The sequence below is a fragment of the Porites lutea genome, chromosome 4, assembly GCF_958299795.1.
Source record: "Porites lutea chromosome 4, jaPorLute2.1, whole genome shotgun sequence".
Classification (NCBI taxonomy): domain Eukaryota; kingdom Metazoa; phylum Cnidaria; class Anthozoa; order Scleractinia; family Poritidae; genus Porites; species Porites lutea.
The window spans coordinates 4,048,023-4,192,201 of record NC_133204.1 but is presented as its reverse complement, the minus strand read 5'-3'; the positions used below and the strand labels follow the sequence as shown (position 1 = coordinate 4,192,201).

At 38.9% G+C, this 144,179-nt stretch overlaps 7 protein-coding genes and 1 long non-coding RNA gene across 9 annotated transcripts in view; 4 read left to right on the top strand and 4 right to left on the bottom strand.

Annotated features, from left to right (window-relative positions):
- LOC140934043 (adenosine receptor A2a-like) overlaps window positions 1–17 on the bottom strand; it is a 909-nt gene extending 892 nt beyond the window's left edge. The window contains exon 1 of the mRNA XM_073383727.1: window positions 1–17. This exon is cut by the window's left edge and continues 892 nt beyond it. Within this exon, the coding sequence (XP_073239828.1) occupies window positions 1–17 (17 nt within the window).
- Window positions 18–21,128: 21,111 nt separating this feature from the next.
- Window positions 21,129–22,248, top strand: LOC140935362 (uncharacterized). The gene is made up of 3 exons (XR_012165195.1): window positions 21,129–21,290; window positions 21,616–21,742; window positions 22,039–22,248. It is a non-coding gene; the product is annotated as an uncharacterized lncRNA (long non-coding RNA).
- A 641-nt stretch (window positions 22,249–22,889) lies between these two features.
- LOC140935315 (TBC1 domain family member 15-like) lies at window positions 22,890–41,167 on the bottom strand. Its single transcript, XM_073384868.1, has 11 exons — window positions 41,080–41,167; window positions 39,585–39,843; window positions 38,700–38,775; window positions 38,181–38,427; window positions 33,955–34,058; window positions 33,217–33,284; window positions 27,662–27,808; window positions 27,116–27,206; window positions 26,255–26,403; window positions 25,303–25,444; window positions 22,890–23,982 (listed from the first exon to the last, which is right to left on the bottom strand). Exons 2-11 carry the CDS (start codon window positions 39,802–39,804, stop codon window positions 23,862–23,864), a joined length of 1,365 nt encoding a protein of 454 aa, XP_073240969.1. The 5' UTR covers window positions 39,805–39,843; window positions 41,080–41,167; the 3' UTR covers window positions 22,890–23,861.
- On the bottom strand, window positions 28,503–33,060 carry LOC140932808 (uncharacterized; the record flags this gene model as incomplete). Its single annotated transcript, XM_073382315.1, has 2 exons — window positions 28,503–30,134; window positions 31,817–33,060. A coding segment is annotated over one exon (1,218 nt), but the record flags the coding sequence as incomplete, so codon positions are not given.
- Window positions 41,168–45,025: 3,858 nt separating the features above from the next.
- Window positions 45,026–47,738, bottom strand: LOC140935326 (microfibril-associated glycoprotein 4-like). The gene is made up of 3 exons (XM_073384878.1): window positions 47,474–47,738; window positions 46,765–47,142; window positions 45,026–45,518 (listed from the first exon to the last, which is right to left on the bottom strand). Exons 1-3 carry the CDS (start codon window positions 47,736–47,738, stop codon window positions 45,256–45,258), a joined length of 906 nt encoding a protein of 301 aa, XP_073240979.1. The 3' UTR covers window positions 45,026–45,255.
- Window positions 47,739–50,491: 2,753 nt separating this feature from the next.
- LOC140935353 (uncharacterized) lies at window positions 50,492–76,892 on the top strand. Its single transcript, XM_073384906.1, has 22 exons — window positions 50,492–50,630; window positions 51,354–51,425; window positions 51,964–52,087; window positions 59,115–59,188; window positions 59,978–60,099; window positions 61,898–62,057; window positions 63,341–63,507; window positions 64,603–64,676; window positions 65,459–65,581; window positions 66,407–66,522; window positions 67,228–67,373; window positions 67,790–67,902; window positions 68,366–68,478; window positions 69,179–69,269; window positions 69,846–69,973; window positions 70,773–70,859; window positions 71,331–71,439; window positions 72,164–72,522; window positions 72,956–73,513; window positions 74,342–74,677; window positions 75,121–75,412; window positions 76,524–76,892. Exons 1-22 carry the CDS (start codon window positions 50,508–50,510, stop codon window positions 76,676–76,678), a joined length of 3,642 nt encoding a protein of 1,213 aa, XP_073241007.1. The 5' UTR covers window positions 50,492–50,507; the 3' UTR covers window positions 76,679–76,892.
- A 7,925-nt stretch (window positions 76,893–84,817) lies between these two features.
- Window positions 84,818–102,346, top strand: LOC140935352 (uncharacterized). Its single transcript, XM_073384905.1, has 16 exons — window positions 84,818–85,393; window positions 86,925–87,176; window positions 87,558–88,176; window positions 88,602–89,011; window positions 89,646–89,721; window positions 90,692–90,888; window positions 91,797–91,935; window positions 92,624–92,879; window positions 93,793–94,295; window positions 95,684–95,898; window positions 96,354–97,095; window positions 97,822–97,925; window positions 99,230–99,301; window positions 99,473–99,571; window positions 99,687–99,891; window positions 101,151–102,346. The coding sequence occupies exons 1-16, from the start codon at window positions 84,950–84,952 to the stop codon at window positions 101,573–101,575; spliced, it is 4,758 nt and encodes a 1,585-aa protein (XP_073241006.1). The 5' UTR covers window positions 84,818–84,949; the 3' UTR covers window positions 101,576–102,346.
- Window positions 102,347–114,813: 12,467 nt separating this feature from the next.
- LOC140935306 (uncharacterized) lies at window positions 114,814–136,992 on the top strand. Of its 2 annotated transcripts, none has more exons than XM_073384852.1 (18): window positions 114,814–115,495; window positions 120,414–120,668; window positions 121,838–122,465; window positions 123,535–123,938; window positions 124,076–124,151; window positions 124,976–125,172; window positions 125,761–125,899; window positions 126,625–126,880; window positions 127,675–128,177; window positions 128,780–128,982; window positions 129,205–129,490; window positions 130,070–130,170; window positions 130,893–131,085; window positions 131,557–131,663; window positions 132,197–132,268; window positions 132,951–133,049; window positions 134,176–134,380; window positions 134,874–136,992. In XM_073384852.1, exons 1-18 carry the CDS (start codon window positions 114,995–114,997, stop codon window positions 135,332–135,334), a joined length of 4,686 nt encoding a protein of 1,561 aa, XP_073240953.1. In that variant the 5' UTR covers window positions 114,814–114,994; the 3' UTR covers window positions 135,335–136,992. The 2 variants fall into 2 exon arrangements, with proteins under 2 accessions (XP_073240953.1, XP_073240952.1); XM_073384851.1 differs by having other exon boundaries at window positions 114,815–115,495; window positions 130,067–130,170.
- The last annotated feature ends 7,187 nt before the right edge of the window (window positions 136,993–144,179 follow it).

Below are 144,179 nucleotides of genomic sequence, written 5' to 3'. Positions count from 1 at the left end.
TTAGTAGTGGCGTTCATAATAAGGGAGTCTCTGCACAGTGTAGGTAGGTGTTGCAACTATCGTAAATATGGTCACTTGGCAATATTGCTATGAACGTTTGTGAAACGACCTGGAGTCACTGTCAACATTTTCAAGATTTTCTCACAAGGTCATTCCCTGTGGAAATCAGTAAGTCGTCCTTCATACAATGAGAGTTAAGTCGTTAGTTTGTGACGTTTTATGCACCTGTTTCGGTGAGAAGTAACATATGACTCACTAAGACTAAATTGAGGTGCTTTGATTGGCTTTGAATTTTAGATTAAAATGTAGCTTTGTGAAGGCTTAATCGCTGCGAAAGCACAGTCCTTTTCCAGTAAGCGATTAGCGAGATTAAGGATTCAAAATTTTGTCGTAAGGACGAAAGCCAGTTGTTGTTTTCAGTAAGCTATGGCGAATTTTGAAGTTTGATTAAAAACATTAATAAAATAACAATAAATAAAGATTCGATCAAGCCCCCCCAATTTTTTTCCCAGACAGTTCAAACGAAAAACGTTAAAGGTGTTAAAGGCGGTATAGTGGCAAATCGTGAAATCTTAATATCAACATTTCAATACTGTCTAAATTAGACAGTCTTGAAATGTTGTATATAGATGTACGTTGTTTTTTTCCCTTTTCCTTTTTTTAATGAAGTCTCCGAAGAACGACGGTTTGACTGTTTGAAATAAAGGGAAAATGCAAGTTGCTTTTGTCTTATTTTCTGTTTAGTTATGATAGTTCATAGCTAGTGGTGGTGGTGGTGGTAGGGGACGGGTTGTTTGGGGTTGGTGGGAAAAATCCTGCCCCCCACCTTAGAAACGTTTGATCTCCCAAGAATGACGGTTTCGCTGTTTGAAATAACGGGAAAACGCAAGTTGCTTTTGTCTTATTTTCTGTTTAGTTATCATGGTAGTTCATTTACGGAGTTTAGAGTTTTAAAGCCTCCAGGTTACAATTTGTTTATTCCCGTATTCAGGGCTTTCAAAATGAAATTCATTGCAATTAATCGACCTTCCCGCGGTTTTTCTCAACTTTTGACGTTGAGAAGTTAGGGAAAATCCGTCGACTCCGCTGAAAAGAGCGCCCTTAAATTCATTATTGTAAGTTGCAAAGTTTGAAAGTGATTTGTTGAACAAAGATATTAATAGCTCCTCAAAGTCGTGAATTTTTGCAGACGTTTGTGAATTTTCGCATTTTTGCGGAGCGATGTCTTCGCTGTCAAACTTGGCAAGTTTACTGATTTAAAGACACTCTTTCCTATAGTGTCGACGAAGTTTCCCTAACTTGTTCATGTTAAAAGGGTCTCTGAGGTACATAAAAAAAGAGGCGAGAAACTAGAGTAGGACGTAGATGTTGTTGTTATTGCAAATAGGATCACTCGGTAATATTGAGAACTCGTATGAGACGAGACGCGTCTTTGTTAGTCAGTATTTTCAAGATTTCTTTACAAGTTATGTCTGTAGAAAGCATCGTACTCTCAGGTGACATTAACTTTTATTCCCTGAAGTTAAGTTGTTGGTTTGTGATGCTATATTCATTAGTTTCGGTGAGAAGTAACATATGATTTACTACGACTAAATTGAGGTGGTTAATTTACTGGCTTTGAATTTTGTAGGGAAATGCTTTATTGTTAGAAAGCGTTCACAGCGATTTAAGCGATTAGCGAGATTAAGGATTTAAAATTTTGTTATGAAGACGACGGCCATTTCTTGTTTTCAGAGAACTAGGGTAAACCTTGAGGTATATATAAGCATGTGTTTTAAATTACATATATTTTAAATGAAGAACGGAAACTAAAGCCGTTAAAAGCAGTTACTGAGTTTCAAATTGCCAAGAATACGCTATAAAGCGCTTTTTCTAGCTGGATCTTTTCTTCGAGAAATCCCCGAAAAGCGACGGTTCGACCGACGACCGTTCAAAATATCAGGAAGACTCAATTCGCTTTTGTCTTTATTTGCTGGCTTATCATGATAGTACATTTGCGGATTTAAGCCTTGGTTCCTCATGTCACATCTAGTCAAAGCGAAGCCTCACTCAGCCATACAGGCAACTAAGACTGATGGGTTTCCTTGACATGTACAAAGCAGTTAATATAGTAACTTTTTGCTGAAGTCCAGCTAGTTTGAAAAATTTTACGTTTTTTTTTTGGGTGAGAAATAAACATATCTGATCTCACTTCAGCTAGATTAAGATGGATTAAAAGACTTTGACTAAAGTCAACATGACAAGCAAAATGGAGCTTGGTTACCGGCCCTTCACTGAACTTGCGGCAAATACATTTTTAATACCAAATTACAAACTTAAAACAGTAACTGATCCTTAAGGCAGAAAGAGTGATAGAAATAAAAAATAAAGTGGTGAATTATATTTGCCCGATATTTTGGTTTGCAGCACAAACCTCTAACGGGGGCTATGAAAGAAAAATGAATACAGATAAAAGATGAACGTTACATATGCGAGATTTGAATACATAGCAAACAGAAAATGATAGGCTACTAAAAAGATAAATGTCACTAATTGAGTTCATCACGTCTATTTATATCACGGGGTTCTAAAGTCATAGCTTTGTCAATGAGGTGTGTCTCGCGTGCCTTTCTGACAGAGTCCCGGTTGCTACGGATTAGTTCTAAGGGAATAAGAAGGACTTCGTCGATAGAGCGATTGGCGCTTGATTGGAATGTTCGTAAACAGGAGAAGGATTTTTTAGGAAAGTGGCTACGGTTGAGAATGGAGCGGCGATGATCCCCAAAGCTTTGGTGGAGATGGCGCTTGGTCTCCCCAATGTACTGTTTGCCGCATTTTTTGCATTCAATGAGATAGATAAGGTTTTTGGATTTACAGTTTAAGGGGTCATGTATAAGTCGTTCCTCTTTGGTGGAGGTGAAGGTGTAGTTGGGGGCATGGCTTGGCCTTGTTTATTAAAAATGGACAGATAAGTCAGCGTGGATGATTGCATTTTGAAACGCTTGGAGATGGTTTTTCTTGTTGTATGCTACGGAAATATTTGTTTGTAGCGATTGGATGATTGAAGAATGTTTATATTTTTCCGGACAGTGGTGGAAACGTTCGGAAGAGCTGGATTATATGTGATGACAAAGGGAGTTCGTTTTGATTCTGTGGTTGCGGTTTCAGAGTTTCATGACGTGGGAATGATACGTGTCCGGTTAATTTCTTTTTTAACAAAGTGGCGGCTGTATCCTCGTAGTTCCAGAAAGTTTATAAGTTCAGTGCAGCGTTTATTGAAGAAATCGTCAGTGCAGGAGCAGATGCGACGCAGACGCAAGGCGAGGCTGAAAGTGATGGTGCGCTTTGTGTGGGCAGGATGGCAGGAGGTTTTTAGAAGATATTGGTGCTTGTCTGTGGGATTTGTGTGGAGATCAGTTTCTACTGGGCTATTGTCGAGATAGACATGTACGTCTAGGAATTGAAGACTTTGGTGTGAAGAATTTGAATATTCATGTGTAAATTTGATTGTTGGATGGATAGAGTTTAAATGATGTAGGAAAGTTTGAAGATGCTCTTCTCCTTCTGTCCACACCATGAAGATGTCATCAATAAACCTCCACCAGACGTAAGGTTTGAAAGGGTCGTTTTCGATTGCAGATTGTTCCAATTTTCCCATGATGAATAGGTTAGCGTATGAAGGTGCCATTCGTGTTCCCATAGCTGTCCTGTGGATTTGAAGAAAGTGTTGGTTGTTGAAATTGAAGTGGTAAATCGCTAACGGGGGAAGGGTGCTGCAAAAGTGTGATGTTGTCAATGAGTCATTTGAGAGAATATTCAGTGACCTTCGTGTTGTTCACGTTTTGCATGCCAGCTTCTTTACAATCATGTTTCTAGGGTAAGTATAATTCACCATTTTATTTCTGTTTTCTTCATTTATTTTTCCTATCACTCTTCCTGCCGTAGGGATCAGTTTACTGCAGCTCTAATTTTGAAATTTGGTATCGAAGATCTTACTAATCCAGGTCTACTAAAGATCCCGCGGACCCTCACTGGTTGTCTTTGTAGTTTTGCCTTCAAGAGTGTTTTATTTACCTGGAGACCTGTGCAGACCGACCAAGACGGCAAGCCCCCTATGAAAATTTCCACCGCAACAACAAAAAACCTTTAGTTAGCCAGGTCTCCGCTGTGCGAATATTCTTCGGGCTTTTTCATGTAGTTTCAAAAATTCGGCAGGATAGATTTTGTGGTTTATCCTACGTTGTTTACTTTCTTTCCTATAAGCTGCATGATTGTTTGACGAATAATCTGGCTCCTCCAGCAGTAAATAACAGGATTAAAAAATGAAGTTATAAGAACACAAGAAAATCCTATTGGCTCTATACTATTCAATAATGGAAATGAAAATAGTTGCATGGCTGCGTTGCGCAAAAGCTCTAGCAGAAACGATAAAATAAGACCACCTAAAATAATAGCGGTCGTTTTCCAAGCTCTTTGATCCTCTAAAAACTTTGTTGTGGCCTGCCTGGAGGTTTGCTCAGATTTGATCTGATTCAAATGGCGACGACAAACAAAATAAACTGAAAAATGACAGTAAAAATCATTGGAGTAATGATCATCACAAAAACGTCTGTAATACGCGTTACAGTTAACCTGATAGTCAAATTAATTGCAGCAAAAAGCCAGCACAATGCGACAGCAGCAGTTAAACGTCGTTTTGTCACGATGTCGTTGTATCTTAAGGAATATTTCATTGCTATCAAACGCTCTACGGAAATTAGCGCCAAATGAAAAAGAGACGTCAGGGAAAGAAGAGTTGTTGTTATCATGGTCAATGTGCTTAGGTTGCAGTACATCAAAGGCGATCCACCTGTTTGGTGTGAAATTTCTCTGGCGATGGACGCTGGCTGGGCAACTATACCCACTGCCAAATCTGTACCTGCCATAGAGGCCAGTATTAAGTGATGCATATTCTGAAGCCTTGGTCTTGTCTTGACAGCGATTATGACCAGCGTGTTTAGAAGGACAGTCAGAGGGCATGTTAACAAGTTCAGGATGATGGAAAGCACAGAAAAAAGGTTATCCACAAACTGATCATCAAATGTCCAGTCACAGCTGACAGTGTTTGAGACTGCTACTGAATGGTTTGAAGTGCCGTTCATATCAAAGGGAGTCTCTGCCCGAAGTATTTAAATGTTGCAATTACACTAGTTCTGGGATCGCTCTGTAATATTGCGATTAATTTGAACGAAACCAGCTGCAGTTCTTTACAGGTTATCTCTGTGAAAAGGATCGTACTCGCAAATGGATGTTCACTGCACTGACGACATTAACATAATTCGTTGGTTAAGCGCTAATAGAACATTTTTGATGCTAAAGTTGCTAAGACTAAATTAAGTTGGATTAAGAGGCTTTGATGTTTTAAGAATATTTATGAAATGTGGCTTTCTTTTCGTTGCGAACGCACAGCTGAACTCATAGTTCTGTCCCAATTACGCAACCTATCATGGCAGATTTCAAATTTTGTTATAATACCACAAACAATGAATTATCATAACAAAATAGCACGGAGAGCTGTTAAAATGTACAAAATTGCAAAATCGGTAATAGGAAAAAGCCGAATTAGTTTGCGGAATGGCATAGGGATCGAATGGTAAAGTTATGCTGAGTCAGTATTCTAAACAACTGAAAAGCTCACACGCCTTTTTCTGCGTCAATTTTAAGGAGCAGCCGTGTTCATTCTTTACAGAAAATGATGGGAAAAAAAAAAGGAAAAAAAATTATGGAATCTCGGGCTAACGTAAAAGGAGTTGTTTGATATAAATTGTGAATGCATCGTTCACTGTAAAATTACATTCCGCAATTATTCATATTCTTGATAAAAAATGCAACAGACGATGGAAGATCATTTTTCGGCCGCTGTTTCAAGCTGACATCTTGCCTTGTTTAATTTCGTAAGAGACTAGCACGTAGATTAGAAGTTCACAGTCCCCTCTTTTTTCGTAAGATCGGATGAGCTCTTTGTAGACTACGAGTATTCCCCCATTTTTCCTCAGGGATAGTAGAGCGAGCGAAACGCGAGCGCACGTGAAAATCATTGACCCCACGCGAGAAAAGGCGACATTTTTCTCTCTCCCCACCGCGTGTCGCCTTTTCTCGCCTGGGGTAATTTTCACGCGCGCTCGCGTTTCTCTCGCTCTACTATCCCTCATGAAAAATGGGGGACTACTCGTAGTCTAAGCTCTTTGCGTTACGGGTGGCCAATCTTGGATGAGCTATTTGGAGGCGGGTACCGCTATAAACCGCGACTCCCACCCCTTCGGTACATACAATTGACCCCGGATAACTCGAACCCTGGCAAGCTCGAACCTTGCGCAAACTCGAACCAAGATCGATTTCCTCTGGATTTAGTTCATATATTTACTGTAATTTTGCCCTCCGTAACTCGAACCCTCGATTGAATCGAACCTCCCGCGAACTCGAAGTAATTTTTGTTTCCCTTCAGATCATTTCTATATGATCTTACTAAACTCCTAACAACTTTTTGTAGCAATGTTAAAACACGAATTGTTTGTTACCCAGTTTAATGTAGCTTTAAGAGAGGTCACCGCCTTTCAAACGTCCTTCTTATCTAGTCAGGCAAAAATTAAGGCTGTAACGACTCTTAGCCGCACTGCGGATGAAAAAAAAAATGTTGTTAAATCAAGTCTAGAAAAAAATCTGTCCTCCGGGAGGCCTTTTGTTCACCGAATCTACCCTGGGTACCAAAGGTTTTTTCTCGTGTGCGGGTGAATGCTTCGGTGTCAGCCGCAGGTTTACCCTGGCATCCAGGGTACACCGAATCAAGTGTTCCTTAAAAATGCGTTTTCTTACCTAAGTTCCCCTACCGGAAATAACCCCGCCAGGATTAGCTCAGTCGGTAGAGCGCTTGACGGCAGAGCGGGAGGTCGCGTGTTCAATCGAATCCCGGGGCCGGACCAATACTCGGGGTCTTGAAGCAATAGGCCATTTGCACTAAGAGATCATGTGACATTGTTACTATGAAAATGAAAGTTATATGCATTTGCCTTTGAAAAACGATTATTGGGTCATATCTTAAACAAAACAATTATAGTGATTTGGTATTTCAAACCTGCGCCATTTTCTTAAAATAAGTAAGTTCGTAGCTGGTCACGTGACCAAAAGTGATTTTTAAAATAATGAATTACCTCTTTCTGAACACAAATCTTGCACTTAAACTTCAATGAAAATGTTGAAAAGAGACGTTTACAGTACATCTGAGCGTAACTATCAAACGTGTAACAAGATATAAGCAAAAAGTAGTTTTGGCCAACATGGCGGCCAACACATTAATCATACTACTCTGTTGAAAAAACAAAGTGCCATAAAATCATCTCCCACAAATGCGTTTCCTCTCAAATCTCGGATGTAAGATAATTTTATGTGCTCTATCAATTTTTTGCAAGATTCCAACTCATTTTTTAAAGGAAACATTGGACACTTGACCTCTTAGTTCACGTGGCCTATTGAGAAATGAAGGTACTGCCTTTGCCCTGCAAACGGCTAGACCTTCCCGGATGACCAAAATACATTGGCGCTCAAATACGAGTGAATTTATTTATTTTTTTGTAAAACTGACCTGTATTAAACAGTCACCTGCATTAGGCGGTCGCGGCGTTTTTTTCCGAGGTGCTAACAAATTCTTCACCCTTACTAAACAGTCACTTTGAGAAGACGTACCGCACTAGTGCAACAGATACACTGTGTATGACACTTAATGGTCTTTTGCTTTCTTTCTTTTGGCATAAGAAGAGGTAGAAAAAGGTTGAGGTCAATCAAGAGACTTGGCTCTTGGGTCAATTTTACAGTTGTGGGATAGATATTTTGCCACTTCACGATCATTATTTTCTTGAACAACTCATAGGCATGCCAAACCTGTATTAAACCATAGTTAATAAAGTGGAATGGTCATGAAACCCGTTGCACTCCTTTGTTATTTGTTATTTGTCAGATTGTTAGCTTTTTTTAACCTCACCGTGCACAACTGTCAATAGCATTCCTATCATCTTGAACTTACTGACCAATAGAAGATCGCTTTAGTTCACCCTGATACCACTAAGTATAGACTGAAGGGTTAGTTATACGGGGGTAATGAAGTTTCATACTCTAACTGGGATTAAGAATCTTCGCATTACTGGGTATATACGGGAACCCATAACCCACTTAGTATGGAGGGTGTTCGTTATACTGGGGTAACGTTTCACACTTTCCTGGGTAAAGAGTCATCCACTTTTCTGGAAAACAAAAGAACCAATACTGAAAGTAAGAAATGTATGTCGAACCTGAGTAACGCATGTTGAATAGAATAAAACGAATGTGGAACTTGCAAAATAAATGTTGGTCTTAAATAAAACGAAGGTAAAACCTGAAAAACGAGCGACAGAAATTATATTATAGCACAAGTAAAAAAAAAAACTGAAGAAACATCACTTTACCAACCTAAATGAACTGACTTTACTAAATTATCAAACCAGTTAATGAAATTCCATGTAAGGATTTTCTAGACCTAGGAAAAACTGAGAAAAAAAACGGAGCGAGTAAGATTAAAGATATGAAGGGGGAAAGCGTTCTTAAAATTGTTTTTTGTTTTTCTCTACAAGAGAATTGAATAGTACTATTTATTACAAGTAAACTTCAAAAGCAGGACTTTAAAATTCTAAAATATAAAATTGACATACTTTTATTGCAATATTTATTAGCTGGTCATTTTATTTATTTCTCATCTTCTAAACATTGTTTAGTTTATTTCTCACAAGTTGCGCTAATGCTTGACGAATAATCTGGCTTCTCCAGCAATAAATAACAGGATTAAAAAATGAATTCAAAATTACACAAGAAAATCCTATTGGCTCTATACTACTCATCATTGGAAATGGAAATAGTTGCATGCAACTAGGGGCTGCAGTGCGCAAAACCTCTGGCAAAAAAGATAAAATAAGACAGCCTAAAATAATAGTGGTTGTTTTACACGCTTTTTGATCTTCTAAAATTTTTGCAGTGGCTTCCCCGGATGTTTGCCCAGATTTAATCTGATTCAAGTGACGGCGGCAAACAAAATAAACGGAAAAGTGACAGTAAAAAATCCATGGAATAGTGATAACTAAAATAATTCGTGTAATAAGCGCTACAGTTATAAGTCTGATAGTCAAACAAATTGCTGCAAAAATCCAGCACAATGCGATAGCAGCAGCTAAACGCCGTTTTGTCAGAATGCTGTTGTAGTTTAAGGAATATTTTATTGCTATCAAGCGTTCTAAGGCAATCGTAACCAAATGAAAAAATGACGTTAGGCAAAGGAGAGATGTTGTCACCATTAATATTTTGCTCAGGTTGCAATACATCAAAAGCAATCCATCAGTAAGTCGGGCAATTTCTCTTGCGATGAACACTGGCTGAATGACTATTCCCACCGCCAAATCTGTTGCTGCCATAGAGGCCAGTATTAAGTGATGCATAGTCTAAAGTCTTGGTTTTGTCTTAACAGCGATTATGACAACCACGTTTAGAATGACAGTTGGAGGACAAGTTAACAAGTTCTGGATGATGGAAAGCACAGAAAAAAGTTTATCTGCAAACTAATCATCAAAGGTCCAGGCGCAGCTGACAGCGTTTGATGCAGGTAATGAATGGTTAGAATTGATGTTCATAATTATCAAAGGAAGTCCCTGCAGTGCAGTAAGTTTTCAAATGTTGCAATTGCTTTAATTTTAGGATCTCTCGGTAATATTGCGATAAATTTGCACGAAACGAGCTAGATTTCCTTACAAGTTATCTCTGTCAAAAGTATCGTAGTCTGAAGTGGCTATTCCATACCCGGGGGGGGGGGGGGGGGGTACTTTAGGAATTTCTGGGTGGGGATGTACCGCTGGAACCCTGGAACCCTTAACCTATACCAGGGCTAGCTCAGCTGAATTTTGCTACCCTATACTAGAGTTAACTCCCCAAATCCCCACTATCCTAGAGTAGCTGTTTCCCTAGTCTAGGTAAAATTTTCAACCAACTGATCAATTTCCTGAAAAATGATACCCTATTCTAGACCCAAACGCTCTGATTTATATACCCTATCCTAGAGTAAACTGCTTGAAAACCATACCCTTCACAGCGGCACATACCTATATAGCCCATATATGGCAGTGACCCTCCCCCCCCCCCCCCCGGGTTCCATGCATGCACTGACATTAATTCGTGGGTTAAGCACTAATAGTGCATTTTTGATGAGAACGTCACTAAGTCTAAATTAAGATGGATTAATAGGCTTTGATGTTTTAAGAATGTTTATGAAATGTAGCTTTCTTTTCGTTGCGAACGCACAGCTGAACTCATGGTTCTTTCCTAATTACATCCTGATGACAGATTTCAAATTTAGTCATAATGCCTCAAACAATCCTTGCTGCTTTAACTCCGACAAATGAGTTATAATAACAAAATAGCGATTATTAGAGTGACTTAAGTTTTTTGTCAGATTTTTAAAATAATGCACAAAATTGCAAAACCGGTACTGGTAAAATACGGAATTAGTTTGGGGAATGGTCTAGAATGGAATTGTAAAGTTATGCTGATTAAGTATTAACAGACGATGGGAAATGTTTGGAGGCAAATACGCTTGAATTAGCTGCATGATTTGTTACTCAGGGGCACCCAACGTCAATTTTCGGAAAATATCTGTTCGTAAGACGATTTGAGATCTAGAATTTTCGGAACATTCGAGGTAAAATTTCTTGCTTGCCGCCTCTCCTAGGATTTTCAAACAACTAAAAAATAGTATAATTGCCCATTTTTAACGGATTTTTACACTGAAAAGGTCACCTAGAATTTTCGGAAGCCTTTTTTTGTGACTGAAATTTTCGAAAAGGTAAGTTTTGATCCCTATAATTTTCGGATCATTAGACTTTCATCTAGGAAATCCGAACAGAAAAAAATTTTTAGAGGATAAAAATATGCCTATAGCTACCGTTTAAACACTAAAATGCGTTTAACAATGCCATGTTTAAGTGGTGTTGAACTATATTCTCATTGGGTGCCCCTTCTTACTAGTACATAGGTAAATACAGTACTAAGAAAATCCTAGATGAAGCTTCGAGATGTTTCACATTATTTTTTAAATTGCCTTCTTTGTAGAACATTCAATTACCCAAGACCTACCGCAGTCTTTATAGTTTCTTTACGAACTTGCCTTGCTACCTGCGGAAGGTCGCCGCCTTCCGTTTCATTCTTCAGGACGACAGTTTCAAATTTACCTCGTATCAGGGGGGACAAGAGTTTTAATGGCTCTTGTCCGTATTGCGGATGAAAAAATTTTATTGAATCAAATTTAGAAAAAATGTTGCTTCCCGGAGGACTTTCGTTTACTTACCGAATAAAGTGTTCCCTAAAAATTAGACTGTATCATTGCAATTAAGAGTCTATAACATGCTCCTATAATCCGTTGATTAATTTAAACGAGTGCAGGAGTTCGATCGTTTATTGAGCAGAGATTGTTTTATTTGTTTGAAGTTGCTCATATGTATTGCGTTGTTTGCTATGGATAAATGCCTCCAACGATCAATGTCATTGATTGATACTCTTCTTCAAATAAGTCAGAAAACAGGATTGAACAGGGTAAACGATCCGTGCTTTATTGATAGCTCCCGAGTAGCTATCAATAAAATACAGTAAATTGATTAAAGGAGTGAAGTGCGTTTCTTGAGCAGAGATTATTTTTAATTATTTGTATGAGACTGTTCAATTTTTTTGTCAGCAGTTTTGTTGTTCATTTCAAAGTAAGATGTTTTCCAACGACAGATTCAGATTTAGCTGACGGCTGTTAACAGCAGTGGAATCCTGATATTTTTAAAACTCCTAGGGATAAATAAGTTGGTTTGAAATGTCACTATGAAGTTAGAAACACCGGGATCAAAATTAGCAGTCGTTTGCCTGGGAAACTTGGAAAGAAAAATAATTTGGTCTCAGTTAGCGGGAGGTGAGAAAGCGAGCGAGCAATTGCAAGTCGTCCACAAATCAGTCTACAGCAGGAGCATTAAGTTTTAAAACTGTTGCTTGACTGATTACTCCTGACCGGGAGACGCTTTTCATTGGCTTTGTGAATCTGGTAGCCTTAAGAAACGAAACTGAATAGCGGAAATGTTTCTTCTCCATTATATTGTCGATTAAATGAGTTTTGATGATGTTGTGTTAATAGACCTTGGACTGAATGCATGAGCGAGTAAATTAAATTCTGTGGACGGATTTTCAAGATACTAAGAAACACCGAAAAAGAAAATTAAGGATGCAAATGAATTCAAAAAAATTGAAAAAAACGACAACATTTTTTTAAACCTTCTAGAAGAAAACTCAAACATTCGTAGTAGAACACATTATTTTAGTTACCTTTTCAAACTTCAATCTCTATTTTCCACTACAAAATTTATCAAGAAAACTAGAAATTCAATTTCAAATCATCAGGGCAAGGGATAAATTTCATAGAAGCAAAAACAGAAGGCGAAACAATTTGGTAATAATGTTTGCATTACTTAGCATAGGTCAACATCATGTGTCAACAAAATATAAAATTGCGATTATTTTCGATTCAGTCGATAAATTGTTTACTCAGATGATATTGCATCGTCAAACAAATATTTTCTTTCCTTTTGCGCGCTATTTTTTTTTACATGAGATCAAACAAACGAATAGAGATTACGTAGCTTGAAAGTCCAGTGCATTACTGTCACACTTTGGTGTTGGTCCGGTGAAAATGATGAACATATTTCCTACTTTCTTAATCTTTTCCGGCTTCCTATGTACAGCAGAGGGAAACATGCCTGAAGGTATTAATAATGCATTCCTGTTGAAACAGTAAATGTAACACGAGGAACTCTATTTGACGAAGTTCCTGGGGGTGGGAATATGTGGCTGTTAATGTAGTTCGCGTCGTTTCGTAATTTCACTGCTGTTAGGAATATCATTCGCTTTACCAGGAATAGATATTCAACTACGTATAGGCGGGTTTGTTATGGAAGTAATACGTCATAATTTCAGTTACTGGCGGTTAAGTTTATTCGCTTTACCAGGTAAACACTACTGAGAAGGGTACCTTCGTTATACCGGTCCTGTTTCATACTTTCTGGACGTAGGAATAGACGCTATCATTCGCTGTACCGGGTATACTACTTTTAATTAGAAGGGCCCATTACTCAGGGTCCTGTTTCATACTCGCGCTGAAATAGGGAGTATCTATTGGGTAGTGAGTGCGGGAAGTGGGGAATACACATTATATAGTTTTTGTGAATCAGCTCTGTTGTTGTAATTACACCTGAAATTACTGACTAAAGCATTTAAGAGATTAAGAGACAGAACTTCATTATATTTGTGTCGTCAGTGAAAATAAGGAGGATTTTCCTGATCGATTGTATAAGGCCCAAGATGCAATCTCGTTCCTTGCCACGACTGCTATATAAAGGAGATATAAAATACGGTTTCGCGTGAGATGTTTCCATACTTATTACTACAATTATTATTTTTCATGTTTTGCATGGAAGAAAATGAGGGAGTGGAAGGTCTATACCAGGGTGACATACTTCTTAATGAAGCTCAGCAAACGGCCGTGAGATCAGGAACAACAAAAGGATTTGGTGATATCCTTTGGCCTGGAGGCGTGGTACCATATGTCTTTTCAAAGGAAATTGGTAAGATGAAGAAACAATATTGAAACAATGGACTGCCAGCAATATGATATACGGATTAAGTAAAAGGTCAAAAACAAAGCTCTGGTGGGATCTTTTAATAAATTATATGTCTTTCTCAAGTTATTCAACTTTTGCTGTAAGCAATAAACAAACTGAATTCGTCATTAAAAAGATGGACCTGAGCCTGCGATTAATTGAAAACAAATAACTGGTCAGAGGATAATTAAAAAACACGTCACCTCACTGAGTTATACACCTGAGCCCTGGTCAGCGGATTGGCTTTTCCTGACAGCTGTCAATTGACCGTAACATGGATGTCCAATGCATATGTTCGACACAGATAGCATATGCTTTGGACTACCAGCTAGTAAGTGTAACATTTCACTTCTGTTAACATGATAGGGTGGCCGGACGGAAGTAAGGACGACTTTGTTTATACCGAAAGTTCTTTGATGCATGGTTAACCAACTTTTTTTTGCCCGTAGTGCTCCGCTATAATCAATACTAACTAAACTATCCAATTGGGCTTCTGGTATGAGACATTCTTCATAAACAGCATATCAAGAACCTCACATAATGCGCACTGTTCCGTGTCATCACAATTAACAAAGAGAAATTAAAAGTTAATACTCCTTTGTGTTGAAAAAGTAAAGTAAATGCAATGAATTTGTTCTGTTCTTTTTTTGCACTTACAATGTAGTATATTTTACTAATTTTGATTTTCTCAGTATCCTACTAGAATAAACCGTCACATTTAGGTTAGGATTCGGCATTTGATTGGTGTCCTGATAATGGTTTGAATAGCCAAAATTATTTTGTGATAAGTTTGATCTCTTGCTACAGCTCGACATGAACAGGCTCCCTCCCTCTCTCTCGTCGGATTATCCTTTGTCTTCAATTAACGTAACTTTTTTACAAGTTGAGTTTTTCTGAACTCCCCCAAATTCACTGATAGAAGTTAAATAAATGGCCCTTTCTGATTCCCTTTTTAAGTAAAAAGGGTCACTCTGGTACATAGAGTTGGTCCATTTAACCAGGAATATTAAATAGTTTCCTGTTGACAACAATAGTATAAGCCCTTTATACTCTCTTGGGTGTATATATTTTCTTTCCGTGTTTAATAATTGAACGGACACCTGTAGTATACCCTGTAGTATACCCTGCGAGCAAACACCGGGATTCCAATTCCTTCATGGCGGTTAACATTTACGAAGTCGCCCGAGTGGCTTGTCGACTTCGAAAATACTAAAAACCATGCCGGAAAGAAAACTCGGCTGGTTGCTAGGGTAGTGTAGTAACGACCTGCAGATGATTTAGTCCCTCGCAATAATCTTTGGGACCCTACACGGCTCCACCCCACCGGTAGGCAAATTACTCAGTTTTACTTAATAATTTTACTGCCTGTTTTAAGCGTCATAATTTTATCAATCTTTTTTTTTGTTTGTGAACAGCGTCAACCTCTCTTTCAATGTTTATCAAACATGCTTTTATGGAGTGGGAACACTATAGTTGCATAAAGTTTAAACCAAGGACCACCGAGACAGCCTACCTGATGTTTCTATATGGAAAGGGGTGAATATCCTTAAAGTTTTAAAGGTTATATAATGATGAAATGGCTTTTTAGTATAGTGCATCAAAGAGCAGAGGACACAAAAATATTTTAACAGGAAGGCTTGAAATTTAACTTTGTTCGACCTTTTAAGTTAAAGGAAGCCTCAAAGCAACTGGCGATAGGTCTTGGTGTACGGGAAGTATTGTTGGTTAAAATTTAAAAGGTATTATTTAATATTCTCTTTGGAACCAGGTCTGTTTTGTTAAGACATTTGAAAGTGCACCATCTGCGACACCAAACAACTCCCAAAATGCTTAAGGGATTCAGTCAAGGAGTCACGAGATGTATTTAATATGTATGACAGCCCGGAGACCCAGGGGGCAGGCAACCAGTTGGGTCGGGAGAAAGGACGCTACGAAAGTTTTCAAGAAATTTTTCGTCGCGCCGACCCAACTGTCTGCCCTTGGGTTTCCGAAGATGTTCCCGCCTATGACGTGATACGTTCCGATGCGACGTTTTATTGAGGACCTAAACACACCACCCTTTTTTCGACCACTTTACGTGACCCATCCGAGATGGATTGACCCGCACGGCAAACATTTTGAGGATTAGGAGTTAAAAACAGTCTCGTAACCAGTGTCTGTGATCCTATTGGTCAGCACTGCCTTTTCAGCCAGACAAGGGTAATGAAGGCTCTGGTGAGGAGATTGAATAACTAAACGTTTGCATCTTTATGCACAGAGAGATGAATGGTATTGTTCACTGGCCAAGATGTATAACTTTCTTTTTTCCTTAGGTGCTATTCTTACGTCGGTTACCAAGGAAACAAGCAGATTCTTAGCCTTGGTCTAGACTGCTTTCATAAAGGAATAATACTACACGAGATAGGTAAATATTGTTGGAGGTGGGGGTGGGGGGGGGGGGTATTATTCACCGTAGTTTTCGCTGCCATCTTTTATTTTTAGGACACACCGAGTTCTGAGGTACCCTCAGCCTCATATAGCGCGCCTTTTGCGAGGAGGATTTCTATAGATTAATTGTTTTGCCCCTGTGATCGATCCTAAAAGACACCATCCCTTTTTGAATATGATACTAAACCAACACCTTGAGACGTGAAAAGATACTCAAAAATCTCCACAAACGTTTGTAAGAATTAGCCATTCTATACACTGTACCAGCTGTAGTGTTGTATAAACAGAAAAGCCAAATTTGTCTTGTTACCACTATTGATGTAGAGAGAGGTATTTAAGCAAAAGGAATACTGTGGTTCCTTTCATCAACTTGAACTTTTGGACGGTTATGATGGTGTTTTTCAACATATATCTACGGGTTTTTTTCGGGTAATATATATGGCAAGTGAAGGGAAAGTTCATGTTTCCTTAAATCGTCTATATAAGATCTGCTCAAGGCTAGAATTTTTTGCCAAGCAAACTTAAGCCAGAATTATTAATATTTTGAGGTTTTAGGTAGGTTCTATTCAAAAGAGTGATCTGGTGTATTTACATATCATTTTTCAGGACATGCTTTAGGTTTCTTCCATGAACAAGCCAGGCCGGATCGAGACATGTATATCACAATTCACGACGAAAACATTCGCCCTGGTAAGACAGGATCACATGTATATGACTGTGTACATGTACTATTCTGTTCTGTACTGCTCTACCTCCTCTGCCCATAGAAATAAATCCTGGCTGGGAAAATGGTCTGATGATACCTGACTCTACCTATTTCTCCAACAGCGAGCGATCAGAAAAATTCGCATTACCCGTTAATACATATATTCATGTGCGTATTACTGTTTTTAAACCTAAAAACAATACCACATAGTTTTGAAATAAATTGAAAATCAATTAATTCACTCTTAGCGAAAATAAAAAAAATTAGAAGGAATTGTGGAGGGTTTCATCTATTAACAAATACTGTTATCAACATTTTATGGTTAGGGAAGTCTTCCAATTTTAACAAGATGACGCATGCGCAGATGCAGTCTTGGATGCCGTTTGGTACCCCGTATGATTACTACTCCATCATGCACTTCTCATCGTACGCATTTACAAAGAACAAGAAGCCCACTATCACAGATAAATACAACAGGGTGAGACAGAACAGTAAATTGTACATTGAAATCCTGATCCAGTTTTCGAACCTCCATGGGAAAAGGAAAATGGCCAACACCATATTTGAAAAAGAGACGAGCCACTATTTTTTTTTTGAATGGTTGTTAATGATTAAGTATGAAACTTATTTGAATATTTTTTACGCTAAATTTGGCTTAAAAGGCACATATAATGTAAATTAAACATTAAATTCGAAAACTGATGCCACAGTACCTTAATTGTTATCAGTTTTGCTTTCGTACATGTTGAAAGCATTTCAATTGGCCCTCCTTTTCTCAAGTCTTGGGTTACTCCTCCCACTCGAAAGTTTTTTCGCTCTGTTCTACATGTTGCACCTCCCTTAGTATCTGAAAGATCCTCAAAGCCTAGACTAAAGTGAACAGACGGGTGTAATGTAGGCTTTACCTCCAGGCGAAACTGACTGCTTTCGTGAGCTTTGTTATTCGATCACTCAACTTGGTTACTCAAATTTATACCTAAACATGCTGCAGATCCCTGTCAGGTATATTGGCCAACGAGATTACCTCAGCACTTTGGACGTGAAGCAGATAAACCTCATGTACAACTGCCCGGGAAGTAAGTCATGATAAATATCACGCCCACTGGGTTGTTCTAACTATATGTATCTCGGCATGCGCATTATCTTCGATACAGCATTTTTTTTTCACCCTGAGGAGTACATTATGTTTAAAAGGCCAGCTTCAAAATTTGTAGTTGTTGTATATCTTATTTTATGTTCATAATCGATATATTAATCAGCAAGTGAGATTGCTGTTGTTTATAGTAAATGGGGTGCGGGACGATGTTACTTGAGTACTTCTTATATATAGATACATATCATCACTTTTTACATTCCCTGATATATTCATTGTTTTATACATTTGATTGTTTTTTCTTTTTTCATTATTTAGTTATTTTTTTAAAATTACTAAATAAATATTGTCATGCGTTTTTTACATGCGCCTCCGGTTGTGATACTCGGGCAACCCTATCCTATTCTACTGACACTAATACTGATTGATTGATTGATTGAAATGAATTACCTGCTCAACTGATTAAATATACTCTGTCTATAATTAATGCTGGCGAAATTAAACAAACAACTACTTATCATGGATAAATTTTGGTCATAGTTAAAGGGAATTAATTAAAAAAAGTAATGAGTAGGTACGAATGAGTGAATACAGTAATAGGATCTTGGTAAGTAAGGGTAATGCAAATGTTTGGATCTAAATTATTAAATAAAATGAATTGTTAGATGTAGACAGTAGATCTTTCCTGCTTTCCTGTAAACAAAGGCACCAACTCGAGGCTTGGGTGGGCAAAATACAGTGATTTGTGTGAAATTATTCACTTAAGCCTCTACCTTATTTTTTTGTGTTTGCTCACTGGAGCGAAATGCGAGAAAGGTCTATTTCATAGAGAATTTATTTCGTCAAAAACAAGGCGTTACGATTTGGATTTGGATTTCCGATCACGTGGCGGCGAAAACCTATAAAAAATTAATGGATTCAGATTCGGTGATTGGAAATCTAATTATTCGAATATGTTTTTAAAATAGCTAGTCTCCTACTTATTCACCGTTCCACACCCAGCTGGTCTGTAAACCATTTTTACACCCTTGCCACAATCGTGGGTGAAGCAAGGGGGTGCAGGGACCGCGGAGCAAGGTGAAAAGTGGGAGGGCTGACAATTGAAAATGATTTTTCATATTGAAAATCGAAAAAAAGGAATAAAATCATAGTATTTTGATTTGTTTCTGTCGCGTGACTTTGCATACTTTATCCAGTATTTGTTGCTCTTTATAGGTCGGCATTAGTGAAGATACCGAAATTCTTCATACGATTTTCATTCCGTCCAGCAAATGTGTACGCTAAATTACAGGATTGCTGACAATAAGTAGAATATCTGATTATAAATAGAAAAAATATACAACCCATCACCAAAAATCCAATTACACTTAACGAATATTAGTCAGAAACAACTCGCACTTCCAAAAAATGAAACTTTTAACAATATATTGAAATGTTTACTGGTCAAACTCAAACTCACCATTTTCACTGCAAGTAGTTGTCGTCTTTTCTGCAGAGCTTACAGACTTTGACGAAGTCCCAACTAACCCTAATAAACGACCAACATACACGGTCAGTTCAGATTCAATGCAAGAAAAGACGCGATTACAATGTTAGTATAGAAAATACTACACTGAAGTGATCTGAAAAATTTCTAACTATGGCCGTTCACTGTTCAAGTAATGTAATTCTTCTTGCCATCGAATATTTCATTGATTCGAAAGGAGAAAGACAAAATATAAAACTTTTATCAACTTAAATCAACTACTCACTTTCGTTTGGCTTGAAAAAGCTAGTAATTTTCTTCATTTTGTCTGATAAAACTGATAAAAAACTCTGCCGGAGCTGGAAGTACAAAACACGCTGCCGAACAAAGCGAAGGGGTGGCCAAGGCATGGCGTTTGATCAAGGGGCAAGTCGGCCCCAGGGCACAATTACCGCGAAAAGCACAAGAGCCCCACAAAATGCCTGGCGTTTGAAATTAAAGAAAATACAGAGAATATAGCGGAATATAGACGGAAAAAAACTTGTTTCAAGTCTTTTTTTTTATTTTAATTATTTTTCTTTTCAGCGCAAAAAGTGGGGGCGGGGGCGCAAAAAAGTGGTGGGGCCGCGGCCCTACCAGCCCCTCCCCCTCCGCGGTCCCTGGGGTGGAGCCAGGGCCCAAGGTTGCATCTGAGCGCACTTCTCTACTCTTAAATCCTTTCCAGTTCATTATTATGAAAATATTTTATAACGCAAAACGTTGATCTTTGATAGATCAAAGCATTTTGTAGACGTAAAATTTTAAAAACCGTTCAGCTTCCCTCCATTTCCAGTTACTAGCCATTTAGTTTTAGGGAAATTACAGGGGTATTATTGGAAGGGGGTGTGTTTATTTGCAGGAGATTGCTCGGGAGTTCGATGAATACGTATATTTTGGACCCCCGATCACGGACACTTTCGTCTGTCTTGGTTATTTTTAAACGTACAGGCTCGATTGAATGAATCAACTTGCGAGAGAATGGTGGACATATCACCGAGTTCCACATTTTCAAGAGCTTAGGGTGGGTGGGAAGGTTGTAAACTTGTTCCTTTATCCAGGACGCGGGCATAGCACTCTTCCCCACTGTCCTCTAGTACCAATCGTTTTAAGCAAACATTTTTTCCTTCTATGACAAGTTTTTAATGAATGAAATATGCAGTTATATGATATGCTAATGTATTTAGATTTAGATTTTTTGGAATATATGTTTCTTGTGTCCTATTTTAATATTAGTGAACTTACGCAACAGGACGGGAGAGGAAAGAAGACGGCAAACCTTGTGTGACAAGCGTGACAATAATTTTATTTGAAACAACTTTTCGCCAAACTTCACTTTCCTTTAAACAGATCTTTTTGTAAAGGAGCAGAAAACCTTGGTGTTAAGTGAAGATCACGACAAAACCCACAAGTGATAGCCCTGTCACGTTTGTCACACACAGCTGTTTTGCCGTCCTCTTCTTCCTGCCGTCCTGTTGCGTAAACTCACTATTGTGTTAATCACGCAATGTAGCTTTTGGCTTGCATGTAATTACTCATTAAAGAACTATGTATCTAACTATCTATCTATCCACAAGTCTAGCGTAGCCACGTGCACTGTACAATACTTTATTACTTTTACTTTTGTTATGCTGTAGTTCTTTGATAACTCAATTATTATCTATTTTTAAAATTGCAGACGCAACAACTTTTTTTGCTGAAATCTGCGAAGGTAAAAGTGGACGGATTATCTGCTTTGGTGGAAGGAAAATTAAAGTTATTTACGCAAATTACGGAAGGAAAAGATATCAAAACCATTGCGGGTTTGGATTAAATACAAAATGCGAAAGCACTTCTTCTTTTGAAAAGGTCAGACTCGTTTTTCGAATCCTTATACCTTATTTTTACTTAATTTCGCGATTTTTAAATGGTCGCCCCATGAAGGGGAATCCAAGACAGTCGACTTGGATTCTGGATTCCACACCGTGGATTCGGGATTCTAGGTACTGGATTCCAGTCTTTGTCCGTGGAGTGGATAATCTTTTGTAGGATTCCGGATTTCTTTTGCTATATTCCGGATTCCAAAGCCCTGTAATCCGGATTCCACAACCAAAAATTTCCCAGATTGATGAGTGAGTTGTCCATGAGACAGGGATCTTCCCTGCTCTCCTAATGCATTATTCCTCTTCTGTAGGTTAAAGAGGTCTGTAATGGTCGATCATCATGCGAGCTTCACGCCACGGATGATGAGTTTGAAGACCCTTGCCCTTGGACCAAAAAGTATTTGGCCGTTCGATATCAATGTCGTCATTGAGATTCAGGTAAGTGGAGAAGCTATTGTGGAGGAAGGTAAAATACAAATTTTAGAGGCAACACACCGATCGACCCTCGAAACAAATCAAGCTTTATTTTTCTTTAATAAGCTAAAAATCACGTCAATAAATAAATGTAACAATATAATCCTCACAAATTAAAGTTGACAGCAACAGTGATTTCTAGTTACTCTGTTACTAAGCACCAATTATCAATTATCTTTGTAGGTCGCTCGTGTTAGTTATTCTGGTTGACAACAAGTTACTGTATTTTTTACAATCTCCTGTATTTTGCTCTCTTCAAGGTGGCACTGAATTTCGCAAGAACATGAAGCAAAGATAAACATGGTGGTTCAAATCAGTTTTCAATGCAGGCTTACAACGCCTTCAACTTATCTGCAATAAAAACCACAAAAAATGTTTACGTCTACTTTGCTACCTTGTGCCTGAGTTTCTAGCGTGGGTACTTGAAAAAATGGTGTGTTCACATTAGAGCCCAGAGAGTACCGTACTCGGACACCGCGCTCTGGCATCAAGTGTGAACGCTGCCTTAGTCCAGTTGACAAAAAATTCTCCCTGAATTCTCTTAGGCAGCGTACACACTGTTGCCCACGCATAGTGCTTGAGTACGCTTCTCGCTGTGCACTAATGTGAACACACGTACCCACGCCGAAATTTTGTTAAGATGCCGGTGCCCAGGCACTAGTTTGCTTGAGCACTAAGGGGCTGTCCACACTTGGTACTCGGGAAACGGTGCCTGGGTACCGGCACAAAATGGTGTTGTGTTCACCCTTTGACTGTGTACATAGTTACTCCATTCCTCCCCGTCAGACGCCATTTTGAAACATGAGCTTAGCATCGAGAACAAAGCAAGCTAAAGCAGTGGACTGCCCGGAACTGACAAAAATTGTCTGGACACAGGGACCCGAGTACAAGGTCGAGACCTTGTACTAGGATACCGTGCTTGAATTCTAGCGTGGGTACTTGAAAAAGGGTGTGTTCACATTAGTGCCCAGCGAGTACCGTACTCGGGCACCATGTGCGGGAACCGAATGTGAACGCTGCCTAAATCTGAATGATGTTTATAGCGAAATTGTATTTAAATCACCGATCTCGCAGTTCAAAAATCTATTAACAAGAGGCTAAAAAAATACTTTGTCACCATCAAAAATTTGTATTTTTATTTCTCAAACTCATTAATAATTCATAAAGAAAATTCAAAGGAAATTAATGTTTAATGAGTGTTTGGATATCGGATGAAAAACGGCTCATTTTTGCATCCTTAATTTCTCCTTCAAAAATGATTTTGTTTGAGAAGAAATATCAAACATTCGACACAGTGTTTCATCACCAGATGAAACACCTCGCAGTTCGTCAAAAATACTCCGCTACGCGTCGTATTTTCAACTCTCTTCTCGGTGTTTCATCTGGTGATGAAACACTGCGTCTCATGTTTGATATATTACTTGCAACATCTAAGACTATATTACAAACTCTTTCCTGTTACCTGAAGATTCGGCGAAATAATTTTAAAACAGCATCAAAAGAAGGTACGCACAAGAGGAATCCAAATAATCTTTTTCGGCTGCAGTAAAGCGCTTTTGGTATATATACAAAACAAATTAAATATACATCTAAAAGATACTATGTGTAAAGCTCACCGTTCAAAATAACTTTGTGAGTCAAACAAAAACAAATTAATACTTATACATATTTTTAAAACATAGTAAATCTATAAATGAACTACCATTTTTTTTTCTTTTTTCCCATTATAATTTTTATTCTTCGTCCTTTTGCTAAAGGACGTGGTCACATAAATTAGATGTAAGTACTTCACCTTTATTACGTATGAATTCTTAAAACGAACATGTCGCTGTGAATTGTTCCTTCATTGTTTCAAGGTAAAATACATTCTGATATGAGCATATCTGTCTTGTAACTCTTTTGAACTATAAAATTCCTTTAGCTTGTTGTTTGATAACGCAGTTATCATCGATCAAGTAAAACTGTGTAACACAGTTTCAAAAAAGGGCAAATGAACTTCTCTTTTTTCGAATTTGGTAATAAAATGATTTTTTTAGGGTAAACGACGGATTAAGCTCAGGGATCATCAGTTCATCGACTGATGTCAAGAAATCTTCTCGAGGTCGACCACTTGAAAGCAGTCTTCAACAGATTTACGGCAGTATTTGAAAAATAACTCTTCTGCTCTCATGAGAATGATATTCAGGTCCATTTTCATTGATAAACTGCAACAGAAGGAAAAAAGCGCAAACGTTAACAAGGAAAGCAATTACAGAGGGACTAAGTACAACGAAAGGGAGCTTAAAAAGGAGCTGTGTCACGAAATTCAGCAAAATTAGGTAATTACAAAATGCTCGTTAAATTAAGAGAAACATAAAAGTAACCACTTACAACATTAAATGAAGGTTAAAATAACACAACAGATACAACAAATGCCACGGATGGACAAAACCGAAGAAGATTGAAACGGATTGAAACAGGGTTTTTGGAAACTGTTCAGCCTAACAGTTTTTCAAAGTTGATCTCTGCTGTTTGCAACTTCAAAAATAATGCTCACGAGACATATTTGTCAGTCTCGAATTTCTGATTTTGTCATTTACATGAAATTTCTTTGCTTAATTTGCTTATAGCGATTGAGGGCGAGTAATTGGCGAAATTAAACAAAATGAAGCGGACTGCCGTGACACAGCCCCAGCGACGCACGTTAACCGAAAGTGAGCCTTTTCTCTTTTAATAAGCCTTGACGCTACCATTATTTGTATTGCTAAGTGTCTTCATTCTTAAAGAGACGATTTGCCCAAAATTTGCACAAAATCAAGTTTCAAGAGTGCAAAAAGTCTACTTCCGGTCGACGTGAGTCGCTCAAAAACGTCACTACTTAAACTCCCTGAAGACCCGGGTATAAAGGACGAACAATAAACATGTACATTTGGAAACTGTTTCCAAGGGAAACAGTTAATTTCGCTCCCTGAGAATCTCCGTTTCCTGTGCCCTGCGAGCAGAAGCTACATTTTCGCGGTATGAGCTGGCGTGCGAAAAGTAGCTACTTTTCGCACGCCAGCTCACACAGCGAAATGTAGCCTCTGCTCGCAGGGTATGTTTCCTGAGGCTGAGCCGAGGAACATTTTGAGATTTTAAGGTGATTTTTCAGTTACAGAGGACGATTCACAACGACGATTTTTAGCGAAAAACAGCAATGCTGTAACCATTCAAAACAATGTCGCAACAATGTTGCAACGCTGTGTTACGATTAAAATCGTCATTGCGAATCGTCCCGGGTAACATCACCTTTACGGAAACAAAATTAACTTGTCTCCCGAGGGACGCGTCATTAAATGATTTGTTATCAAGACTTTTAACGTTGTCTACGTGTACAAATTTACGAAAGTAAATCTCAGAGGCGGTATTCGGGAAGAATAATGTTGTATTATAAGTATAATTGTGCATGTAGGATACAAGTTCAGTCCCGTTGCTAAACCTATAGCATTTAGAATGATAATGATTATAATAGCACCTTCACAAACTATTCAAACTCATTTAGTTACCTGTGAATGGTGTTGTAAACCGATGAGATTTCTGAAGATTTTAGCAATTCATTCTTGTATTCCTTTAAAACAGCTAGGCATACAAACACTTCGAATGAGTAGTTTGTGTTCATATCTACAACTTGAACATGAAATTCCCCTCCTACAACAACAACAACAACAACAACAACAACAAAAGCACAATTAAGACTTAAACATGAACAGGCAGGTTTGTAACTATCGTGCTAACATGTATCAAGTCGATTTTGCCATTTGTACTCATACTCAGGCCATTTCCGCTTTTTCGTCACTTCCAAACTAGAAAAGCGTGATGTTCAGGCTACTAAACCCTCTATATTCTCTGTAGCGATCGTCAAGCACGCGTATCAAAATGTAAAGCGCGTGAGATTTATTGACGTCTAGCGCGAGGAAGCAGGGGGTGGGTCGCGATCGCCCCTTAAAAAAAAGGGCCCATCCTAAAGGCAGAAAAAGTTAATAAGCGCCCATACACGAATTGCAAATCCTGATTGATTCCATGCCTCTCAGGCAACGAACCCATTTGCCGACGTTACGATGTCGGACATCGAGGGGACAGCACCAGAGAATTCACTTATTGACTTGAGTGACAATGAGATTGAAATTGAAATCGAAAAAGTAAGAGACTTTCTTGAAGACGGACTTTTCTTCAGAGTATTTTACAGTAACCTTGCTTTGTTACTGTTTTGTTGCAGAATAAACATACTGCACTTGCTGAAAATGGTGAAAATTTAATAAGCGCCCAACTCGAAATAGCGCCCACTTGCAAGGTCCAAAAATTTAATAAGCGCCCAGGGCGGTTAATCGAATAAACACGGTAACTCTTTTTGGGAAGAGGACACTTATCACAAAAACTGGGAATAAAAGGCCACGGTAAGACTCAAGTAATAATACACCTACTTCATTGGATGAATACATGACTAATAAACTCACTAACCATCTCTTTCTAGTTCTTTAGCTCTTTGTCTCTCACGCTCTCTTTCAGCTTCCATTGAAGACAATTCAAGATGCTGGCTACTTATAATCTCAAACATGGTTAGCGCGTCCTCAAATGGAAACTCTCTTTTAAAAGTCAAAACAATCCACCTTCCAAAAAAAAAAAAAAGTGATTATAATATAACGAACAAATTAGGAAAACCCAAGGCAAAGTATCCCCATTTGGCATGGCAGAGTATGCACTGGCTTCACCCTCGTTCATATCCTTTTTAAATACACCAAATCGTGAAAACGAGGTTCGAGGCCCTACATGTACCTCAGATTCGATTTTCAAACTTTTCACAGGCTCGGAAGCAGCGATAGATCAAAAGGACACACTTACATGCATGGAATTTCGTTTCATGAAAACGTCTTATCAAATAAATTATTCGACCATTTCCTCTGGCTATTTTATTCTGTCACTCTGCCGAGAAGTGTTTTGTCCCTACGAGTCAACACCGTTCATCACTAGAGACCTTTAGATTCTAAGACGAGTACGAAATTTTCTCAGTACAACGTAGTACTCCCGCGTGAACCAACAACATTTTGGCGGGAAAACGTGGTAGCCGTCGTCATTCTACTACGAGTTTTAGCGCGAATGTCGTGGTGGGAAAAACAAGATATCAAAAGTTAGAAGTTTTATCTTTTTGCGATCGGGAGAGTGCGTAATCTCGGTCACTAAAGTTAACAGTGCTAACGCTTTCCGGGAAGTCTTGACTTTGAGAATACGCGAAAAAACGTTAAGTCAAATCTCGTACTCGCCCTCGTCTTCGCATCTCAAGGTCGTTATTACGATTCACGGGGCCAATATTTATAAATGCACCTGTGAACAAACAGCATGTCACCCATGTCATGAGCTTCAAAGTGATTGTAAAGATGTTCGTCCATTTTTCTCAGCAACAATCTAACATGTTCTGCAAGAGAAGCGAAAATCATAAATGCTTTTATTTAATCCTTTATAAACACTCTTCCCCTTTTTGTTAAAAGTCGAAAAAGTATCCAAAAAATATACAATATAAGTTAACTAATGATAACTAGCAGCTTCTCGCAATTACGTTTACAACGTATAGTCATATTTTGATATTGTTGATGGTGTTTTAGTATTAAAATGCAGAGTGGATTTAGCAAACATTTACCTTTTGGAAAGAGCAATAAAGGAAATAACATTATGCCAGGCCGTGTCTTCACAACAGTGCAAGGTTATAATTATAGTAACCAGTTTCAAATGAATCAAAACGCAATTGCAAATTTCTGGGCAAAGATTTGCCTGTTTGTGAGAGGAATAAAATGTAAGACCATGATATCAATTTCACCCAGTTACAACAGTGCAAGGTTACAGTTACCAGTCAGTTAATAATCTAATACGTACCAATTTTATTCAGCATTCCATCATCCAGGAAGTCACCTTTTACAGAGTCCATATAATTAGTAAAACACCAGTAAGCCTCTGCTTCAGATCCCAGGACGATTAGAAATCTACTCAAGATGTCATTCATCCCTTGAACATAACCTACATCTAGCAAAGAAATTAAGTACAGTCACTCTATTGAAACAAAATGATGAGTTCATACATGGCGAAAAAAAAAACATTACATTTTTGTTTTGTTTTGCATCTTTATCAGGGCTGTCAAGCATGACTTAGATTTTTTTTAAGGTAGGGAATTGAACAGCTTGGAAGAACTTAAGGTTTCTTTTACTTTCCTATGTGAGATTAGTGAAGGGTCAATCTCACAGTAGAGAGCTTTAGATTCTAAGACGAGGACGACCACGAGAACAACATTTTCCCAATGCTAAGTAGTGTTCGCGCGAACCAACGTCATTTTGGCGGGAAAATGTGATGGCCATCGTCATTCTACCACGAGTTAGGAGTTTGATCATTTTGTGATCGGGAGAGGGCTTAACCTCATCCAATAAAGAAAACAGTGCTAACTTTTCTGGTGAAAAAAAGTACAATGAAGAATTCCGGGGTGTCTATTTTTTTAAAATACGCGAAAACTTTAAATTAAATCTCGTACTCGCAGTTGCTTTCGTCCTCGAATCTAAAGGTCTCTATTAAATACCCGGGGGAAATCCCCCAGCCCCTAGTGACAACCCAGTTTATTCAGAACACAAGGCATGTTCATACATATCAAAATATGCATGATAGATATTGCTCTCAGCTTTCCGTAGCTAAGTGAGTATACTGGGCCGAAGTACTGGAGAAATTGAATAATTAAACCAGACTTACCTGTAAGTTGAAGTTTGATTGAGATTCTACCGTAGCATTTGCAGAAATGAAGAGATCACATGAGATAGCAAGTCACGTGACTTCGAGCTCAGTCTTGAAAGCATTTTTTTTTTTTTTTTTTGAGGAGTCCTGTAGACCACCCCATAGATGAATAGTAAATATATGGTGTATGCAACACCATAGGATGATATGAACAGGGGGAGGGGAAGGGAGGGATGTGATCTCTTCATTTCTGCAAATGCTACGGTAGAATCTCAATCAAACTTCAACTTACAGGTAAGTCTCGTTTAATTATTCAATTCTACCTCGCATTTGCATACATTCTGAGATCACATGAGATTTTAGAGCTCTATAGGGCTCTCAAAAAATAAAGAATACACATTCCAGATAAGGAAACGTAAGCATGGCATTTATTACCAAGGCACTAATTCTTTCCCAGTACACTGTTGGCAAAGGAACTATCATTTAACAGTGGTTTGTTATAATAAACAGCAAACACAGAGCTTGAACGCCAGCCAGCTGTGGTCATAATTTCATCTAGAGGAACATCAGCTGACTTTGCAGCAGAAGTGGCTGCACTTCTGGTGGAGTGAGGCTTAAAAACAGAAGTATTAATTCCAGCGTCAAGCATAACTTGTTTGAGCCACCTAGAAATAGTGTCTTTAGAAGCAGGCCCATGAGGCTTGCAGTGGCAAATCAGGAGTTGAGAACATGAACCCCTTAAGTTAGAAGTTCTAATAAGATACTCTTGTAACAATGTAAAAACGCAAAGAGTTTTATCATGGTCATATTTCTTCAACACAATAGGTGGCAGGTGTCTTTGCCGGCCACCATGAGCACTTGTTTGCTTTAGAATGGAAGTAATTTGAAAAACATATTCTCCATCTTTAGATTGCATGTCATTGATTGACAGCAACTTAAGAGTCTGTGTTCGTTGTGCAGTAACTAAGGCCAAAATCATAGTCAGTTTCAAAGTCAATTGCTTCAGAGACATTTCCTTGGTGTCAGGATAGCCCTTGAGGTGGCTGAGAACAATTTGGGGGTTCCATGTTTCCACATATCTGGGGAAAGTTGGTTTCCTGTTGAAAGCACCCGACATAAAACGTGAAATAATAGGGTGTTCTCCTACTTTGAAGCCATCAATATTGATGAAGGAGGAAAGAGCACTTCTAGTGGTCCCTAGAGCACTGTAGCTAAGCTTTTTGGACTGAAGAGTTAGAAAGTTCAACAGTTGTGGTAATGAAGGTGTTGTAATGCTGATCTTCTGTTCTTTACAGTAATTTATCCAAGCTGATATGCTGGATCTGTATTGCTTCTGGGTACTTTCTCTCCAAGAATCAATAATAATGTTCAAAGTTTCACCAGTTATTCCTTGCAGCTGGAGGGATTTCCTGACACAAGACAGCCAATCAGTCGGAGCTTGGGGTAGAGGGGATGGACGTTCTTGACATCGTGGGGAAGGGTCAGGGTTGACTTCTGCAGCTTTATTCGGTGTAGAGGCGCCACTAGCATTGACATTACTCGTGGGTACCAAAACTGTGTTGGCCAGTCGGGGAGAACTAGGATTGCTGTTGTCTCGGAGAATATTATCTTCTGAAGTACTTTCCCAATAACACTGAAAGGTGGGAGGCAGTAAACAAGTTTAAACACAGACCAGTCAAGTGTAAAGGCATCAATAAAATGGGCACATGGGTCAGGTTTCCATGCTGCGTAGCAGGGCAGTTTTGCATTCAACCGTGATGCAAAAAGATCAATCTCAGGATTACCCCATTTAGTAATTAAGCTGTTATAAACATGAGTGTCTAATGACCATTCCGTGTCATCATGAAAATGTCTACTTGCTAGGTCAGCTTCAACATTAAGCTTTCCAGGTAAATGGGTGACAGCTAAGGATATGCCCCTGTCTTTGCACCACATAAGAGTTTCTCTTGCAATCTCATTACAGTCCCGAGAGTGAGTGCCACCCATATTTCTCAAGTAGGAAACCGCAGTTTGGTTATCAGACAATACTTTGATGTTACAGTTTGTTAAGTCTGAGCACAAGGACTGAAGGCCAAACAGGACTGCTTTTATCTCCAAATAGTTTATGTGGCACATACTCTCACTGTGGGACCATCGCCCATTTGCGGCAAGGGAAGAATTTTCAATAACACTTTCCCATCCTTCTAGAGAGCTATCACATTTAAGGGTTAATTTGTATTTCATAGGCCTGACAGGGCATGGATCATTGTCAATATTTGAAAGCCACCAAGACATGTCTTTCTTAGCTATATCAGAGATGAGCATTCTGTCATCTAAGTTCCACCCATTCGTCTTTAAAGCATCAGTTTTGTCATTTTCAAGAGCACGGTAATACAGTGGGCCATATTTGACGCCAGGAAAACATGACACCATTTGCCCAACTACAGATGCAACCTCTCTAATAAGAGGCTGCTCTGTTCTGAGGAGCTGTAAAATGGCTGATTTTGCTTTATCAGCCTTGTCCGATTTCATAGAGACTGTCATCACAACCGAGTCTAAAATGAAACCCAGGAAATTGACTCTCTGGGATGGGACAAGTTGGGATTTATCAGAATGGATAGTGAATCCCAGAGACTGCAACAATGTAATAGCCCTTTGTATAAATATGACCAATGTCGGAGGGTCATCGGCAAAAAGTATAATGTCATCAATGTAAATTACTAGAAGCACCCCATCCTCCCTTAATTTGGCAAGGGCAGGTTTTAACAATTTGGTAAAAATTCTGGGTGCACTAGAGAGGCCATTAGGAAGGCAAACAAATTCATAAAGTTGGCCTTCGTGCTTGAAACGAAGGTATTTTCTGTCCTCAGTCCTAATAGGAACAGAGTAGTATGCGTCTTTTAGGTCTAAGACAGCCATCCAACAATTAGGCTTCATAAGTTGAAGTGCGTTAGGCAGTGAATCCATCTTGAAGTGATGGTACTCAATATGCTCATTTAGCTTTTTCAAGTTCAAAATAAGACGGTGAGACCCATCTTTTTTGGGCCTGGTGAAAATTGTTGAGATAAATTCACCAGGAACATGAGTAGCTTTCCTAATGACCCCTTTAGTTAAAAGCTTGTTAATTTCAGTAGTAGCAATATCTGTCTCTTTACAAGAAAGTTTGACAGCTCTAGGGGTGAGCGCCTGGCAAGGAGGGTTGCAAAACTCTAGTTGGTAACCCTTAACGATGCGTAAAATGTAGGGGTCAGACGTGAGCGTCTGCCAAGCACTGAAATGCTTAGCTATGTTTCCAGCAATATATACATTGGTACAAAGAGGCGAACATATACTTACTGTGCTAGTAGCTGGCAGCAAGTGTTCTATTGGCTTGTCCGGGTTGTCTTGTCCCGGTTGGCATTGTTCTTGGATTTCCAAGGTTTGAAGTTGTTGCCTCTCCAGTTTTTTGACTGCTTATAGCCATTATAGCTGTTATTGCCAGGTCTTCCTGGAGAAGGGCGATGCCCTTTATAATTAGGGGTGATCTTGGCCCCAATTTTGTTTTGATCGCCAATATCTTTCAAATGCTTTTGTAGATCATCTCCAAAGAGAAAATCTGTAAATGGCAACTGGGAGGAGCAGAGAGCTGAGTATTCCCTCCCAATATCTGGTCTCAGTAGAAGACGGCACTGCATGTTTATTTCATAAGAGGCATGAGTGAGGAGGGACATGGCCTCCAGCCCCTGTTTCTTTAGGTCTTGGCATTCATCAGCATTAAGCGATTTTGCCTGCATAAGCTTGTCCGTGATTCGGACAACTGGCAGGATGCCTTTTGTGAGGGCTTGTTGTATTTTGAAAAATTGTAAATCCCTCTTCTTAGTTGGCTCTCTCAGTCGACGCCAAATGCCCGGGTTTACCTTGGGAGGCTTGGCTGTAGTACAATTAGCCGGTCTCTCCTGCCTCTCAAGCCGGTCTTTGAGATTTTTCTCGCTTAGTTTGCAGCGGAACATTTTGTCAACTAGCTTGGCTAGTTTCTCATTTTCGAGACTTTCGCCCACGATATCGTCAGACTCGTATTCTTTTACGAGTTCCGAGAGGAAATCATCCTCATCACCACTACGAGTGGTGTTTTGCTCTGACTCATCACTGTTGTTGTTTAACACAGAGTCATAGAGTTTCTCGCAGTCAGTTGACTGGTCGGAGGCGCTCGTGGAGCTTCTCGCCTCGCCATCTTTGTTTTTTGCTTTTTTGGCGGGAACAGCGTTTGGAGATTTGCTCGCCGGCCGTTTTCCTTTGTCTTTTGTCTCTCCCCGCGGCGAATTGATGAGTTCTGGCAGGCTTTTCGTCAGGCCTAGAATTGCGTGGGTGAGTTGGCTAATTTCTTCCGAGGAAGCGGCTGTTTTGTCCTTGAGTTGTCGTGAAGCGTGTGCAGGCACCGCGTTGCGTTCGTCGGGTAGCGAATCCTTGTTTATCTGGTCTTCTTCGCCCTCGTCCTCAATTTCGTCGGCGAGGAGATCGTCCTCAGATTGTTTTGACATCGCTAATATCTTCGGCTTGAGGCTCTGAACGAGAAATGGATGAAATTTCTGAAAATTTTGTGGGAGCGACTAGTGCTCCAAGCGACCTTGCCCGAAATCAAACTCGCACTGAGCTCGAAGTCACGTGACTTGCTATCTCATGTGATCTCAGAATGTATGCAAATGCGAGGTAGAATAAGCGCTATAATAATATATTACTTATGTGTTTGAATTATGTACCTTGATGATATGCACTATATGTGATTAAAATATCCCTCAGAACAAGGAGATTCTGATTTCCCTTTCCCCTATAAGAAACATCATGTTTAAAGTTCGCACAACAAAGTGATTACATTGTATGACAAATTAAAGCTATTTAAAATTGCCTGATTTAAAAACGCCGGGTTCATTTTGGGCATTCGGCAATTGTGCACTCAGAACCCATTGTTAGGCGGTTGCTCCAAGGCAAATTATTGCAGCGAGTTCTGAATATCCAAATGCCCAATGCACAATTAGCAATGACCCATTGACAAAGCAGCCTTTTTTGAATTTATTAGATATATAGCCGCCTTTCCTTAGTTCAACCAAACAAGAATCTACTATACAATGTGTTTAGTAATATGCACAAATCTGTCACACAGTTCTATAATTAGTTTTATAGGTACATTACACAAGTTGTGCACCTTGGAAGAAATAGATAACATGTTCACTTAAAAATCGTTAAATTAAAAAAGAAAAGGAAAATACAAAAGAAATCAGTGTGTCTCCTTTCATTTAACGTGCATATCTGGTAAATATTGGCTGTAACTGCCTTTGGCTAAAAACCAAGTTTCAACCACTAACTAGAGATTAAAGTTACTACTGCAGTCTTGTTTTAACCTTGCTAAGACCAGACTCTGTCAATGGCTTCTTTTTCATCACATAATAACATAAGAAATTTGTTATTCATGACTAAAAAATAGGATAAAGTTTACTCACTCAAAATAAACTTGACCTCTGTCTGTCCTAGGCACATCTTTATCTATAACCCTAATTGACTGACGCAACTTAACCATGTCCACTGGTTGTCGATGGGCATGAAACTGAAGCAAACATTTGAGTCAGTTCATTTTTGTGGCTGACTTACTTAATGGCTACTTGTTAAATACACTATACAAGAATGTTATGATAAATTTGTTCAATAAACCAGTTTTAAAGGAAATAATGTACATATACAGGAATGGAATAAGGAATAATGAACATAACTCCATGGACATGAAGGTACAGCCTGTTTAAGTACGCTGGACTCTGTATCAAGAGGTCTAGGTTCAAGTCTTGGCTGTGTCATTCATGTATTGCTTTCAGTGGGCAAGGCACTTTTATTACGTAACCCTCTAAGTGCAATGCTTCACCTTGATTTACAAAATTTATTGTATTTAAAAAGAAGAAAAAGGGATGTCTCAGGTGCATCTCCACCCACATAAAAGTGCTTACCCGGCACTGCATTTTGTAAGTGTTTGAAGCCTTTTAACAACTAATATAGTTGTTCCAGCACTTTAATAAGGTATAAGGAGCAAGATTTTCCGTCAGAAGAACCAACAACAAAATAACAAAAACACAAAGGCCATGATGATGGAAATGCATCATTGATTAAAATTTCAGTCACAATGACCCAATTCTTGTCTGACATGAAAAATGAGATTCAAAGGTGATTTGCTTCTTGCCGTTACATTTAGCTATTAAATAATAGCGGAGCTCCCGCGCGCGAAGCGGAGCACCATGGGTAACAAAATTTGGTAAACTATCCATCCGAGAAAATTTGGTTATGACGTAGAGTACGCCCACCCGTACACACACTTCATGTAAGCCGATGTCAAATGTCACAATAGATCTTGCACAACTTGACTAGCCTTTCAGTTTTGTAAGCCATCCGTATGAGTACGATTAGATTGACAGCTGTCAAAAACAGACATCCGCTGACAATTATCACATGACCATCTCGCAGGCTCAGATCAAAGATCAGTCGTTTTGCCCCTACATATATCTGACTTCGCGTTTTGTTCGTCGCTGCGATTTAACCAGTTATAATCTTAGAGAGAATGAATACAAGCTCGCTGTTCCACAACCCCGTACTGAATTTTATAAAAGAAGTCTTTCTTACAGCGGAAGTGTGTTATGGAACGGCTTGCCTCTGGAGGTGCGGCAATTGACATCCCCTAGTATATTGAAGGGAAAATTAAGAGACGTAAATTTCGATTGACAAATAATTTAATTAGCGATTTTCTGTTTTTACACACGGCCTCCTTGAAAAGCAGGTGTTTTCTTTTCATCTTTATTATTTTAGTTTTTATCTTAGATTTTAGATTAGTTAGGAAGTTAGTTTTTCTATACTTCGATGTAAATGTATACCTGAAGGAAATACCGTGTTTAAATAAAGTTACCTTACCTTACCTTACCTTACATATAAGCTGATATAATATGTCACACTTACCAATTCAACATAAAAACGAAACTACCCCGGGCTGGGCTGTCAGTCGGCTGACAGTCGTTTAAAGTTATATTGGCAAGCCAAATTACGGTCAATTGACAGCTGTCAAAATGGGATATGTGCATAGATTAACTTGGGCTCAGGTTCGCTCAGGTACACGATCTGTCATTTTCCACTACAAGCCAGACGGATATGTCTTACTCACACTCGTAGTCTGTTAATTCGAATATTCGCCATTCTAATGAAGGTTAATTGACAGCTGTCAAACTAGAGTATACACTGACCATCATCACCTGAATGTATTGCAGGCTCATTTTTCTATCCATTGAGGTCACCCATAGCTTAGAAAATCGATCTATCCTAGAAAATTCGGCAATCACGTGACCTACATCGACCACCCGACCTTCCGTCCGTCCGCACCACGGGCATACCAATGTTTAACTCACACTTTCTAGCTAGTTTGGGAGCCTGCAGCCTGATATTGTACATCCATGTTTTGATTAAATGACAGCTGTCAAAATAGTGTTTCTGCTGACCAGTATCGCCTGACCGTATCGCCGGCTCAGGTATCGACCCACTGAGTTTGATTGTTTTTTGAAGTTATCCGCTGACAAGTTGCTACTTTTCAAATGATCGCAGGCTCAAGTTCAATTTTTTTTAAAATGCATATAAAATAAGTCGTGTTCATAAGCCGCACTTTTAAAATTTTGATTTCGAACTGACCTCGGACGCGAAAATTCAACTGGCTTTTACATGTAGGGAAGGCAATCGTTTTTTACTTTTCTCACTGTCACGCGTTGATCACGCTCTAAGTCCAATTTTTGTGTTCTGATTGGTCAAAATTTGACAGGTGAGTTCATGCGGAAAAATTTATGCAGCGTCTGGAAAATTGTTTACTTTGACAACTGAAGCTGACAGAGTTTTGTGTCAACTTGTGATGTTTTTAATTGTCTTTTTCCACTTGCTGTACAAAATGAAATACAGCTGCTATCAAGATTGTTCTGTAATTCATGGCTGGTTTGTTTATTGCGCTTTTATTGACAAATGCACGGCTTGTCAAAGTCTTTGGAAATCCGATTTCTGATGGCATCGTTTTCAAAAATGAGCCTACTCACTTGCCCTTGCTTGAGGCGTAAGAGGGTTGAAAAGTTTTAAGCGATTCTGGAACACTTGATGACCTTCAGAAGCAGCATCTCGACTGGTAAGCCTGAGCAATTATCGTCTTTGATGTGTTTTTTTTTTTCGGTTTCCTGACGTCGAGCCTACAATAGTATCAGGTTTAAAAATCCTTTAGACGTCTTTTGACCGCAAATTCAAAGAAAAGGTTCCGAAGAATATTTAGTTATGATTTTGGCTGTAAACAGAAAGCTCTGAGCGATTTTCTTGCCTCGAGTTCATCTTGCAAAAGAGCAGACACCGGGAAGCCGGCTTAAAACATAAATAAGCTTTATATGCTTACCTCAGACTCACGATTTTCAGAGACACTTTACTCTCAATAGTTGTCTTCGTGAATGAAAATTATTGTCTCTGTACATGTTTCACCGAATTATATTTATTTTATTGATTGTTAGTAGTCCCTCTGGCTCTTGCAATTTTTATCACTGCACCGGTTGTTTCGAGTCAAACATAAACATCGCATGCAGGAATACTCAAAACGCAGCGCGTAAATAATCACTAGCTTTTAAAGATTACACATAACAATACCATAAACAGTTTTACAAATACAGCGAAATAAAACCTAAACATAACAAAATCTCTATCATGTTGAAGCGTAACTCTTTTAATCGCACTGCAAATTTGGTGCCTGTCAAAAGTGAGAACCCGTCCGGCTGGCCGAAAAGGTGATTTTGGGATTTTTTTTCATCGTTTTCACTAAAAGCCCATAATTATTAAACTGCATATCACATAGGAACAGATTTTTCTAACTGAAAAGTCCCGGCACTATGGAATTCTCTTCATGAAAACGTTTTATAATGTGCTCAATGCTATAATTTGTTGTGCAAAGGAAGGGCGTGCTTTGATCACAGGTAACCCAGGCTCACTGTTAGTGCCACGTTCGGATTTCATAACATGGTTAAATATAGAGAACATATGTGGCGAAGTTTAGGTCTGGAAATTTGCTAGAAATGGAAATAAAAATCGATGAAACTTATCATGTGGCAAGTTGTTGTTGTCTTTAATGTGTACGCGAAGTTTCGGGAAAAATAGTCTGCTTCACCGTTCCTTCATAGTATTATATTTCAGGGTTGTCCAATTATTAGTCTCTCAAACGGAGCGATGTTGGAGAGACTGGTGAATGCCACATTATGATGCAACAGCTAAAGCAAATACAATACACTTTCCAGGCCTAATCTACTGTGATCGAACATGATTGCTATTTTTGGGTGTACAAATAAGACTACTAACTCAATGTAAAGTTTGTTTCACTCCTGGACTGTCAAATTATTTTTCTCTAAAATCACTTAGCCTTTGCCTCAAAAGTCACATGAATGTACCCTGATCTGTGGATTGCAAGTTTATTGTTTCATTTAAATTATGAATTTATTAACGGGAGCTTAATTCGCTTTTAGCCCTGGCTAAATCTATATATTAATAAACTACATGTTCATGTAAGTTTAGAACCAGCAGACTCACGGAAGGAACCCTGACTTTGGTGAATACGGACAAAGCTCACATATGAAGTGCAACACATGGAACACTGTTCAAAACACACCTAATAACCAGATATCAAACAAACCTTTGCTGTCAAAGTCAGAAACACAACTCGATCCTCTCCTACCAGTGGAACTTCTTGTTCATGGTTTCCTTGAGCATTTAGTTCATTGAGTTCAGCGTTACAGCTCTGACATTCACGTAAGTATAAAGGTATTGATTCAGGGATGTCTGGATTAACTGGGGGCTCGAATGTCTGTACAAGTTCTTTCCATCTCATTTTCAAAGCTTGGTATCGGGCATCATTCTCAGCAGAAAGGGCTTCTCTTTCTCTAGAATTAAATCAAATATTTGTGTATTAGTACCGTAATAATCATGGCTAGTTGAATTTACATGACTTGTATTACAAAGTACTATTGAATGGACAGAGAAAATGAAGAAAACACTAATTTTATCTCATTGACAGCGCTCTTTTTGTCACGGCAGCCTTTAAAATTTTCTTAGTCTTAGGTCCTTAGTAATTTACATGTACATGTCGGTAAAAAAGCTGAAATTTAGAAATGAAATGATATTGCACAGTGTAGTATGATGTTTAATACAGTACCTCCTTGTGGACGAAAATGGATATAATCCAAACAAAAAACTCCACACTTCCTTTCTAATCCTGTAATCAATTCCACCTAAAATATAATTTCAAAAAAACACAAAAGTAAATTTATGTTACTGCACAGGACCCCCACTTACAAGTTTACAGCCAGATGGCAACAAGACATTTCAATACAAAGTGTGTGCCACGGGGGCACTAAACAGATGCAAACTATTTGTATCACCGTGTTTATTAGTGATTGGTGTATCACAATCCTTGTTCATGGTTGGTGGGTTTTGATCCAAAGCATTGTTGGCATTGAGAGACAAAGAAAATGCCAACAATGTCTTGGATTAAAACCCACCAACCATGAGTGTCAGGTTTGTGATACACAAATCACTAACAACCACAGTGATACAAATAGTTCGACTCAGTAAATTGACACTTTCACCTGACGAAGACCTGCAATGTGCAGTCGAAATGTCGCGATCAATATCAAAGTGACAATTGTGAGACAAATGATAAAACTAAACCCTTTGTATGCATTATCCACAGTGATTAATACCGTAAAATTCTGAAAATAAGCCCCTCCATGTATAAGTCCCCCAAACTAGTAATGCAAAAAACCCGCCGTTAAATCACCCCTCCAAATATAAGCCCCCAGGGGCTTGTACTTGGAAATTGCCCTCAAATACAAGGTAAAACAAAGCAAAACCGGTAAATTTCGTTCCAACTAAAAGGCGAGCCCAATCAATTTTGAAACACAAATTTCCCTCCATTGATAAGCCCCCCTGAATATAAGCCTCTACAAAAATAAGCCCCTCAAAAAGGGCCTTTGAAAAATATAAGCCCCAGGGCTTATTTTCGGAATTTTACGGTATCTTTCATGACATTATATGATACCTTTGAATACTGCTTTCCTGAGAGCTGATTCGTTCACCACTCTGCCATCAGCATCAAAGAATGTCTCCCACACGTCATTACTAAGGGCCCTTGTACGTTCACTTATTTGAACAGGGCTTTCACCAGATAATTTGGAACAGTCTACAAAGTTGGCAGCAGCTTTCTCGTCAATCGTCAAATGTTTTCCACTTTCATTTGGTTTTTTTGAGTTTTCACACATCACTATCAAGACTATAGTATGTTGAGACCAATGTGAGATCTAAAATGTAAGGTGTACAATTACCAGTCAGATAAATTCCACATCAATTAAAACTTGAATAATTTAATCACAATACTGGTTGCAGAAATATGGTTCAACCTCATTGTTCTTGAAATTCTCAGTTTCCTTTTTTAGGTTTCAAGTGCAAAGAAATATGTGATCATCAGGATGAAAAAGAATTACATTTTGTAAGAACAATATTTAAGCCTTGTCGAAAAAAACTGGTTTTGTATGTCTTAGTGGTTTTGAATAGAGCAAACTTTTAAAGTACATGCCATAAAAATAATAATATCATCGCAAGACATGATACAGTCTTAATAAAGCTAAGTGAAGGTTTAAGGTGGCAGGACTTTTCAACTACCATTTAAACAGGAAATATGCATCAATTTAGCATCCCCCAGGTTTAGAACAATTCTGAATTCTTCAGGGGTAATTTAAAAGCAAGGAGGATTTTATCAGGGGAAGTGCAAACAAATTGGTAGGAATTTCTTTGGAGTGAAACCTTAATTTTCAAGGAAATCTTCATTAGAAGCCCTGTATAACAAAAGAGTCTGACCGGCTTCATAACCATTCCACTCTATTAACTATGGTGTTATCCATCTTTTGAACAACCACACCAAAGGGTAATAGAGAATTCATGCAACTCTTTATAGAAAAAAAAAACTTGAGAAATTCTTCAGGGGATGACCCACAACTTATGGAAGATTTCATGTGTGAAATGCAATACAGTAGAACCTGGAAGACTTCAGGCGTGAATGCAATAAAGAAGAACCACGGTAACTCGAACTCTGAAGGGAAACAAAAAGCGCTTTGAGTTAGCGAGGGTTCGAGTTATCGGGGTGGATTCCAAAATTCAATTTGCCATTTTAAAGATACTGATTACTGACTTTTCAGTCCTTCAGTATGGTACAGTGCAATCTAACTTATTTCCTCGGAAACGGCAAAATGATTAGCCATCGAGTTGTCGGGGTTTGACTGTATATTCTTCAGGGTAAGTCCTCAACGACAGCTACTAGGCAAAATGGTGTCAGTTCAGAACCCCTGTTTTACAACAGCTGTACTCACTGTGGTACTACAACATTGGCAAGCAAGTTAACTATAACTAAGTTCAGCTGAGTGGTAAAGTGATATCCAGTTCAAAGTTGAGAGCTCAAAATCACACTCAGTCGTGCAGAATATGATTTCGCGTAAGTTGTTAAAGTTGGCGTGAAAATAAATGAAACTGACATAGCTTACCTCATTGTTCTGGGAATTTTCTGCTTCAAAGTACACAATCAAGTATTGTACACAGCTGACACAGAAATAGAAGGGTTATTCTTTCATGTTACGCTTACGCCAAATAGACCTAGTGTTTCATATAATAGTAATAGAATGTCCATACTCATGTCCCAAATTTTAACAAGGCCGGGATACAAAGCTAAGCAGATATGGTTACCAAGCCATAACATGGCGAATGACTTTACAGACGGTTCTGCCAGGAACACTAATATTGATAAAGAAAGAATAGAGAGTAAAGGAGATGAATTCAATTGCAAAGGCAGCAGTTTCCAGTAAGTTTTCGTCTGTTGGTAAGAGTTTAGGATGGGATGCCGACAAAGATGAGGTACAAGATGAAGGAATTTCAGCGAAAGAACTGCGGAAAAGTAATGAACAGCATGCTGCAGCGAGGGCTAAAAGAGAGAAACAACATGCCAAACGAAATGCCGAGAGAGAAAAGAAGCGCGAGGAGATCAGGGCTAAATACGGCCTCAAAGAAGATCACGGAAAAAGCAAACGGACTGGAAGTACAACGAGGGAGACAGGCAATGATTTAAATACAACGAACGCTGGTGATCAAGGCGAAGGAAAACAGTGTCATGTTATGTGAAATGTGTATTTGCCAGAGAAAGATAAAAGGTATTTGGGCGATGTTAAACTAACACACTGCAGAATGATTACACTGGCTTTAAAACTTTGTAAGGCATCGAGTGGGGAAGAAAATTTAGAGCACGTTCACAGGCCTGTTATCATGCATCATTGTGTTTCTTATCTTGGCTCTGCTTCACTAGTGTTGTTAGCCTGTGAACAGGCTCTCTGTTTGGGGAAAGGGTGAAAAAATCGCACCCTTTCCCAAAGCAGTTCACAGGCTAATTGTTGCGAACTAAGTGGATCTCAATGTAAATAAAAGAAGACATCAATCTTCGGTTTCGAAGGGTAGGCTTAAGGTGACTCGAGCCAGTTATTTTGTGAGGGTACCATCCTACTTTGAAACTCTCTGGTATCCCCACCTTTACTTTGATCGTAAGTCTAACATATAGCATGGATGATATATAGATCAGTCTACAATATAGGATAAAATTTTTTAGCGATCGGAGTAAATGTCACGTGGTTATAGTGGCATGCCTCTTTGGGGACTGAGTCAAATTTCTGCTGTTGCCGGCATTTTTTCGTGAAAATCTCTCGGATACATATAGTGCGTATTAGTGGCTTGCATTGAACAGAGTTTCACCAAAATCTTTACACGATTATACCTAATAAACTGTGAGATTTATCCCTTTCTTTTGGGAATCTTTATAACAGATAGGTCCTTGCAAGGCGTCAAAAAGCTTTAGGGCCTTGTAAATGCGCGCGATTTCAAGCAATGCAAACATATACAAATTACAGTTTGTTGACGTTTGTCAGCATTTAAGAGTCCTTCTCACAAAAAAAGCATTTTCTTAAAAATTCGTAGTTTTTTTTCCTTCATTCTTTTCCCTTCCTTCTGAATTTCATGATCATTGAAAAACTGTGACATTATCTTCTATAAGCCCAAACTCGAGTAAATATTGAAGATTTTTAGCATTTTGGCTGAGTTTGTGCTTTGGGAGTTTTCTATTGTTTCTAGTCTGTCATGACACAACATTCTTGTTCAGCAGGCGTGCAATGACCGCACTTGGCTGACTTCTGAATGCTCACCGAGATATGATAATTTTGTATGAGAAAATAGAAGGGATTCCCGTTATTTAACGTCTGGACGTGAACACCCTCAGCGCCTTGTATACTGCAGGAGGTACAAGGGCTTTTAGCATTATCTCTAAGCAAGACGAGCAAGAAAGATTTTAGAGCGAAACCAAGAGTCACAAAAAAACTGACAGTGCTTACAAGTGTAGTTAATTTTTTCACTACCAGATAAAAGGATAAGTAATGAGTTGGTTTAATTATTGGCTTGCATTAAACCTATGAGAAAATGAGATTTTTTTTAATAGTAGGTAGATTTAGTGTGTAGCATTTCTTGATTTTTTTGCAAAGGCATAAGAAGCACGGGAATTGATTAAAAATTGTGAGTTAAACCTCTATGTACCATGCCATCTCCTGTCTCACCGTACCAAAATTATCATATCTCCGTGAGCATTCAAAAGTCAGCCAAGCGCGGTCATTGGACAGGTGCTGAATAAGAATGCTGTATCGTGACAGACTAGAAACAATAGAAAACTCCCAAAGCGCAAACTCAGCCAAAACGCTGAAAATCTTCAATGTTTACTGAACAGGGTGCAAAGAAAGTCAGTTTTTACAGCTTGCCATTTGGGCAAGCTGTAGCTAGCATGTACTAGCCTGAAAGTCACATCAACTAGTGTGAAAAAATATTGATGGGCAGGATTGATTACAGTTCTTCTGTTATTTGAATTTCTAAAAAAAATATCACTTGCCCGTCGGGCAAGTTAAAAACAGAATTCACTAGCCCCATAGCAAAATCCACTAGCCCCGGGCTATCGGACACTACTTTCTTTGCACGCTGACTCAAGTTTGGGCTTATAGAAGATAATGTGACAGTTTTTCAATGATTATGAAATTCAGAATCCAGATAGTTAGTTAATCAATTGTGGCCCTGAAAAAATTTGAAGGGAAAAAAAAACTATGAATTTTTAAGAAAATGCTTTTCTCGTGAGACGGACTCTTAAACGCTGACAAACGTCAATAAATAGCTAAAACTGTAATTTGTATGGACTCTTAACTTGCTGACTTGCAAGGACCCATCCGTTATAAAGATCCTCAAAATAAAGAAATAAATCTCATAGTTTATTAGATATAATCGTGTAAAATTTGCTTATCATTTTTGCATAAATTGTGACCTAAATTTGGAACCCGCTGAATTTCTCACATTGGGTCTTTGCGATTTTGGTGTAAATCTGTTCAACGCAAGGCACTAATACGCACTATATGTAGCTGAGAGATTTTCACAAAAAAAAGCCGGCAACAGCAGAATTTCGACTCAGACCCCAAAGAGGTGTGGCACTATAACCACGTGAGATTTACTCGGATCGCTAAAAATCTTATGCTATATTGTAGAGTGATCTATATGTTATCCATGCTTTATGTTAGACTTATGATCAAAGTAAAGGTGGGGATACCAGAGAGCTCTTCAAAGGTAGGATGGTACCCTCATAAAATAACTGGGTTGAGTAACCTTAAGTGGTATTAATAAGAACTTCACTGCTGGCCTGGGCCTGAACATGTCACCGTAAAATACTGTAAACACTTCAGTCAATATTGCCTTGTAAGAATGAGTGGAGAGGTTGCTCCAAGACTTCCATCCAATCTCTGCGTGGGTTACTATTCATATTATTTTTAATAGAATTGGAAAATCACTTTTTGTGTATATTGGGCCAATGTTAGCATTTTTTGTATCATTCTGATTTTTTTCTTAGGTTGCATTCTGCACCATGACATTTGTGTTATCAGTGCATTTTAAAATCTCACCATTTCAGTTGATCTTAGTCACGGGATTCTGGCTCCTGAAGAATCTCTAAACTGGAAAACTATTTCCCTGTTCTCGAAAACACTATTTCTAGTCCACACAACTTGCCGATCTGAAAATATTTCAAAATTTTATAAGTGAATGACCAAGACAACTTCCAAAGCTCAGCAGTTAATATTAATTGATTCAGATGTTAACCGATTTACTTCTAGCTTCCACCTCCAAAAAAAAAATAAAAGTGACTGGAATCATCTTTCAAAGAAGGGCATCAAAGCCTGCAAGACATTTTAGCGCTCCATTTAGGGATTGTGCAAAAACTCTCCCTTACATCATGGGATTTTTCAGTGGGTCTACTACCTTGCAAGTACCATTGGGATGAGTCAACTGCGAACTTCAGTACATTGTAGTAGAATGGATTTGGGGTAATGATTCCCTTTGCCAATGGTTCTGAACTCAGGTCATTTAAGATTTTATTTAAGCTCATTTTATTGTTTTGCAGGATTTTTGGGGGGGGTGCTCTTTACAGATGTTAGAAGAAAACTAAACAAATTATCAAAACGTATACATGTATATATTTTGCCAGGGAGTGCTTTTAAAATTTTATTAGCAGTTGTATTGATAATCATTAAATGATCAGTCTTTTTTTCTACTTGACTGTTAGCAAGCAAAAATGAGCGCTGTTACGTTTTAGAAAAGTTCTACAAGCTCACTGGTCTGATTTTTATCTCAGCTCGCTTGGCAGAGTAGTGATATCCTTTCCATGCACGCCAGTTGACACCATCAGCATATGATGAGTGTTTCCCATGGTGATAAAAACCGTTCAGATTGGAGCTATGACAACTGCCATACCACCAGGCTCCTTTATAGGTAACAGCACAGTTGCCTGACGAGATATCATTATCTCGGTCTTTGGTTGAGAATGCATGGCCACGATGACCAGAAAAAGAGTCTCCTGCAGTTCCTAAGAAAAAAACACGAGAATTTTAACATTGCTGTTAAAAAATATAATCCAACAGTGGACGAGGCACAATTGGAGGGTAGGGAATCAGACTTAGCGAAAATAACTACAATGGACTGGTGCTAAGAATGCACGGCCACGATGATAAGAAAAAGAGTCCCCTGCAGTTTCTAGGAAATAAAACACGAGACTTTTACAATTAATGTTAGAAAAGGAGGGCAGGGAACAAGGGCACCCAACGACTTGTTTCTTTAAAATATCTGTTCGAAGAAGCAAATATTGCCTAGAATTTTCTATTACTTGGGGAAGGCTAAAAATTTCTCAGGGGCACCCAACGAGAATGTAGTTCAAAACCACTAAAACATAGCATTTTTAAACGTATTTTGGTATTTAAACGGTAGATATAGGCATATTTTTATCCCCTAAAAATTTTTCATCTGTTCGGATTTCCTAGCTGAAAGTCTAGTTATCCGAACATTATAGGGATCAAAACTTACCTTTTCGAAAATTTCAGCCAGAAAAAGGGCTCCCGAAAATTCTAGGTGACCTTTTTAGGGTAAAAATCCGTTAAAAATAGGCAATTATACCATATTTTAGATGTTCGAAAATCCTAGGAGAAGCAGGCAAGCAAGAAATTTTACAACAAATGTTCCGAAAATTCTAGATCTCAAATCGTCTTCCGAACAGATATTTTCCCGAAAATTGTCGTTGGGTGCCCCTGATTTCTAGATGACCGTTCCATTCATGTACAATTTTGGAAAATTATCTAATAAATTCCCTACGATTTTCTGAAGGTTAATTTTTTTTTTCGTTATTTTTCCTAGAAAAAAGGAAACCTAAAATTTTCGGATTCAAAGATGTGTTGGAGAGAGGAAAATGTCTCACTTTAGTAATACGTTAAATTTCATCAAAAATTTTCGGAAAAATAATACTTAAGCCCTTGTAATTTCGAAAAACTCAAGTTCTCCTAGGATGACCGAATAGATACAGATTTTACAGCGCCACATAGAATGCTTTTCTAACGATCTAAAGGTACTCTGGATAGCCTAAAAAGTGTTTTCAATGCATTTAGGAGGAAACCGTTGTTGGGTGCCCCTGAGGGAAAGTCGACTTAGCTGGCCTGACTATTGGACTTATCATGGTCACCCATATTCAAAACATACCATATGTTTTGAAATGAATAAAAGATTTTCAATCGAAGAAGACTGAGGAACAGCCAACAAACCAGCAAATCAAATCAGATCTTTACCTGAATAAGCTCCGAGACTAAGCTGGTATTTGGTCTTTTCGCTTGTAACTGCAAACATGTTGTATTCAGCGTAAACAGTGTTGCCTGTAGTGTCCTCTAGGTCAACTCGAAGCTTGCTCCTGGTTTTAGTCAGGCGGTGAATCTTGTCTAATCCAAGCCAAAACTCGCCATTCAGGTTACCAAAGCCATGCTTGTAATCATTCCAGCCACGGTAGAAATCAACCGAGCCGTCTAGTCTCTTTTGGAACACTGTCCACCCCCCACCGGCCGTTTTTTGGTCACAGAACACATCGAAGGCTCCTGAACCATCAGGGTCGATTGTGTAAACACCGCTGAGTTTCTCACCAGATTTGTACAGCTCAGCACAGTTCTTCTTAGCTGTTGAGAGACAAGACAGCGTAACAAAGAAAAGATTATTAAAATTCTTCTTGACGAGTTTCCCTCCTGCGGGATATCTAACAGTACATCTATTTATATATATCCAGTAGTTATTCTTGATCTGGAGTTCCTTGCGCTTTCTAAAAAAAAAAGGATACAAGTTTTGCCTATACTGAAAGTTTTGATAAACTGGTAATTTTATTTTTTATTAATATTTTTATCGAAGTAGCAAACTGTCCGTAATCTTTATTACGGAAGTAAAAACCGGAGGACATGAATATTTGCAGTCGATTAGTGACAATTAAAAAAATCACACCAGATAATGCTTTACCTTTTGAAGAAGTGTTATTGCCTTTCAGTATATTAACGTCGTTTTGTACCTGAGTGAGTTGTTTCGTTATTTTTTGCAGCAATTTTGCAATTTCCTTGTTTGGCGCTTCGTAGAAATACACATTGTTACAGTGCTGGGTTTTTTTACGAACCGATGTCGAATTTGCAACATTCTGCGATGGTTTAGCAAGCGTTTGACAAATGATCGTAAACAACGAGAGAAACAGCAGACTGCAATGGAAAGAAGCTTCCGAATGAAAAGACATCATCGAGATTTTCGGTCTGAGGTCAAGAATAAACTTCAACGTAAGAGGCTGAAGGATATGTCCAGAAAACTGACCGAGTACTGGCATATTTATCCGCGACAGTACGTGATTCTATTATGTTTTGCGGTTTCAATCGTTACAAGACAAAAAAACTTGTTTCTAGACACAACAATCAACCGAGATTTGTTATTTGCACATGGCTTATTCTTTGACAAATGATTTGAAGTTTTATTGACATATTCCATTAGAGTATTAGAGGGTCTACTCTTGCCTAATCAGATCTAGGCAAATTTTGGGTTTTCAATGAGCTCCAGGAGCGGATACAGGATTTTTTTTTAGGAGGGGGTGCACTCTTCTCTTGCTCTACTTCAACACCAATAAACCACATAGTTTTTTTTGTTTTGCAGGATGCCAGTTGTATTAGAAAACCGCAGATCATCTCAGCAGGGGGGGAGGGGTGCGCACCCCCTGCACCCTCCCCCTAGATCCGCCCCTGACCTCCCTTTACTAAACGCGAACGGGCTAATTTTTGTCCTGGTCTTCCTTAATTGTAATGCTGTTGTTGTAGTTTTTCCTTACTGTAACATTGGATGTAAGTAATTTCTTGCATGAGGATAACAACAATGGACGTTTTGCCTTTGTTGCCCAGTGGAAGTTCTTCCCAGGCATGAACCAAAAATGTTCGTTTTCGGCTCTTTTCTGGAAATAACAGAAAGCAAAAAAGTATAGTTAATAAATATTTTTAGATTATTGCAAAAAGCGAATTCAAAGAAAACCGGCTTTATCTGTCCAGTTGATGTACGTCTTAGTATTCAGCCTTTCTGAAGGCCTTGGGTATTTTTTACCTGAGAGCACTGCCGCTAACGGAACACTGACGGCTGCAAATGGCCGAAACAACTGACGAGATGTCTTTTCTCCTCCATTTTAAACACCTGCACTCCAAAACTACAGTAAAATGGATCGGCGGCCTCAAAGCGAGCGCCACAAGTTTATCAGTGACTTCTTAATGTCCACTCTCTTGTGTCATTACTCCTTTAAATTAAGGCCCTTTAGAATAAAGAGAGAATGAAGTGATCCGATATGTGCGGACTTGAAACGGATATGGAAAAAGGACGTCATGGGATAATCGATCGTCTCCGTGCCGTAGTGAGGTTTTCGATGAAACGATAACTTTATGCTAAAACCGAAGTCTTTATTATACATTTGGCAGCAAGTGGAAGTTAAGGAGAACAACTTTCTTATTTTTCAAAAACATCAAAATTTTGATATAAAATTATAATTTTACAATCACCCTACTTTTTTCAGTGAGTAGGTTCAGTAGAGATCACTTCCACAGCCAGGTAGCAATCGCCGGCTTATGTCGAGGCCTTATACATGATATATACATATGCATATATTTAACAAAGCGAACACAGATCAAGAAAAAAAAGTGATTTCATATTTGTTTAGTGGAAATGTTTGAAGGAATTTGAATACAGAGAGTTTTGAAATGCTTCATTTTAACAATTTTCCTGAATTTTACAAGTCTTGGCGGTGGATTTCCTAATTCAAATGCAATCATTCCGTAAATGTGCACAGTCAAAATGATACAAAAATAAGCAAATGCCAAATAAAATTAACAGGCTTTTGACAGACCACAGACAACCCAAGTACTTCGTCGTATATATTCGTGTTTTGAATAATCATAGAAAGGATTATTATGCAAAGCGACAAAATTGGGATCTCCTTTATGGAGTTTAGAACCGTCGCAGGAATAGTTGCTAGTTGAGGAAATAAAATGCGAAGAGCTTAGCCAGTAATGGTTATGCTTTTGACAGTTTCGCGGATACCACTTTTAATCAGCGGGTTACAGCATTGGGTTATACGTGTTAACGGACTTCCGTTTAGTCCAAAAAACAAAACAAAACAAAACAATTCTTCCCCTCGTGGTAACAACCCTCGGCAAGTTCAAGTGGGGGGTAACGGGAAGTGGAGGGAGGGGGGGGGGGGGGAGTTATCCGGGTAAATAGGCGGTGGGAGGATTACAAAAGGCGGGAGAGAAAAGGGCGGGAGGTGGGAGTTCTAAAAAGGTGACAGACGGAGAAAAAGAAAAAAAAATCGTTTTAAATATTTCGCAATCGAAAAAGCTAAAGAAAAAGGGGTTAGAGCCGGGAAAGCACTGAGGGTGCAGGAGGTGCACTGAGCTGTTTTTAAAACATCCTTATCGTTCACTAAAATAAAATAGAATAAGAAATGAAATAAATGATTTATCGGCACTTTTTCTTTCAGCCGAGATTTGTGTGAGGCGTTCAGCCTCCGTCTGGGTAATAGATTGTTTTGAAGGCACCTTGAATTAACTTCTCGGTCGGCAGTTTATGACACAAATACAAATATACTTGATCAGTTGATACAGGGCGCTCTCCATCCAACCAAAACTTTCGAAAAGGTACAGAATTTTCCCGGAAAGGTTCCAGAAATTCCGCAAACTGTTGAATTTCTGAAATGCGAACCATGCCACCGAAAATTCTAGATTTTCCGGGAGCAAAGTTGAATGAAAAGAAAACTTCAGGGAAAAGATTTTCGAAAACTTGGGTATGCCTCGTGAGGTAGCCCTGTTTTTAGAAATTTTGGAAAATGTTGTTCAATTCGCTCCCTAACCTGCGAGGCTATTCGCTCCTGGAGGTAGCCGAAAATTTTTATTGAATGGAAAGCGCCCACAGTATACTTGTCAGTGGTAGATCCTGGCATAGTATAAAAAACAAAATGGCGGATAGATGACAACACGCAGAAATGGCTTCTAAAGCCTCGGCGACTTTAACCAGTTTTATGACAGGATACTACGGACCAGCCTCGTGTAGCTCACGAGGGTTTCAGAGTTTAGTGAGAGCCATCGGTGAAGCTAAATCTAAGCATGTAAGTTACTACAATTTATGTCTTCTGATCTACAGTTAACACAGAACTGAGGTTTCTCTTTTAACAGCTAGCAAACTCCGATCGGAGAGAAAGGTTGACGCACCACTCATGTGCATTGTTGTAATCTAAATCTCCTTATTTTTGCTTTAAAAGCCGTAGAGTTTGGTGAAAATCTCATTTACGTAAGTTAAAAGCAAACTATGTGATATTGAAAAAGTGTCAGCTGTTTAGGAAGCACAGGTAACCCAATCTTGGTATTGGAGCGACAAAATAGTTAATGTCCTTCGCATTTACATCGACAATACACTGTACTGTACGATTTCGTTTGGTAGAGCGTGAATTATAAGGGTTCTATGATATGTTTAATTAAACTGCTGGCCCCGGTTGTTCAAACGTTGGATAGCGCTTTCAACTGGATAAATACTTATCCAGCAGACAAGTATTTTGGGAAACAATTGCGGTGTCACTGGATAGCACTACCTACCTTTTGACCTACCTACCTGGGGCCTGGGGGTGAAAAACTAAATTTTTTTGTCTTTGGCAGATTCTAAAATCTGAAGTTGATGAATTTTAGCCTGCAAAATTCTCCCCAAATTTTCCAAGGCATTATTATGTACATAATAATATTACGGTTTCTGGTCGTAATTAAGACTACTGAATCAGATTCATTGAGTGGGAAAAGAAAACTAATAGTCCATTTCATGTTGTCTTTTTTTATTTAAGGAAGAGGACAGAATTGCCAAAAGGGAACTGAGTTTGTTAAAAGATAAGATGACCCAACGTGACACATCTCCGGTAAGAGGCATTTCTTTAAAATTACAAAAACAACACAATGCTGAACATTATCTACCTATTCATAGAAACAAACAAAAGGTGGTGGACAAAACACTGACCCCCAGTCCATGGACTACCCCCAAGGACTACCTTAAAATGGACTATGCCGCTAAAGTTTAGTGGTGAGGGTTAGGAAATGTCAAGTGGTAGAAGATCAATACGTGTATGTGTTTTAGATCACATTATGAGTGAAAGAAGATCCAAATGCACATGATCAGATTGTGTTCTACGTGTATATGTTCCACTTATTCTCCACTTAAGTCAAAACGAAATTGGAATGCTGGCTTCATACATTGCACTCATGTGTAATAACAACCTGGAGATAAAGACATGACAAGATTTAACCCCGTAATTAAATGAACTGACAGTGAAAAGTTATTTAAAAAACATGAGGTTGTTGGAAATAATAATTTATGGTTGTTAACATAAAGAAATTTCTTCATAATAATGCTAAATGTATTTTGTAATTAATACCATTGATGTTTTGTTATGTTTTTAGAAACAGATGAGGGAATATTTAGTGCGTTTAATTTATTGTGAGATGTTGGGCCATAGTGCATCAGATTGTTATGCCGAAGCTGTCAAATTTGCACAGCAACCAAATAACCTGGACAAGCGAGTTGGTGAGTTCATCAGTCTCATAAAAATCACACCAAAGATTCAAACGTATGATTTGCCAACCCCCAAGAGGCAAACCAAATAGCTTTGAGAAGCTGTGAGGACTAGGAAAAAGTCATGGGAGTTTAGGTATTAGATCTCCAGAGGTCACATATCATTTTAAAGCTGGGGCAGTAAGAATCACAATCAATTTTCTTTGTTGCTGCTGACATCCGCATCATTACTTTGTTGGTGGCTATCTCAAAATGAGAGATTTAGGTTTTTGTTTTAATGGTGGGTCTGCTCATTTAGAATGTGTCAGGCATTAATTTCTTCACATGTAGATGCATGTAGATTGCATAACTTTACTATCTTACTTGAAAGTGAATTAACCTTACATATGCAAGTCTAAAAGTTTTTGGAGAATGACGTTTTGAGAAAGAGTGAGAAAAGTTGTCAGCTTGAGAAGTCATAACATGGCAAGTCTTATGTACTTAAGTTGATGCAATTCTTAAGTGATTTGAAAGTACAGTCAACTTTCTTGTATGCGACCACCCTTGGTGCACCACAAAGTGGTCGCTTATGGGAGGTGGTCATCTACAGGAAAAATCAAGAAAATACGTGCTCAAACTGAACCGATTAACATACAAACATGTAATTTCATAAATTAACCTTAAAAGCTAAAACTTAGGCAAAAAGACAACTGGCAATTAAATCTTATATACATCGAATAGTGCTTGGAACTGTTGAAACAATCCACTTTTTTACCCATAGATATTATTACAGCCATTGTTTGTGTAAGTCAGCTGTTCTAATCTGTTGGCATGCTTGGTCAGCGCTATCAAAAACAGAAATTTTGTGACATTCAAGGGCTTTGTTGCAATATTATTATACGTGATCATCCGGGTGGTCAGTGGGAAACAGAAAACAAGACAATAGAGTAGAATCCTAGTAACTGGAACCTCTGGAGGGAAATGAAAAGCAGTTTGTGTTAGTGGGGAATCTGAGTTATTGGCAGGTAAATTTCAGTGAAATTTTGATAAAGGGAAAGGAAATTTAATTTGAGTTATCGAGGTTCCACTGTATGTCAAATTTCTGGTTCAGAAAGGGGTTGTGGTCATTTACAAATTTTGTTAGTGGTCACTTATGAGAGAGTTTCTGAAAAAGTGTTTTACTGACAAAATCAACGGACTTATTTTCAGAGTGGTTGCTTATGAGGCAAGATGTGGTTGCTGTGAGAGAGTTGGCCTTATTTCAATTAATTATTTGTAGTGCTCACTGTGTGGTATGATGTACTGTCATAATCAAACTCCTGTAAGCGACCAGCTCCCGAAAGGTCACAGGCTTATGGTTGCTTACTGGACAGCCAGTTGTTTAAAAACACAGGGTTTCTACACTGAGAACAGGTTTGAAACATCAGCATGTTTACTACAGAAATGTATTCAAAGAGAATTAAGTGGAAGTCCCATATCCATCAGGATTAGTAAAAATGATGAAGATAGTGTACTGAGTTGGCAATTCACACATTTTCTAATCAAATGCTCCTGTTAGGCATTTTCTTTAGATAGAGTTTGCTTGCTATCTTAAGTTTAAATGAATTCTAGAAATGGTCCAAAAATATTTGCAGTGTGGCTTTTGAAAAAGCTTGAGAAATCAGTTGTCCACTCATGAGAGGGTGAGATACATGTAGGTTGTGAAATTGTGAGACTCATACATGTATGACAAAGTCGTGAGACTTGGCGAATCTGCTGTTGTAACTAAAGGTCCCTCAATACAGTGAGTGTACCGGTACTTTGAGTGAGTATAGCATAGTTCAGACAATGAACATACTTAGACATCAAAGCATAATTATGTCAAGTGGTTGCTTATAAGAGGTTTATTGAAAAATAGATTGAGGTTGGTTGCTAGCTATGAGAGGTTATGAGAGGTTCCAACTACAGAGCGTGGAAAAGGAAATATTTCCTTAGTATTTTGTCTTGACTATTTGGTCATGGGAGTTGTTCACTTAACCCTTTAAGTCTCGATAGTGACCAACATCAATTTTCTCCTAACAAAATCCAGTAATGGTCAAGAGATAATTATGAGAATTAACAAATTATCACCAAAGAGAAAATACCTTGATCTGTTATTAAATTCTCTCAACTGACTCTTAAAGGAAATATATGGAGATCAGTTTGGAGAATTTGGATGTTGATATTGGGACTTAAGAGCCGATGTCAGTAAATATCAACCAGAGGTCTACAAAAGTGAAAAATCGAAAATTCTCAAAAAAATTCACAAAGTAGCACTAGGTAAGCTATTAACATAAATGTAATTTTTACTTCGATCCGATAATTATTTTCCACGTACGGGAGGGTTATTGGTTTCGCGGCTCTCGGACCGGGTTTTCCAGGCCCGAGACCATGTGTCGCAAAAAAATCGTTTTAAAATTCAAATCCATTGTATGCGGACAACAAATAACTTATTCAGAAGAGTACTTAATTGCACACATTCTAAGTGGTGATTTACTCAGTTTGAACGAAAGTGTAATATTTTGGAGATTTTTCATTATTTTCAATATTTTTAACGTTTTCGTTCAATGAAAAAATGGCAAATTTCAAAGCCCAAAATCGTCGACTGGTACCTCGATTTCAGTAACGAGTCTTATACCACGTTAAAGAGCGTTATCTCTTCTTTCAAAATCTGTTTTCAAAACTACGGGCAACTTAAAAGAAAATGTTTGAGGCCCAAAAATACTAGTAGTACTTTTCTGAAATTTGAGCTTTCCAGACTCATCGGGTCGATGCTAAAAACTCAGAAAAATGCAATAAGAAATCAGTTTGAGCAACAGTGATTTAATGTTATCAGCTATCAGAAACTAACACGTGTTTATACAGCGATCTGATAAAATTTAAAGCCGTTTTCCAACAAGAAAAGCAGAGTTTAGCCATCTTCTGCTACCAAACGCACGAGTGACGTAAGGTTGTCAAAGGGCAAAGCACAATAATAAACTTCAAAAAGCACAACGTTTCTGCGTCCAGGAATTAGACTTTAGCGGACAGAACATTGCTTACAAGTGTATGTTTCATACCTTAGCATGGGTTTCCTAGATACTGGAAATAAAAAACATCAAGGACAGCATCGGCAAGAGCATCTTCGGCAGCTCTCAAACGACGGAGATTGCGTTACTTTTCACAGATTGACCGCTTACCACCTGTTTTTGGGCTCGCATTTCGACGGAACGCTTTCCTCGAGCGGCGCGCGGCACGGATCTGAACTCTTCTTCACGAGACATTGAACTGAATTTATCGGAAATATGCCACCACCACCAACAACATGAGCTTTTTTCGGGTATTTGTCGTTTTTTATGCGAAAAGTTCGGGTAAGCATATTCTCGCAAAAACCATTTGGCTTAAAAAATGTGTTTAAAAGCCCACCCTGGATTTGAAGCAAAAAGTATTTCCTCGAAATAAGCTAAAAATACCCAATTCACGCGGCGAAAAAATGGATGATTATGGAAGGACTATCGAATTCTTGCCTAACCTGAGGGATTTCCCGTGATGTAGGATTAGGGCTAGGAAAAAAGCCCATAACCTACTCCTGTCGTTGTGAATTTCCTCAAGATCAAAAATTTCAGTAAGAACCGAAAACAACAGCCTAAAGGAGGTGTACACACCTTGAACTAGCCAGGGAAAAGAGGCTTCTGATTGAGCTAAACTGTCATTGACGCACGGTGCAATTAGGTAGACCTGTTACTATCCCCGCGCAACCACATGGGAAGTACTTTGAAGCGGTCCTGTCGGGGACTTTAGGGGGTAGGGGGCGGGGCAAATCGAAAATAACTTCTCTTTGTTTTTGTGAAGTACAACATTTCTCGCACGGTTGACAAGGTGACGGCGGACTCCGTACCTTTGGAAAGGCCCTTTTGAAACATGTCCTGGCAACATGCAGGGCATCACGAAATTAACGTCAACACCTTGAATCAACTCCATGAACAGGGAGAGGCGATAAGTCCCATCTTAAAAGATGCTTGATGTCTAGACGTGAATAGTCTGTCCACAGTCATTTTTCATTTTGTATTTCGGGACCATTTGACAGCGTACGAGTGAACCGGAGTGCAGTAACGAGCCCTAACCCCACCCCATTACCCTTGCGGTCAATAAATCATCGCGTTTTTCATTTTTTTTATGCGCGTTCGAGAACCTCCAAAGGGAATATTGAGGGTCTTTGTACAGTTTCAGTTTATTTTACCGACAAAAAAGAACAAAACAAAGCTAAAGCGAGTATACAGAAACACGCAGAAGCAATGTGGTGAGGAAGCCCAAAAAGAAACCATAAGGCTTAGGTCATCCCCTTTTCGTTCGTTTAGCGTCGAATAGTTTTCCTGGTTTTGGGCGGGTCGGTCGGTGGAGTGAAAAAAAAAAATCACAAGAAATCTGAGAAAGGGAGGCCTGAAACACCAGCATCATTGCCGTGGAGACTGAAAACAACAAGACATGGTCACCAAATCGACACAAACTCAATATGGCGGAAAATTTGATGGTCAATTTCATAAAAAAAAGGCCCAAAAAGGGTAAAAAGCAAAGAGGATACACCACCGAACGTTGTATGTCTCGAAATGATGTTATAATGCTAATTTTTTAGATTAAAAGAATTAATCTAAGTCCAAAAAAAATAAACCTTGTCGTTTCTTTTTCTTGCTTTTTTAAAAAATGCCAAAAAACTGGGTTTTTTGGACGACACTAAACGAAGAAAAAATTAATATAGGTATTAAGCTCCCTTAAAGTATAAAAGTATAAGTTTACAAGGACAGGATCGAACGTATACTGAGTAACTAAATGATAAAAATTTGATCAAAATTAAATGAAAGGCTAAGCGCTTTCTGATAACGAAACGGTAAACAAGAAGTGCTGCCTCTCATTTAAAAGAGACGTGAAATACTGGGTGGACCACATCCTGAACTCCCGCGAAAACCGCAAGAGAGGAACGCTCAGGGCTAAGGACACTACACAGGGGCGTAGCTACTTGTACGCACGGTTTGCACGTGCGTACCCGAAAACGGTGAGGAAAAAAATAGAATGAAATAAACATAACTAAAAAAAATCGGTTTCCAGAGAAGCGACGACATTAATTGGAGAACCGAATCTTGGATGATTTGTTTATATAGCAAGCTTGATGATGTAAAGTGTGAACGCGTTGTTTTCTCCACGACCTGTCTTCGCAGTAGACGAAGTAGGGCACAATTACGTCAATGTGTGGTGCTTTTGTCGGTCAAAAATAATGTGACAAAAAGGGGTAAAAAGAGTCATTTGTAAACTAAAGTCGGAGGTACTACAAGCTTGGTTTTTAATAGCTGAATTAATGATAAACGGTTGACGTCAATGAACATAACAAGCCGACAGAATTAAAGAATTTTAGAGGTTGTGTCATTTCATAAACAGCAAAAATGCTTTTGCTTACAACCGTTAACCCCACCTTTAATAAAGGCACCTTAAAAAAATGTTGAGATTTGGGGTGGGGGGGGGGGGGAGGGGGGAAGAAGATGTAGAAAAAGTTGGGCGTACCTCCGGAAAAATCCTGACTACGCACCTGCTAAAGCCTGAAACTGAACAACAGGAGTCTTGACGAAACGTCCTCAGTTATCACCTGTCCGGGGGTCGTACTTTCAAGGAAACGCTGATCAAGAATCACTCATGACGGAATGAAAACTCCTCGTAGCTTCCAGCGAAAAAAGGAGTGACAACAGTGGTAAGCGGTCGTTCTGTGAAATGTAACACAATCTTTGCCGTTTACGATCTTTTGGCGCTTGGATTTGAAACGTTGTTGTTTGGTATGTTCTCCAGTGAGGATACTTGACATTTCCAATATATGGAAACACCATGCTAAGGTACGAATAACAGACATTCACAACATTGTTTTGCGCTAAAATCTGATTTCATGGGCGTAAAACATTTTGAATTTTAAGACTTTTTAATATTAGTGCTTTGCCCTCCCTTTGACAACTTCACGTGACTGGTGCACTTTGCAGGAGTTGACAGCTTAAATCTGCCTTTCTTGATAGCAAACGGCATTAATTTATATCAGATCGCTGTATAAACACGTCTTGGTTTCTGAAAGCTGATAACATGAAACCACTATTGCTCAAACTGATTTCTTAGTGTATTTTTCCAAATTTTTAGCATCGGCCCGCCGCGTCTGGAAAGCTCAAATTTCAGAAAAGTACTACTTGTATTTTTTGGCCTCAAACATTTTCTTTTAAGTTGCCCGTAGTTTTGAAAACAGATTTTGAAAGAAGAGATAACGCTCTTTAACGTGGTATAAGACTCGTTACTGAAATCGAGGTACCAGTCGACGATTTTGGGCTTTGAAATTTGCCATTTTTTCATTGAACGAAAACGTTAAAAATATTGAAAATAATGAAAAATCTCCAAAATATTACACTTTCGTTCAAACTGAGTAAATCACCACTTAGAATGTGTGCAATTAAGTACTCTTCTGAATAAGTTATTTGTTGTCCGCATACAATGGATTTGAATTTTAAAACGATTTTTTTGCGACACATGGTCTCGGGCCTGGAAAACCCGGTGCGAGAGCCGCGAAACCAATAACCCCCCCGTACGTGACGTGGAAAATAATTATCGGATCGAAATAAAATAAAATTTATGTTAATACCTTACCTAGTGCTACTTTGTGAATTTTTTTGAGAATTTTCGATTTTTCACTTTTGTAGACCTCTGGTCGATATTTACTGACATCCGCTCTTAAAGGGTTAAAAGAGGTTTCACACATAAATCATGATCGTATCTTTTAATGTTAAAATGCACAATAAAAGCAATAAATATTATTATTATTATTATTATTATTTTTAAAGGTTTGACTGTGCATTTAGATAATTATAGTTGTACATATTTTGTTTTGTCTAGATCATAATGATCAATTACACAGAACTGATCATACTTAGCACTGATCAGTACATGCAAAGAGCTGCATGTAATATTTCATGTGCAAAGCATTGTGGAAAAAGTCACATACATGACGTATTCTCTCTTATCAGTTTCTTTTACTTTTTTTCAGGTTATTTGGTATCATCACTATTTCTGAGTGAGGATCATGAACTTATTGTGTTGCTGGTTAACACCCTTCAAAAGGTTTGTGTCATTTTAAATCTGACATGTTCAATGTTGTGTTTTGTGTCTGGGTTGAATACTTCAATCAGCCTGAAAAAAAAATTAAAAGCAAAAGGGTGCATGCTGGAAAAGACCTCAAAGAAGTGAACTTTGAGATAAACGTTGCCTTTCTTGTAATAACAGTACATGTACATGTACAATAGTTGGCGGACAAGTTTTTAGGGGAGCTCTTCTTCACTTTCACCTGAAAAGAGAAAAGTCTCTTTTTTTCTCACCTTCTCCCAAACTACTTCCTGCTCCCTCATACACATCCCAGGCTAGACCCTGTACATTTGAAACCAACATGGCTGCCCACAGGGGTCAACACCTGATCTCGACATTCTTACCGAGAAATCTAGGGCAATGTGAACAGTCTACTTACAACTGTAGGGCCAGTTATTTCATTGTTTCTATATTTCCATTATTCAGACTGAGAAAAGAGCATGATGGCGCTTTATCATAAATTCTCAGCACCAAAAGAAATGTTTTTTTTTTTAACGAATAATCTACATGTAACTGGTTTAAAAGAAAGACACAAACAAACCAGGTTTTAACAGTTTGTCTAATAGGTTACCAAAAAATGCTTTTGAAGGATAGCTTGAATTAATAATAATCTTCTAAAATTAATCTCTGCTTATTTTGCTAAGTATAAAAGGACAGAAACAGAAACCAAATATTTACTACGGCTTAGCCTGCTGCCCTGGTGTCAAGTGATAATTATTTATCATAGTAAAGCTAGTTAGTAATATTAATTTTCTGTTTTTTTACCAGGATCTTTGCAGTACTAATGTCTTAGAGGTTTGCTTTGCTCTGACTGTTGTTTGCAAGTTGATCAATAAGGAAATGATGCCTGCAATACTACCAAAAGTTTTAGAATTACTTCAGTCTAAAAGGTTGGTCAGACATAACTTCTTTTTACTAATATTTTGCTGCGTTCTGTCAATAACTGAATGAAAGAGTGAATGAAAATCAATCGACCAGTCCATCAATCAGTCAGTTGTTAAGCAAGCAATCATTAATTGATTATTAGTCCAATTAAAATAATCTTAAACATAATTAAAGTCGACTTGGCGTTGGTAAAATAGAAATAATGATGATACAGTGAGCTGTCATTATCATGTAGTCTGTGTAGCTGACAGGGTTATGATGACCTGTAGTATTTTCTTGGCAGTGGAGCTACTAGGGATTGTTGCTGCTCCACTGCCAAAAAAAACAGCACTTGCCCGCTAAATCCTGCTGGCTACAAAGGCTAATTACACATGTATCATGTGATTGGTAAGCTCCCGCGAAAGATACGAAAATCAGCATGTCCTCAGCCATGAGCTCTTTAGGCGGGATTTAAATGACCTTGGAACCTCATTTTGAGCTTGTGCACTATCCAGTGAGATATGGCAGGGCGGTCATTAGACAGGTTAAGCTTCTCATATACAGCAAACGTCAGATTCAAGTTGAGATTTTCTCAAAATAGAAAATGAGCTGATAAAAACAGCTCAAAACAATTCTTGTTGACAAAATTGCGTGAAACTACTAATTTAAGTGTAGAATTAATGAACAGTAAACGACGAGTACATGTAATGGGGAAACTTGGTCACGTGGCACAATTGACGTAAACGTGATGCTTAACCTCTCTAATAAGAGGCGGGGGCCGGGGATTTTCCCCGGCAACTATGAACGTGGCCCCGCGGCTACTTTCTTCGAAAAACAGAAAAAAACAAAAACAAAAAAAACAAAAGAAGTCCCTGTCTTTTTTATTTCCCGCCTACTTGTTGTATTTACCTGGCAACTTGAAATCTTTAAAGTGACACAGTTGTATTTAGAGACTCATGGAGTGCAAGAGCACATGCTAGGTTCATGCAGTCTGCTTCTCTAGGTACATATAGTAACTATGTGTATTCAAAGTGGACAGACCGCAAATTATAGTAGTTGCTAAAAAATATATATCTACGTGTCACAACTGTTCATGCGCATCTATGGCTGCCGGAACACATGTAGCTGGTGAAAATTTTGTGATGTTTAGATTAACGTTTTTCTTAAAATTAATTCATCTGTTTTTTTTTATTATTCATTGCGGGCGACAAGAGGAGCCCGCAGTCCTAATCTCCAGGTTGTTATTACGCATGCGTCGCATGTATGTAGCCAGCGTTCGTTTGGACTTCCACTAAGAATGAATGGAATGCGAAGAACGCAATTTGATCACGCGCCTTTGGACATCCTATCACTCGTAATCTGATCACGCGTGTTGACTATCTGTCACGTGAAACTTACGCAAAGCGCAGCGATGGAAGCGTAAAAAAAGAAGCCTGATCGCAGGTTACCGATCGTTTTCGTCCGCACTCCGTAACCTTTGATTATTGCTAGTATGTATTATTAAATGACAACACAAATTTTAACTTATATCATTTTTACCTTCCTGTTTTGTTCAAGTACTTTTACGTATGGTATGTAGTTGTACATGGCGATACGTTTGTCAACATGGTGTGTTTTGTTCAAGTACTTTTACGTATGGTATGTAGTTGTACATGGCGATACGTTTGTCAACATGGTGTGTTTTGTTCAAGTACTTTTATGTACGGTATGTAGTTGTACATGGCGATACGTTTGTCAACATGGTGTGTTTTGTTCAAGTACTTTTATGTACGGTATGTAGTTGTACATGGCGATACGTTTGTCAACGTGGTGTGTTTTTCTCAGGGATATTGTGCGTAAGAAGGCAGTTATGGCACTACATAGTTTTTATATGAAGAATCCATCAGCTATTCCTGATGTGGTAAACCATGTAACAAAGGCAGCTCGCGATAAAGACCCTGGTGTAATGACAGCATCTCTGCACTTATTCTTTGAACTGATAAAGGTAAAAAGAACTCCTGGCAACATGGATTGCTCTAATTTTATTTAGCCCACTTCAAAACACAGATACAGCTGTACAGGCGAATGCTGCATCAAGAGAAAGGCTAATATTTTTTCCTCTCGCAAAATATTCTATGCCATTACAGACCTAGACAAAGTTGACCAATCGGATTACGGGAAAATAACAATACATTCCGAGAAAATTAGTTGTCAATCATAATTACGACGAAACGAAACCAACAACATGGATTGAAATCAGCCAATTACAACCTACAGACGCGATCTTTTGAACCCGCTAAAGAAAGTCTGTGTTTCCTGAGAGGTCTGTTAGAGTTAATGAAAGACTGAGGCGAAAGACGTAGACGTTCGTTATATTTTTGGCTTGAGGTAGCATGTTATTGCAAAGCGCGGCAATGTAGCAGAGAAACTGCTGTTAGATGAAAAAATACAAGCTTGTGTTGTATGTAATGTTTCGAATAGAAAAACATTGTCTGGTAAAACATTCTGCTTTCTTGAAAAACGTTTCCTATCGATATTTAAATTTTGTGCTTCGAGTAACTCATTGTTTTTTTACGAGCAGCTGATTGGCCCTCAACCAACTTCTCGGAATGTATTGTTACTTTTCTGTAATACGATTGGTCAACTTTGTCTGCGGCCCCGGTTACAGTAGTCGCACTGTGAAGGTTAAGAATAAATAATATAAGAAAGTTGCAAAATTTTAAAAACGTATTGTGGGGTCCAAATTTGAGCCCTCCCTTCAGTTCGTGACATTGTGAAGCTGTATCTTCGTTAGTTTTTAATATATCAATACCAAACTTGGCGATTTTCCCATTTTTATACGCACCTTTTAGCTGTGGTCACGGATTTTTTGTTAACCGATCCTTGTCAAAAGTTGAAAAATAACCGTGAAATGGTATTTCGGTATTGTCATATTAGCAATGATCATGTTTAAGAATCTCAGTGCTTTACAAGACGTTATATGGGGGATAGTTATTTCAAAATGTTGTGTTTTGTGAACTTAAAATACAGACAAATTTCAACTTTTCTTCAATGGGATCAATGAATCAGTCTCACTACAGGTATCATCCTGTTGGATTGGGTGGGATTTTATTGTCCGGGGCAACTTTTGCCACAGTTATTGCACAGTAAAATACACCCTATAATGCCCATAATGTCAGTTTGGAACTCATGGAATAAAGCAGTCATACTTTAGGAAATAATGTAAATTGGAGGTGGATATGTATATGTGTAGTGCTTGCCGGTGTTCGTGTTGTTTTGTATTGACAGGAAAATCCAACTAAATTCAAGTCCTTGGCCTCATCTTTTGTAAGTCTTCAAAAGATAATCTTAGAGGGCAAAGTGGCAACTGACTATGACTATCATGGAGTGGCAGCACCTTGGATACAGATTAAAATTTTAAAGATACTGGGATTGTTAGGGGCAGATAATGAAAAGTGAGTCAACAAGAAGTGGTCAGTGGTCTTTGTAGAACCACAGGCATCCCAAGCTCATGTTACGAGATAGAATGGAATTCGCTTTCTGTGTCACGAGCGAGTCGGTATCGCGCTACAGGCTATCTTTGAGACGTTCAAATGTATGAGAAATAAAATACTGAGATCTGCGAGCGCTAAATATCGATAAATTTAACATTTTTTTAAAATTGAACAAAGAAGACTTACCTGTGATGTTTTCTGGTGTGTTCTGTTGTTAATTTATTGATTTAATTGACTTTTTGGCTTTAATGTGTGACCCCTGTAACTCCACTTTTATTCGTCTTATGAATGGAGTGTATGTATTTTGTTTCTCATACAACATCTCAAACGATGGACTGTCACGCGATACCAACTAGTCCCAGAAAGTGAATTACATTCCACTATCGTAACGTGAGCTTGGGGCGCCTGTAGAACTTCTCCAGTGGTAACAACTGTGTCCCCCATGGACAATTGGCGAATAAAAACGCGCTATAATTGAGCAAGCGTGAGGCCAAGGAGGCTGGATATTGGCCGAAGGGCCTTTTTGCGTTTGTCTTCAAGGTCCATAAAAAACGCTTAAAACAGCAACAACAAAATCAAAGTAATAACAGCATCAGCAACAACAAACAAAACAAAAAAGAACAACAAGGTCAATATTCAACCGAACAAGATTCAGATTAAGATTCCAGATTGTATATATATTTTTTTGCACTGTTACAAGATGTTCCACACATTACAGTATGTTACAAGAGCAGGAAGGAAAAGGGAATAAAAAAATTGCATAAATCATGAAAGGTGAAATGTGCGCAGCGACCAAAGAAGCTTAGTGAAAAAGGATTTGTTCTATTTATTTTCTCGCTCGCTCGGGTTATCAATTAGAACACAGGCTTCGCCTCATCTTGCCCGCTCGCGTAGCTAGCCATAGCAATAAAGTAGCCTGTTCCATTAGCGCGTTCGATAGTGGAGCGCGCGGATAAAATGTAAAGACTACCTGTTTGCAGCTCGAGAGTACAGAGTGATCATTATACAGCAAAGGATTCGAATCTTTCTCGTGACCTTAATTATAATATTTTGCAGAGCTAGCAAGCAAATGTATGCGATACTAGGAAAGACTTTGTCAAATCTAAACACCAGCTCTCCTATCAGTTATGGTAAGTTTTCCCCATCTCAAGTTTAACGACCTCTTTACTGTGATTGGAATGTCATCGGAGTTTACAACATTGTGGACAACTACTGACTCTCAACTAAAAATATAGCTTTGTCCTAAGTGCATAGATTGCATGCTATCTTTGAGTTGAAAAAACTTTAATCCTCTGTAGTTTAATTGTTAATTAGTTGCAACCCAATGTTTAAGGTCATTAATTAAAATTTTCAATGCTCCAAACTGTCCTCGTTAAACCTCGATGTCTTTGTCAACCTGGGTGGGGTATAGTTTTCAGGGTCTTGTGCTTTAAACAGGGTATACATTTTCACTATGTAGCGTCTTGACCAGGGTATCTTTCTGGACCGAAGCCCTTTGAAGAGAATGTAAAGGTTGGGGGTGGCTGGTCTACATTTTGTGGTTCCAATTTTTTTTATTGTCCAAAAAATCTTGATGTTACATTAAAAAATTACTTTATCGAATCAACGAATGTAAAGGTTGGGCGTGGCTGGTCTACATTTTGTGGTTCCAATTTTTTTTTATTGTCCAAAAAATCTTGATGTTTCATTAAAAAATTACTTCATGGTTCTAAAGTAAGGTTTCTTCTGGGTTTGAAGGCCTCAGTGGTACACTTCTACCCAAAACTTCTCTTGAGTTGTTGCACGACTTGTACGGAAAGAAAAATCTAACGCACGTGAGTTGTAACTGCACATTTTAATTTTTAAAAAAATCGTGATTCTACTTTTTTGCTAAGACTTCCATGTTTCTTGGCGTTCTCTCTATTTGCTGTAGCTGTGGCTTATGAATGCTTGAGGACGATAACCAGTATATATCCTGACAAAGGTTTGATTGATAAAGCTGCAAAGTGTGTACGGGTATTCCTTGTGGCCAAAACTAATGACATCAGATACATGGGTAAGTCTAGATTGTTCCAGTCCTCTATTTTGTCGTAATATCGAAAGGATCGAGCGCTTACCGGTATGGGTAGTCATTTTGGTTTCATGGGTACCGAGGGACCGGGCTATACTTTGTAACCGGTCGTTCTGCCTAGAAGTCGATTCGCCTACACTGAGGTCGATTCGCCTACATGATTTAAGGTGTTTCTTATACACTAAAGTTTACACTCAGCCTAAACATTGTACTGTGAAGTGTGTGAAGTGAAGCTGACATTCTGAAATGTGTAGGCGAAGCAACTGAGATCACATTGCGCATCGACCTCAGTGTAGGCAAATCGACTTGTAGACGAAACGACTTTTGGGCGAAACTTTAAATACAGCCGCCTTTCATGGCTACCGATTACAGGGGAGGTTTTGCGAGAGACGGAGGGTGCGATAAGAGGCGGCTGTATTTGCAGGCTGGCCATACTTCAGTTAGTATTGCCTTCAGTCTCGGAACCAACCACTCGTTTCGATCGATTTTGATAGTTGAATCAGTATACTGCTTTGATCTCTCGTTTCGGTGAATTAGGCTGTGGTCTTTGTAATTTTAAAACAATATGAGGTTGTTTAACCCTTTAAACCCTAGGATCAAAATTTGAATTCTCATTTGTTGCCCCTATCCATTTCCTAAAGAAGTAGTGGGGAGAAGTTGACAAAATATCAAGCCAATTCACCTGGTGTGATCATGCCCGTAATTCTCATTACCACTCTGTTTTACAAAGCAGTGATATTACAAAGAGAAATTTGATGCTGATCACTCACTCTTAGGGTTTAAAGGGTTAACTGAGTTCGCTTTACACAGGGATAAAGACACTGACATCTTTGCTACAAGTGGGCAGTGGATTTGTTTTGGAACCAGCGTATCAAAGAGTCATTATCGACTGTCTGAATGATCCTGACGAGACACTCAGGAAAAAGGTATGTAGGCTATTTATTTTGTGAATAAAGAGTTTAGTGTCTACAGAGACTGTGGTGAAGGTGAAAAATACAAAAAAATTAATTTCTCAACTGAGTTGTTTATGTATTTTGGTCACCTTGCGTTCAATTTTGTCCCAGTGTTTCTATATTCTGTATTCTATGTTCCCGATGTTTATGGTTTACATTTGCAAAACCGAACTGCGACAGCGCCGTGAAATCCGGAAGAGTGTAGCCCCCCCCATCTGTTAAGGCGCAGCACTCATTCTTATTTTAAACAAATAGTAGCTTTCTTAAAATATTTATTATTATTATCCATTCAAAATATTTCTCCGTTTCTGATTGGCTAAAAGCACAGGCATAATTCACCATAACCAGCTACTGTTGACCAAATTTGGAACAATTTTGCGATTAATTAACCGATGACGTCAAAAGTGTAGCATGGTTACGCGCGAGAAGGAGACACACGAGGGGAGAGGTACCCCTCGCGTGTCTCCCTCGCGTGCGCCCGTTCTCTCTTTCGCCCACTACTTCCAAGCGCCTGCTACGCAGCCCAAAAAAGAAGAAAAGAGAAGTGACAGGAAACCGCGGGTATCCGAGAGAGAAATGTCGAGTACATTTTTAATACTAAGATAATGATAACGATAACTTGCGAGCACTTAGTGTACTTGATACACCTTTTTTACCCTTTTTATAATCTCTTTGCAGACTTTGGACCTTCTTTGCCACATAACAAATGCCTCAAACGTGGAAACAGTTTGTGAGAAGTTGTTGGCATATCTGAAGTCAACTACGGATGCAGATGTACATTTTAAAACAGAGTTGGTTGACAGGATCACGGAACTTTCTGAGAGATATCTTTTAAAACATGAAGAAATATTGCAGTTTGTAAAAGATGGTAGTTGCACATAAACGTTCCCTGCCACCCGTGATTCCTTATTACATTTTCACTGTTCAAATACTAGTGAGCGTCGTACATGAAGAAATCGTGTAATTTTGACTCGAGTTTTATGCTTCGATCGGTTTCCTCAGTCACACAACCGATTTCTTTGTAATTGGCCGGTCAGCTCAAGTTTACCCGCCTTACTATCAAAAAGTGTTTGATGGAAACGTTACTCTTGAGTCGAGATTGCGTGACAGACATAACGTCAGCTTCTGTACCCGAGAATGATTTTGAATCCGACTTGGTGAAACTGAATGCCAATGATTCTGCCTATTATTGTTCTATCAGTAATATCTTACGGTATAATTACCCTTAACTTACTGTCAAATATGCTCCTGATAATTCGTGGTACATTGTGACAATGAATGAGGTGTTTGAACTGGGTGGATCACTTGTACGAGATGCTGTGGCTCATAACATGATGCGACTTTTAGCTGAAGGTTAGTTGTGGTCACGACTTAAGTGATTTGCTTCACCTCCAAAATGAGCGCACCATTCAACTAATTTACATGAATAAAAACCCCGCTATCTATGCCATGTGTTGTGTTGCATTTGAAGTAGTGATCTGCCCGAATGCTGAGAAATAATTCTTTCTTGTGTCAAAGTGAATGTGCGACGTAGGGGAGTTTCACACGCTGGCCAAGTTTGTTTGAATCTGCGCGCGCGAAGCTAAGTCATTGTGGACAAAATTGGTGAAGTAAACTGTCACAATTGACCAATCGTAGTGTATATCAGGAGTTGGTACACCGGAATGAGGTATTAAAGACAATGCCTTCAGGCTCCACTTCCCGGTCTCTCCCCAGTCCCCACGCGGGTCTCGCTCACCTTTTCTCGATCCGCTTTCCCTACTATCTTGGAGCCTGGGACAGGCTACATTACATTGAATCATTCTTTCATCAACAGGAACTGAGGACGAAGATGCAGATAACGACCTACGTCGATTTGCTGTTAATTCATACATAGATCTACTTGAAAAACCTGTTTTGCCAGACATTCTAATTCGAGTAATTTGCTGGGTGAGTTTTCAGTGAACTACTTTATTGCTTTTTACAAAGTTCAACAGTAACCACTGACAGTAATCCCAAAGGCGAAATTTTACTTTGAATATTTTAAAAAGAAATCAAGGTTGTGCTCATGCAGTGCGTGGTGGCCCGTTGCGTGTACGTTCTGCTCCTGGGCGACTAGAGAATCTTGTTTTGTTGTTGCTGTTGTTGTCAAGTTGTTTTTTTTTTCATAGAAATTATATGCTGGGCACCCTGGATTTCACAAGTTCAGATCACTGCCCAGCTCCCTCCAATTTTTCTTAGAGCACAGCCTTGAAAATAATCAATCACTCGGATACATATCAAATAGACATCAAAAGGAGAGTGTTTTATTCGATATGTAGATACGTCGAAGTTGGTTATTTAAACGTATAGTTTGTACTTCGTTTTTGGTCTAGGGCGAAAAAAAAAAACACACTTCTTCTCGTGTTTCCTTCATTAAAATAAACTGTTGCATATAGTATGATCAAATGAACGTAATTATAGTCACTTTAAGGCAAAAAATCGAAGATCCGACGGGTTGATGTGTTATTGGATGCCACCACTGCTGCCAGTATAGTAATAAATAACTTTTGGTTTCCAGAAGGAATACTTTGTAATGAAAAGACAAAGTAATGACAGTATTTCCTTCGCCGTTCAATTCAAAGACCGATTTATGCTTTCTTTTTTAAAGGTCCTAGGTGAATATTCATACACACTCTCGGAACTGGACCCTCAAGTCATTCTTCAAGAATTGTTTTCTTTAATGGAAAGGAAATTTGAAGGTAACATCAAAAAGGAACTTGCTTCAAATCAAATGAATCCTTGATATGACTCGCTAAAATTCAAGAAGTCGGGCGTCGGTTGTAGATCCATTCACACGGACTTACACCGTTTTCGTTTTCAGCATAGCCTACGTGCGTGCAGACGTCTCCTTTTTTTGTTACCCCTTGGGCAACAAAGGTATAGGAGATGTCTGCACGTGGCCTATTTTCGGCATTTATTTGTTGCATAAATAACAGAGAACATGGAGGCGGATAAGAGCGTTTGATCAGTAGAAGTAGCAGTCGAGACCGCATACTGAAGAAGCACAGTCGTATTCCAGTTTCGTCTCGCATTCCTAGTTTACCGAGACTCAACGCTACAAAACGTAGCTTATGCCCATCAGTGTAATAGAGAAACGTACATAGGATGTGTATTAATAAGAACAGTCGTTCAGTTCTGTCACATACCTGGGCAAATTCTCCGTTACGTCCTCACTTCCGTTGCACGTGTATTGCATTGTTGTTGTTGTTTTTTTATCCTCTCTTGTCATTACCCCTCTCTTAAGATTGTAACCGTAAGGTGGCTTCAACTTACAGATCCCAGTACCAAGCCCTGGGTCGTGAGTGCTATTGGAAAAGTGACTTCTCAGATGGGGCAGCTCTTGGAGAGCACGAGAGATGTGTTAGAAAAACACGTGAGTGGCGTGGATGTTGAGCTCAGACAGGTAAGAAAGTGAACAATGGGCATATTTTATAATGTATTATGTTTGTTGTTAAACAGGAAAAGGGACCTTTAGATTCTAGGACCAAAAAGACCATGGGTACGAGATTTGGCTTAGAGTTTCTTTGCGTATTCTCAAATAATAGTCATTCCGGAAAGCTTCATTGTACTTCTTTTTCACAAAAAAGGCTGTGTTTGGATGATAGGCAGCTGAAGCAAACTCAAGAGGAACGTCTCGTGGGACTGGATATCGACCCCTCCGTATCTTGGTCATCCCACATAGCTAATCTCAGGAAAAAAAAAACTCTTAAAGCGCGTTGCTTTTCTGGCTCGCATTAAAAAATTCCTACCAGTTAAACAACGCATCATTTTATTTAATGCTAGTATTAAGCCTATTCTTGAGTACTGTGTTTCCGTTTGGGGAAGTTGTAATGTAGGATTGTTGGATGAGATTTCTAAATTTCAAAAAAGATGTGCGCGTATTATACTGGATGCTCCGTTTCAGGCTATAATCCTGCCGCTATTTCTGGAACTTGGGTGGCTACCCATGCATTAATCAAATCTTCATTGAAAGAAGACTACTTCTGCTCAAAAAAATCTTGGATGGATGTGCACCGGATTACCTCTCTGAGAAACTGTTATCTTTGAAATACCACAAGTCTCATGATACAAGGTCTCTTATCACCTCCCTATTCCACGTACCAATAGCATGAAGCGATTGTTCCTTTGCAATGTAGTTAAACTGTGGAAACTGTGGAATAATGTCTTTTCTTACGGTGTTCCCTTTCTTTAACGATCTGCAGCGTTGTTCAGAAATCCAGGAACTCTCTCAGAACACGTTCCTTTGGCAAAGTGTTCTTCCTATAGATGGCTGTTGTGAAGATCTGGAGGTTAGTTCAGTCAAATGATTGAAAGATAGGCTCATTTTGCCCGCTCGGGTAGCCACCAATCAAAATACAGGATTTGCTTCATCTTGCATGCCTGCGGATGCAGCCATAGAGTAAAGATATGTACTATTGCACCGCTGAGATGGGTGGGCGTGTTTTCAAGCAGTTTCAGTACGGAGTGGAAATCAGGGGATTGCTGATTGGTATGAAGAACGGAGTTTTTGGTACATAATCAGACTGGGATATTGTAGGTACTTTTAGTGCCTAGACTAAAATAGGGTCGCAAAATTACAGCTGAACATTGCAGGAAGATGATGTTGGTAACTGTTTCCGCTGAAACAATAAAAGTGGCCCCGACGGATAGTGTGTTGGAGGTTCAACTATTTTGAGGTGGGGTAGGGTGTGAGTCGAGTTGATAAGTCTAGTGTTCTAACATAACCTGTTTGCTGTGCGTGAATCATGTTTTCCTTCAAGGTGGACGAATCTTTGTCTTTTCTGGATGGCTTAGTAGCAGAGGCGCTGTCAAATGGAAGTTCCCCTTATAAACCAATGAGTGAGCGAAGCATTGAAAACAAGACCAAAGGTGAGTACGTATTATTTGGTACGTAATATTGAAATTAATAAATCTTTTCCGCTTGCATTATAGTTGAGGGGAAAAAGAAATTGGGATGTGTAATCAAATGGTGACGAGTGAAATTAGGGAATAATTTCACTTGCGTTTAAAGGCTCGGGAAATTATTAGGATTTGGACAAAACGCAAGTGAAATTATTCCGTAATTTCACGAGTATACCATTTGATTACCTATTAATATCATGGGTGACGAATTACGTTAGCAATCTTGGATTTTTGACATGTTTATCCTGGATCGTATCGATCGAGAACACCACTCTCACAAATGTTTAGACCTTAAATTTGGCTTATAAAGTTCAGAATGTTTCAGACTATTGCGGCAAAATACCTGTTAGAATCCTATTTGATGTTCTCTTGTGTGTTCAGGTTTTCTAAAGCGTCGTTTTGTGCCATGACATCTTCATTCATGGCATTTTAAAACTTCGTCGCCATCTTGACACTGAGACGTACGGAAGGTTGCCATAGCAATTGTGAAATTACAAATAAACGCAGAAGTTTCGCGCCAAAATTAAGGAGTAATTCGTCACCTATGATATTATCTTTATTATTGTTATTATCGTTATAACCTTAGATCCATTGAAGGTGGTGTCTTTTCTTTGCCTCAATTTCGGTTGGTTCAGTGACTGATTCAGCATTTTACTTCTTGTGATACATGTAATCGTTTTCTTCTTTGCAGAAGTTCCCGATTCCCATCCAGCTCTGAATTTTGGACCATACGAAAATCCTTTGAAAAAAACCAGTAAGCCTTCTCCACAACCAGAAATAAAGCCTGAAGTGGAAAAGAAAAGTAGCAGATCTGTCGATAATACTAGTGATAGCGAACCCACAGTCAGCAAGAGAAACAAGAAAAACAAGAAAAAAACCATTGATGAACCTGCGTCTAGTAAAAGACTGTTTTCAGGTCAGGCCGTGTGGGGACCTAGCGGATATGCAAAATATCAAGTACGGTCTGAGTCGGTAGATTCTAACAGTAAATCGGATTCGTCGTCACGAAGCACTGAATCTGATAATGTAGTGGTGAAAACAAGTGCCAAGGTAAGGAACGATCAAAACTAGATTACTTTACATATAGCAATCATTTTGGCATTTATAGTGGAGAAGATTGTGATGTTGTAAATCCCTCGCTACTCGTCAAGGCTTCTGGGGGGTTTGGGCTAATAATTTGGAAAATTGCTTAGCAGCAAATGCAGAGAGCTAGATGGCTATAAACCGGGCCACTTTCATTGAATTTTCAGCTCATCGATTTAGATCACGTGACAGTACTCAACGAGTCTATCGTTTTCTTATTTATACATATTTATGCTCGTTCTTACCCTTGATTTCAAACAAGACAAAGGGTCAAATCTCCTGAGAAGGTCTACAGCGACTAATAAGCCCAATGAGCTTAAAGAAAAAATAACCTAGCTACCAACCACGAGTTATTTTCCCCTATTAATCATGTTATTTTGACTTTTGTTTTCTGTGCTAGGCTAGTACTAGTTCTGCTATGTCGCTTGAAGACGAGGTTCACACACAGCAACTAGCCGCTCAGCTTTTCAGCGGTGTTGCAGAAAAACCACGTTCATCTGCAGGCAGGGGTCAGTTGGCAACAAGGAAAGGGTTGAGACATTCAAGAAAAACAAACATTGGTGTTCCTGATCCTGGATCAGCAGTTGTAGATAATGAACTACGTTCATCGCAACGTCCTGCGTTCAGGAGGGAAATAGAAAACACGAATGTGGAGCTTTTGTATGACTTTGACAGTGTTAAAGTTAACGACAGCGTAGAAGCAACAGAACGTTCTAAAACTTACACCATTCAATCATCTATAGACGTGGCGCCACCGCATGACAATCATTCCTTTGATATTCCAGAACCAGCCTTCCAAACCGAGGATCATTTGTTCGGGGTCACTGGTAACGATCCTGGCGTGACTGTTCCTACAAGTGACGAGGATAGTAGCAAATGTTTACCCTTAAGTCACGATGATTCTGTCATGTTATTACGTACAAGTCACGCTGATACTGGTCATACGACTACTGAACAGGTAAGACTTCTTAGCTTCGCGCAGATTTAAATATTTTTGCTTGGAAAACTTGTGATCCATTTTTCTTTCTTTTTACATCATACTAATGCAAATCTTTGTCACTTTAAATAGCTTTAAATATTTTCTCTTTGTATATTTTTTACACCCAACGTTTCTGTGAATTCAAAGCCTATTCACCCCATGTAAGGAATTTGGGAAACTTTTGCTCGTGGAATCAGGAATCCTGGGCTTTGATATCCGTAATTCAGCTCAAAGAATCCAGATTCCTGCTGACAATTAGAATCCGGAATCCAAGTTCTATTGACAGCGCAAACGGAATCCAGTGCCTAGAATTCGGAATCAACAACGTGAAATTCAGAATCCAAGACTGTCGTGGATTGCCTTCCTTGGGAAAAGCCTGCTGTCAGTCTGCTGCAGCTTTCCTACCCATTCCCTTAAATGATTTGATCTAGTAGACGCTCCATTGCTTGGCCATACGCCGGCGTCGAAATTCCCCCGTATGGCGCACGGTACATGTGACCAAGGCTCATTTAAAGTACCGTCGGGTCGCACGGTAGATATTCTTGATGCATCATAACTTTTAAAGCTCTGGACCCTTGTCCAGTAGGCAAGGGTCCAGGCGAATCATTAATTTACTTAATCATTAAGCAAAGCAAGCACGCAAATGGCGCAGCGTAACAAAATGTCAAAATTGCTTGTTGAAAGGACATGCTTGAGTCCTTTATTTTTCGAGCCCTGCATGTCGTCATTTGTATACTAGATTACTCTTGTATCGATTTACTTGGTATTTTTACTGAACACATGGTGTACTCCCATAATTATTTACAGAAAACGCATTTGCTTGACGAGGAGAATACAGATCAGCTTCCATGTCTAGAGCTTAAAGGCATCCCGTCGATCTCATTACCGGAAGACTTGGTCCATTTTCCGCACTCTTCTGAAGCCGTTGAACTCTCTTGTGACAATAACTTACGAGTTACTCTTAAGAAAGTCTGGAAACCAAATGAACTTGTGCTCGTTGTTTTCCTAACCAATCAAAATCAAGCGAATGCCCCAATCTATGACGTCACTAGCGTGTTTGAGCCACCCTCCAATCTGATTAGCTCGTTTGATTCTTTTCCAAGTAACAAGCTTCAGGATGAAAAAATTGGCCCTCTTGAGTGGGTAAGAACGTAACTTTAGCCCGTGATTACCTTTTTGTGTTATGAGCATTGAAAATTTATATTTGACAGTGTTATATATCATCTTTATTGTCACAAGATCCAGATTATTGGTGAAATTAATACTCTCAAAAAGTATCTTATTTTACTTAATTTTTTTCTCCTTTAGTCAGTAATAAATCCCACCACTGTATTGGACCTAACTTGTTCACAGTCTTATTACAGTGAAGGGCATTCACGACGCAAGGAAACAAGGCCTTGCTGTCAGGCCTTTCAAGGTCTTTCACACATTCTTCCGAAATTCTTATGGTCCAATGAGTTTGTGTATATGAAACCCTTAAAAGGCTGGAAAATGATTCATCGATGAATGCAGCGCATCCATAGATTTGGTGGCCTGTTGGAGCACCGCACACTCACTCACTGCGTGTCATATTTTCCTACTGCTAGGTGAGTCATCAAGTTGTTTCAAGGTACAAGTCTCCGGCGCTTCATATGAACTTCGGTGGCAAGATTTCATATAGAGACCCCAACAGGACGTTAAAGCATCTATACTTTAACCACACTTTGAGCGTCAGCGACATTCTCCGGCCACTTGTGATCACTACGGAGGAGTTTGCCCAGAAATGGACTAACGCTTCGTTTGAAAAGAAGCAAAAGGTGTCGAGCTCATTAAAGAACTGCGAAGATCTCTCTGAGAAAGCTGAACACACCTTGAAACTTCACTTGGTGGAAATAATAGGTAAAAAATAAAATAGCCGGAGAACAGACTTCATACGCCCGCTGGGCGTGTATCAAAATTCCCAAGAATTACTTGGCCTGGAAATCTGTTTCTGGTACATTGTTTGCAAATAACATATTGATAAAACTACCAGTCAGCAAGACAAAATGGGCTGGTCTGTTGCTTAGGGGCCCTCGCTTTTATTCTTTAGATTTTGTTTTGAATATTTGATATCGGGCCCGAAAGGTTCTCGGGACTTTCGGCAAACGGGCCCCAGGGAGTGTAATATGGTGAAAAGGGGAGGAACCAACAAAACAGGTGTTATTTAGCCCAGCGCAAAGAAGAAGCATTCAAGAGAGAAGAACGTGGAATTCAAGATAAGCCGGGTAACAAAAAAATATTATATTGAACTCTCGTCTTAGCTTCTATATCGCGAGATAAAAGATGCACTCGTTGGAGAACAATCCCTCGCGGTCCGTTTTTAATTGCGCCCTAAATTTCTCATGCGCCTTCTACCCAGGCTGCTCTCGTATAGCGCTTCACGTGCGTCTCCCGCCATCAAGCACCTGCTATGAAAAGTACTTTTCTCCCATCAGTAAGTCGCAATTTGAGCCCTGGCTTTCTCTTTGCCCTAATCCACGTGGCAGGCGTTCGAAAGGAAGGGGAATTTAGCCGCAAGTCCGCGCGCCCAAATAGAGAGCCTGTCACCCTTAAAATAGTGGCGTAACAAAGGGATCCAGTGCCCGTTGATGACGCTACGTTCGCCATATTCTTGTCGCAAAACAATGAAACGGCGGTCATGTTGGTTTTCTTAACCAATGCTGTGGAATTGAGGCTTATGAAAAAACATTTTTTTGTGCCAATAGATTTGCGTAGCTGCTGCCCACTTCAGTGAATACGCTTTATTGGTGACTCAGAAAGATCTCAGAACATTTATAAGTTATTGGACGTATTATAGAAATGTCATACAATTTCTAAATGCAATGTTAAGTGACTTCTTTTTTAGCTTCTACTGCTGCCATGTCTGCGATGTAAAAATACAGGCTTTTTTTAACCGCCACACTATTTCTATGTTAGGGTCTTGGTCCATGAAACTCGGTGTTTATAACGAATGTTCTTTTTATATTTTCAGGCAAGAAGGTTATTCTCTCCGGTACAGTGATGCAGTCTGGGATATGTCTCTTGCATGCCAGCTTTGATGGTGACGAGTTAGAACTGTCAATCAAATCGAATAATAGACTTCTAAATGATGCGGTACTGAAACATTGTGGGGCTGTCTTTAGATGACGTCTGCGTACCCTCTTCTTCACACCATCGAGTGACACACAGAAAGCGCAAAACAACCTGCAAACAGAATAGTTGTCGTGAGGACACAGTTCAGTGGTTTTTAACTAACACTGCCTCAAAAGCGCAAATAAAATGTTCGAGAAACAGTGCAGAACTGCATTAATATATGTGAAAGATAATTATACTTTGAAATAAATTTTAAACAAGGCTACAAGTGTGCAAATTGTTTTTGTTTATTTTATCTCGGTTTGACAATTTTCATGAATGACCCTTCAAGTCGCACCTCCTTTTTTTGTACGTCAGAGTTGGGTGGGCAAAAATAATTTTAAAAATATTTATCTTTACAAAGGACCATTCCAAAAATATCAGTCTTCCGAGCTTTTATGTTGTATTAATTTATTTATATCAATAAATAAGTAATATTATTGATTCATGAAAAATGTAGTAGGCTTGACTCCGCCGCGTTCTCCTGGGTCCGGTCTTGCTCCTCCTCTAAAATTAGGACACGGCTGGACACGTGAGTATCCGAATTTATTTTATGCTTTCAGATGCAAACCATCGCCAAATATGTGCATGGATCAATGCTAAGTAAATGTTGTGTTACCTTACCTACGGTAAATTGTCGTCCTTTTGCCTCAGAAATATTATCTTGAGCCATGTTGAGGGAGTTTGAGTTCTATTAAGAGGAACACCAAACGGCGAACTCAAACTCCTTCACAATCGCTCAAAATGCAATTTGTACGGCAAAAGAACGACAGTTTACCGAGGATAAGGTAACACAACGTTTAGTTAGCTTTGATGCCTACACATATTTAGCGATATACCGTTACACAGGGAGCAGACGGTAAATACAGTACATTTACCATAAAATTACATCGGTTACACGAACAGATTGTGTGGGCGCCCTGTGGAAACGCCCGGGTTGTTTTGAACAAAGCTGCGTAAATCGTCCTGTCTTCATGCGTTTCCTACTCGGTCCCACCTGTTGTATGTTATATGTGTGAGAATATTCAGTATGAATAATTTAAAGTCTAAGGCTATAATTGACCGACAACAACAGAGCGGGGGCAGCTTACGGCGTGAGATCGGGGACAAACCCGATACTCAGATTTCGTGGCCTTGGAAACACTTCTTCGCTTCGAAAATTGTTCTTCGAGTAATTGTCTGTTGTCTTCGTGGCGTCGACTCCATGTCTTCAAGAGTTCGTCATGAAACTTGATTTCCTTTTTCTTTAGTTATCTACAGTCTCTTAGAATTAATTTCCTGAAAAATTCTCCGTTATGGGGTTGTCCATACATCCTCACATAGAATTTTTAATACTGGAAACAGCGCTAGCTCGAACATCCTAAGAAAACGCTGGAAAAATGTCCCACCACGAGATAGATACTTTGGCAAACTTTTGAGCTTAATTTAATACTTGACTAGAAACCTTTTAGTCGGAGAAAATGTTTCCTATTGTACTTTTTCCGCCCACTTCATTGCCACGTCATGACCCCGACCGATATGCAAATTGACAACATTAATTTTTAACGGTGTCTTTTTTTCCCTCGCTAATTAGCTGAACAAAATTGTTATCTGAGTCTATCAAACGAGGGTACGCTTCCACTCAAACGCAATTTGCTTTAATTTAGGTTTCTGGGAAACTGCCCACCTACCCCTCTCTTAAGCTAACATTAACACTTACTTCTCACTTAGGGTAAAATGTTGTTTTAGGGGAGGGGTAGGAGGGCGTTTTCCCAAAAACCTAAATTGATCCCGTAATTTTACCTTAAAAGCCGAGATGCTTATAGTTGTGGACGAAACCAGATTTACACGGGTCTTTTTTTTTTAAACTGGGGACTATGATTTAGTAAAAATAATTGATAAAAATCAGCGACTAAGAACATCCGTAAGAATATTAGTGTGTGACATGTGACAGTATGAGTCAGGGAGAATTTAACTCTTTCAAAGAAGTCAGAAAGAGGGAACATATTCACAGAAGTTAGACATGTTCCAATGGCAGAATGTTGTTTCAAGAAATTGAACGACAAGCAGATCTATTATAGAGGGTTTTCCTATACGATCTATTTATTCTGCACTTTGCGTTCACGATAAATTCGTGTAATAAATGGGCGGAGAGGATGGCTAAGAGTTTTGGCATTTACTTCTTGTACCGGACACAGATGACGTAAAACAAAAGCACAAAACCCATGAAACAATACCAAGCAGATTTTTCCCTGAACAGAAAACAAAGAAGTCTTTTGGTTTACGTCATCTGTGTCCAGTACACGAACTTTTGAACGGAGTTTGAAGCTCTTATCTGGACAAATTGTCAATTCATTTGGTCATGGAAGGTGTACATTTGACTGTCAGTCTGGGAATTTAAAAACTATGCCATGTCTCAACGAGCTCATGCATGTTGAGAATTAAGAAACTGATCACCTTCAACATGACTTGTATGTGGACATTTCATACGAATTTACTCTTGCATGGGTATTTGTTTCTCATGCATGTACACAAACAACTCTGATGAACACTTGCATGAGTGATTTGATACCAGTATAGTGATTCAGTGGTAATGAAGGCCCTCATTTTCAATGTAATCATAAGTCATGATCACTTTCATTATTCTCATGAAATGCATCCTTAATGACATTGGTAAACGTTATTTCTATTTCCGTGATTATGTTTGCACCTTACTCATTTACAAATAATACGGATGTCAAGTAAGATTACGTACTAAAACAAGTGCCAACACTCATTGCTGTAGTTCACCTAACAATAAAAATTTTTGCCCCCAATTACCAGCATTTACTTGTTGTTTTCACTACAGCGTTATCCCCTAACATTTCATCCACTCCTTACAAATAATTAGAATAACGCTTGTTATTAGAGATGGCATGGGCTAGCTTTAAGAGTGATTTTACTTGAACCGTGAAACAGTTACTAACAAATAGTGCCAAACAGCAAGAGATAAACAAAAGAACACGATAAAATTAGTGCATAATAATAGTGCATAGTATTCTATAGCTACTACCTATTTCACGGGTCAATTGAACTGCCTATTAACCTGCATTTATTCACTGTCACACCCATTTCCTTTTGACTATGATTACACATGTAGGAGGGTCAAATGGGGTGAACACGAGACCTTCGCAACATTAGCTACCCTTTCTTAACAACAGCAACGCCATTTATATCCCAGAAGATCCTTTCTAAAGCAAGATCACCGGGTTCAAATGTACTCCGACTAAAAGGAGATTAAGTACATCTCACCTTCCAATATTAGTGCCAGTGTTGAAACCCGCCCACCCCAGTTACACAATTCACTCCAATTCGCTCCCGCCCTCCCATCTCTGACATTTTATAGGCCTCCCCTCCTGCGCTTCGCGAGGTTCTGCGATACAGGTATTTTTAGTACTGGTTTTACTTTTGTCCGTAAATATCATTTCTTAATTTGTTTTGACGCTACAGTTGTCGGCTAGATTGCAGAATTAAATGCGTGGCGGTGCATCTGCAGCGATTGGAAGATGCTGGAAAATCAGTTGGCAAATTTATAAACACATTCTGGCCTTGAAGGAATTCTCTCAAAGCATTTTTCAAGTTCGAAATGCTCTTTACTAATTTAGTCTAAACGCTCCTTGTCAGCTTTGACATGTCATAACGCCAACCGTCACGCGCTGGTAAGAATTGGGCCAATCGTGTATCGTGAGGCGCATAAGAAACCCGCCTATTATATCAGATAGGCTCACATATATATCCTTGCGACTCTGCTGGATATGAGAACGAGCTTTGTGCCCTAGTTCGCAGACAGACTATACAAATGATTTAGACGATACGTGGGCCGGCTACAACGCAGGCAGCTATGATTGCGTCTGGACGCTTTGACGCCAAGTAGTTTACAACCAATCGAAACGGAAGGCCGTGAGTACACTAAATCCCTTCAGAATCGAAAGGCATTATTCTGTCATTCTCGGTCAGGGATGTTGGAAAAAAAGCAAATAGTTTCAATCATAAGAAGTATTCGTGAAAACCCTACGGTGTAATTGTAATTGACGTTTACTGAGTTGGCATTCCTGTGGTTTTTTCAAATGCTAAACAGGCTCTCATGCCTTGGTTAAATACTTACGTTATTAATTGCATCATCACTGCAAACCCTAAAACGGAAAGATGCGTCGACCAATAACCGTGAAATAGTTAAAACTTGCGTCTAGCAGGAGAAGGCAGCTGTAATTTATGCAAAATGTCTAAGAATATTAGTTTGTATTTAACTCTTTCAAAGAAGTCGGAAAGAGGGAACATATTCACAGAAGTTAGACAAGTACATTAATTCCATTGGCAGAATATTGTTTCAAGAAATTAAACGACAAGCAGATATAGGGTTTTCCTATACGCTCTATCCATTCTGCACTTTGCGTTCACGATCGATAAATTCATGTAATAAATGGGCGGATAGGATGGCTAAGAGTTTTGGCATTTACTTCTTGTACCGGACACAGATGACGTAAAACAAAAGAACAAAACCCATGAAACAATACCAAGCAGATTTTTCCCTGAACAGAAAATAAAGAAGTCTTTTGGTTTACGCCATGTGTCCAGTACACGAACTTTTGAACGGAGTTTGAAGCTCTTATCTGGACAAATTGTCAATTCATTTGGTCATGGAAGGTGTACATTTGACTGTCAGTCTAGGAGTTTGCAATACTATGCCTCTGGCAATCATGCATGTCTCAACGAGCTCATGCATGTTGAGAATTAAGAAACTGATCACCTTCAACACAACTTGTATGTGGACATTTCATACGAATTTACTCTTACATGGGTATTTGTTTCTCATGCATGTACACAAATAACTCTGATGAACACTTGCATGAGTGATTTGGTACCAGTTTATAGTGATTCAGTAGTAATGAAGGCCCTCATTTTCAATGTAATCATAAGTCATGATCACTTTCATAATTCTCATGAAATGCATCCTTAATGACATTGGTAAACGTTATTTCTATTTCCGTGATTATGTTTGCACCTTACTCATTTACAAATAATACGGATTTCAAGTAAGATCCTTAATGGCATTGCTAAATGTTATTTCTATTTCCGTGATTATGTTTGCACCTTACTCATTTACAAATAATACGGATGTCAAGTAAGATTACGTACTAAAACAAGTGCCAACACTCTCATTGTTGTAGTTCACCTAGCAATAAAGATTTTTGCCCCCAATTACCAGCATTTACTTTTTTCACTGTAGCGTTATCCCCTAACATTTCATCCACTCTTTACAAATAATTAGAATAACGCTTGTTATTAGAGATGGCATGGGCTAGCTTTAAGAGTGATTTTACTTGAACCGTGAAACAGTTACTAACAAATAGTGCCAAACAGCAAGAGATAAACAAAAGAACACGATGGAATTAGTGTATAATAGTGCGTAGTATTCTATGGCAACTACCTATTTCACGGGTCAATTGAACTGCCTATTTATGAACCTGCATTTATTCACTTTCACACCGATTTCCTTTTGACCATAATTACAAATGTATCGCATAGCTACCCTTTCTTATCAACATCAACGCCATTTATATCCCAGAAGATCCTTTCTAAAGCCAGATCACTACGGGGTTCAAATGTACTCCCACTAAAAGGAGATTAAGTACATGAGAAACCCGCCTATTATATCAGAAAGGCTCACATATATCCTTGCGACTCTGCTGGATATGAGAACGAGCTTTTATGCCCTAATTCGCAGACAGACTATACAAATGATTTAGACGAAGCGTGGGCCGGCTACAACGCAGGCAGCTATGATTGCGTCTGGACGCTTTGACGCCAAGTAGTTTACAACCAACCGAAACAGAAGGCCGTCAGTACACTAAATCCCTTCAGAAAAAAAAGGCATGATTCTGTCATTCTCGGTCAGGGATGTTGGAAAAAAAAAACTCAAATAGTTTCAATCATAGAAGTATTTGTGAAAACCCTACGGTGTAATGGTCATTGACGCTTACCGAGATGGAATTCCTGTGGTTTTTTTCTCTTTTTTCAAATGCTAAACAGGCACTCATGTCTTGGTTTAATACCGACGTTATTAACTGCATACTGCAAACCCTAAAGCGGGAAGATGCGTCGACCAGTAACCGTGAAATAGTTAAAACTTGCTTCTAGCTGGAGAAGGCAGCAGTAATTTATACAAAATGGAGAGGAGTGAGTTTTTTTCTTGCAAAAGAGGGAGTTGAATTACTCATATTACCTTGCGGTCTTGGCTCAAAGGGTTTTTGCTTTTCTTCCGACAACGTTTTTTGAAACAGCGTTATATGTATATAGCAGCCTTATACATCCTATCTCCATCCAAGAGAGAACGATCTAGCTCATTCTCTCTTGCTCCATCCTATTATTCGAAAAGAACATCCGTAAGAATATTCAGTAGTGTGTAACATGTGACAGTATGAGTCAGGGAAAATTTAACTCTTGCAATAAAGAAGTCAGAAAGAGGGAACATATTTACTGAAGTTAGATATGTACGTTCCATTGGCAGAATACTGTTTCAAGAAATTAAACGACAAGCAGATTATAGGGTTTTCCTATACGATCCATCCATTCTGCACTTTGCGTTCACGATCGATAAATCCATGCAATAAATGGGTGTGGAGGATGGCTAGGAGTTTGGGCATTTACTCCTTGTACCGGACACAGATGACGTAAAACAAAAGAACAAAACCAACGAAACAATACCAAGCAAATTTTTCCCTGAACAGAAAATAAAGAAGTCTTTTGGTTTACGTCATCTGTGTCCAGTACACGAAGTTTTGAACGGAGTTTGGAAGCTCTTATCTGAAAAAATGGTCAGTTCATTTAGTCATGTAAGGTGTACATTTGACTGTCAGTCTGAGAATTTCCAAAACTATGCCTCTGGCAACCATGTCTCAACGAGCTCATGCATGTTGAGAATTGAGAAACTGATCACCTCCAACATGACTTGTATGTGGACATTTCATACGAATTTACTTTTGCATGGGTATTTGTTTCTCATGCATGTACACTGATGAGCACTTGCATATGTGATTAAGTACCAGTTTACAGGGATTCAGTGGTAATGAAGGCCCTCATATTCAATAATCATAAGTCATGATCACTTTCATAATTCTCATGAAATGCATCCTTAATGACATTGCTAAATATTATTTCTATTTCCGTGATTATGTTTCCACCTTACTCATTTACAAATAATACGGATGTCAAGTTAGATTACGTACTAAAACAAGTGCCAACACTCTCATTGCTGTAGTTCACCTAACAATAAAGATTTTTGCCCTCCAATTACCAGCATTTACTTGTTGTTTTCTCTGCAGCGTTATCTCCCAACATTTCATCCACTCTTTACAAATAATTAAAATAACGCTTGTTATTAGAGATGGAATGGGCTAGCTTTAAGAGTGATTTTACTTGAACCGTGAAACAGTTACTAACAAACAGTGCCAAACAGCAAGAGATAAACAAAAGAACACGATGGAATTAGTGCATAATAATAGTGCATAGTATTCTGTAGCTACTACCTATTTCACGGGTCAATTAAACTGCCTATTAACCTGCATTTATTCACTTTCACACCCATTTCCATTTGACTATGATTACACATGTATCGCATAGCTACCCTTTCTTCACAAAAGCAACGCCATTTATATCCCAGAAGATCCTTTCTAAAGCCAGATCACTACGGGGTTCAAATGTACTCCCACTAAAAGGAGATTAAGTACATAAGAAACCCGCCTATTATATCAGAAAGGCTCACATATATCCTTGCGACTCTGCTGGATATGAGAACGAGCTTTTGTGCCCTAATTCGCTGACAGACTAAAGAAATGATTTAGACGATGCGTGGGCCGGCTACAACGCAGGCAGCTATGATTGCGTCTGGACGCTTTGACGCCAAGTAGTTTACAACTAACCGAAACAGAAGGCCGCCAGTACACTAAATCCCTTCAGAAAAAAAAGGCATGATTCTGTCATTCTCGGTCAGGGATGTTGGGAAAAAAAACTCAAACAGTTTCAATCATAGAAGTATTTGTGAAAACCCTGCGGTGTAATGGTCATTGACGCCTACCGAGACATTACCGGAATTCCTGTGTTTTTTTTTCTTTTTCTTTCATATGCTAAACAGGCTCTCATGTCTTGGTTTAATACCGACGTTATTAACTGCATACTGCAAACCCTAAAGTGGGAAGATGCGTCGACCAATAACCGTGAAATAGTTAAAACTTGCGTCTAGCAGGAGAAGGCAGCAGTAATTTATACAAAATGTCTGAAGAGGTCGGCAACCACGATAACGCAGATAAAATTCAACAGCCAGCTTCATGTCAGAAAAAGCAACCATCATTTACCATAGAAAGACGGGAATCTTCATTTTCGGTTGCGAGCAGCCAGGCCGAAAATGGACGTTATTATCTCGTCTTCCTCTTGGTCGTTAAGTGGTTTGTAGCCGTATTTCTTTTCTTGTTAATGCTGTGCTGCGTTGTTGCAAGTAAAATTTGTTTGTTGGTCTTAGGGCAACAATTCAAAAATTTAAACCTAACCGAAAGAAGCAGTAACGACGGTACTTCTACAGAGGCAAAAAAGCAAGCATTATTTCTTATGCTTATTCTGGCTCTGATGATTCCCGAAGGCGTATCTATCATGTACGCTTCATGGACAAGTTTGAGGAGAAGAAGTCGCCCATGGCCAACAAAAAAAGGCTTCATAACGGTAAGTCTAGTGACGAAAAGTCTGGCTAAAACGTACGAATTCCGTAAAGTTCTCATCACTATTTCTTTAATTGAACACAATTTTCCCAATTTTTGTCTTTTGTGTCAAGTCCAGTGGGTAATCAGGGCAAAACTACTATGTATAGTTTGGGCGACATGTCTATATAACGTCAGGGGATAATGGCTAAAAATAATTTATACGGAGAGCAGACCTTGTTCTTTAAATCTCTGAATTATCTGAATTACTTACAACGCAAAAAAATTGCGGTGATAATACAGTCACGCTATCAAAACTAAAAATCTGAATCATTCAATAAATAACTTCTGATCAAGAATCTGAGGGATGACAAACGATTGATGATATGCATTGCCAAAGCATTCTCGCCAAGACTCAGGTCGTGCGGAGTTTTTCCAGGGGCCTCTCGGCGTTGTACAGATTCCATCGATCGCCCCTCCAATACTCTCTCCCGGCAGCAATTCTCTTGTCGCGTGACAATTATTTTCTGAAATTTTTTAACAAGTTCTGAATAACAAAATGAAAAATTCTTTAAAACTGAAAACTTGTTAAAAGAAAATTGTTTAACGATAAATTTAGATGACACTTAAAGCGACATTTACACATGCACTGTCCGGATGTATGCGATCAGAATTTGAATTTCAGTGAAGGACTCAGTACATCGATCAAGCGATCAGAACTTGTATTGTGATCGGGAGGGTAGAGGTTTTAAACTAATATATACTTGCGCCCAGCAACATAAGGAAGTAAACGATCTAGTGTCAATAAAATCGACGATAGTTATAAAGTGAGTCTAAACATGCTTAGACCAGGGTTCTTTGAAAACTGCAGATGAAAACTACTTGCGACATATATAGCATCATTGTTAAACAAAAAATAGAAAAAAAATAGGAAAGAAGAGATGTGTTATAAGTTCTAGGACGCTACGCCAACTCACCTTAGATCAATTGGTTCTCTAATAAGTCGTATTTTCCTTTTGCATTCAATTCGGTATCCGCAAGCATAATCACAATGCTATATCACGCATCACTGAATGCGCTTCCGCAAGAACGTCAGCATCAAAACCCCAGTATGTTAATAACTAGTCGGTCTGTCCACATCATCCTCCGCTGCCAAAATGGCTTCATAATGGCCGACAATTACAAATGCATAAAGTCGATAGAGCTCTGCAGTCTCATTAGTGACCAGATGAGGCTAATATTTGGCACCATGACTCTTAACACGAGTTCACGTTTTTTCAAACGTGGAATTCAAATGAAGTAAAAAATTTCTGGCACTGAATTTTGTACATCGCACCCAAGTTTAGAAAGAGAAAAAGAGAAAAATTGTTGTATTGTGTTTTTAAACCTCTGAGTACTTTTTTTCCTTCGACGTGCTCGTTGCCATGCATTGCTGTCTCGGTATTTGTATTTGCTGCTTTGGAGATAGTTTTGAGCAACAAGACGCTAAGCTAACGCAGTCGAGTGTTTTCAAAACTGACCAGCTGCATATCATCCATTGTCCTTTTTAATTGCAGATATTCATTGGTGGCTTTCTGGAAACTGTTTCTCTTTGTTATATTGTCTGTGTCATGCTGACAGTCACACCAATCAGCTCAGACGCCATTATTCTTCTCCCGTGCAGCCTAGCGCTGTGTTCAGCTGTGTGGCAGGTCATAAAATCAAGATCACAGTGGAGCACCACGAAGGGAAAGTTGAAAACCTTTAAGTTTGTAATTGGTGCGTTTTCTGCTGCTGCTGGTGCTTCATTGTTGGTCTTCATGTATGAGGTAAGCAAGATTTACACTATCGTTTCCCGATCATAGTCTGAGTTTGTTACTCAAGGCGCACTTTCAGAATTTAGAGAGGTCGACATACCTCACCAATCTCTCACATATCTGACAGCTGCAATATCAGCTATTTTCGCTTTCTTCTTCTTCTTCTTCTTCTTCTTCTGCTACAGTTCGACTTCTATTCAGAAGGAAACGGCAACCAAATAAACCACGCGTCTGACATTATGTAAAATGTTGTTTTTGAAAAAGAGTAGGGGTAATGAACCGTCAAATATTATAATATTATACCAATGCTTAAAAATACTGGAAAATATCATTTGCAACAAAAATTACACTTGGAAGATTATAAAACCATGTATTAAATCGTTATTCTTTCAGTTACCTCTTGCGTGCGTTCTGCTTTTTCTCCTGTCTATCGCTTGGTCTCCTAAACTGCGGGAACTGCAAATCAGGAAGAGACAGAATTCAGCCAACGAAAGCCATGACGAGAATTCAAGAATGCGGGAATGCAAAACTGCCCGTGGGAAAGCTGCCATTGTCATCTCCTTATGGAAACTTTTCCTAACGCCTTTAGTTGCTGTCGTGTTCGCCAAAATGTATAAAACTGTAGAGCTCGACCGATTTTCAGCAGGATTCAAAGCGATCGATTCATCAAACCCGTCTCTTTTGTATTTTGCCTTTCATATCTTTGCCAGTTTCTTTGGTTACCATTTTGGTTGGCTCGCCTGTTCGCTCTGTATGCAGAAGATTGGATACGCTCTTCCCTTGTCGCTAGCCACGCCCATCACCCTTTTAATAACAAACGTTAAAGTGTTCTGTGAAACGAACACGATTCCTTTACCATGCACAACAGAAAACCTAGCTAACGCTAAAACAATCGCTGCTGCGCTCCTCCTTTGTTTGGCACAGTTCATGACCACTATGTACTACTTGTGGAAAAGCCATGGATTGATCATAGCCAGCGCATACGACCTGTTTTGGATCCCTTCCTACAATGGTATGTTCTATTGGTAAAGGAAGTTTTCCGTGCTGGTCATGCCTTCCGTTTGGCATAGTTAGGAAACTTAAAGTGGTTATATATGTCACGAGAATATTGCGGTTTTAAGTCATCGTTTAATGCATTTTCCCAAGCACAAAAGAGCGTTGTGTCAAAACAAACAACTTAAGATATCACAAAAATTTCACCATGGAGCAGTATAGTAACCAGAATGTTTAAAAAAAAAAAGGGAATTGCATCCAATAAGTGATCTTCTAAAAATTATGCGTTGGGACCTCGCCTCGGAAGGGACCCCCTGTTTGTTGATTCTTGTAAGCGACCACCTCCCGTGAGCGACCAACGAATCTTCGCACTTCTAGTGGTCGCTTCCAGGAGGTTCGAATCTACTTCTTTTTTTAAAAAGTCATTCCTTCGTTTATGAATAGGTGTCTGCCTTGAACAGTTTCTGCTGTTGAACAGACGAAGCAAAGCATCTGATGATGGGCAAAATACACAACAGAATCCCACCGGTGACGATCGACAGTATATATTCATATGTACGACGATGTACCGCGAAGAAGACTATGAAATGGAACAGCTCCTTCGATCGATTCATGATGTTGCCAATAACGCTGCGAAAACTAAACGTCATTATGAGTCACACATTTGGTTTGATGGAGGTGTCACAGGACAGGTTATCGCTGATTATGCGTTACAGTTGGCTTCATTGGTGGAAGAAACATTAAAAGTAAAACTAAGTGACTGCTGCAAAATAATGACCCCCTATGGCATGCAGCTCAAGTGGAGACTGCAGGGTGAAATGGAATTCACGATTCACTTAAAAGACAATGTTAAAGTAAGTAAGCCTGCGATGCAGCAGCAATTTGCCAATATTGATTCCTTAAGACCACCGTGCTTCAATCATCCAACACCGAGTTTATGTTTAAGATACTAGCTCACTAGCTCACTAACAGTAATACCACATGGCTTTTGTTATTTTAAGTGATCAGGCAGTAATAGTTAAGAAAATAGTTTTCAGGTACACCGCTAGTTAAAACACGAAATGAAACATTAAAAGCAACAACCCTATCCCTTAACAAAGTTTGGACATATAAAATGAAAAGCATAAAATATTTAAATTATTTACAGTTTGGATATTGCTGAAAACATCTAGAGATTTCAACAGGGTAAAAGAGTCCCAAGAATCCTTAATGCTATCTTACTAAAATAAAATTTCACTGGCCACATTTACAGTTCTCATTGAGCAGTCATATTGCGAAGAAACCTTTGGAAGTTACACCGCATAGTAATTCTGATCGTGATAGTCGGCAATAGAAATTAGCTTGAAGAAAAAATATAAAATTTGTGATTTGTTTTTCCACTAAACACATTCTCAATCCAGAACAACTGAGCCTTCATCACAACAGGCATAACAACCTCGTCGACCCTGCATACGCAATATTAGTAACCGTGATAATCGACTTTTACAGGTGAGGAATAAGAAACGTTGGAGTCAAGTGATGTATATGTCATATGTGTTGGATCACCAACAGAATCGTCTTAATGGTGAGAGCGAATTCTGAAAGACCCCTTGATCTCATGCTGCAGAAATTCTCCGGCCCCCTTGATCTCTTGCGCTAAAATTCTGCAAGATCCCTTGATCCGGGGGGACATGCTGCAGAAATACGGCTCCCCCTTGATCTCACGCTGCAGAAATTCTGCAAGAACCCTTGATGTCGTGCTGTAGAAATTCTACAAGAACCCTTGATTTCATGCTGCAGAAATTCATCAAGACCTCTTGATCTCATGCCTGCAAAATTCTGCAAGACCCCTTAATCTCATGCTGCAGAAATTCTGCAAGACCTTTGATCGCATGCCGCAGAAATTCTGCTGCCCCCTTGATCGCATGCCGCAGAAATTCTGCTGCCCCCTTGATCGCATGCTGCAGAAATTCTGCTGCCCCCTTGATCGCATGCTGCAGAAATTCTGCTGCCCCCTTGATCGCATGCTGCAGAAATTCTGCTGCCCCCTTGATCGCATGCTGCAGAAATTCTGCTGCCCCCTTGATCGCATGCTGCAGAAATTCTGCTGCCCCCTTGATCGCATGCTGCAGAAATTCTGCTGCTTCCTTGATCGCATGCTGCAGAAACTCTGCTGCCCCTGATCTCATTCTCCTTGATCTCATGCTGTATAAATTCTGTTGTCTCTTGATCTGATTCTGATGCCGCAGAATTTCTGTTTCATTGGCAACCAGGCTGTCGCATAATATCTGTTGCAAAGGTTATCATAGGCTGCAGACTTTCCTCACCACTTATTATCAAAGGCTGAAGAATTTCTGCATCTTGGGCAATCACATTGTGTAGAAATTGCGCATCATAGGCCGGGCCAGTCTGGTCAACGGGGCTCATGAGAAGAGGCCCTGACCCCGCCGATTGAGACGGACAGAAAGCTCTGAGGGCAAAGAATGCGTTAGACCGTTATTTAATCATAGCGTACGCCAGAGATTTTTAAGAAGGCAGTTTTAATTACATTTCAGTGAAATGCGACCAATCCTTCATCCTTACAACCGACGCAGACGTTAAATTTACCCATGAATCTGTCGAGGCGTTAATAGACCAGATTATTGAAGATCCTGGGATTGGAGCAGTTTGTGCTCGTACACATCCCATGGGGAGCGGGCCTATAGTTTGGTACCAGATCTTCGACTACGCCATTGGTCACTGGTTTCAAAAGGTATGTATACCTTTACACTGTCGGTAGATGTCTCAAAAGTAATCCGTTGCACATTATAAAAATTGTTGCTTCACATCAGGCAATGGGTGATGACGGCGACGCCAACAGAAACGTCAAAAAGTAACATAGCTTCGATAAATAAGTAAATAAGTAAATAAATAATGATTTGGAGGTAGCAAAGTGATTCTTCGTCTAACTGATTCCTGGTCGAATAGGAATTTGGAAATGCAAACAACCACGATCGCACGTTTTTGTACATTTCTTTGCCGTCACTTCAAGACTACGACGTAAAATTGCCCAATCTCTCGTTAGAAAGAGACGGGCGACGGAATTTTCTTTCTCTTTCTGAAGTTGGATATGATTCCCAGTAATTTATCTCCCGGACAGTTCGCCCACATTTGAGAAAGTGGACGAGTGGACGGGATGACTGGGGCAGAATGTGGGAAATTCAGTTATAAGGTAGTCCAAAGAGTTTGATTGAGTTGCACTTTTTCTGGTCTTCGTAATGCACTGGTAGTCGCTTCCTGGTGTAAATTTAGCACTTATTTGAGTGTAGAGGTGCGACGTAGAACCAAATAGTTTGCGCATTTTTAAAGTAAGGATTCTGAAATCGAAGTTCAGCTTTAAAAAGTGATATGGATCTCTAAACAGCTTACACGTATCAATGGATAGAGTGGTTAGTATGTTATTTATAAACTGTGATGATATATTCGCCGAAAGCATAATTATTAGTTTGTTACAATTGTGAACGCCTCTCTCTTTTTATACGCCTCCTATCTTTATTAAGAGCCACCGCCTGAGCTCCTAAAATTAAATAACGCCCTGGGCCTTTGGTACCAGTATATCATTTACGGTACTGATTCGCGCACACTTTTCAAGAGAAGTGTGGATGATGCATTGTATTTCAGGTAGCAAATCACATGTTTGGTTCCGTGCTGTGTAGTCCTGGTTGTTTTAGCCTCTACCGTTGCCAAGCTGTTAGGGATGTGTTACCGACATACGCTACAAAAGTAAACCACGCTTTTGATTTTCTCACCAAAGATATGGGTAGGTTAACAAGTTTTATATTGTTCTCTAGCTGAATTACGTGATATATATCTCAGTGAAATGTCCTAAAAAGTGTTCTCTGGAGTCGGGGACGCAAACTTTAAGAAATAGATGTTCTTAATGGCCATTTCAGTATCGTTTCTTGAACTTGGAAGTTGCTGCCCCTAGTTCAAAAAGCTACAAAATGTCATTTAAACTGGACGGGTCAAACAGGAAGAGATTTACCTCAAGTTTCACAACATTTGTATGATTTTAAACACCAGTGTAGCCCGTTATTATAAAACTTAACGGAAAATGAGAGCCCATAAGTATTTGATGGCCACTTTGGCAAGCGAATTGGTTAACAAAACGTGCCAAATTTGACCAATAAATTAACCAATACATACAAATACCCAAAGGTGTAGGTGAGCAGTATTGTGGGCTGCTTGACTGTTAACATCCCTTACACCAAAAGTCTGGTTAAAAGTCTGGTAAGCCTGGTAAACCCAGACTTACGGGTTTTTGAAAATGACAAGAAAAAACGAGAGCCTGATACATGGTTAAGCCTGGTTTTATACCCTTGATGCATGCTTTTGAAGCCTGTTTGATAGTTACAACAACAGAACTTTTAAACAATTTTAATAGCTGTTTTTAATCCTTAAAAACACTGCTTACGAACACAAAAGGTACCGTATCATTTTTTTTAAAGGGGAAGACCGCTGGATGTGCACGCTAATGTTACAGCGAGGCTGGCGATTGACATACTGCGCCGCCGCAGTTGACAGCACGTACTGCCCTGAAAGTTTCGATGAGTTTTACAAGCAAAGGCGTAGATGGACTCCATCGACATTGGCCAACCTTATTCTACTTGTGAAGGAGTGGAAGCTGACACTGAGACGGAACGAACACATCTCGTTCGTTTTCATCGTCTACCAAACGTTTCTTGTTTGTTCCACTGTTATCGGGTAGGTAAAAAATTTCAACCACAAATTTGGGCTTCGCTTCGCTTTATTTTGGTTTCAAAGGCAGGATACAGGATGTCAAAAAAGGTCGTTAATTGTCTACATTGTTGCTCGGAGCCTGATTGGTGATAGCCTGCGCTCAGACGTAATTTAACGTCGGTTAGTAACGTCTGCGAAGCCCGGTGGAGGGATACTTCCTTACAAGAGGCTAATGGGGATGTGCCGCTGGATGGGGTCGCATTTTCACGACTGGGTTGACTATAGTGGGGTCGCACTTTCAACAGAGTTACTAGAATGGGGTCGTACATTTCCGGATTTTTTGGGGTAAAAAAGTCTTTTAAATCTACGGTTAGCAAACTTACCAGATGTTTTTACTGTAGGTGAAAAATGGGTCAATTCATTTTCGGATGACCTGTTTAAAGGATTGATAAAGTAGATTCATAGATAGACAGCGACTAAGTTGGGATCGCGCAAATTACATATTTGCCCAAAAAGACTAAGACGGGGTCTACAATTGGCCAAAGAATAGACCATAATGCGGTAGGGGCTCGAGAGGCCAGTGGCATATACCCAGCAAAAATTAACCCCAAGTACCCTCCCCCGCCCCCCCCCCCCCCCCCGGGCTGTGCCCGTAACAGACTCAACGAATTGCCAGACGTCGTTTCGAATCTCCTTTCATACTGATTGGCAAATCGATAATGGCTTTTTTAACAGGTCAATCATAGCTCGTTCTCAAATCCTGGTAAACAGGTAGAGGTCCGGAACAAGGATTTGGGCGCTGTTTCGCAGACGTACTGAACCAGAGTGTAGTTTCGTCTGTGGCGCAGGCTAGGCTGGTCAGCAATACTGCAGTGTTTTGTCTTAATAATGTCAATGACGGAATTTAGCATTTTTGTCAATTTTCTCATTATTCCAGACCTTCTACGGTGATTCTGGTCATAGTTGGTGGAATGCTATATTCGGGCATTGGCTTGAATGAAATAACCATAGTTGTCCTTCTCTCTCTGGTGGTGGTTGGTTACACCTTAGTGTGTCTCTTCACCTCGCCAAATTTCCAGCTGAAGGTTTCCAAGCTACTCACTTTCGTTTTTGCTGTAATCATGTGTATTGTTGCTGTTGGTGTAGCTGTTCAAATCTCAAACGAGTTACAGGAAAGGAACACCGAACCAACAGCGGCGCCAACAGCTCAAGCGAACACAACTTCCGCTTATGCACAGAAACCTCTGGAACATCACCTTCCCGCCGGAGTTAGCACGTTATACTTGGCTGGATTATCCGGGATCTTTATTGCTGCAGCCCTGTTGCATCCTAAGGAGTTCACGTGTCTGTTGCACGGTGTTTGGTATCTCCTTTGTTTGCCTTCTGGATATCTGCTTCTAACAATTTATTCCCTGTGCAATCTAACGGATAGATCTTGGGGTAGGCTTAAAGTACAGATCAGAATTTAGGGCTTTCAAATTGTAAGAGAGGGTCTTCAATAGGTTTTTCGGAAAACGGCATTTGCCTTATTTGTAAGCTGGGATTCGGGATTCGGGATTCGGGATTCGGGCCTGCTATTAGGGGTTGGAAGTACGCATGGGATGCGGGATGCCGAATAAACATTAGGGAGCTTCAGAAACGACGACGGCGACGGCTACAAGAACGGCAAAAAGGCAATGGGTTTAGATTAGCGAAACAACTTTTGCACCAGCATCACGCTATTTTGCACAATTTGCCCTCGTTGCACGACTACGACGTGAAACCTCCCAGTTTCACGTTTTATGGACGACGTGAACACAAGACAACGACTTTCTTTTTCTTTTTCTGAAGTTAGATTCAATCCAGAAGAATTCTCCAACATTAAACAAATTGTATAAAATGGAGCAAGAGTCAGCCTCGTTCCCAGTCGTCCTTGGCGATTTCGGATGTGACGTCACCTGTCAAGCTTGTCGGGAAAATTCGCGCTATCACGCTCGGTTCCAAGCCTCCTCTGTTCACTCGGATAGCGCGAACAGGCCTGGGTACGAGGCTGAGCAAGAGTGATAAAGTTTGAAGCAGCGTGAACTCGTGACGTTTTCGATGCTGTTGCCGTCGTGGTCGCTTAAAGCTCCCTATTTAGGTCGGGATGGGGGAATTGAAGAACTCTATTGGGTCACCTCGTAAAAATGATACCAGTATGATTAAGAACAAGTGACCACCCGGCATTCTCTCTCTAACACTTTTGGTGCCATTCCAGGTCTAAATGTTTCACTAACACGGAGAGGTTTTAAAAGCACTCAAGGAGCTAAATTCTTATCGTCTTCTTCGCCATAACTATCCCCCATAAACCATTTTCTCCTGAATAGAACTGGTTGCAAAGAATCGCAAACTAATTTTTCCAGTCTGGAAAGCAAAAAACGAGAACCATACTGAATTAATCACAAAAACCGCCATTTGCTATGTCTTAATTTATGCTTCATGGTTTTAAAATGTTAGTATGGCTGAGTTAGAAAACAGCGAGGATGACTAAGACTTGTACTTTTAAGGCAGAGATTAACGACTTTGCTTATCCATTTTAATATATCAAAACTTAACACAGGCGAAATTGCATCAGAAAATAAAATCTTTTGTCTTGTTCTCAGTTGTCGATAGCCGGTTTTGATCCAGGGTCTCAATTAATTGACGCTGGTTGCTCTTTCAATTTGAATCGGCTTTCCAGATTGAACAACCGTATCAAAATTTGTTAACTTAATAGGACAAATATATTTAATTGTTAGAATCTTATGTGTGCTTAACGTATGTTTTGAATCATATCATATTCAATACCTTATTTTATTTTTACCCTAAAGGAACAAGAGAAGGAAAGTCAGCCTCAGAAGGGGGTGACTGGTGTACGTCCGTTGGGAAAAGCCTGAGGGAAATTCTCAGTTGTTGTCAATGCTGCGGAAACCCGGGACAGTCAAACCAGTTTCAACAACCTCCCATGCAGCCCGTGGTGGCAAGGAGAGGTGACATGATAGACGCGGCTTGTCAAGTTAACATCAATAACAACTCGCAAAGTGAGGTAGAAGACTAGCTAATTAACGTTTACAAAGGAGATCTTAAGATACACCGTTTCTGTAGGAGTAGGGAAAACTATTTGTAACCGTAGCCCTGATTAATACGGGTTGATTTCCTCTTAAGCCGGAGGCTACCGGGATAGGCTAAGGGTAGAACGGTTATGTCCTATATCATTATATCTGGGAAATCAAGGTTTCTTGTTATATAACTACTGACAAGCTTGTTCGCCAACCAGGAATAACCCACAGGGAGAAACGGTGTAAGTTGTTGGCTTCTTATTTGCAGGAATTATACAAAATGTCAAGGGGTCAGATTTGTTTGTTCCAAACGTTTACTAACCTCATTTATCACTCAGTAATGTTTTTTACATGTTTTCATCGAGCCTTTTGTTTTTGCAGTAACGATTTTGAAAAGGAATGGTTTCTTATTAAGAGATTTTCATTTATTCAAATACTCTAGCTATCCGAGCAGCCATCAGGTCAAACATGTCATGGAAAAGGAATGACTTTTGGTGCGGAAGGAAAAGCTTCAAGTACAATGAATGACAAGGATGGTGTAAGGTCTTCGGCTGACGTTCAAAATCAAAATTTAAACAGAAGAAGGTCTGGTAAGAAACCTTCAAAGAAGACGGAAGCTGAGAACAAACTTTCAGTTCTTACTATGTACTCAGCGGCAGAAATTCCAAAAAAAGTAAAATCGATGCGATCGACAGAGAGAAAAGGCGAACCTGAAATAACAAACAATGTTGAATTCCTTTCTGATCGGACGGCTGAAGCGAAAAATGGGAAAATGATCCAGACTGAGTATCACACTGTACACGAACTTTCTTTCTTGCGTGCTTCAAATGAAAAACATTTGTTGACCCGAAGGAAAACAGCAGATGACAAGGTTGATTTAAGAGTTGAATCAATTTCTGATCTCCACGATAGCTCTGAGAGCTCGATGCTTGTACAAAATAAGGTTCAAAGAGGCGGTACCTCTGAACCCAGGCCAAGCAGTTTTTCAAGACATCATGAAAAAGAGATAAATAAATCTGTTGAGTGTTCATGTACTGATTTAATGGAAGGACCAGATTTTCAAGGAAAACATGAGTGTCCTCCAAAAAATTCAGAAAACACTGGTGATAATCAACAAGAACAAGATTTACAGCCTGTGTTAGATCGCAATGAGCCAGATGGATCATGCCGTCTTCAATTACCTGGTAAGATGCTTTTTAGAATCATGTCATTTATATAATTATAAGCCTGTGATCATGCCCTCCCTACATCTCTATTACATCTTTCGTGATAATTGCGTCTCTTCTCAAAAAAAAAACGAAAACGAAAAACCTGGAAATTGCGGGCAACAAGAGGAGCCCGCAATCCTGTTATCCAGGTTACTATTACTCTTTCTGGCACAAACGTAGCCAGCATTCGTTTGGACTTCCACTAAGACTAAAATGGAATGCGCAAAACACCATCTGGTTACGGGCATTTGGACTTTCTATCACTTGTTATTTGTTCACGGACGTTTTTACCTACTATCAGTGAAATATACGCCGAGCACAGCATTAGAGCAAGAGCGATTTGACCTTCGATAAGAAACTCTAAACACACCCGCACTCCTTAACCTTTGGTTATTACAAGCTTATACATTTGAGTCTTCGTCCACCGCAGAACTCTCTTATGTGCTGCTAGGAACTGGAACGAGAAGAAAAGACAGGACTCCCCACCGTAACCCTTCGCGCTCAGAGGGAGAAGGGTTTGCCCTTCCTGGAGCAAAATTAGTCATAATGTGCATGTACAGCAATTATATTTTTAGCATTTGTGAAGCTGCAGCCAAATGATCTCCTGTGCTTAAAAATTAGAGCTGAAAAGTTTTTATACCTGAAATTTATTCATTATGAATATTATTCAGTTTTTCTTTCTACTTATATTTAATTTCAAAGACGGAGAATCTCGTCCCCAGTCAAGGCTCGGAGGCGAAATGTCCTACTCGAATCTCAACACACCAGTAGAGGAATGGTTAAATCAGCTGGATTTTTCACCACAGGTATTTGAAATACGTCATCTTTAAACTTTCTATGAGCGAATGAACTGATACAAAATCTGTCAGAAGGTTTCAATTCCTTTCAGTAAAAATCCATCATGCTGGCTGTGATAAATTGAGGCCTTGTCCCAGTTAATTTAAGATGATTGCGTCATTGGGCTGTGACGTTAAGCCGTTGGACTTGTCTTCATCATCCTTCTTTCATTAATTAAAACGAAGAAGACGTAAAAGAACCGACACTACTTTTCCAAAAGAGTATGGGATCAAATTTTCCCGGTGGTGCGGTCTACCTTTTACGCATCACATATCATTCATATCATGGGCTATGGGTGGGTTACATTAAGCCCATACTGAATGGACTGATAGTGGCTTCCAGTGGTGCCCTTTCTCGCAAGTTTCGTATGTTGACGTCTAAGCTTACTGTTAATAGCCGAGCTCTCTCGCGCGAAGCGCGCGCAGAGGAGGACCATGGGTAAGAAAATTTGGTTATCTATGCATCCAAGAAATTTTGGTTCTGACAAAATCGTCCGTACGGAGTACGTACGCAGGTTCACCCCTTCATGGAAGCCGGATTGAAATTTTGCATTTCAATTACCCGCGCGTTTTGGCGGTAAATCGCATAGCCACACGTACTTTTAGAGAAAAAGCAACAACAACAAAGCCGATTCTTTCTTTCGACTTAATTTTAATGACGCGTAAGTTGCAAATGAATCCACCTCTCATTTGAAGCCTTTCGTCAACCCTCTATCCATCCTCGTGGTGTTTTTTATCGACGAGAGGTGAGAAAAAAGGTACGTTTTTGGTGCTTTATCTATTATTCCATCATTACGTGCGCAGCTTTTAACCTCAAGCTTTCGGTCACATCACAGGCAAATCCATCCGTCCTGGTGGTGTTTTCAAGTTGTCCGTGCGTCCTCGTGGTCCGCTGTGGTGATTTCATGACATTTCTAAACAAATTGAACAGAGCGCGCGAATTGGTAAAATCTTTCGCTCGTTGACCCCAAGCAATAGCTATAACTGCAGTAGTATACAATGTAAAGAGGGTGCGTCTTATTGTCCTCTAATCCATGACATTACATTACAAAGTAATTTTAAAAAAGACCTTTACTAAATTATTATCTCTGTTCTCTTAACAGTCAGTAGAAACTATTGCTCTCTACCAAAAAAATCAGTAATTTCTCCTCAACGTGCGCTGCCTAATATTCAAGTGAAAGTCTATTTTGTAGACACTTTCGCTAGTTTACATTTGATGCCTCTTCCACCATTCTGCGTAACTATGGTAATCTATTGTTTTTGCCTGATTGCAGTCTGATTGGGCCAAGATGTTTCGCAACCACGGATACGACACCGTAGGGCATTTGTGTGGATTATTAGACCAGGTAAGTTGTTAACAATAAATTAAGAAGTTGAGCTTTGAATGTCTGTCGGTTTCAGTTACCTTCGGTTCAGCCTTTTCTCTTGGTGTCTAGTCAAACAATGGTACATATTGTTGCTGGATTGTGTTGAATAGCATTTAATTATTTTTAACTATATAAACATTTTATTGGTAGGAACTCGAGAGAATTGGCATTGAGGCAAGGGGACATCGCCGATGGCTTTTGAGAGAGATCAAGAAAATCCCACGAGTGGATATGGAGGAAGGCATCCCAGTAAGTTATCTAAGAAATCAAAAATTTTGATGAAAAGGCGCGTAATTTTTTTCTCTGACCGTATTGCACACTGTAAATCGAATGTCTCTCAATACAGTATTCTTTTATTAAACAGGAAAATGTTAAAGATTGGTTAGGAGAGCTTGGTCTTGAAGGTTATTGGAGCCAATTTGAATCAACTGGGTACAAGGAGCCTCGTGACTTGGTAGATTTGAAAAGGATGGACAAAGAACGTCTTAAGGAACTATTTAACATTCGGAAACGAGGTCACTTGCACAGACTGGTTCTTGGGATTGAAAAACTCCAAAATCCTGACGAAGGTGAATTAAAAGCGAAGCTGCAAGCGTGTGCGAAGCGCGTGCGATCACAGCCCCACATCTAAGAAAATTTGGTAATCTATCCATCCGAAACAATTTTGGTAATCACGTGACCATACGCCCGTTCGTCCGCACCACAGAGAAACCAATGTAAAATGTCAAACATTCTAGTTAGTGTCGTAGCCTGTAACCTGTGTTTAAATTGATAATAGACGTCCATATCATGGTCAATTGACAGCTTTCAAAACAGTGTATCCGCTGACCAGATTCACATAACCGTACCGCGGGCTCATGTACTAACTCATGTAGGTCACGTGTTTTTTTAAGTTTTCCGCTCACCCGTTTTCAGTCATATGGTAGTCCACTAAAGTTAAGTATAGATATTTTTGGATTTCGATCATGGTTTCAAGTCCATTATTTGAAGTAAATTGAATATGCATACATGGGAGCTTCGCTTTTTAGCTCTGGCTACACCTATATATTAATAGTATATGCGCCCCTTAGCTTTGGAAGGCCGTTCCTTTAGAGCTGAGGGAGTATGACTCCGTTAGAAGATTTAAAAAGCCCTGAAAATGTTCCCTTTCAGAAAGACATATTGAGGAGATAAATTTAGACAAGAGGCTCTTGATTAAGTTTCATAAAAGAAAACTGTCCGCCATAAAGGGGATTTTATTTTACTTGATATGGGCTAGCTCAACTAGGCGAAAAATCTCTCTTAACCTCAGAAGAATCCCGAAAATGGAATAGAAAACAAAACAAAAAGCTTATAATAAGCATATTACCCGAGCGTTTTTGTGACTTTTTGGGAAAGACCGAGCATTTTAGGGAAAAAAGTAATAAAGCATTAAGGTGCATGCAACATTTTATACGAGTGAGCAAACAAGCGATCCAAAACCCTGATAATCACATAGGAAGCAGTGGTTAGTGTACTCAATTTTTTGCTCTAAAAGGCTTCGACCTCTGCAGTCACTTCACTTATGACGTTATCTCTCGTAACTATAAATAGGGAATAAATGAACGCCTACTAGAGGAAAAAGTTTCTGGCCCGAAATCGATTACTAGAGAATTTCATGGGGGATAGCATCCAATCCCATTTACATCCGAGGGCTGAGGTTAATTTTTCTTCTACGGGACGCTTCTTTGCCTGGTATACTTCTTAGACCATTTTTAAATAGTTGAAAGCGTTTGAATATTCAGGGGACTATTTCTCAAAGATTTGACAGGTTTGACTGTAATTTAACTTCCGTCCTTTTTATTTTTAGGGCAAAGGAAAATCCGTAATACCCAGAGCAAGCTCCGTCGTCTTTCATTAAAATTCCTGGATATCCACAACTTGGATGCTGAGTGTGAATTCTGGGAAGGTCTCCTTCAGAAGTGTCTTTCTCCGGAACTTAGTGCTTTCGATCAGACCTCCAAGCTCAAAGAGAAACTTATAGAGCTACGAAATAAGGCGCTGATGACATTTGGTGTTATCAATGTCTTGTGGATGATTATCATCCTCAGTTTGGTCAGGCATAAAGACCTAAAAGTGCTGGGTGTAGACATTGTAGGTCTTGCCTTTCTCACTATTTATGGATTGATATTTGTTTTACAGTTTCTAGCTCTGTTGGGACATCGCTTTAAAACTGTAGTTCATGTTTTGGCTCGTGTGCCCTGGAGGAAACTAAATCGTGTTTCGCCCGTGTAAAAATATGTCCTAACGATGCAGCCATTCAGGTCCGTGTACGTGTACCTTCCGTCCATTTAAACGAGTGTGACACTTTTAATCATAGTATATTAAGTAATACTAAGTTTTAAAATTATTTAAAATCGCGTCCTTTTTATAACCCAATGTGTTTTAATAAAAATAACTGAAGTTCTTTAGTAAGAGTTAAATTTCTTTGTTAACAAATTTTTCTCGATTCCCGAAGTCTTGGGACTATACTGAACAGCAGCTTAGCGACAGAATGGGTAGACTTTCTAAAAGTCCGTTTTTTCTTTTTTTTTCTGATTGGTTATGCCATTTTAAAGGACTTTTCATATCTGTTTGGCACGATTTTTATCCTTTCGGAAATTCCACAGGTGACGTCACGACAATTGTTAAGCTTTTGGCTATGTCTCCTTCACCCTTCTTTCATTGGCCAAATCTACAAGGGGACGCAAAAGAACCCACACTACTACTGATCGAAAAAAGTAGAAGTTTCTAGATGGTGTAGTCAACCTTATTGCGCACATCATTCATATCATAAGCTGAATGGGTCACAGTAAGCTCATAAATGGACTGATATACGATAGCGGCTGCCAGTGCTGGTGCCGGCGCCCTTTATATGCTGACGTCCGAGCTTCTATACTATTAACATGTTAAGACGAAATCCGTTAGGAAATTGAGTAATTTTAATTTTCAGTGGACAAAAACCTTGTACCAGATAATTCAAGCACATTACATTCTTTTTTCACACTTTTCAAGGGGTATAAATGTACTAAGTTCTATAAAAAAAACTCCAAAGAAAAGGTTTTTATGGGAGCTTGAGAAAACAAACTTCAACAGATCTACATTTCACTAAATGAAATCTTACCCATGACGTGGGAGCTCGCGAAAACAAACTTCTAAAGCTTTAAAATATATTTCACTAAATGAAATCTTACACATGACGTTTTTACCTGTGCTATGCAGATAAGCTAATTACTTCCATAGCCCTTGAAAAGTATAACAAAAGAATTCGATATGGCATAAAATATTCTGGTACAAGGTTTTTGTCCACTGAAAATTAATTTTATTCAATTTCCTGAGGGATACCGTCTCAATTTATAATGTAAAGAGGGCACGTCTGTATTCCTTTCATCCACGACATTCCATTCATTTAGTCATTCAGAAAACGTTTGGGATTGATTTTGGATTGATTTTGTCACGAAACACGGTTTGAACAAAGTCTGCCCTTATTTGTGGATGTCAACAGTAAAATTGTTGTCAGTGAAACGCTCTAAAAATCGTTGGGTTGTACATGGCATCCATTCATGATTCTCTTATCATTGTACATACCAACTGCGGCCGATACTTTGCCCGCCCATTTGAAAATGTCGTCACGTCTTCTGACAAGATTTGTATACTTCACTCTCTCTATAACGTTTGTTATGTAATGTTTGTTATGTAATAAAGACATTTATTATTATTATTACTATTATTATTATTATTATTATTATTATTATTAAGACGGCATAAAGGCCTTTCCTATCTAGCTCTAAGTAGTATTTTAAAAGTATGTCGTTCGCTTGTAGTTACGCTGTGCTACAGCACACGTTTTTGTTTAAAGTCGAGTATGTCATGTTCCACCGAGTCTAGGAAATTGTGAAGTACAGGCTCTCATCAAGGACCAAGGGAGTTCAAGTACCCTTTAGCTAAGAGACAGATTGACATGGGACTGGCGGTGAGGGGGTGTAATCATGAAAGTTCTAGAGAAGTCGCGTGCGTCAGCTAAATTCATTGAAACCAGCTCTGATTTGAGTCCAGTTTATATGACGTGGTGTAGAAAAAGAGAAAAAGGAGTCTTGGCAAGGTAACTGAGTTTTTTCTTAGCGTTTATTGCTTAGATTGGTAGCATTTTGCTAGCGTATAACTTAATATTATATTTTTTCCCTCGAGTATTTCTTCTCCATCTTGTGTTTGCGGACGCTGCCGCAAACGACAAAACGGAAACATACGGACAAAGGATCTCCCACAGCTGTTAAGGGATAGTGGTAACATCAGCGGATGCCAAAGATAACTCAACGACAGAAAGTTCTATAGAACTCTTGATCGTGATATTAAAGATGATTTTTAAAACGAGCACATTAATATCCGTTGAATACATGTTTCGTGACCAAAACATTGAAAAAGATACCAATCAAATTTTCGTTCTCCTTGAGCGCAGATTTTTCTCCTTTTAACCAAAATAAATAAATAGGGTAGCCCTGGGCTCCCTGTTTTTTTTTTCTCCTGACTGCCACTCCGAGAATGGGTCATTTATATACCAGTTATAAAAAGTTCGAAACAGATTCTTCATTACGTTTCCCCTTGCCGACCATAATGTTGGCGCCTCAGGGATGACATTATTTTTTATCAAGGACCTCAATAGCTCTCAATACTTCACCTCTTTTTCAGTGGCACATTCATCAAACCATCAATTATGCTCAATTCCTTCAAGTTTATATGTTTTGTTAGATGTCTACTTTCTGTCCTCAAAGTGAATTGCAAAATCATTAATATTGACCTATACCAAAACCTCCTGAGAAAAAACACAAAACCACCCTGAATGAATGAATGGATTGAACGAACGAATAAATCAATGCTTTTATTCCTAATTTTTTTAACTATACATTTTGATTTATACACTGACAACAACAACAATAACAACAACAAAAAATAGTAATAATAATAATTATAATTATAATAAGAACAATAAGAACAGTAACTACGGTGACATTATTACATATTTTAAATCGAGGCATTATAATAATTGGTATTTAAATAAATGAAATTTCGTAAGCGCCAACTGCTGTCGGTAAGGAGCATGTTGTTTATAATAATCTTCTGTTTCCAATTCGACTGAGAAAATATTGACCCAAGTTTACGTGTCTAACTGTGTTTTGACCATATTAAGGTTAATAGTGCTCAAGCTGATAACAATGCTAAAATAATGCCTTACTTAATATTGGGGTTGCTGCCGCAAACTTAAGAACGGAAACAATAATACTTGTCTTCAAATATGCGAAATGCAGAAAAAAGGGATCAGCCATGAGTTGTTATGGACAAGGGTACTGAATATTACGCTTGAAAACGACATCAGGTTAATAACGATGAATTCCCTAAACGACTACAAGTATCTGTTACAAGCTTGTTTTCGCAGTGACAAAATCATCGAGATCATCATCAATAATTTGTAACAAAAATAATAATTGCCTTTTAATTAATCATTTGGTAATCGCCAAACCTTGCCGCCGCCGGACGTGTTATATTTCACTCCAATTTTTTTTTCTAGCAAGAGCTAGCCACCCTACTGAACAAGTTACTCAGTTTAGGCGATTTGTAGACCATGATCTCAAATTCTCAATTCTCAACACAGACCACAACTCGTTCAAACCAGGCACCAAATGTTTTTTTTTTTACAACAAACGTGAACTGGGGAAAATACTGTTTTTTTCCTCTGATTAACCCTCGAAAGGGTTCGTCTCTACGGAAACATCTCCTAATAAAGAAGACATCAACCGGCTTGTCCTGATCCAATGAAAATCGCACCTATTTTCTCATAGGACCGTTGAGCATCGAAGGTCCAGCCTCTAGGGGTGCTAGAAAACGCGTTTTTCGTCCCAAAGAAGTTTTGGGATTTGTGATTCCCTACTGGACAGAATAGTGTTATAGTGGCCAGTTCCACTTTTAAATTTAAATTTGTTAACCTTTATGTTTTAAAATGCATACATAATTATTATCAAAACGTAACCGATTCCCTTAAAACAGTGGAGTCGGGTGCTGATCGATTCAGGCCGAGACTGACATGTCCTCATTAGACTCTTCTAGGCTTTTTCTTAAAAAAGCAACTGACTTCATTACGCATTAGTTTCCCAAACTTCACTTAAGCGAAAAACATTACCTACAGGAATATAGGCCACTGTTATTGGATACTAAAATGGGTCCTCCATATGCCTTACCTTCCAAGCCGAATTAAAAACGGACACTTGAAGATGTACGCCCGCCTTCTCCAAACTTACACAATGGTTCTCTAGAAGACCTCTACACCGTAATTTTCTTACACAATGGGGTTTACTCAACCATAATCGAATTTTACGTGTAATTATTTTTTTCACATTTAATTAACCCTTTTTTAGATGATAACTGTCTCACCTCGACGTACGGCAAAATCCATAGTTACCTTGGCACCAACACTAAGGACATTACAATAGCCCCGATCTGATCTACTCCCAAATTCTCTCAACTGATCTCCGTACTAACAGTCTTAAAGAAATAGTGGTAGAATTTGATAAAAGATCAAAGCTTTTTTTTGTAGTTGATCATTTTATTAATTCTGATAACCTTTCCTTTTGATTTTGTGATGATACTCATAGGAGAAAATTGTTGTTGACCACTCTTGAGACTTTAACAGGGTACGCTGCCATTTTATTCATACCAAAATCTCATTGGCCATTTTCACACGGAATATCCGTCGCAGACGGGTTATCCACAGGGGTCCCTCCTCGGGCCACTGTTGTTTAATATATTCATTAATGAATTGAATAACGCGGTCCCGGACGTTTCTTTGAGATTATACGCTGATGACACGACTCTGTTTACATCAGATGTCTCGCCCATTGCCCTTCAATTTGTTGTGAACCAGGGTCTCAGCCGCCTGTCGGAGTGGTTCGATGCAAACTATTTGTTGATAAACAATGCCAAGACGCAAGCCCTTCCGATCGGTCCTTACAAGTACGATTTTGACTTAACTTTGAATGGTTCTGGCGTTACTAAACTTCCCTCTATTAGAATCTTGGGCGTGGAACTTGAAAGCATGTTAAACTTTATAGAGCATATTGCTAGTCAGCTAATAAAGGCGTATGCGAAGACCGGCGCACTTAGGGGAATTAATCGTTTTGTACCTATGGACGTTATGCCAGCATTCAAGTCTTTCATTTTACCACATCCAGAATACTGTAGTCCCCTCCTGTTAGGGGTGGGGAAAGTCCAGGCGAATAAAATTGAAGACGCTAATCATTATAGAGTTAAGGACACTGACAGGGCACGGGAAATCATTGTCTTACCAAGAACTCTTAAATATATGTAAACTGGACACTTAAGAGTGTAGCTAGGAAAAAGCAGCAATCTCTGATCCTATTATTTAAATGCATTAAGAATATAGGGCCGAAGTACATTGGAGACTTTTTTAGCGTAAGAGAAACGTCTTATAATTTAAGAGGAAATGCTGCTAATCTTTGCGTTCCAAATTTAATCTTGATTTTATGAGGAACTCTTTTAGTTACAAGTGCGCTTAACTGTGGAATAAATTTCCAGAAGATGCCAAGGCGGCCGATAATGTTAGTATTTTAAAGTCTAAGCTAAGATAAGCTGTAATTTTTATATTTTTATCTTTTTTTTTTTATTCTTATAACTTTTTATAGTCATGTGTACTATTATAGAATATATAGATATATTTTTTTAATACTAGATATTATAATTATAATTGTAGATTTAATGCACGTTCGTATTTTGAAAGGGCACTTGTGCTCTTAAACGATAACGTGGTTAAATAAATTTTTGTTATTGTTATTAAACGCTCTAAAAAAATTAGAGTCTTTATGTTGTCTATGGCATCCATTCATAATATGCTAATCATTGTGCATAACAAATGCGGCTGTAAATACTTTGTCTGCCCATTTGAAAATGTCGTTACGTCCTCTGACAAGATGGCATAAACTGCCTTCCATCGTCCTCACTAGCCAGCCTGACGAGCTCTGAATAGTAGTTTAAAAGTGCGCCTTTCGCTTGTAGTTACGCTGTAACTTACAGTACAGGTTTTTGTTTAAAGTTGCGTATGCCATGTTCCACCGTGTCTAGGAAATTGTCAAGTACAGGCCTAGGCTCTCGTCAAGGAGCCAGGGAGTCCAAGTACCTTTAGGTAAGAGACAGATTGACATGGGACTGGTGTGAGGAGGTGTAGTCATGAAAGTTCTAGAGGAGTAGCATGCGTCAGCTAAATTCATTGAAACCAGCTCTGATTTGAGTTCAGTTAAATTATGACGTGGTGTAGAAAAAGAGAAGGAGTCTTGGCAAAGTAACTGAGTCTTTTCTTAAGGTTTATCACTTAAATTGGCAACATTTTGCTGGGGTATAGCTTAATATATATATTTTTTTGTCTCGAGTATTTCTTCCCCATCTTGTGTTTGCGGGCTCTGCCACAAACAATAAAACGGAAACATACGGACAAAGGAGCTACGACAGCTGATAAGGAATAGTGGTAAAATCAACGGATGCCAAACATAACTCAACAACAGTAAATTCTATAGAACTCTTGATCGCGATATTAAAGATGTTTTTAAAACGAGCACATATATCCGTTGAATGCATGTTTCGTGACCAAAACATTGAAAAAGATACCAATCATTTTTTCGTTCTCCTTGAGCGCAGATTTTTTCCCCTTTTAACCAAAATAAATAAATAGCCAGGGTAATCCTGGGCTCCCTGTTTTTTTTCCTCCTGACTGCCACCCCAAGAATGGGTCATTTATATACCAATTATACTCTAGCAAAATTCGAAACAGACTCTTCCACACGTTTCCCTTGCCGACCATACAATGATGGCGCCACACGGATGACATTATTTTTTATGAGGACCTCTGTTACTTTATCCCGTTTTCATCAAAGGCGCAATCATCAAACCATCAATTATGCTCAATTCCCTCAAGTTTATATACTTTGTCATATGTCTACTTTCTGTCCTCAAAGTGAATTGCAAAATCATTATTGACCTATACCAAAAACCTCCTGAGAAAAACCACAACACAGTTGACCCTGAATGAGTGAAAGAACGAACGAATAAATCAATGCTTTTATTCCCAATTTTTTTACTATACATTTTGATTTATACACTGACAACAACAACAATAGCAACAAAAATGATAATAATAATAATAATAATAATAATAATAATAATAACAATAAGAACAGTAATTACGGTGACATTATTACATATTTCAAATCGAGGCACGCCAACTGCTGTCGGTAAGGAGCATGTCGTTTATAATAAATAGTCGTCTGTTTCCAATTCGACTAGGAAAAGATTGACCCAAGTTTACGTGTCTAACTGTGTTTTGACCATATTAAGGTTAATAGTGCTCAAGCTGATAACAAGGCTAGAATAATGCCTTACTTAATATTGGGGTTGCTGCCGCAAACTTAAGAACGGAAACAATAATACTTGTTTTTAAATATGCGAACTGCAGAAAGAAGGGATCAGCCATGAGTTGTTATGGACAAGGGTACTGAATATTACGCTTGAAAACGACATCAGGTTAATAACGATGAATTTCCAAAGCGATTACAGATATCTGCTACAAGCATGTTTTCGCAGTGACAAAATCATCGAGATCATCATCAATAATTTATAATAATAATAATAATTGCCTTTTAATTAATCATTTGGTAATCGCCAAACCTTGCCGCCGCCGGACGTGTTACATTTCACGCCAATTTTTTTTTCTCTAGCAACAGCTAGCCACCCTACTGAACGAGTTACTCAGTTGAGCTGATTTGTAGACCATGATCTCAAATTCTCAATTCTCAACACAGAGTATAAACTCGTTCAAACCAGGCACCAAATATATTTTTTCATTTTACAACCAACGTGAACTGGGGAAAATACTGTTTTTTTCCTCTGATTAACTCTCGAAAGGGTTTGTCTCTACGGAAACATCTCAGATAATGAAGACATCAAACGCCTTGTCAACAATCTCCTGATCCAATGAAAATCGTACCTATTTTCCCATAAAGGACCGTTGAGCATCGAAGGGCCAGCCTCTAGGGGGGCTGGAACATAAGCAGTTTCCTCCCAACGAAGTTTTGGGATTTGTGATTCCCTACTGGACGTGCGCGGCCATTGTCCGCATATTTCTGATTAACGCCCGGACAGAATAGTTAACCTTTATGTTTTAAAATACATACATATTTATTATCAAAACGTAACCGATTCCATTAAAACAGTGGAGTCGGGTGCTGATCGATTCGGGGCCGGGATTGACATGTCCTCATTAGACTCTTCCCGGCTATTTCTTTGTCAAAAACAACTGACTTCATTACGCATTAATTAGTTTCCCAAACTTCACTTAAGCGAAAAACATTACCTACAGGAATATAGGCCACTGTTATTGGATACTAAAATGAGTCCTTGATATGCCTTGTCTTCCAAGATCTTCCAGGCCTAATTAAAAACAGACACTTAAAGATGTACGCCCGCCTTCTCCAAACTTACACAATGGTTCTGTAGAAGACCTCTACACTGTAATTTTCTTACACAATAGGATTTAATCAACCATAATCGAATTTACGTGTAACTATTTTATTCACATTTAATCCTTTTTTTAGATGATAACTGTCTCACCTCGACTTGTGGCAAAATCCATAGTTACCTTGGCACCAACAATACGGACTTCAAAATAGCCCCGATCTGATCCACCTGCAAATTCTCTCGACTGATCTCCGTACTAACTATCTTAAAGAAATAGTGGTAGAATTTGATAAAAGATCTATTAAAGCTTTTCTTGTAGTTGCAGGATCATTTTATTAATTCTGATAACCTTTCCTTTTAATTTTGTGATGATATTCGTAGGGGAAAATTGATGTTGGTCACCGTTGGGACGTACAGGGTACGCTGCCATTTTATTCATACTAAAATCTCATCGGCCATTTTCACACGGATTATCCGTCGCAGACGGGTAATCCGTTGGATAATTCACGTCCGACAGATAATATCTTCATGCGAAAATGGAACGGTTTCAACGAAAATTCAGTTATATACGTGACAATGGTATTTCCTTGCTGGCCAGCCATTTTGCTTACTGATTGAAAGACTAACATACTCATTTCAATCGAAATAAGATAATAAATACCCAAACAGGTAGAAGGTGAAACAAGGTGCGGATCCGCGCCTGCATATGTCTATAAACTCGTCTTCTAATTCTGCTTTTGAAAACAACAGAAACCCTCTCTTTCGTACGCCGCATAGTTTCCAAACTTCATCTTAACGAAAAACTACCTACAGAAATATATGGTACTATCATGGAAGAAAGAATGAGTCCTTTATACTGATGCCAATCTTGTTTTTAGTCAAATTCGAAACGGACGCTTAAACAATTAAGTTCCCCGCATTTGCGACTATACAATGGTTCTGTAGAAGACAATTTTTACACAGTAGTTTAATTTACTTCTTTATCGCAAAGGTATTTACCCAAGTATAATCAATTTTACATGTCTTTATTCTTAATCCCTTTTGTAATCAGGGATAACATCTCTCCTCGACGTACGGCAAAATCGATGCGTACCTTGGCAAAAATCTAGGACAAACATGATTCATTAACAGTTATTAATAAATTCTTCACGCCGCTACTTAATTCGTACTAAAAGTGCCATATTCCTCTCAGAATCCACCCAAGGCTACACTAAAGTGACCCTCATATTTAGCAACAATGAGCCCACGTCATAAATCTCAACATACGAAAACAGTGGATACAATCAACACATACAATAGTTAGGGGAATGTGACATTGTTGTCAAACGCTCTGGATAATTCTGGATAATTTAAATCCACGAAATGCGGTTGGCGCCCACGGCATTTCACCGCGTCTTTTGAGGCTCTCGCAACCAATCATGGCCGAGGAGATTACACGCTTGATTAACGTTTTGATTGCTAATCGCTCTTGGCCAGACGACACCCGTTCATCAAACCATCAATTATGCTCAATTCCCTCAAGTTTATATACTTTGTTAGATGTCTACTTTCTGTCCTCAAGGTGAATTGCAAAATCATATATTGACCTACACCAAAAACCTACTGAGAAAAACCACAAAACCACCCCGGCTGAATGAATGAAAGAACGAACGAATAAATCAATGCTTTTATTCCCAATTTTTTTACTATACATTTTGAGTTATACACTGATAACAACAACAACAAAAACAATAATAATAATGATAATAATAATAATAATAATAATAATAATAATAATAATAACAGTAATTACGGTAACGTCATTACATATCTTATATCGAGGCGTTGTAATAATTGGTATTTAAATAAATGAAATTTCGTAAGCCCCACCCGCTGTCGGTAAGGAGCATGTTGTTTAATCGCTTGTTTCCAATTCGACAAGGAAAAGAGTGACCTAAGTTTACGTGTCTAACTGTGTTTTGACCATATTAAGGTTAATAGTGCTCAAACTGATAACAATGCTAAAATAATGCCTTACTTAATACTGGGAATGCTGCCGCAAACTTAAGAACGGAAACAAATACTTGTCTTCTGCGCACTGCAGAAAAAAAGGATCAGCCACAGTTGTTATGGACAGGGGTACTGAATATTACGCTTGAAATGGACATCACGCTAAAAATTATGAATTTTCAAAGCGATATTACAAATACCCACTACCATGTTTTCGCAATGACAAAATCATCGAGATCATCATCAATAATTTATAATAAAAATAATAATTGCCTTAATCAATCGTTGGTAAGGGCCAAACCTTGCTGCGCCGAACGTGCTACATTTTACTAATTTTTTTTTCTAGCAACAGTTAGCCATCCTACTGAAGGAGTTACTCTGTTTAGCTGATTTGTTGACCATGATCTCAAGTTCTCAATTCTCAAGACAGACTACAAACTCGTTCAAACCAGGAACCAAGCTATTTATTTTACAACAAACGTGAACTGGGGAAAATACCGTTTTTTTTATCTCTGATTAACCCTCGAAAGGGGTCGTCTCTACGGAAAAATCTCCTGATAATGAAGACATCAACTGGCTTGTCGACAATCTCCGGATCCAATGAAAATCGCACCTATTTTTTTTATAGGACCGTTGAGCATCAAAGGGCCAGCCTCTAGGAGGGGGGGGGGGGGGGGTGGCTGGAACATGCGCTTTTCGTCCCAAAAAAGGTTAGAGATCTGTGATTCGCTCCGTCGCTACTGGTGCGCCATTGCCCGAATATTTAACAATTAATGAATGAGGCTGAGTATCATATGAAGAATTATTAAGTTCTCGGAGACTGTTATCCGCCTCAGCCTACGGCCGCGACGGATAACACCCTCCTCGATCTCCATAATTCTTCATATGATACTGAGCCTCAATTGTTAATTAATACACTCTTCACCCTGCCACTTAATTCATACTAAACTGAAAGTGCCACATTCCTCTCAATTTAGCTCTCAGAATCCACCAGAAGCTACAGTGAAATGAACTTCATATTTACTGACAATGAGCCCACGTCATAAACCTCAACGGACGAAAACGTGGATAGAATAGTAAAGAAATGTGTACATGACATCCGCCCACGTACACACTGAAAGCATAGTATATACGGCCTACAAAACAATTCCATCCTAAACAACTAAAAGTTGTAAGTTTCTTTTTATTGTTTGTTGCCTCAATGTCGTTAGGGCTGCATCTATTTTAGCTACGGCGGGGTACCGAAAAAATCTTTTAAATTTACACTTGCAAACCAGACCAACCGTTGTTTCAAAAACAACCAATCTCTCACCCTGCTAGATGTCGTATGGCAAACGCGAAATGATTGTACTACGTGATCAAGCTTCCCCTTTACTTGTCGTTTACTGTTCATTATTTCTACACATAAATGAGTAGTTTCACGCAATTATTTATCCATAAGAATTGTTATGAGCTGTTTCTATCTGCTCATTTTAATTTCTATTTAATTCTCAACTTGAATCTGACGTTTGCCGTTTGCCGTATACGTGAAGCTTATAAACTGTCCATTACCAGAATATCCGACGCTAACAACCTATTTTTTTAAAAAAAACACTTTTTCACTCTACACGTGAAATAAGACTTACCATGATCGTATCGTCTTCAACTCTAACGTTATCTAACGTTTCTAACATGAGCCTCTGGCTCGGAAGATTGTGCAAACACTTCCTATGATTCGACATTAAATAAATTATTCTGACTCTATTCTATTCAAAAGAAAATTAAAGAAAACGAAAGCGTTAAAACTAAGAAAAGAAAACATCGGACATCCAGTACTAGAATGTAGAATTATTAAAACAGAAAAATGTGCACCCGATTTCATTATAACATATTATTAAACTGAAATAGCATTACATTTTATCTCAGTTTCTTATTTAATCTGGTTTAAAATGGACTAATCCTAATTATAAACTGATTAAAATATGTAATATAATATATATATATATATATATATATATATATATATATATATATATATATATATATATAGTTATAATATAGATGTAGTTATAACATATATGTAGTTATAATTCCATATTATTGCACTATACTTCATCCTTTTATTTTCTTTTAAAGCAGAGTATCTTTAACCCACAGCCGTTATTTGTAAGACATTAAAGAGATTGAAGCGGAGAAGGCAATGTGGCCTTTCGCAATATTGGCAGGCTCTGACACTGTTTTCCTTCGCTATTAAATCAGCCTTCCTTTTTTAAAATTTATTCATATGTGGTAAAGCCACAATTACACGTCGAGTAAGTTTCTTATTTTCCTTCCGACGGTGGGCTAAAAATTTGTCAAGTTTTCCACGTACAGTGCCATGGTTTCCTTTAAGTGAAGCTTTTCCTTTCTGACGAAAACTTGCTAGTGTAACTGCGGCTTAATGTTGGCCCCAGTATTCACCCGTTTTGTCGATTTCATTAACACGTTTTAAAATGTTAATGAGCACTCATGCCTAAGGTCATGAAACGCTTTTAAACGTTGCCACGGTTCATTAACACTGTATAAAAACTGCAAAAATCATCGAGTCATGGCGACGACAAGGCTAAGTGTACACCTTCAGGTTTGTTTATTGTTTGGAAACTGCAGAGCAGAATTCATTGAGAAACAAAAAGCCACTCTTTTACTCTTAGTCAGCGTCATCAATAAAAAAACAAGCGAAAGCTATATCAACGATTTGAAACGTTTCTATGTTCTTAGTTTTCATGCCGTTTTTCTGCGCAACTACTGACAGGGGTCGAACGACCTGATTGTTGGTTTTTTTGAGAACATAGACGATAAGGCGGTGAATTTTACCGTAACTATTTGGTCTCTGATTGAAATGTTTTAAATAATTATTAAATACAGTTGGAATAATCCCGGAAAATTTTGAAGGGGGGAAGTTTTCACTGGTGACGTTCTCAGTGGCATTCCCGGCCCATTGTTGAAACGTAACGTCCCTGTTTTCATATTTGCGTCAATGTGGGATTCATTGAATAAAAGGGGTAAGTGTCTACTCAGCAAGGCGCAATCAAATAGCTGAGTTATTAAGTTCAAATCGTACAAAACTTAAAGTGGGAAGACACTTTGATTTATAACAGAGAGGTGCTTTATACGTGAATGTAGCTGAAGAACGGCAAGCCTAATCTTAGATGCAAGATGTCCGACGAGACCGCCAGCCAGTATAGAAGTCATCAGTCAGTTTATTTTCAGAAGAGTGAATCAGAATTTACTATAGACAAAAGTGAACCTACTTTGGAGCTGAGCAACAAGGCTGAAAAAAGACATTGTTATTCCTTTCTTCCCTGGATCGTGAAGTGGTTTGTGGCCGTATTTCTTTCCTTGTTAGTGTTATTCTGCGTTGTTGCAAGTAGAATTTGTTTGTTGGTCTTAGGAAAAAATTTCAAAGATTTAGACGACAAAGTTGGAAAAACTGGAAACGGAACTTTAAATCAAACTGTAAATAGTACCGACGGACATTTTAGCCCAACTGGAAAAAGTGGTAATGGAAACATTTCTACAGAGGCAGGCAAGCAAGCATTATTTCTTATGCTTGTTCTGGCTTTGATGATTCCTGAAGCCGTTTCTCTTATTTACGCTTCATGGACAAGTTTGAGGAGAAAAAGTCACCCGTGGCCATCTCAGAAAGGTTTCATAACTGTAAGTTTACTTGTATGCATACATGTAATTCTTACTGAGACGTTAAGAGATTGATATTTACCTTAGATTCTGATTATGTCAGTCATGTTTGAATTATCACACTAAAGTAAGAATAGTCTAGAGCTACTTGACTGAAAGAATTTTCAAGCACAAATTGTCTGTCTATAGTACTTTTCATAAGATCACACTTTCGCATTGTTTTCTGAGCTTAACGTACGCGGGTAGAACTTGAACACGTTGTAAACTGTGTTATGAGTTATATCCGACCACCAGTTACTTTTTGCTACTTGAATCTCCTTTTTTCGACAACAGAGTGATTTCTCGCGCGATGATTGGTCGAGAGCTAAAGTCAATCGAGAGCTCAGTGAAAACTGACGTGATGTCATGGCATGACAGATTTGTTTTTCTGTTTCTCTCGCGCGATTTTCCTACAAGGGTCAGTCGCCTGAAAAAGACTTAAAACTTCCCATATAGTGTCGTAAAAGCAAATTGATAACAATTTTCGTTTGTCCACACACCTCTGGAACGTAGTCATGGAAATTGACATCGAAACGTTTTGAAACAAAGTAGAAACACGTGCCTGACAGGCCTGTGGTCTTACAAAAAAGTCTCTAGCACTTTCTGGTATTTTGTGGTTCCACTTGAAGTTTAAACATTTTGGCATCTTTCTACGTACTATAAGAGGTTATACAATGCATTGAATACCACTACTGAATACTGCAGCTCGAGTACCACTTGTTCGGTTACCACATTCTGATTATATTGGTTGAAAAGAGGAGGAAAATTGTGGTCGATGTTTTGCTTCGTTTTAGCGAACCTCAATAAACGTCAAAGGATACAGGATTTACCCAATACATTTTGTTATATATTTGACATATTCAGTTTACTAGCTAATGCCCAAATTAAGACGGGAAATTAATCAAAAGCAAGGATCAGATTTTTAAGAAAATCCATATTAGCCCAAGTAAAGCAACTATTGGTCACCGGAAAGGATTTGATATGTTTCGAAGAAAATTGGTTGAAAAGCAGTTTTTACAGTCGATGCACAAGGAAGTTAATAGCGACAAAAAAATTGAAAGCTATTGATTTGCTGGCGGACAATGAAAAGCGTTTGAAAGATCAGGGTCAAAACTACTGCCAATCAATTTAATAACAATAACCAACCGTCTGAAACATTACTAACCGTGAATCTAACATCTTAATTCCGGGTATGATTGATTGATGACAATCATGAATTTGTACGTGCATACCATATCAACGTGGTATTTACATCTTTTAAAAATATTTTTGTCTTTGTTTCAAGCTTTTTGTTCCTTGCTATTTTACATGATATTCGCATAAAAATGCGGTAACACACATCAATGAATTCACTTCCTCCTGATTGAGCGAGTAATGAATGTATTACCATGGCTTTGTAAAAACTCTCAAAACCCCATCGTAATTATTGCCGTAAAGGAGCTGTGTCACGCACTGAAAACCAATTTCACTATACCTTAACAATAAGCGAAAAGTATACTGCCGGAATAACGAACTAAAGGCATACACGACTCGGATCCGCAACAACGATTTTTAGTACAAAGCGTTGCTACATTGTTGCGACATTGTTTTTGAATAGCCACAACATCGTTCCAACATTGCAACTCTGTGTTGCCCTAAAAATCGTTGTTGCGAATCGTGCTGTGTAATATCACCTTAAACAAAGGGAAGGAACAGAAACCAGAGTGCAGTTAATTTCAAATGAAAGCATGGATAGACAAAATTGAAAAAGATAAAGAAGGATTATTACGATCCCTTTTTTTTCTAGCTTAAAATGTTTAGCCGCGTAAGTGCAGTTATTCCGAAATCGTTTTTCTCATATTTTTCCTTCGATTTCTAGCCTTCGGGAAACATCTATTTCATTTCTAAAACTTTTATTTTATTATTTAGGTCTAGAATGGAGTAATCGACAAATTAAAAAACAAATTCCACCACCCTGACGGTACAATATCCCTTTGATTTTGTTTTCATTGAACAAGTCAGTCAATCTTTATCCAAAAAGGTACCTGTTTAGTAGGCAGGAGTTATATAGGATCATTTGTGTAGTGGGAGTCACGACTTAATCAATATTAGTCTGTTGTTTATGATACTTTAAGCACATTGTAGCTATGTCACGATTTGGTCTTAGCCTACAAACAAGTTCTTTATTCGGGTTCGCGGTTCAGTGGAGCCGCAGTCGATCTCCTAAAGGAGAGCGTAAATGCTCGCCGCAGGATGAATCTTTCAGTTATTTTCGGCGGTTCAGAACTCTTAAAACTTACATGAGTTAAAGAGAACTCGAAGAATAAACGTTTGGTCATTGTTTAGAACAAATTTACTCTGATCTATCTTGGACTTCAATTTACCAAAAGGGAGATAGACTGGAACTTAGCCATCTTTCGCTGAGTTCAAATCTTGTCGTTGCAGTGCAAAAATTACTGAAAACGGACAATCCCTGTTTCGATTTGAACATTATCTTTGAGAATTCTTTTGGAGTTACTAGTATGAGGAAAGATGCTTCGTTTTGAATTCCGCGTGACAGGATGCATGCAATAATGATCTCAGTGTAAGTGTCTTTATATAATAATGATAGAAGATTCTCCAACATTTCTAACATACATAGACCCTAGCGCGCGTCTCCTCTGAAACCATTTAGGCGTCATAATGAGTCTTTATGACACGTTGAAATAAGTGAGCAAACTAGAAAGGTATTTTGGAAAAGACCCCGGCCAGTCTTGCGTAGGCTGTCTAGAACGGGTTTCAAGGTGACACGTCCGTAAATGTTATAATACAGGGAAAACTTAAAATATGCTAAAGCTCGCTGATGTCTAAAATCCTGGCGATGTAAAATCTTTACAATGAAATACTCTTGTTATTGCCGTCGACATAAGTGCTTTCAGAGAGCAATGATGGCGGTCAGAGTAGTTATACGTTTCGCTACAAATTCATTTTTATCACTTTGACTCTCTGTTAATTATTATTTTTTATTTATTTATAAATTAATAACAGTTAATTAGAATTCGGCAATAAATATTACAAATTGATTACCGTTAAGGGGAATCGATCTTTTGCATTGTAATATACGTTGCTTTTGACCCCTAATCATTGATAGTACCCGAGATAAAAGAAGTAGTAAGGCATGAACAAGGGCTCTGAATGTCGTGCTTCGAGTAACATCAGTCTAGCATGACATGTTAAATGAGATTCGTTTAAAAGGCCGTTGTGTCATGGCTGGCTAGTTCAGTTTGTTTATATGAATTACTGACGTCCTTATTCGCTAAGAAACTTGAACAAATCCCAGCTTCGTTACAAACAAATATGTCCCCTAAGCGTCGTATCAAACGCGTCAGCAGCAACAAAGAACCGAAAAACTGTTCCTTTCCAAAACCTCAATGGCAATCCTTTTAAATCTTTTTCATGTTTGTGCATCCGTGTCTCCTTGTGTTTACGTTTTGAGCGGTAATTTTCATACTCCACTCTATTTGGTAGCAGTTTCCACTGTTTAAATTTTGGTAAATTTTATGATGCAGCTCCTTTAGCGTAGGTTTCTCGGAGGCGTGACAATAGACCACAAACGTGCAACTTCTTACACTCTCTCTCAAATAGTTCCTCTTCCCTAAACTTAACAAGGTTGGATAAACAGGTCAGTACTGGCTATGTGAGAGATTTCCTGCGTCATCTCATTTGCTCAGTCATAAAGTTAAAACATTATTATCTTTACAGCTGAACCGAACTTTGGAGGCGTCTGTCAGGGACTTGTGTCTTTTCTCCAACAAAAGATGCATGTGCTATAGAAAAATTTATTTTAAATCCGGGTTTGTTTCTGGCATTTTCTGTTTCATTCAGCTCACGCCCTCTAACGCTAACTATTTGTGTTTAACCAACTGAAATGTTTGGAATTGTTGCGTCCGTGTTGGCAGTGGTATGCAAGAATGCAACGAATGCGACAATTCCCAACACCGATATTGGGACAGGCAGTGCGTCGAGGGAACGATACAACCCATAATACTGTTGTGAAGTATTTTGAAAGTTATTTTTAAGACGGATTTACCTTGTCTTTTAAGTTTAGTTTTTGTTTTATTAAGTCTTGATTTTGTCCACGCACTGTTTTCCTATTTTGATCTTTTGTTTTTACTTGTATTTGAAGTTATGCTTAGCTCGCGAATTTACTTATTGCCATATTAGGAATGTTACAGGTGGTCGTGTTTGTGGTGTTAGAGCTGACCTTCGTTCTTTGGTACTTATCAGCTGCGGCTGTGCGTAGGCTAGTCTATTCCCTGACAATAGCAAACCTGTTGCAATGTTAGCGATAAGAAATACAATAGAAACTCTTCCGGCCAGCTAACCCAGTCACGTCCAGCTTTGGCTATTAATACCGCTACTATACTTGAACTAAGTATATAGATGTAGTAGAAGTAGAGTAGGAGTAGAGTAAGCAGAAGTTGTAAGAAGAATAAGAAGAATAAAGGCCAGGATGTAAATCAGATTCCTGGTACCTCGTCGTGTAGCAAGCGAGTTGCTCGAACACACCCCCACAATACTTTATAAACTTTTATTATCTCCTTGGGCCAAGGAGACCAATGTGCAATGCGCGAGCGTGGTCCCAAAAATGTCAGAAGAGGTGTGCAAATGGATGCAATATTGTTGCGATACGCTTCGGCCGATCACGGTACAAAAGAAATGTTGGCAGTTTTTGGTTAAAAAGTTTGACCAGTTTCAAACTTTGTGCAGCAACTCCCAACAACACGCAACAACATGCAACAGTGTGTGCAAATGGACGCAAAATTTATCATCCAAATATTTTGGGAGTTGTTGGCCAAAAGGCCTTTTCACTGGGCTTTATAGGTCTAATTTGACTTGTTTCACGGCTTTAACAAAATTCAAGTCCTTATTTCTTTTTCAGATATTTATTGGTGGCTTCCTGGAGACCGTTTCTCTTAGTTATATCACCATTGTTGCTATGCTAAAAGTAAAACCACTCAACTCAGACGTCATGATTTTGCTGCCATGCAGTTTACCTCTGGGCTTCACATTGTGGCACTTCATCAAATCAAGATCACAGTGGAACACGAAGACTGGAAAATTGGAAGCCATTCGGTTCGGAATTAGTGCGGTGTTTGGGGCAGCTGGTGTTTCACTTTTGTGTTACAAGTACGAGGTAAACAAGAAAACTCTACTGAAAATTTTGCTAAGCTTTCTTTATAAAGTTTAGAATTTATATTCAAAATAAAATTCAGAGATTACAAGGGATAATTGAAGTCAAGAAGGGTGCAGCATTGACAGCAAGTCCAGGGGGGTACTCAACAAAGTTTTGTACGGCCCTAAGGCCCTGATCACAAAATCAGTGCGTTTTCTCAACCAAAAAATGCGTCTTTTAACCCTTGGGCCTATTTTACCGACCGTCACGGACAGATTTCCCAACCCTTTCGTATCTACCGCCGCATGGTTAGCTCAGCTGGGAGAACGCCAGTCTGTGCTGAGCGGGAGAGGTCGCGGGTTCAAACCCCGGCCGGACCAACACTCCGGGTCTTTGAATAATAAGAAGACTGTGCTACCTTTGTAATGACAGCTGCAATTGGTAGTAGACTTTCTAGTCTTCTCGGATAAGGACGAAAAACTGTTGTTCCCGTCTCACAGCTTTTTCACTTATCTGGTTCTTGTGTGACGTACGTAAAAGAACCCACATCACTGTTCTAAAAGAGTAAGGAATGTAGACCCTGGTGGTGTGGCCAACCTTTCCTGGGCTGGGTGGGTTATCTGTAAGGAGAGTAATCCTCCTTCAGGAGTTTTAATGGCTACCTTTAAACAGTGTATGTACGTAAACGAGATCTAACAGGGAAATCCCTACCCTTTCATACGCCAGGCAAAAGTATCCCTTTCGGACTGAGTCTCCCCGTATAGGCCGTTATAAGGAGTAACCACCCCCCCCCCCCCCCCCTCCGCCCCTCCGCGCAGCAAGTAATTGACCTATCTTTCATCGTTAAATTGTAATTCTCCTATTAAGTCGGAAGGAATGGGCGGGTACATACTTTAGGCGCAACTATTTCTGGGATATCCAAAGCTTTTCTACCTAAAGGATGAGGCGCGTCCCAGATGTAACAAGGCCTCACAGGATTGGTTAAGAGAACAACAAACAGGATTAACAATGGCACCTAACCCTAAAACAAAACAGAATGCTGGGACGTTCAGGGAAACAACTAAATAAGAGGATACTACAAAGGATCTCAGAAACTCAAGCTTCGAAAGCTTGTGACCATTTTTTCCTTTTTTTTTAAATTTAAATTCTCATGTCGTGCAGGCTTAACTTGGAAATCGTTGTTCTTTCAGATACCTTATGCGATTATTGCCCTTGTTGTTCTTTCCATCGTCTGGTCTCCTAAACTGCGGAAACTGCAAATAGAAACCAGTAACCAGGTCTCCGATCAAAGTGACGACGAGAATGCGAGTGAGGATGTGGCGAATGCGGCCAAAATTACTGCCCGTGGAAAAGCTGCTATTGTCATTTCTTTATGGAAACTCTTTCTAACACCTTTCGTTGCCTTAGTGTTTGCCAAAATTTGCAACATCGTAGAGCTGGGCGGCATGTCCGAAGGTTTTAGGGCATTTAGTTCGTCAAACTCGTCGTTTGTGTACTTTATGCTGCACATCTTTTCCAGCTTCTTTGCCTACCATCTTGGTTGGCTCGCCTGTTCACTCCGTATGCAGCAGACTGGATACGCCCTTCCCTTGACCCTAGCCACGCCCATCGCCATTTTCATAACAAACGTCGCAGGGTTTTGCGATACGAACATGATTCCGTTATCGTGTAGATCAGATAACCAACTTTACACTCTAGCAGGTGGCGGGCTGCCGCTATGGCTGGCACAGTTCATGGTCACTACGTACTACCTGTGGAAAAGTCGCGGTTTTATTATGGCAAGCGCCCACGACCTGTTTTGGATACCATCGTATAATGGTAAGTTCTGCAGTCAGGATGCTCGAAATATAAATACAGTGAAACCGAAAGCGGACCCCCAATTAAGCGGACACCCTCTATTAAGAGGACACTAAGCCGGGTCCCGAAATTAACGTCTTATATTTTCCTTTATAAAGAGCCCCTCCCTATTCAGCGGACTCCTCTATTAAGCGGACGCGGACACTAAAGTAAATTGTATTTGGCTAATTTTTTATTGTTTACAGCCTCTATTAAGCGGACACCGGACTGGATTGACATATGTAGTATTGGATTACGTCCTTGAAATTCGTACTGTAGTCGATTAATCTGATTAATAAAGATAAATCAATACATTTAGCTGTCAATAAACTGTAGATTAGACCGATAACTGGCCGTATGATTGTCATCCGCGATCAAGGTTCACCTAAACTGTCTTGCAGAAAGTACAGTACAGCTTTCTTAGCTTCTTTGCTTCCTTAGCAACATGGAACTTTATCACAGTACAGAGTTAACCGTTGAACGTTAATCGTTAACAAACATTGCACAATTTTTATGAACCATAATTAGGCAAACACTTGGAAGGTCCAGAAGCAGGTGTCTGCTTAACTGAGGTTTCACTGTACTTAGCTGAGGACTTCCTAGTTGTGAAGGCACCTTATATTTTTGATGCTGTTTCACTTTCTTTCCGATGACTTTGTGTAATGTCCGATCGACTACGAGAACGAGATTATAAATATTATCATATTACTTTTTTCACCAAAAATGTTAACATGGTTGTTTTTATCGAAGGAGGTTAAACCTTCTCCTGAGATTGCAAAATGATAAAAATTCTAACATTTGATGACTTCTTTACGTTACTACGACGTTCTACGAGTAGGAGAGGACCCCGGGAATGAGGTTGTACGACGTTCTGTCAAATTCATGCATGTTTTTTCGCCAAAATGACGCTGGTTCACGCGCGCACTACATAGTATTAAGAAAGGTCGTGATCCCTACCTCTTGAAAGAACTAAGCAAAATGCTGATATTTTATCACTTGATATTCCTGTTGATAATTATAACTTAATATCTATTGTATGGTTTATGTATAGGTGTCTACCTTGAGCAGTATCTATTGATGAACAGGCGTAGCCGAGCATCTGATGAGGAAGACGTTATACAACGGAATCTCTCACGCAACGTGACTGTGTTCATCTGCACTACGATGTACCACGAAGCAGACTATGAAATGAAACAACTCCTTGAATCGATTCATGAGATGGACAAGAACAAAACAAAAGCTAAACGCCATTATGAATCCCACGTTTTCTTTGATGGAGGAGTCAGAGGAGACGTCCTCACTGATTATGCGTTGCAGTTGGCTTCACTGGTGGAAGAAACATTAAAAGTGCAACTACGTTCCTGCTACAAAGTAATGACCCCTTATGGTATACAGCTTAAATGGAACCTGCCTGGAGGAATGGAATTCACGATTCACCTGAAAGACAATACTAAAGTAAGCCTGGAATATTTTAAAAAAGGTTCAGTATAAAGGGACACTGTGGATGGGTCTATTGAAATAGCTTGCTCACTCAGCTTTAAGAATGCCCATTTCTTCTAAGTATCTTTAATATGGAATTCATATCTTTGCAGGTAAAGAATAAAAAGCGATGGAGTCAGGTCATGTATATGTCCTATGTGTTGGATTACCAACAGAATCGTCTTAACGGTGAGAAGTGTAACACAACAAAGTATCGCCCCATGTAAGGGCTCTAAGACCGTCTTGGATTCTGGATCCCATTCCTTGGATTCTGTATTCCAGGAACTGGATTCCAGATTCTTCATCATGGGAACTTGGATTCCGGATTCTGTGAGCTGTATTCCGGATTCCAAATCCCAGCATTTCGGATTCCACAAGCCCAAATTTCCCGGATTTCGGAATCCGGATTCCCTTACATGTGGCGAATTAATATTTTGAAATTTTACCATCAGTTATTGCAGTTGTTCTTTTTGTTTAAATTCAACTAGTATCATAACTAATGAGCCCCATCACTTTTCGTAACCTTGGTGGATCATTTTACGTCTCTAGGAAACTGCCCACCTACCCCTCCCCTAAGCCAACATTAACACTTTCTTCTCACTTAGGGCAAAATGTTGGCTTAGGGGAAAGGTAACAATGAACTAAACGCAAAAAAAAAAAAAAAAAAAAAAAAAACACTGAACTAAACGCATCTTTCCCGAAGCACAATGTAGGTGTCCGACTCGGTCTAAGGTGGTGTAAAGGTTTTCATAAGGTTTCGATAAGTATAACTGGTGTTATTTAAAATAACTGACTCGGCAACTTTACAATTTTAATTCAGCCGGTATTGCTAACTTTTTAGTTTCAAACTTAATAAGAAACTGCTAGAAAGAGAACATTGTTTAAAACATCCGAAAAATGGGGTACAAAAAAAGAGATGAAATCTCTATCTTACTATTAATTTTGAAGAATCATCCTATCACTTCCTCTTGGATCTATGCATTGATTTATTGATTAAAAACGTAACTTTTCAGCGCGCGACGATCAATGCTATATTCTTACCACCGATGCTGACGTCAAGTTCACCCATGACTCAGTTGAAGCGTTAATAGACCAGATTATTGAAGATCCCGGGGTTGGAGCAGTTTGTGCTCGTACACATCCATTGGGAAGCGGGCCTATAGTCTGGTACCAGATCTTCGACTACGCCATTGGTCATTGGTTTCAAAAGGTATGTATATCACTAGATTTGACTTACAGGAGAATTAAGTCAAGTTAAGCGTCATAGAATTCACGAACTATTAATTGAATATTTTTTAAATTCCACCGTCAGTTGTTGTAGTTATTCTTTTTGTATAGGTACAAGTAGTGTCATAACTGAAGAGCCCCATCACTTTTCGAAACCTTGGCGGATCATAATATGTTTCTGGGAAACTGCCCACCTACCCCTCCCCCAAGCCAACATTAACACTTACTTCTTACTTAGGGCAAAATGTTGGCCTAGGGGAGCCCCGTATAAGGTAATCCGGATTCCAGAATCTGTGAATTTTTTTTCTTGTGGAATCTGGAATCCTGGAGTTTGGAATCCGAAATTCAGCTCAAGGAATCCGGAATCCCATTAACAATCGAAATCCAGGCCCAAGTTCCACTTGAAAGGAATCTGGAATCCAGTACCTGGAATACGGAATTCACAACGCGGCCGGAATTCAGATTCCAAGACTGGATTACCTTACATAAGGACGGACGTGGCGTTTAAGAGAGAGTTCACGGTATATTAATATTCACAGACTTCCTTTGTGGTTGGTGTATCGTTTTTCAGGTAGCAAATCACATGTTTGGTTCAGTGCTGTGTAGCCCTGGTTGTTTTAGTCTGTACCGTTGCCAAGCTGTTAGGGACGTTCTGCCGACTTACGCTACAAAAGTAGACCATGCTTTTGACTTTCTCACCAAAGATATGGGTAAGTCATAAGTCATATGGCGGCTAACCAAGTGATTTCACGACTGTTTGAGCCTCTTAGCACTCTCCTCTTAGTTGGTTAAGTACGTATGAACCCCTGGGGGCAAGGTGTTTGAGCCGTAAATGATCTTAAGCCCTGATTCTGTTCAAGGGAAATAGAATTGAAAGTGACACCTTTTCTAAAACCAATAAACGGAAAATGGTATCTTGTTTTAGGAAAAGTAAATAAGTCATAAAGCAAAATTAAATATCTTTTTTATTTCTTTTCTTTGGCATTTACAAAATAAAGAATTCTAGATAGGGTGTAGCTGAATCTTTTTCATCGGTACGTGAAAGGAACATATTACAATACCAAAAATCATATTCTCCTTGTTGTCTGTGATTTGCAAAGTCTGTTCTGGCGATAATTGGCTCTCTTCATAATGATTCAGTCAATTCAGCGTGATAATTACCAATCCTTCGGGCTCTGGTTAGTTTTTCCTTCAGATAGTTGCAGATGGTGGAGCCAGCAGATAAGTAAAAAATATCCTACCTTATGTGGGGCTTCAAAATAAACCGTTGGCCAAAAATGTTAAAAAAAACTGTCTTTAAGAAACGCGGAAAAATGTTCGGTTGGAAGGGAAGCATCTCTTATTCAGGTAGAATCACTATTGTACGAAAAGTATAACAGCGGTCTTAACGTTTTTCATTAAGTACTCTTCCTATACAATGTATCACTTTTTTCAGGGGAAGACCGCTGGATGTGTACGCTGATGTTACAGAAGGGCTGGCGCCTCACATACTGCGCCGCCGCAGTTGACAGCACCTACTGCCCTGAAAGCTTCGATGAATTTTACAAACAAAGGCGTAGATGGGCTCCTTCCTCGTTAGCCAACCTGGTTCTGCTTGTGAGAGAGTGGAAGCTGACACTAAAGACTAATGAACACATCTCCTTCTTGTTCATTGTTTACCAAACATTTCTTGTCTGTTCCACTGTTATTGGGTAAGTACGTACAGAGGACAGTCATGAGCCTAATAATAATAATAATAATAATAATAATAATAATAATTCTTGTCATTATTATTAGTGGTTTACAGAGGGGTCCTCTTTAAAGACTAAACCATAAGCTGAAAATAGTTTACGTTATTAGTATAAAAAAAATAGAGCCCTAATAGTATAATTTATAATATAATGTGCTCTATAATACAGGATAAAAGTATGAATTAAAATTTAGCTTTAGATAAGCTGCGCTTAAAAGCTGCTAAGGAGGGTGTCTGCCTTAAAAAAACGTCCAAAGCGTTCCAAGTATCAGCAGCAAATTTTAATGTAGTCCAATTAATGTCCTCACCTTGTAGGGGCGGAAGATTTACGGATATTATGCTTATATCTATTCAGAAGCGTCGCATGAGATTTTGAAAGTGTACGCACGGGAAGAAACGTTAGTTACGAGGGGGATATGGGAGTTTGCACACCTGAAAATTATTACGTTTAGGGTTTTAGGGCTTCGGCCTCATGGGCTATTGACTCAGAGCCCATTCAGGTTCGAGGAATAATTGTTTTAAAATTATTTCCCTGTCCCTTGCTGCTCTTTGACCTTCCTCCCTCATAAATCTAGATCAATTTATTGAGTGAATATAAAAAATAATGATACCTTTTACCCAATGCAGTAAAAAAATAAAATAAAATAAAATAAAGAAAGACAGCCATTCAGAATGTTAGAAACCCTTTGCCAACTGAACACTTTGTTTTAGTAAAAACATTCTCCTTTTTTAATCATTTTTTCTCCTCCCATTCAGGCCGTCTACGGTACTTCTGGTGATAGTTGGTGGAATGGTGTATGCAGGGATTGGCTTGAGTGAAATAACCGTAATTATACTTCTCTGCCTGGTGGTTCTTGCTTACACCCTAGTATGTCTCTTCGCCACACAAAGCTTCCAGCTGAAGGTTTCAAAGCTACTCACATTCGTGTTTTCTGTGATCATGTGTATTGTTTCTGTCGGTGTAGCTGTTCAAATCTCAAAAGAATTAAGCGAACGGGAAATCGAGCCTACTGCCGCACCCACGTCTAAACCAAACGAGAATGTCACTGCTGCGCCGAAACCTCTGGAACATCACCTTCCCGCAGGAATAAGCACGTTATACTTGGCTGGATTATCCGGGATCTTTTTTGCCGCAGCCCTGTTGCATCCGAAAGAGTTCATGTGTCTGCTACATGGTGTTTGGTATCTCCTTTGTTTGCCATCTGGTTATCTACTTCTGACCATTTTTTCTCTATGCAATCTAACAGACAGATCTTGGGGTAAGTTTTAAAGGACTAATCATACTCAGTGCTTTCTTCCGCTGTAGCCAAACCCTGGGGATGTAAGATGACAATGGCTTTGTCCCCCGGCGGAGGGATTACTACCATAAAATTGGGGTAGTTGCGTGCGGCCCAGGTTCGTTAACCCTGACCATACTTAAGGATGAGACAAATGAAAGTTTATATACCCTATTTACCCTACTCGGACCGGAAAAAGTGACACCCTATTCAAAAACAATGATGGCAACACATAAACCTTCATTAAACACATAAACCTTCATTAAATTGCTTTTCCAAAACACTAAGGGATAGCTCAGCTTACTGAGGAGTTTCGCTCTTTTTTAAGCGAACCAGAAAACCATTTCTTTTTTAAAATGATACAATAGTATGATACTAAATCGGATTAATAATGTTGCCGAGAGGAGTAAAATTAAGAAAAAAAAATGGCCAGAGGAGCTTCGCTTAAAACGTTTGTTATCATAACAACGAGAAATATTCATTTTTACAACTTGTGTGTTTGGCCTCTTGTTTAACGACCCCGGCTTGGGCCCGCAATAGCCACCTATATTCAATTTTCGTTTTGTTTCTTTTTCTACCTTAAGGAACAAGGGAGGGGAAAACTGCCTCAGAAGGCGGAGGTGACTGGCTGACTCCCATTGGGGAAACACTGAAGGAAATTGTTGTCTGCAAGTGCTGTAGGCCAGCCCAGCTTGAACAGCCTCCTACACAAGCCATAGAACCACCAAAAGTAGAAACGAAAGACGTGGCTTGTCAAGTTAACGTCGACGAAATTGCACGAAATGAGGTAAACAATACCTGATTGATAATATTATATCATAACCTTGACATTCGTCATAACTATAGTGTTTTTCACTTAATCCTTCATTTGACAGTAAATTCTAGTTACGAGGTGTAAAATAACATTTAGACATCGGTTTTTTTTTTGCAGTAATGTTCTGAACATAGGCAGTGCGTCAGTTTACTATAAGAACTTAATCAAACTTTTTTTCCTTATACAACACTCTAGGAGTCTGAACATTCATTGGGCCAAACCCGTTACAAAGAAGAAATGCATGTTAGTGCAACACGAGTCGAGGTGGAAAGAAGTACATCTGGTCTCACAAGGCAAAACGAAGAAGAGATAATTCAATCCGTTGAGGATTCCAGTAATGGATTAGAAGAAAATCCAGTTTATGAAGGAAAGCAAGAGTGTATTCCCGAAACATCAGAAAACCCTGATCGTCCACAAGAAATAAATTCACAGCCTGTGTTAGGCGGGTTTACTGAGCCATATGAATCATCATCTCAGTCAGGTAAGACCACGAGGGCCACTGAAACACTTATCATGTCGATATTCTTTACTTCAGAAAGCCAAACAGACACGATCATTTATAGTCAAAGCCGGCCAAGCGTTACGTTTGTCATGCTTCGCCTTGGCCTCCATATAATATGTCGAGGCTTTGCTTCATTAATCCAATATTGAATCTAGGCTCAGTTTAAATTTATTATTTGAATTAATTTTCGAAGAATGAAATTCACTTAAAAGTACATTAACGACGGAAACGCTTGGCTTTTATGATTACGATAACGGATTTAACAAGCGCAAATTACTTTGAACTAAGATTCCGACTTCTGTAGAAATGTATCTCGGTGATTTATCAACAGCAACAACAACAAATCAGATAAATGATGATCTATTGGGAACGACTGGTTCATTTCGTTTCAGTTTGTGTGGTACGATGGCTTCAATCATAGGTCATTCAGCGTTGCTAACAGCATAATTTATTGTTGCTAGGACAATATGTGGACAAAGTATCTCATGTTTTGCATATCACATTTAAATGGTTACTTTTTCTTTTCTTTTCTCCCCTCACATTTTAACCTTAAAGTAGGCGGATCTCGCGAATCTACCCTCTTTGTGCCCAGACGAAGAAAACACTCTCCGATGTTAAATGCCTGGCTGAACAGTTACAACCAGGATTCTTCAGAGGAGGTATTTGAAATATGTCATTTTGTAGATGTCAGGGTGAATCATTTTTAATTAGCTTTTAAACTCGGCTAATTTTTTTTTGCGCTCAGTCATCTTTTTCTCATGGCGACTTTGAATTCTAATCGAAAGTTAGGTCATAAAGTGATTCTTCGTCAGCGATAGAGTTTAACTTTTAAAAAAGTTGTTATAATCAGTCAGTTCCGTCTTCATCTGGCTATTGGAAGCTCAAGACATGCACTTGTAGTAAGTAGAAAAATGGGCCATTATTTCAGGATTTACTATGATTTGCTCTTTTCTGAAATAAACAGAGGCAAAAATAAAACTAAAGAAATGATGAAATAATCAACTCACTCTTTGAAGTACAGGACTTTTGATTTCTCTGCAAAACTTTTATTATTCACTCCCCTAGTCATGCCACATGTAGCATATGGAGTGGGAGACTTAAGAAGCCAGTGGTGCTATAGAACGTTTTCACACTCACGTTCGCCATTTTGATGCTCCAAAACAATGAAACGGCGATCATGTAACGGCGTTAGTGTTCCAAACCAGTCCTGTGGGAGTTGAACAGGCTTTTTCTTATGTAAAACCTTTCGATTGCACCAATAAATTTGCAGAGCTGCTGGCCAGCTGATTGAGTGAGAACATTCACCAGACACAATAACATATATAAGAAAAGGTAAAAATCATGATCAACTGAGTTGAATTTGGATTACTTCCTTTTCTAGGCTAATACCGAGGTGGAAACATTAACCCTTTCCTCAAGGCATAACGGAGAAGGGAGTTCAGTTAATGGCTTAGAAGACGAGGGAGATTTAGATGGAACACAAATGTGTTCCACGGAAAGATCAGAGAACCGACGCCGTGGACGACCAGACATTTACTTACAATCACCAAATGGATTATCCCGCCAATCACTTGGTAAGCTCATAAGGGTGCAAGGAATCTGAAATATTCAGTCCTGCGAAAGCGTTTCACTTCCTGAATCACTTCATACATTCTCTTAATGTCCCAAACGGAAAGATTCTTTTTAATGAAGCAAATGTTAAAAAAGCCTGAGATTACTCATTTGAAGATCCGTGACGACGTCAACGGCGATTTAAACCGAAAGAGTACCGACTCGAAAAGCTTTCAACTAATACCGCGAAGTGGCAGATTATTCAAAAATTACTAGTGTTTCAAAACCGTTTAGTAAAATTCTACCTAGATTTCGCTCTCCATATGAAATGAAGATGGCGACCTTCAGTAATCGATCTCAACCTGAATCGGAGGGAGAGAGGTCATTCTGTGTTCAAAATTCTACCAGCACATAAATATGGGCCACGTATATTATGTTTGCGCATCACATTTAGTACTCATTACTTATACTGTTATGTTTTCCACACTTCATAGATTTCGGATCTACGGAATCTCTCTCAGTGCTCAAAACCGACATGTCTTATTCGAATCTCAAAACACCTGTGGAGGAATGGCTTGCTCCTCTGGATATTTCAACGGAGGTATTTATTCGAAATATTTCATCACTACTTGCTATCCCCTTCTTGTTTCCCTTCCTACCAATACCCTACCCCTTTCGACCACGATACAATTCTCTTTAATACAGAGACGATATTAAAGCTGAAGAAGAGAAAAGTAAAGTGAAAATAAACTAGCTTTTAATTATTTTTTGTTTTCTTGCGCAAGGATTTCACTTACAAGTCAAATGGGAGAGATCATGCAAAACCTCGCCCATTGGTGAACTGAATCCGACATTCACCACCCACCTATGCGCTATCCCCGGACTGTGAGGGCAACTCCACATAAAATCTAGTTTGTGGGAAGCAGGGGTTTCCTTCTTAAAACGCTCCGTTGGGTTTTTCTCCAGGGATTTAGTGTACTCGTTCCCCCTTCTCTTCAAAAATTAATCTTAAGACCTGGAACGCCCTTTTTGCTTGAGTGAGTTCTGTTAAAAGAGCTTAATTTTTGCTTTTACGCTGGCTCAAGTTAAAAAGGACGCCTGTTCTCACAATGTTGCGTCACTGTGTTTCTTTAGAATGATTACGCCCATATGTTTCGTGACGAAGGATACGACACCATGGGAGACTTGTTTGGATTATCAGACCAGGTAAATTTTAGAGCTCAACATGCTTATTGTAGCATTAAATAAACTTATTTACCAATTATCTTTGATTTTTCGACCCTGTTACATAATATCGTATCCAATTCCTACTCAACAGGCTTAACTTAAATGTTACCCGTAGTTAGTGAACAGAAAGAGTTACAACTAACATACTCTAAGACCTAATATCCGTGTTATTCAAAGTGAAATCAAGGGAGTAAAGGAAGACATACAGGGACCAACTCTTTTCGAGGTGTCTGTAAAATTAATGGCGGAAATCATTAAACGTATTATCAAATTTTTGATTTAAGCAAAACAGTTCGTTGAGGGCTTGCTAGCTACGGATTACCATGAACAGAAGGATTCAGTATACTGTGTCTAATTCGTGTTTATCCGTTCTTCTTAGCATGTTAACCCTTACGCGTTCGAACCTGTTTTTTGCCTCAGGAATCACAAACACCGGGAACTCAAACGCTGTAGTAATCAGTTGTTAAAACATTTGAAACCGGCAATGTTAAATCATTTCTGATCGGATTCAAATCCCTTCCAAAAAGACTCACTATTATGGAGTTAGGAACAACAACTGATTATATATTTTACTAGCTAATACAGCGTTCAGGTTCCCTGTGTCACAAAAAGATAATAATAATAACAGCGGAAACGTTAATTATACTCCTTTTACTGGTAGGATCTCGAAAGCATTGGAATTAAGACAAGGGGACATCGGCGAAGACTGCTGAGGGAGATCAAAAAAATCCCACGGGTGGATGTGGAGGAAGGCATCCCAGTAAGTTCCCTATTGATAATGATGATGCTGATGATAATAATGATATTAATATTAATTATAATAATTAATAATAATGATAATAATAATAATAAAATCTTTATTAACATTTGACCAATTTACATTCCACTATCATAGACTAAATCTTTGATGAAATAAAAATATTCAAAGATCCTAAAACACTAATTTACAAGCTCACGCCATTATCGACTTTCTAAAATTAGCGGACACACCCTTGGCTAGCTTTTAAGCGGCAGTCATCATATGACCAATTTACATTCCACTATCATAGACTAAAATTTTGATGAAATAAAAACATTAAAAAGATCGTAAAATACTAATTTACAAGCTCACGCCATTATCTCTTTTCTAAAATTAGCGGACACTGCACTCTTGGCTAGCATTTAAGCGGCAGTCATCAATGAAATCCCCTTGTGGAATTTTATGGAAGGGTGACCTGGAACCTCTTACGCATGTGTGTACCGATCTTAAAATCTCAAAAGAAAGCAATGTTCTAATCCATGTAATAGTGTGAAGAATGACAATAATAATAATAATAATAATAATAATAATAATAACAATAATAATAATAATAATAATTTGTGTACGATACTGAACATGAACGACAGTGAGAAAACTGGCATGGGACACGAGACAGTTAGACGCCGTTTGCTTAAAAATTGCAGGAAAAAAATAGTCTGTTGATACTCTTATTGTTTGCCAGGCGAAGATATACAATCAAAATTGAAGAAAACAATAAATTAGAAGCTTCTTATACGTTATAAACATAGACAACAAAAACTGCTTTCTTCCATAAACTATATTATTATAACAAACTCTATTGTTTAGAATAAATGTCAGTCTTCTGCACACTTTTTTCCTTTCTGCAATTTACATCACACCTCAAGAATTTGTTCCCCCTCCTTTTTTTTTCATTTTCTAAGAGTTAGTAGTAACGGTTGTTATTATAACTGCTCTGCAGTGATCTCCAGCCAAATATCAATGTGCAAAGAAATCAATCAAAAAGAAACAATTTTCTTCCGTTTTATTTTACTTTTATAATTATAATTATAGTTTTTCAGAAAGAAGCGTTTTCTAAAGCTGCAATGGATGTTTTTCTTTCGTACAGGATGACGTTGAAGAATGGTTAGAGGATCTTGGTCTTCAGCAATATTGGCCCCGATTTGAATCAAACGGTTACAAAGAGCCTTGTGACTTGGAGGATTTGAAAGGGTTGGACAAAAAAAGTCTTAAAGAAACATTTCACATTTCGAAACGAGGACATTTGAATAAACTGGTCGTCGGGATCAAAAAATTGCAATATCCGCATGAAGGTATGAAATAGTACGAAATAATGGTGAGATGTTTACAGGAAACTGACTGTTCATCATTAAAGCTGTTTAGTGAAATTTGCATACCAAAGCACGTAGACAGTGTGGCCGAGCTAGTAGAGCGTTGAATATATACAATCAGGAAGCCATAACTTGTCTCATCGAGTTATTTCTAATATATTATAATAGCCTTTCAATTCTGGCGCCCCGAAGCTCTAAAATCCCGTGTTTCAAATTCCCGCTCGGCCAAAAAGCCTATGTTTCATGATTCCCATTTCTCTTCCTTTTTTTTCTGTTTTCAAGAGGAGGCATAAAACACTTTGAATTCGTGGTGCTTGAATACAACACCATAAGATCTTCCATTCTTAATTTAGAGAACTAGTAGATCAAGTTGAATTATAGCGGTCAATTGGCCATTCCCACTACCCACCCCAAAGATAACAACATTAGATCATACTTAGCCTCATCTGCAAACTTTTTTTAATTATCATTTTAGTGCAAAAGAAAGTCCGGCAAACTAGGCGCGAAATTGATCGCCTCCCATTGAAGTTCCTGGATGTAGACAACGTCGACGAAGGTAGAGAATATGATTTCTGGGAAGGCCTACGCCGGAGGTGTCTTGCTCCAGAACTAAGTGCTTTTGATGACACTTCAAAGCTAAAAGACAGACTTGTGGAACTACGAAACAAGACTCTGATGTTATTTGGCGTTGCTAACGTCTTGTGGATGATTATTATTCTCACATTGGTCAGGCACAAAGACTTGGCTGTGTTGGGTGTTGACATTATTGGACTTTCTTTCCTCACAGTTTATGGATTAGTAATTGTTTTGCAGTTTCTAGCTTTGTTAGGTCATCGCTTTAAAACAGTCATTCACCTTCTAGCTCGAGTACCCTGGAAACTAAGTCAAGTTAAACTGGAAATTAACGATGAGCATGAAGCAGTAACAAATTTTTAGAGCATTTCTAAGTTTATTTACCAGGCTCTAGTTATTCAAAAGGTTGATAACGCTTTCCACGGATAAATCACTATATCCAGTGGATAAACAGGTCGATTGGTTTTCTTAACTATAACTTAGTGGATTCGATAGCGCAATCCAACTTTTGAAAAACCAAAGCCAGGTGGAAAGTAAACATATTAATGAATGTAAACAACTAAAAAATACAGTTAATAGTACTTGTAAGATACAATTTAACCCAGTTATTTATATATATAAAAAAATTTATTTAAAAGGCGTATAAATTTTTGACTGGGTATTATGTCATTGTTTTTCTTTTTCACTTTTATGTCACCATCTCGTGTCGAGATATCTAAAAGAGATTTCAATGAAAACTGTCAGACATAGGTTTCTTTAAGGTTCCTCACTGGGGGAATCCAAGTGCTACCTCTATTCCTGTTTCATAACTTTTTGATGACAGAACTTAGTTTTCTACATAACGCTTCTTTTGCATTTTTTAGTAAGTCCCCTTGTACCGGAAGTGTGCGTGCGTTATAAAAGGTCCTAATTTTTATGCATAAAGAAACCAGCTGACTTACAATCTTTGAAAACAAGCCAGAGTTGACAAAAATTTAATCGAGTCACGAAAACTTCGTTTGTTTGTCACAAAGGTATAAATTCGTTTTGTTAATTTTTACCATGTCAGTATTCATTCCATATAGCTCAAGTAATTTTTAAAGAAGTTTCCATTGTTTTGCTTTTGTCACAAAAATTATTGCGTTACTCACTATCTGTTACGCAACAGATAATGATTACGTTAGCCAATCAGGTTACAGGATTCTTCATACCGCACTACTTGGTTCCTACTTATTTTCTTACAGCTTAAGGACCACATTTTCACCGATGAATTTTTTTTTCAACTTCCAAGAAATTACAAGATCCTTATTAATGTTCGACGACTTCAACTTAGATAACCGAGGACGCCAGTCTTGTCTGGACAAGCCTAAGAGCAAGCTCTCGGGGGCATGGTGATGTAGGGAAAAGGACGATCCCTAACCTCTCTCTCTCCGAAGAGTTTCCTCGCAGGCTGTCGCGTCCAATCACAAAGATGATCAAGTCACACAAACAGACCACCAGACCAGGCCCATTGTTTAGTTTCCTCAAACCTGATTGGCTCTTTACAATGAAATTCCGGAAATATTCTTGGTCCTCACGCAGTTACACACATTCCGCTATTTTTCCGTAAGATCTTCGAGGTCGAGCACTTTGCGTTACAGGCGACCTTCCTGGAAGAGTGTGTCAAATCTACTTAGGGAGCAGGGGACGGTTTGGGAAAATGCTCCCTTCCCCCATCGCTATAAACCCGAGGCCCACCCCTCCAGGTACATTTGAAACCGAGACTTTTGCCCGTGTACCAGTATATGTAAGCGCTCGATCCTGTCGATCTAACGAAAAAATAGGGAACTGTCAACATTCTATCACGTAGTTGTCAAAGATTTCAAAACATGCTTCAGATCCATTGTCAGGTGGTAACACTCTTAATGTATTTTTAAAAAGTCAGCCCGAATGTTTAATACTTATCTGATAAAACTTGTTATTATTAATTTATAAAATTGTACCGGCGAAAGAATGCAAAAGAAATGTTAATAATGAATATAAACATGATGGTTTGACAAATATCAATGGATATGTTTCAATTTCGTATTGTGCGACGGCTCATGATCAGTTCCCAAACTATCCCCCAACCCATGGCATTCCACCTCGATCTCCTCGTTGGGTCACCTTGTGTTTAAAGCCATAACCACCCTAATGCGTTTTCAGAAGCACGCGTTGTCTACACTAAAATGTACGAAAACGACAGGATTTCACGCTGTGACGCAGTTAAACTCTGTGCGCATGCTTCAAACACACGCGCCTGCGATATTTTCGGTCATCGTTTTTGATCGTCCAGACTAATACGATATGTATGCGTTTCTGTTTTGATCCATCTTCAACAGCGTTTTCACATCGATGCGTTTTCGATGAAAAAGCTCATAGTATTAGTGTAAACAGAAGGCCTAAAAACATCATAATGGAGAGTTCAAGCTTCACGTATACGACAAACGCCAGATTCAAGTTGAGAATTTCTGGGAATAGAAAATCAGCAGATAAAAACGATTCAAAGTAATTCTTATGGATAAAAACAATTGCGTGAAACTACTAATTTATGTGTAAAAATAATGAACAGTAAACGAGAAGTAAAGGGGAAACTTGGTCAAGTGGTATAAATTTGCGTTTGCCGAAGCTTGACTTCTCTAGTGTATGCGTCTTTAAAAGAAACGTATGGACGGGGCCGAATTGAAGTAGGAGCTGGGCTGGCGGTGACTATGTTTTGATAAAATCGTTAATGCAGCATTTAGACGATGTCAGGAAACAACAGCGGGCCAACCACAGAAAGCTAAACTGAATTCATGTCCCCTTCAGAGTCAACTTAGACGGTTATATATGAAAGCGCGTTTCAACGCCACTTTGCACCTTACACTGTAGCACACATTAGAATTGAAAGGTACGTAATCTTTAAACAACAATCCTTCAAGGATAAATAATAAGGCTACGACAGAACTAACGACTAGGGCTTTTACTCACGGACCGTTGATGAAAAAGTATCTTCAGAAACTTAATTAAGAGAGACAAAGAGCGGAACCCGGCCCCGGACAATCGATCGGTCTTTACTTTGCCGGACAAACCTATTGTAGGTGTGTTTCCGCACAAAACAAAACTACCCTAAATATCAATTTCAGCTTCAGATTGATTATTTGTCGTGAAAGAGCTCGGGTAAGAAAAAAAGTAATTTTTTTTTCAGAATTCGGTCCCCGAAACTTCTTTGCGTGGATACTTGACAACGTAATCCTCATAAGACTTAAAAGAATAAAAAAAAGAAACTGAGTTCAGAGTTTCGGCAGGTCTGACCCCGCGAGCATCTTGTACGCGCTTACCGCGTTATCTAAAATAGACAAGAGAGACGAATGGGGAAGACTGATCTGAGTCAGCAGTTAATAGTCTCTCAAGCGGTCTTTTTTGTCCCGTGACGCAACGCTTCTCCCCTCATCCTTAGAGAAGAAGGGAAGGAGACTAAGGGGCTTGGCCTAAATTGTAGAAGAGGTGTTCTTAAACGTGGCTGACTGGTTGTCACAGTGGTCACGCAACAAAACATTTTTCAAGGTCAGTTCCGAAGCTCAGTTATGGGCCATGCGCCAGAAACGACTAAAACTACAGCACTAACTTGGGATTTAAAGTAAGTGCATTCAAATGTTTATCTTTGGAATTGCGTTTGCAGATATGTCACCGACGCAAAGTGGAGAAATTTGTACTGTTCAGTGAACTGACTATGAGGCGAGTACTCAAGCTTACTAATACGTAACTTCATTTTTACGTAGTCCCTAGAGGGTCCAGTCGCTTGTTTCTATTCTAAAGATGGCTTCCTTTGTTCTAATTCAATAACCTTCTCAACGCGACGCTTTTGCTCCGTCCACACTTAAGTAAATATTTTTGAAAACGAAGATTTTTTCTCCTCTTTAGCCTTCCGTCCGCACTTAAAAGGCGTTTTCGGGAACCAAAAACACACTGGTTTTCGAAAACGGTCTCCAGATGTTGAGTTTCTTTGTAAACGCCGGCTTATCGTTTGCAAGTGGACAGGCGAAAATTATTCGGATACACTTAACGTGTGGACGCTTATTTTTTCGAAATTTGAGGAAAAATCTCCGTTTTCAAAATATCCAGATACGTTTGGTCAAGGTCTTAGCGGTGTGTTCTCAACAATTAAACATTCTGTTTAACAGAGATTTTTAGTTCACTTCATTTGGACAAAGCCAAAAGGTAGTCTCCTGGGTAATAATTTCTAGCATAATGGCGTGTGTTCAAAAATGAATAATTTTCATATACTTCACATCATAATGGAGTGTGTTATGCGAAACATCTCTGACTAGAAAATAATTACTTTGGCGGAAATAATCTCTGCAATTTTTCTAGCAATATCGTCGGGATTATTTTTTGAATATAAGCAAAAAAAATTGTTTACGCGTGAAAGACGTGGTAAAGGACAAGTGAAAAATAGCCAGAGAGAAGGATTGCACAATGGGCGGTGTAAAATGGAGACTGCAGACTGACTGGGTTAGAAAACAATGGGACTATTGTAAGTTGTCACCCACTCATTTGCATGGTGAGAACAATAGTCCCCCTTGGGATCTGCGGTCTTAAAAATAACTCGAGACGAACTACCTATGGAATAGGGTGTGTATGGGGGATGCCTTCTCTGTCCCCTTTATCCTCTCTTGATACCGATCAATGCAAATAATGCAGATATACCACTTTGATTTCTCCTTTCGAATTTCAACAGTAGAGTTGCTTTTAATTGATTTGAATCCAGGAAAACATTCAGCACTGGTTAGAAGGCCTTGGTCTTGGAGATTATTGGCCTCAGTTCGAGGCAAAGGGATTTACAGAGCCCAGTGTCTTGGAAGATCTGAAAACAATGAGCAAAGAGAGCTTGGAAAAAACGTTTCAAATCCGTAAACAAGGCCACTTAAACAAGCTGGTATCTGCTATTCGAAAACTGCAATATCCCGGTCAAGGTAACTTCAACTTACTTGCTGTTGAAAATATGCATTAGCATGAGATCATAGTAGACTACAAGTAGTCCTCCATTTTTCCTCAGGGATAGTAGAGCGAGCGACACGCGAGCGTGCGTGAAAATCACCCCACGCGAGAAAAGTCATTTTTCTCTCTCCCCGCCGCGTGTCGCCTTTTCTCGCATGGGGTGATTTTCACGTGCGCTTGCGTTTCGCTCGCCCTACTATCCCTGAGGAAAAATGGGGGACTACTCGTAGTCTAAGATCATAGTTAGTAGCTATGATGAGATGAGAGAGCCAAACACGGTGCCTTATGTCTGTCAGCGGCGTTTATGTACCAGTTAATTCCATAACCCCCTTTCCCCGGGGGTGAGCCCGGGCATTTGATTGGAGTTTTGCTCAAAATGAAGCCCGCTCATTAGGGCATTTGACTTTCCGCATTCAGCATGTGTACCGCGTTCACGAGTCCTTGCTCCTATTTTCACTGTTTTCTTGGAGCATTTGAGAGCCTTTGAAAAAGCCCATTAAATATGGGGTTTCTGGAATGAACAATTTTATTGAAATGAAAAAAAACCTCCGTAAGAGAGCTTTCCTAGACTTTAGATATTTCGGTTGTGTTTATTAGGATATTTACATTTTAATAAACGGTTCAACGCATGGGAAAATGTTTAAATAGGCGATCGCTTGTAGTGGGGGATTTGCTGCTTTTTGAAGCTCCAACTAGTGGGGCATTTGACCATCTAAACTGCCAAGTCATGCCGGGGAATTTGACTAAAAGTTTTCAACGAAGTAAAATGCCCGGGGTTTGCCCTTCACCGGGCAAACCCCGGGCATGGGCGGTTTTGGAATTAACTGGTACATCAATCGAGTAAATAAAGTATCCTACGTAGTACGCTTTCGACTGACGGTATATCCGCCAGTGAACGACGACACACTGCACGGACTAAATTTTCAGAAAACCCTTTGTGCTAAAATGCCCAACAGGGCATTTAAACATTAGAAATCCATTGCCTTCTGATTCCTTCTCCATCCCTGTATTTACCTTTTTTCTTCTTTAGGACAAATCAGAATCCGTCACACTCGCCACGAAATGGACCGCCTTCACTTATACTACCTGGATATCGATAATAATGACGACGGAGCTGAGTGTGAATTCTGGGAAGGTTTACGTCAGAGTCGTCTCAATCTGCCGGAGCTCAGTGCACCTGACCAGTCCTCCAAACTAAAAGAGAAGCTCGTGAATCTACGAAATAATACTTTGCTCATATTTTTTTGTCATTAATACCTTGTGGATCTTTGGTGTTCACACTTTCGGACTTGGTTTTCTAGAAGTATAGAGCGGTTTTCATTTGAGTGTCGAAAAGTAATTGGTTTTGCACTTTCTACACGATGCGATTGGCTTAAAAGATTCGCGCCACCTTTTCATCCAATCAGAAGTAAAACCAAAGCCAATTGTGACGCGCTCGCATGCATTTTCCCGCGCTTTACGTCAGCCACATGTAATTACTTCGAGTTTTGATTGGTTCAATGTATTGTCTGTGTCCTATGTGATTGGCCAGAGTAATTACCGTGGTTTTGGTTTTACGACACTCAAACGAAAACCACTCTATGCATTAATGTTGCTTCTTCAATTTTTAGCCCTACTAGGCCATCGTTTTAAAACCGTCGGACGCATTTTGGCACGCACTCCGTGGACGTTACAGGAATAAAATAGACAACAACCGAGTTTCTGTTTTGCAGCCCTTCTCTCGTCTAGCTATAGCGAACTTTATAACTGCAGTTTTTGTAGTTTCCTTTTTTATGAACTTAATGAAAGTAAAGAAATTAGAGTCCGATTTTAATCCTATTGATAAATTTTCATAGTTCTTTTACTTTAACTTGTTTTAGTTTTTTTAAACTCGCTTGCTCAATTTAAATGCTTTAGAGATTTTTTTAAGTATTAATAATTTATAAGTCGTTCCGAAGTTTCATTTTGGGCAATTTTCCAGAATTGAAAAACTTTTATCGAGACAAAATTTATTCGGTAGAAATCTAATTGTTAATTGAAGAAAAAAGAAGCCGCACTGTAAATTTCGCATCTTGTACCTTGTTTTATTTAGTTTTGTTTCTTTTTAAAAAATCGTTCAAGGACAGTAGTTGTTTGTAATGTATTAAAGAGTGAAATATATATTTGTACAGCTGGCTTATTAAAACAAAGTGGGTTTATCATGGATTGATTAATCAAATGAAATTAAGAAAGTTGCCGACGTTTCTATTTTAGGGAGAGGTATGGGCTGGTAATTTTAACAATTTCGTGAACAAAACAGTTCTTGACCCTCCCATAAGATTGTTTTCCATGGATAAATGCAGGAACCCACCTTCCCCTTTCGTCAATCTTCACCTTTAATATTTCTTATCACCCATATTACCTGAAATTACTTTCTCAGGTTGAGCGCGTGCTATGCAAGCTCCTGTATAGATTAAGTAATAATTGCTTAAATTGAAGGAAGTACGAAAATTTAATTTCATAGATCTCTTAATAATAATAATAATAATAATAATTTTCCATTATTTTATAGCGCTAATTACACATACAGATCAGCAGCGCTTTAACATCAATTATTCACTAAACGTGTCTATGAAATATTAAAATACTAAGCGTAAAACTGATTTAAAAAAACCCGAAGGCCTAATAATATTATTACAGTTAAATAATATATAAAATTACTAGTATTAAAATCTCATAATGAGATGTTGCAAATTAAAAGAAAGTATATAAATTCATTTCTCAAAAATTTGTATAAAAAAAATTTATTAATTAAACTCTTCAAGTTTCTAAAGATTGTATTTTGCGTAGTTGTAAAGATAGCTAATTCCATGATAATGTGGCTTTGCCGCATGGAATGCACTTGCCCTAAGTTGCTTGCATCTTACGCTTTAGTGGCTCTAATAAAATGCTCGAGTTGGCAATATTCAAGCCGCGCAAACGCCTTTACACAATATGTTAACTGAGGGTCTCAATGGCGCTTTCCGTCAGCTGTCAAATGGCCTAAAAATTAACCCGTCAACAGTCAAAAATGCAGGTTAAGATTAACCGTCTAAAAGCTTCAAAGTATTTCAAATGTAACTCTTTCAGCTGATCTTCACAGCATTCCGGCTGCTATAGAATTTCTAAACCGGAAAAAAAAACAGTTCTTATGTTCCAAAAAACACCCTTTCTAGTCTTTCAACCAGCTTATATCTCAAAATCTTTCGAAAATTTGTAAGTGAAAGGCCAAGACAACTCTCAAAACACAACAATTAATATTAATTCATTCAGAAGTTAATATTTACAAATTAACTTTTGGACTAAATTACCACTTTAAAGCCGTCAACCGTCAAAAGTTCTAAAAATTAACCGTCAGCCGTCCGAGTCAACCGTCAAAGCTACCACCTCATTGAGACCCTCTTAAATGATCACTGTTTCTTTCCTATTTATCCAGACTAAATACCGTAAATTCCGAAAATAAGCCCCTCCAAAAATAAGCCCCCCAAACCGGTAATGCAAAAAACCTTCCGTTAAATCGCCCCTCCGCGGACTTGTACTTGGAAAATTGCCCTCAAATACAACACTTATGTCCAGAAATGCATAAGTAAATTTACTTCTAACTATAAGGCTAGCCCAATCGATTTGAAACGCAAATTTCCCTCCGTAGATAAGCCCCTCCGAATATAAGCCCCTCAAAAAATAAGCCCCTCAAAAAGGGCCTTTGAAAATTTTACGGTATGATGACTCTTGTTATTTGTCATGGCTATCCAGTTCATTTTGTTAATATTGCTAATTACCCTTCCTTATCCGCTATCGAACTTAACGTTAGTGAAGAAATTACACAACTTCACAATTTCACAGCTTTTTGTCTAACAAATAGATCTAAAGCTTAATACCAAACGTTGCAAACAAAAAAACTCCTTTGAGACATTTTGTGGGAGATAGTAGTTTAACCTACAAATAATTTCAACAGAATAAGATAGTTCAGCTGTTTTAGACTCACAATGCAAAACTATCCTTAATATCAAAAGCCCCAAAACGTCCTAGCAGGGGAGGATGTTTAAAAACGAGATTAACTGAGTGGATCCAAGGCCTTTCCGGCCTTGTTTACTACAGCATGGAAACGAGGCTTGTCAAAAATCGTACTTTAACGCTTATGCCCAAGGCGTTTTTCTAATATGTGAGTGTGTTCTGCCCACAGGCAGGTCCTTCCTTATAGTTCTCGATTTAAGGCGAGCCTCTTGAACGCTAC

Coding starts and splice junctions, on each gene's coding strand:
- LOC140935352 (XM_073384905.1), top strand. CDS start 84,950: ATGTCTGAAGAGGTCGGCAACCACGATAACGCAGATAAAATTCAACAG. Junction 87,177..87,557: donor TGTTGGTCTTCATGTATGAG/GTAAGCAAGATT, acceptor TTATTCTTTCAG/TTACCTCTTGCGTGCGTTCT. Junction 90,889..91,796: donor TTGGTCACTGGTTTCAAAAG/GTATGTATACCT, acceptor ATTGTATTTCAG/GTAGCAAATCACATGTTTGG.
- LOC140935353 (XM_073384906.1), top strand. CDS start 50,508: ATGGCTTCTAAAGCCTCGGCGACTTTAACCAGTTTTATGACAGGATAC. Junction 59,189..59,977: donor TGGTTAACACCCTTCAAAAG/GTTTGTGTCATT, acceptor TTTTTTTACCAG/GATCTTTGCAGTACTAATGT. Junction 75,413..76,523: donor TCACTTGGTGGAAATAATAG/GTAAAAAATAAA, acceptor TTATATTTTCAG/GCAAGAAGGTTATTCTCTCC.
- LOC140935315 (XM_073384868.1), bottom strand. CDS start 39,804: ATGTGTGAAAACTCAAAAAAACCAAATGAAAGTGGAAAACATTTGACG. Junction 34,059..38,180: donor TTCTGACTTTGACAGCAAAG/GTTTGTTTGATA, acceptor TGTTTGCTTCAG/TTTCATGCCCATCGACAACC. Junction 27,207..27,661: donor TGGAATGCTGAATAAAATTG/GTACGTATTAGA, acceptor CTTCTCTTGCAG/AACATGTTAGATTGTTGCTG.
- LOC140935306 (XM_073384851.1), top strand. CDS start 114,995: ATGTCCGACGAGACCGCCAGCCAGTATAGAAGTCATCAGTCAGTTTAT. Junction 124,152..124,975: donor CCAACAGAATCGTCTTAACG/GTGAGAAGTGTA, acceptor GTAACTTTTCAG/CGCGCGACGATCAATGCTAT. Junction 131,086..131,556: donor ATTATCCCGCCAATCACTTG/GTAAGCTCATAA, acceptor CACACTTCATAG/ATTTCGGATCTACGGAATCT.
- LOC140935326 (XM_073384878.1), bottom strand. CDS start 47,738: ATGTCTTTTCATTCGGAAGCTTCTTTCCATTGCAGTCTGCTGTTTCTC. Junction 47,143..47,473: donor CAATAACACTTCTTCAAAAG/GTAAAGCATTAT, acceptor GTCTCTCAACAG/CTAAGAAGAACTGTGCTGAG. Junction 45,519..46,764: donor TAGTCTCGGAGCTTATTCAG/GTAAAGATCTGA, acceptor TTTTTTTCTTAG/GAACTGCAGGAGACTCTTTT.